Consider the following 125,821-nt stretch of genomic DNA (forward strand, 5'->3'; position numbering starts at 1 on the left):
TTCTCCTAATCTTATCAAGAGGTTTCACAAATCCACCCCCTCTATTTAACTAATTAAAACATGCCAGTTCAAAATGGGCTTTAAGCCCAATAAGTCTATGTGCTCAAATTGCTTCCAAACTGCTGCCAAATGGGGCTTCTTTGTATGGCATGGGACCCAAGTATTGATCTATACATCAACCACATGGGTTCGGCCCAGCCTTTGTTACAAGGCCTGGCCGAATGCACTGTTGTGGACAGTGCACCCCCTAAAACCCATCACATGGGCTTCTGTTGGGTCCAACACTTACATTAAGTGGTCCCTGGGCCAAGCCACCTTATAAAAACCCAGGGACTGTGGGCAGATGTAAGATTAGCCCATCAGGTATACCCTCAGTGGCCTTACACTTAACATCTCAGCCCATAATGATCAAACACTGCCCGACAAGAGAGGACCTCTCCCTCGGCTGCAAGGAACAATGTTGCACTCTCTGCTTATGTGGATCTCGGGAATTAAAACCTTTTGCAAACATTTTAGAAACTGATATATATATATATATACTTTTATATCTCATATAAAATATATTTTGCAAAACAAATCTCAACGATTGAAATCGGTTACCGGTAGTCTTGGTTTCCATAAAAGAGAGTGCATCTCCGATCATTACCTTTGTCCAACAAAGGGGCTGATCCTGTCACTATGATCACCCACTCAGATGAATTCTCAGACTGTCCCAAGATACCCAGGTTTTGACCCCCGCTAAGGATCTCACTAATTGGCATATCAAAGACAGCCCAATCCGACACCTAGTGCAGTATCATAATCGAGTCTAGGGGTCAGGTGTAACTTTCAGTTTTGCCCATCAATCTCCAAGGTCCAGGGCAATATTGGAAATCTGGTCCGGTTCAAAGATTTAATTGATCATATACTGCATGTGCCTTAGGTCTCACCCTGGCAGCTGAGACAGGCTACCCCAACCGACTTGGTGGCACATCAGTGTTAGCCTTATCAGGATAGGTCTCCCCAGATCGACCCACCAGCTGTGAACATTCTAAACTAACACGAGTCTTATTAAGTGTCCAGTTTAAGGGAATAACACAGAAACAAACCACAAGAACATGAATCAAATATGCACTTTAGTCATTTACAATAAATGTCAAAAGTATATCATTCTGATTGAAGCTAAAGGCATACAAAGACTGTCTAACAAATCACTATTTGAATGGATGGAATCGAACTCGAATTTAGAGATGCTTCCATCCAGCCACTATTTGAATGAATGGAGTTGAATGAACCTCTTTGGATTCGGTGGGTTCTATTTTTAACAAAGAGGTAATTTTGTCCTAAAAAATCTTTGTTTCCTCTTGCTCACTCAATTTACTATTATTTTTAAAACATAACCGAATTTGTCAATTGATCAAACTTGATTTTTTTTTTTTTTTTGCAAAAAGTCCATGTTTCAATTGTTCCCCAGGTGCTTCAACTATAATAATACCATGTTTTAGCAACATATTTATTTCATCGCATAGACCATTTTTTATTTACATGATGTCCGCGATTAAGGGTGCAATTTTTCTGGGTTGGGCTTGGACCTGAAGCCCGAACCTGAAACAGTATAAACTATTCTGGCCAATCCGACTTGCACCCCTACCCGCGATGCTAGGTGAATGACTCCTTTGATTTCCTTCTGCTACGATTTATTAGAAATTCGACTACTCCTACTTACCCCCATCGTTAACAGCCACTTGACAAGTTAATTTAGTTGGGAGTGGGGATGTGAGGAATAAATGACAGTCGATAACTTCACCAACAATTTGCGAGACAAACAAAAAGAAAATTAAAAACTAAAAAAATATAAAACCAAAAAAAGAAGATGAGAAAACACAATCACCACATTGAAAAAGGAAAAATATGCAGATCAAAAGTGAAAAAAACACCATTACAACATATATGGTCCTTGTACATAGGGGTGTCAATGGATCGGTTTGGGGTTGAACTCCGTCCAAATCAAAATCTATTTAGACGGATCAATAAGGCATATTGACTTTAGATGGATTGGATGGACCAATATGATATATTGGATTGGACCTGGTCTGTCTATAATAAATTTATATTGGATTGAGCCAATATTTAGTCCATTGATAGAAGATAAGAACATGGGTGTCAAAGGACCAGGTTTGAGTTGAAACCAATCTAAATTAACATAAATTTGAACAGATTAAACAGTCTTTGAACCGATCCAAGATGATCCAAAATATTCATTGGACTGGATTGGACCAGGTCCATTTGTAATGGACTCACATTAGACTGGACCGGATTGGACCAAATCTAGTCCAATTGACACCCCTAATTGTACATAGGTCGTTGCTAGTAGAGAAGATCAATGCTATATGACTGTTATAGCGGTTGAGGGGAGGTGTGAGCATAGTGGTTTTTACCTTGAGAGAGAGGAGGAGAGTTTACATTGATCTTATCCGCCATGGTAACTTTCCATTAAGACTTGGTGCAAACGTCGACTTGAATGTAGTATTGCTCTCTTTTAGGATGTATAAGAACATCGCAAACAAATACAAGCAAAGCCGGATCGCATGCGAGTTTACACCGGTCCAGTGTTTACAATAGAAACAAACGCTTCTAGTGATCCAATGTCCATCCAATTGAGGCTAGTGTCGTGGTGTCTGAATTAGGAAAAATATTTTATAATTTATTTATAATTAGTTTTGTATTATATATTTAAGTACTTTATAATATGTGTGTTTGTGTAGAGTGGATTTGCAATTAAATATAGGGAAAATTCCATTTTAATATTCTGAACTTTGGGAGTAATGTTAAATTAGTACCTAAACTTTCAAACATGTCACTGCAATACCTAAACTTTCAAAAAGTGTCAAGTTGGTCCCTACCGTTAACTGACCATCAATTATTTGTTGAAAATATCTAAACTATCCTTCATAAGAAGACACTATTCATTATCTTCTACCTTGAGACTGAACTAGTTGAGGTGTTTGAGATTTTAGACTAATGAAGTCGTTGTCTTCTATCTTTAGATTTAAAACACATTATTGTCTACTTATTTCTTTGCTTTCCGTTATTGTTTCCCTCTATCATATTTCATGTTTAATTTTTTCTCTTCTTTTTTGAAGATAATCGGTTCAGTCTCAAGGTAGAAGATAATGAATAATGTCTTCTTTTATAAGATAGTTTTGACATTTTCAACAAATAATTAACAATTGGTTAATGACAAGGATCAACTTAACACTTTTTGAAAGTCTAAATATTATACTGATACATTTGAAAATTGGAGTACTAATTTGACACTACCCAAAAATCAGGATAATAAAGTAGAATTTTTTCTTAAATATATATTGAATGAAGAGAAGAGGTTGTATTTTTATCATGAGGGTAGTTATGATTTATGCATGTTTGAGTCTACATATTTTGATGCATGCTTGAGATCTAACTTTTGATTCACGGACGACTTATGCATGGTTAACCTAATGTAAGGTATCTTCAACCGGATCCAATCAGGTGAAAAAAAAATGGGATCCATAACCAACCCGGATGTAGAACCCGAAAAACTATCCGGGTTATCTTGTCATAATGATTTCTGAAACCAGGATTCGGTCAGCCTTCCGGTTCATCAGTTTGACTGTTACAGTTAACACGGTTTGAAAGCATTGATTCTAACTACTTTTTGAGTGTACTTGTCGTGGCTCCAAGATCAATGCTTTCGTATTCCAGTACCAGGAAATCTCCAAGGGATGACCCATTTCCAGTGGTGGGAGCCACTTGAGTGTGCATCTGTTACATCGTATCCAATGGCCATTTCGTTCTTGTGGTCCCACTAAAGATCCTCATTTGCCCCAATTCCCAAACGACAAAAAGAACTGATTCTAAGATTCTAATCAAACGGTTTTTCCAATCGCGTATACACAAGCCATTGGGCATGAAGGCTGAATAGCATTTTAACGTGGTGACTGTTTTACCCCTGGAGATTTTATTTATAACTTTCTATCCGTTAAACGACAAACTTAAGTAATTCAGTTCAGCGGTTTATCCAGTTCAGCAGTTCTCAAAACGGTCTCTGGTGACTGTTTTACCCCTGGATATTTTATTTATAACTTTCTATCCGTTAAATGACAAACTTAAGTAATTCAGTTCAGCGGTTTATCCAGTTCAGCAGTTATCAAAACGGTCGCTAAAACAGCTCAGATCTCTACGAAAGGACCATCAGCTTTTAAGCAAATTATTATAAATTAAAAATTTGACTATCAATAATTATTATTTTATTAATTTGTTATTATTTTTCCTTCTTCTTCCACGTAACACTGATCTTTCCGACTGAGACAATTCTACTGATGCCTCTATGTGAACTCTCCTTCAATCCTCAAAAGCTTACTCTTCTTTCATTCGCTATCTTTGTTTTCTTTAAAATTTCGGAGCTTTTTCGAGCGGATATTCTAAAAAGCTCCATAAATCTCTGTTACGTCTGAAAACAGCTTAGCTCCATCTTGAAACCCTAGAAATCTCTTGCTTTTCTTCAACTCTCCCGTTACATTTTTTCCTTTGACAGAAACCCTAGAGGTATTTCGGATTTCTGTTTCTTGTTTCTCGGTTAAGCTTTGAAGACAGATTGTCGTATGGGGTCTTTAATGAGCTTTTGTTGCTGCAGTGCTTCAGATCTGACGGAGCTACTGCTGTCTCAACCAACTGAGCCATCAATGTGGCTTCCTCTATTGGCCTTTTTGACTTGAAACTACTCCGCTTCTCCTCTTTCTGTCTCTCCAGCTTTACCGCTTCTCTTTGGTCCACTTTCGTCCTTTGAACGCCGTTTTTTCTCTTTCTTTCTTTTCTTCTCTTTTTTCTCTCTCTCTTTTTTTTTTTTTTGCCAAGGTGGTATCCTGGTAGTGGAGGTGGAGGAAGAACTAGAATTTCGGCCTTTCTACTTTCCATTCTGGATTTCTGTATTTGCTTGAGAAAAGTTGTTTGAAGTTTTAAATATCAAGAAAGAGGTAGGGGGGCTTGAATTCGTACAAATGCAGGCGCTTGGGAGCCCTACCAGTGCCTGTACGGACACTAGTTGTGGTGCTTTACTTAGAGAACTTCAGGTCTTTACTCCTCTGCGTGCTTTATTTTTTCCCTCAATGATATCTTCTCTTATTTGGTACTATTTGTTTTTTCATTGTCCAGCATCGGTCTCAAATTTCTTATTTCGAGCTCTAAATTCTGTAGATATCTTATTAACTTCGTTTTTACATCCCGTGATGAGTTTTTCAGGGGGAAAAGTAAGGCTAGGCTACACTTCTCTATTCTCCTGTAAGTTTTTTATTGGAAAAAAAGGTGTGCAGTGGAAATAGGTGCGATGTTTTGTCGAGAAATTCTTAAGAAACGAGCAGAAAATGAAAAATAAAAATAAAAGTCAAGATTACAGTTTGGGATTGTTTCCATTTTTTCATTTTTCTGTTATTTTTCCTTTGTCCGGGGAAGAACTTGGAGACTTAGAGGGTGATCTTTTACATACAAGATAAATGGTTTTTTTTTTTTAATTTAATTTTTGGGTCAATTCTCATTTCCTCATTTAGTGGTTTTCTTCACAAGTTCTCGTATCAGAACTCAAGTAGCTCTCTCTCTCTCTCTCTCTCTGTTCAAATGTTCTAATGATAGTTTGGTCAACTTGTCTGAGAGCAGCACGTGTGGGATGAAATTGGTGAGAGCGAAGCGGATAAGGACCGAATGCTGTTGGAACTTGAGAGGGAATGCTTACAGGTATACCGGAGGAAGGTTCACGAGGCAAGTAATAACAAGGCCCGCCTCCATCAGTCTGTTGCGGCAAAGGAGGCTGAACTCGCTACGCTCATGGCTGCTCTTGGGGAGCTTAATCTTCGTTCTCAGGTACAGTTCATTTTTTTTTCAGGAATTACAGCTGTATCTTTCTATGGTTTTTCCTCCCTTTTCAGCGTGGCAAATTCATGCAATAGTTTATGTTGTGTTTTGTTTCAGTGCTCTCTCTCTCTCTCTCTCTCTCAGTTTTGTTTGTTTGCCATCAAATTGCTTTTTCCATAATTACTAATTATCATCTGGAACTGCCATGTCATCTGAATTTGCAAGTTCTCTCTGGTTTAGAAAAGATACAACCTTCTACTTACCATTCAGCTTATTTGTTCTAGGTGTTTTTCAATCCCAACTTCCCAAGTCTGATAGTTAAGGACGTCTGCAGGAAGTATGATCAATGAACCAATCCTCCTTGAGTAGGATGCTGAAATTTGCAGTTTCACTGCCACAAAGCATAATATTTGAAGATTAAAGTTAATAAATGACATGTTGGGTTCCTAGAAAAGCAAATTGTGTAGTTGAGACCCAAAAGAATATATCTCAATTGAGCACTGTCAGTACTGGAGATGTAGTAGGAACATTTGCAGTGGATGTCATGAACATATGATCTCAAAACTGATAAAGTTGTAGAATCATGGCAAGGATTCATGGAAAAGATGGAGGTGGATGTCGATGTATTTACACTTAATAAGATGTTGGGTTTACTTTATTGAGTGATTCAATAGCTGTCTTTCAGAAAATGGTGACATCTTACATTGTAAAGTTGGTAATTTAAGGATCACTTAGCATATGCATGATAACAAAAGTTGATTGTCAAAGAAACACACTGTTGATGAAATGATGAGCTAGCAGTGTACTAGAAGTAAGATACTGAAGAGACGGTGCTTCATTCTAATGGAAAATTTCTCTATGCATACATCAAATTCTTAGTAGTGGAAGTGCTAAATTTCTTGGAAGTTGGAACACTATGTTTGTGCCATCCTGCTTTTTGCACACTGGAGCATTCTCATAAGTAATGAAAGGATATTCTTGATGCTGTTCTTGGACTGTTATAACTGAACTTCTGGAAGTAAGGAAAGTCATACCTGCATCTATTCTTATCATCAAAACCTCGTTTTTTTATTCATCCTGAAGGGTTATCACTATTAAATGATGTGCATACAAGCGTCCTCTATTCATACTTGCACTAGAACTGGTAACGTTCTTGAGAAACTCTTAAACTTCTGCTACTTGCTGCAGATGCACATTGGTTCAATGAGAGAAAAGTAAGGGGGGGGGGGACTAATAGATAACTGTGGGGGGCTTGTGTTACTTCACTGCCTCACCATAACCATGAAGTTGTCATTGTAGAAGAGGAAAAAAACCAATAACTTATAACCTATTGACTCAATGACTTTGAAACATTATACCAACCTTATTAACGACAGAGAGTGAGGGGGGAGCTTCGTGCACTGGGATGCCCTTTTAGAGAAGGGAGGGGGGAGTCTATCATGGATCTTGCCAAAGGTGATTGGTAAGGAAACTAGAATAATAAAAGTATCAACCTATGGTCTAGCTGAAACTCCCTGAAGGACTAAGGCTATCATGGAGCTTGTCAATGGAAACTGGTTACTGGTAAGGAAATTTGACGAGCAAAGGTATCATTGTTAGGAAAACTTCTTCAGAGGTTAGGCTTGAAGGTAGCACGCTTGTCAGGGCTATTTGTGGAAGTTGATCCAGATGCTGAAGATGTCAGAAGTTGGGTGGTGGTGGAGTGGGAACCTTGATGAACACCTTCTTGTAAAAGGATTAATTGCATGTTTGCTTCTCTTTGTGTTTAACAGTAAGGAGGCAGAGGAAATCTTGGAGCTTGAGGAAAGTAAGTCCAGAGCACTGAAAGTGTGTTGAGTGGTGGTGCCTATAAGCATGAGCTGTATGGAAGCATTGCGGAATAACTGAATAAGAATGATTTGGGTCTTGTAATTGGCATTACCATTATGCGTTTGGTGTGTGCAGAATTTTTAAAGCTAAGTGGGAATCAACTAGGTAGGTTCCTGAAGATTGACAATAGAAATAGAAAATGGGAGATATTTTTGAGATAAGATATTTTATTGGGCAAGGGTCTTTTTTTTTTCTTTTTTGAGGGAGAGGTAATGTATTAGAAAAGGCAAAAACAAAACATACAAGGCCTTGCTCAAAAAGAACTTGAAACAGGGGAAAAAACTGAGAAGCTGATTACACTGCAGATCTAGATACAAAAAGATTCATAGAATAAAAAAAATAGTTGAAAGGTGTATCCTTTAGCTGTCTGTGAATTGCAGTCCATAAGTAGATTCTGCCCCATAAGCCTTTTAATACTGTATTTTCAAAAACAAAACATACAAGGCCTTGCTCAAAAAGAACTTGAAACAGGGGAAAAAACTGAGAAGCTGATTACACTGCAGATCTAGATACAAAAAGATTCATAGAATAAAAAAAATAGTTGAAAGGTGTCTCCTTTAGCTGTCTGTGAATTGCAGTCCATAAGTAGATTCTGCCCCATAAGCCTTTTAATACTGTATTTTCAAAAACTCTCCTATTTCTCTCCACCCATAGAGACCAAATCAGTGCTGCTGGAACTTATCAAAAAACAAAAAACTGCTTCCGGAAATACTTCCTACAAGACTTTCCCTCTCTTGGACAGACCCTTTAGCTGCCAGCACCACAAAAGAGATTTCAGGTCTTTTGGGAAACAGAAGTTAGCATCAAACAGCCCCAAAGCTTTCCCCTAGGCCATTCTTGTAGTTTTGCAGTGGATGAATAAATGTCATGCATCTTCTGAAGCTGTCCCACACAAGCTACATCTGCTTGGCTTCACCACCATTCCCCTTTTTGCAAGCAAATCTTCTGTCAGGCTTTTTCCAAATTCCAAGAGTAGCTGTCCATAACAGGAAGGCTACTTTAAGAGGCACAACAGATACTCAAACTCTATGCTCTGGGAAACTCTCTTCACCCTCACTGCTTAGGCTTTTAGTTAACAGAGAAAACCCCTGAGCGTTCTCCCAACCAAATTCTTCTATCTAGCCTAGAGAAGTCTGGTCTGACGGGGACTAAGAGCTTGCACCAGTTCCATCCATTGAGCTATTTCCCAGTCATTCAGGTTTCTGCTGAAAGTGGGACACCAATCACCCGTGGACCTGTCATGAGAGTAAACCTCTGTCACCAAGCAATCTTTATTTTGAGCTAGCTCAAACAGAGCTGGAAATCTCTTGTTCAAAGGATGCTCACCACATCACCAATCCCTCCAGAAATTCACCTTTGAGCTGTTGCCTATTTCAAACCTGATTCCCTTTTTAAAAATTGGAGCTGATTTCTGAATCCCTTTCCACACAGAGCACCCATCAGAGATATTGGATTTACCTGGATTCCGGTTGAAGTTGGTAGAACCATACTTAGCCAAAATAACTCTTCTCCACAAACTGTTTGTTTGCTCATTCCACCTCCAGAACCACTTGTTAGGATCTTGTTTGCAATGGAACTTCAATTTGCCTAGAGACTATGAGAGTTACAATTTAAGTTTAGTAGTGGATGGGAGGATTAGACTTACAACTAGGCCATTTAGAAGGAAGGGGGAGAGGGAGGTTGAAAGGTAGACAAAGACAATCCCAATTCCCATGTGGTTCTTTTCCACCCATCGAGCATGGGAAGGGTCTTTAGTCTATTCCCAAATTTCCATATAAGCAGACTAGGCCCATTCCATATAATTTGTTCCATCAAGTTCGACTGTAGTAACCTGAGCAGTGAACACTAGGATTCTTTCTCATTCCTCTCAGAGCCCTTCTTGTCTTTTCACCTGATTTATAACCACTTGCAGCAACTTCCGTCATCTCTCCAATAGGTAATGATCACATCATAATCATCATTATCTAAGCCTTGTTCCAACCATATGAGGACAGCTACATTAATCCTGTTTCACCATTCTATTCTGTTCAGTGACATATTAATAGATAACAAATAAGAAGTTCTCAGGGATATATTGATCTAAAGAAATCACCCTAAAGTTGTTCCTAGTGAAGTAACCAGCCAGAGAACAAGAGAAGAGATATCTGATAATTGATCTCTCTAGAAGGAACAGAACTAATTCCAGAGGCAGCAGGCACTAATTCTAGGTAAAACAAACCTAGAGAATGCAGATTGCACAAAGAACATTCACCTAAAAGTGATGCAACAAATTTCACCCAATTTTGGGAGGAGAAACTTGAGAAAACTAGGTTGATCACACCAGACACTCGAGAATCTGACCCAACTGCATCAACCCACATTTTTATGATAAAATGCCTAGAAAAAGCCAAGCACCAATCTCAAAGAAATTATATTTGGATCACAAGCAAGAAATATCCTCTCATTTCTTTCTGTTTTTTCTTGATTTTGGGCAGTTCTCCAAGATAACTCCTTGGTCAGCAGCAAGTAATCCAAAATCTCCAAAAAGCAGGCCAAACAACTCTTATAATAGACCAGCACTTTCACTCTTCCATTCAGTCAACTGGTCTTTGAACTGCATGGAAATCACCAATGGAGGTTGTGCTTGCTTTGATACCAACTTGGATTACAGAAACAGAAAATAATGCAATACTTAACAAAGAAAAGAAGAGAAAGAATGGAGAAGCAAAAATTCTTGCTGTTGCCCCTCTCTCGTATATTTATAATATAAAACTAGAAGTTCAGGACTGTTATCAGTCTTGAACCCTAATGAATCTCAGGATCGAAGATAAGAAGAAAGAAAGAGGAGAGAAGAGAAAGAGGGAGGAGAAGCAGTAGAACACAAGGGTTGAAAGGAGGAGCAGAAGCTTTCGCCACTTTAATTAATATTTATAGGTTATGCTCATTACATGGAAAGGACAGATCTGCCCTTAGTCTTTACATAACAAATAGAGTAAAACAAAGACTGAAATAAATAACAACTGAAACAACTAAATGACCAATAGCTAACCCTAGGCAGACTAGAACATCTTCTACCCTACGAACACAGTGGGACCGTAGCTGTGGGGCCCACATCAGTGTTATCTACACTCCCCCTCAAGTTGGGAATAAATGTTTATCATTCCCAACTTGGATAGATCTGCCTCTAGCTTCTTCCGTGATACAGCTTTAGTGAGGATATCTGCCAGTTGCATATTGGAGGTGATGTATGGGAGACATACTTCTTGTGATGAGACCCTCTCTCGTACAAAGTGTCGATCAACTTCAATATGTTTAGTCCTGTCATGCTGCACTGGGTTGTGTGCTATATTAATAGCCGCTTGATTATCACAATATAACATCAGGGGCTCCTCATACTCAACACCCAACTCCTCAAGTAGTGATCTCAGCCAAAGAATTTCAGCCACTCCATTAGCCATTGACCTGTACTCAGCTTCAGCACTGGATCGAGAGACAACACTTTGTTTCTTACTCCGCCAAGAAACCAGGTTACCTCCCACAAGAGCACAATATCCAGAGGTAAACCTTCTGTCATCAACACTCCCAGCCCAATCGGCATCCGTATAGACTTCCACCTTCATGTGGTCATTGTTCTTGAACAGTATACCTCTACCCGGGCATCTCTTCAAGTATGCTAGTATTCTTTCTACTGCTAGAAGGTGCGTGGTTCTAGGAGAATGCATGTACTGACTGATAACACTAATGACATAACTGATGTCTGGTCGGGTAAGGCATAGATATAGGAGCTTTCCCACTAACTGCTGGAACATAACTCCCCACTCTCTGCATTAATCCTGTGGTTCTGTTCAATGGGTGTATCTGCAGGTTTGACACCTAGCTTTCCAGTTCCAGCCAAGAGATCTAACACATATTTCCTCTAAGTGACAAAGATCCCCTGCTTAGATCTAGCAACCTCAACACCCAAAAAATACCGTAGTGTACCCAGATCTTTCACCTCAAACTCTTGATGAAGGAGCTGTTTAAGGGACTCAATCTCATGGTAGTCGTTTCCTGTGACCACAATATCATCAACATAAACTACAAGTAGTGTCAGTGACGACTCCACCCTCTTGACGAACAGTGTATGATCTGACTGGGCCTGTACATAACCGAACTTCCCAAGGGGTAGTCTGAATCTGTCGAACCAAGCTCTAGGTGACTGTTTCAAACCATACAATGCCTTATTGAGCCTTCTTACCTGCCTCTGTATCATAGAATCCAGGAGGCAACTGCATGTAGACCTCTTCCTGCAAGTTCCCATTCAGGAAAGCATTCTTAACATCCATTTGGTACAAAGGCCAAGTGTAGCTTGCTGCAAGAGATAATAGAACCCGAATGGTGGTCATTTTGGCTACCGGGGCAAATGTCTCCAAGTAATCTATACCATAAGTTTGAGTGAACCCCTTTGCAACTAGCCGAGCTTTGTACCTCTCAGTGGAACCATCCGCATTATGCTTCACAGTAAATACCCACCTGCATCCAACTGGTTTCTTTCCTTTGGGCAAGTCAACTAGCTCCCAGGTATTGTTTTTCAACAGGGCATCCATTTCAACTTGCATTGCACCTCTCCACTCCGGGACTGATAGGGCTTCTTGCACTGTTCTCGGAATAGGGACATCAGCAACAGAGGTGAGATAGGACTTGTAGGAGGGAGATAGGCGATCATAGGACAAAAACTGGGAGATGCAGTGGGCTGTAGATGTGGTGCAATGCCGTTTTCCTTTACGAAGGGCAATGGGGAGGTTAAGGTCATCTGCAGAGGGTGAGGTAGCAACAATGGAAGGAGTCTCTGTGGGCCCTGGGACTGTAATATTTGGACTTGGAGTCACAGAAGAGATTGTAGCTGGCTGGGACTGCTGATGACCAGGATCAATCTGCCTGCATCGCCTGTGATAGACTCTCAACTCCCGATCCCTTTAACCACCCTCGCTACTACAGCCCTCATCATCAACTGGAATAGGTAAAGGAACAGCCCCAAAGGTATTAACCCTGTCCTCACTGCACTCCTCCTCCCCCTGAAGAAAAAGACGCAAATCTCCACGCTCACTACTCTCCCCCTGATGAGAGACCCGAGAATAGTAGGGTGTCTCCTCAAAGAAAGTGACATCCATGGATACAAACTTCTTCCCTAAGACAGGATCATAACAACAATAACCCTTTTGAGTTTGTGCATAACCAAGAAAGATGCATTTGGAGGCCTTGGGTTGAAACTTGGAGTGATTGGGACCAAGAAGCTGAACAAAACAAGTACAACCAAATGTCTTGAGGGGAATAGTGAACAACTCCTCATTGGGGTATAGAGGAAATATGTGCCTATTCTTCCTCTCTGCAACCTCCAAGATGTGCCTATTCTTCCTCTTTGCAACCCCATGATTAAGGAGGTACGATGCCAATGGCTTAGCAAAGTATTCCTTTGCATTATCAGATCTAAGCACTTTTATCCTGGCATCAAATTCTGTTAGGATCATTTGGTGAAAGTTTTGGGTCAGGACAGGCACCTCATCTCGTGATCGCATAAGATAAACCCATGAAAAACGGGTGTGGTCATCAACAAATAGCAAAAAATACCTATACCCCCCATGGAAGGAATGTGATATGGCCCCCAAACATCAGTATGCACAATATCAAAAGAACTATTACTCATTTTATTACTCAATGAATAAGAGTTTCTACAATGTTTAGCCAACTCAAAACTTTCACACTTCAACTGAGATGACTCAACAGACTCAAACAAAGTAGGAAACAGACTCTTCAAGGACCGAAAAGATAAATGACCCAATCGGTTATGCAACAACATAACCGGACTCACAACTTGAGAAACAAGTAACTTCTTATCCACTGACTCTTCCCGACGAGAACTCTCCCCGAGCAGATAGATCCCATTCGTCTCACAGCCAGTCCCAATCACCTTCTTCGTCTCCATGTCCTGAAAAACACATCGGTCAGGAAAGAAAGTTACTGAGCAGTTCAAATGTTTGGTAATGCTACTGACGGAAAGGAGGTTAGTATCCAATTTAGGAACATGCAAGACAGAGGACAAGGATATAGTATCTGACAGTTTGATGTCACCCTTGCCAGAAATAGGGACAAGAGAGCCATCAGCTATAGATACTTTATCCCTACCAGAAGATAAGTGATAAGTAGTAAACAAAGAGGGCAAGCTGGTCATATGGTCAGATGCACCTGAATCTATTACCCAAAAGAAGACTGAAGCACAGTTTGAAGAGCAATCTGATATGCTGAAGCCAATTTGAGGTTTTAATCAGTCCTAAGAGCTGTACGGATAAGGTTTGTATTAGGGTTAATATGAAACCCTAAAACTGATCAATGTTGAGGAGAATTCTAGGGTATGCCGTAGGAATAAGATCACAAGTTTTGACCTAATACTAGGGTTTGCCGTAGGGATAAGACAAAACCCTAGAGAAACCCTAGAGAATAGAGAGAGAAAACCCTAGAGTAGTTCGGCCACCCTTACTGGATAGGTCCAACCTATCTTTTCTGATGTTACTTCTCTCAGAAAGTAAAAACTTACAGTAGAATGCAGTTCGCTGCCTACCAAGGTTACCCGAACCCTAGCCTTCTCTGATTCTTTCTGATCACCAACTTGCTACAACTGTGACACTTCTTCAAATAGCTGCTAATCCTCTGGAGATCTCCAAGAACCAGTCAACGAACTCTGCTTTCTCAGCTTCCAGCCTTAGATGGTTCTCATGTGGTCGGCTGGAATAGACTCACATGAGAGAACTTAGCTCTGATACCAACTAGAAGTTAAGGACTGTTATCAGTCTTGAACCCTAATGAATCTCAGGATCGAAGATAAGAAGAAAGAAAGAGGAGAGAAGAGAAAGAGGGAGGAGAAGCAGTAGAACACAAGGGTTGAAAGGAGGAGCAGAAGCTTAATGTTCTGCCGCCGCCACTTTAATTAATATTTATAGGTTATGCTCATTACATGGAAAGGACAGATCTGCCCTTAGTCTTTACATAACAAATAGAGTAAAACAAAGACTGAAATAAATAACAACTGAAACAACTAAATGACCAATAGCTAACCCTAGGCAGACTAGAACATCTTCTACCCTACGAACACAGTGGGACCGTAGCTGTGGGGCCCACATCAGTTTTCTCTACAATAAAAAGATGTACAATGCCAAAAATACCCCTGGTTGACCCAATTATATGAAAGCAATTTAGGAGCAATAAAAGAAGCAAAGACAGCAACTAACTATCAATGAATAAACTAAAACCATAATTCTAAGCTAGCATCTCAACAAAAATAATTTTGTTTTGACATGGTTGACTTGTCAGCTGACTAATTGATACTTTGGTAACACTGAAAATTACCATTAAAGTCCAAAATTGAAGTGTGCCTGCTGAATATCCCCACATCTTTGGGACTTGCCTAGTCTGCCACCTCATAGCTAATATCAGATTCTGGCACATCTACCTTTCCAATGTAAAATATGGTTTAGCTGATAATTCTTTTGTCCTATTGTTATAACAGCTGTTTTTTTCTCTTTTCTTTTAATTATTACTTGGGAAACCTTTCTTTATTGTCATTTTAACAGATAAAGTATTGTTTTTATTGTATTACATCTTAACAGAACATCCAGATCATTCACTATTTACTAGATGGAATTAAACTCTAAAGGCGCAAACTGCAAAATGCTTTAGTAGGCCATTCAATATGTGATATCATTAATTACATATCCTTCTGTCAGTTAATTAATTTGTAAAAGTTGCAGGTACTGACTGACAAAAGGTCAGCATCTTTGAAAGAGCAACTTGCATCAGTCGTACCACTGGTAGAAGATCTTAGAATGAAGAAAGAAGAACGCATAAAGCAAATTGCAGATGTAAAAGCACAGATTGAGAAGATTAGGGGCGAGGTTTCAGGATACACTCACCTCAATGGTGTTGTTACTGATTCCTTAAATACCGAAGAACAAGACTTGTCACAAAGAAAGCTTACTGAATATCAAACACATCTTCACAGCCTGCAAAAAGAAAAGGTAAGCATGTCTTGAATTATCATAGTTATGCTTCTGATAACCGTAACTTTCCTGTAGGATAGCTAGAATAGGAACAGTAATAAGATGCATAAAGATGAAAAATTTGCACATAAATTTAGTTTATAACGTACATTCTAACCTTCTTTTAATCAGCAATGGATTGAAATGGTTATGCCTACCTCATAGCAGACTAGAATAAGAGGCTCCCCTACTCCTTTCCTTGCAAGACCATTAGCTTGGGAGCTTTCTAATCTTGGGATCCACATGAATGAGCTATTCAATAAGGATGCAAGGACCATTTCTTCTCTAATAAAAAATATAGAATAACATGTATTTTAAACTATTTTTTACCAGCAACGGATCGAAAGGAATTCATTGAAGTGAAATAAAAGTTGGATTACACCCTAACCCAAAACAGTGGTAATTCTGACCTTACTAAGAGCAGTACAATAGTTATTCTCTACTATAAGCTTCCCAAAAGGGATAAACCTCCCTACTCCTTCCCCTGAAAGAGCATTAGCTTGAGAGTTTGCTGATCTTGTGACTCATATGAATGAATTATTCAATGAGGATTATTGATAAAAAAAAAAAAATTATTCAATGAGGATGCAAGGGTCATGCTTCTCTAGTCAATTGTTATCCAAGGCCTGTTTTTGTAGAGAGCATGCATCTTATGAGAACTAGATATTCTCCTTTTAACAATCACTTTCTGAAGGCCCAAAATGATTAATATTAATGTGTATTTTATGATCAATAGGCATTTATCATGATGTGATGAATCCCTGTTTTAAATTAGTGGGAGAGGGATAATCCGAAGTATCATTATTATTATTTTTTTATAATTTCAAAGTATCATTATTTTGTTAGACTAGAGGTTTACATTATATGATTAAAGACAAGCTTGAATCACAAGCAGCTCAAGAACTTTTAACAATGGAATGCAATTAGATTACCCCCAAAAAGGACTAAGGGGCAGGCCCAGAAGAAGTGCTGTAATTAGTCTGAGAATAGTTGTCAAGGTACCAAGGTGAAGCTAGGCAACCAGAGAGTGCATAGATGCCTAGGCAGGCACCTAGGCTATAGGTTTTGAAAATAAATGGTCCCTAAATCCCAGGTTAATTTCCTATTTTGCTGGCAATCATATACACTGGCAATATCCTGCTACTTGTCAAAAAATAGTCATATACACTATCAATTAGCAAGAATTTCTTATCAAAATATAGAAAACTGTCATATTCATGAGAAGACGTCCATTTAAATTCATTAATTTCATAACAACTCAGCCCTGGCTGTTTAGCACCAAATTATAAACAAATAGGAAGAGAACCAAATTCAGCCATGTTTTAGTACCCCCCTCTCCCAGCAAAAAAAACAAACAAAAAGAACCCCTGTTTTAGTGCTAAAAAAGTAAACAGAAAAGAAAGTATTTTACTGCTAAAACAATAAACAGAAGAAAGAGCAGAGTCTCTGTTTTAGCTAAAAGATAAACAAAAAAAGAAATGCCAAAGCAGCAACTGAGCAAATTGCTCAGCAGTTGCAGCAATAACAGAAAAGAAACCTGTGTGTGCATGTTGAGAAACTTGGTTGTGTAACTTATATTTTAAGCCACTAAATAAACAAACATTTTGAGCTATTCAGTTATTAACTTAGTATTGTAACTTAAGAAGAAACTTACTTGTGTAGCCCAGCCTATTCTAGTCACATAGACACCTGCCTTGTTGCTTAAAAAGTTGAGTGAGCACTTTTTACGGAATCTTCCAGGCAGTGGAGTGAGAAAACTGTCTAAAACTGCCTAGTTGCCTAGCTATCCACCTAGGTGTTCCCTGGGCAACTATGAATCTGACAAATGAGATCATTTACCATTCTGTATGATGCCAAATTTCAAACATGAAGAATACCTGTTCTTAGTCTAAATTTTCCAATCAAAAAGTTTGTTTGTCTCAAGTTTGTGTGGCTACTTGCAGTCTGACCGCCTTCATAAAGTTCTGGAATATGTAAATGAGGTGCATTCTTTATGTGGTGTCCTTGGAATGGATTTTGGGATGACAGTGAGTGAAGTGCATCCAAGCTTGCATGATACAGGTCATGAGCAATCCACAAACATCAGCAACAGTACGTTGGAAGGTCTGGAGAAGGCCATACTAAAGTTAAAAGCAGAAAGAAAATCTCGTTTTCAAAAGGTATTACAAATTTTTAATAGTTATGCATCTTTTTGCTTTGGGCTATGTAAACAAACCTATGTTTCGAATGTAGTTGAAAGATATAGTGGCATCACTGTTCGAGCTATGGAATTTGATGGACTCACCTCAAGAAGAGAGGAATCTGTTTAGAAGAGTTACTTCTGTCTTTCAAACACCAGAACTGGAAACTACCAAATCGAGTGTACTCTCACTAGAGATTATTGAGCAGGTTTGACTGTTCAAACACCATATTTTTCTGTTAAATATTTAAAAAGATGTATCTCAAGTTTTCCTTTTTTTTTCCGCTTTCAGGCAGCATCAGAGGTTGAGAGACTGACCAAGCTAAAAGCCAGCAGAATGAAAGAACTAGTCATGAAAAAGAGGTCAGAGTTGGAAGAAATTTGTAGAAAAGCACATATTGAGCCTGACATGAGCACTGCAGCAGAAAAGGCGAATGCATTGATAGACTCTGGTATAATCTCCATCTATCTTGCTGCACGGTAAATCTAATTATCAAGGTACTTGTCTGAATGATACTCTTGTTCAGGTTTGGTAGATCCTTCTGAACTTCTGGCCAACATTGAAGTTCAGATAACTAAGATGAAGGATGAGGCTGTTAGGCGAAAAGAAATTATGGATAGAATAGACAGATGGCTAGCTGCCTGTGAAGAGGAAAATTGGCTTGAAGATTACAACCAAGTAAGCTGGTGATTCAGTTATAGTAATATTCTGTTATAGTGCGTAAGAATGCAACATGGAATTCATACCAGAATCTATAGTGGTTAATCTTTTTTATTTTCAGTGTTATGGCCTTTGCAAGCCAGATTCTGGTCATAAAATAGCACATCATATAAAATAAATCACACCTGCTATTTACAAATTAAGGGTTCTGTCTTAATTATCCCTTATAGAGCCCTGCTTTAAAGTGATTTTGGTGGATTTCAGGATGAGAACCGTTATAGTGCTGGAAGAGGAGTCCACTTAAACCTGAAACGTGCAGAGAAAGCTAGAGTGACTGTTACCAAGATTCCATCAATGATTGAAAATTTGATAAATAAAATACTGGCATGGGAAGATGAAAGAAAAATGCTGTTTCTTTATGATGGGGTGAGTGTGGTTCATTCACAGTTTGGATACATACCATTCACACCATTGTGAAATAAGCTTGCTCATTTTTAACAATTTGCAGGTTCGGTTAATCCAAATATTGGAGGACTACAAACTAACCAGGCAACAGAAAGAGGAAGAGAAGAGGCGATACCGGGTAAAACATGATTACAAATTGGGACATTTCCAGATTGTTTTATTTGTAAACAGTAAAATAATCATTCCACCATATCATTTGGCAGGATCAGAAGAAGTTTCAAGATCTTCTTCTTACGGAGAAGGAAGCAATGTATGGCTCCAAACCAAGCCCGAAAAGAAGTAACGGCTTTAAGAAACCAAATGGATATCGTGCAAATGGAAATGGATCAATGACTCCTACACCTCAGCGGCTTTCAGTTGGGAGTGCAACGCCTGAGTTACTCACACCCAAGTCCTACTCAGGGCGTCAAAATGGATATTTCAAAGAAACGAGAAGACTGTCAACTGCACCACTAAACTTTGTTGCCATATCTAAAGAAACAATGTCGTATGCATCGGGTTATGGTTCTGAATTGGGATCTCCTCGTTCTCATTGTTAAAACCTTAAGCCTAGATTGGCAAGGTATCCTTTATATGGTGATCTTCCACCGTGCATGTTCTTGCTTTGAGTACTGTCTAGTAAATATGGTGTGAATTTACATGATTGTAGTGTTTACAACTTTAATGCTATGGATAAAGTATTAATCTCTGTTCCCTTGTTCCTGCAGGACACTGGATTAAAGAAGTGGATACCTTGTGGGTAAAAAGAAATGTTCAGTTGTCAGATATGCCACGCTGCCTAGTTGACATCAAAGAACCCGCCTGGGCGTTGTGAACTGTGACGAATAGCAGGTGTCATATGGCATTAAACACAATAACTTGTAGTTAAGAATTACTAGTCTTTCCGTTTAAAATAGGCATAGCACTGATCTTGTATCTTGTGGTTTTCATTTGTGTTTTACCTTCCACATGTGTATGTATTAGCCTATTGAAGTAGACATTTGTAATACCACCTCCCACAGGACGTGTACTGATTGGAATTTTTTGTATTATATGAACACAGTTTTTGGCTCTCAACTCAATTATTACGACCACCTGTTTATGCCATCCCCGTGCACAGCGGTTCAGAAGTTGCAGGAACTTGTTATATGCGAGGTTCAAAAATTTGTATCATATCAGGGCCTTCTCGATATGCCCCTACAGGGGGTGTTTCGGGTCAGCGAGTGGTTCGGGGGGTAGACCAGCCCCCCTGAATCAGTTTCGAAGAAAAAAAAAACAAAACCAATACAGGCTGATAAGCCAGTAGGGCATATCACCCTGTATTGATATTTTGAACCTTGGTTATATGCAAGTCGTTGGGGGTAAAACTACTTGTTAGCCCCACAAAGAACTAGTGATCCTGTTATCATTCTTTATTCGCCATCGATATTAACTGAGACATTACCTCTATGGGTGGAAGCATGCTTACAGGTATCTTCATTCCAAACTTGATGAGTGTAATGTGGAATAAGCGTCTTCAACCAGAGCCCCATGAAAGGTGAAGCACGTAGTTTGCCATCAAGGTCTCTGTGGGAAGAGTGAGTTTATTATAATTTCATATTCTTTTTTGTTTACCGATGGAATGATGGTTTCTATCTTGCAGTTGTTTCTTTGGTGACCGCTGAGCGTTTCATTGCTTTTATAACGGTTTGGATATTCATAGGTAGATTAATGCTGCATAAGGATCAAATGTTGGCTGAAAATGCTCTTCTTCCTTTAGAGTTGCAGAGTAGTCCAAGTAGAAAGATGCGCCACTTAAGATTTATAGGAATATTAGAATATAACAGCAGTAGCTACTCAATATTCAAAATACACAGCAGAGAAATGGACAGCTTTTATATATATATATTCCTATCCATGGTCCTTGAAGCTTGAAGAGGGTAACCTGTTTGCCAGATGCCACCAAGCATCGGTGGCTGCTCATGAAGCTCGAAAATAAGAGATGGAAATCGAAGATTGTCTTCTAGATCGAAGATTGTTTCTTGAGCATCATACTCCTTCGAAAACATGGTTCAAAGTATTGTATATTGCATGATTCAAAGGGGCAATACTGATTGATTAATTTGATTTTTTCTTTTTTTTTTTTTCTAAGTTTCAAGAATTGAGCCAGGACATTTCTGGGAAGAGTATGCACCTTCAAAGGTGGCCAGATGTGCTATTGGTGGGTTCAAAATCTGATACCTCTTTCTGAACAAATTGGACCGCCATGAAGAGAACAAGACTTGAAGATCAGGAGGGGGCCGAGGGGGCTGCCCACACCGTGCTTAACAGCTTCCAGAAATGAACCCAGTTCTTATGTGATAATTTATAGTGGGGCAGAAGGTGATGTAACTCTTTCCTCGCCCCAGACACATAGGAAGGCGTTAATGATGACCATTCCTTCGGCTCTCAGATTATCAATTGTTTAAATTCTTCTTTGATGGCCGTTCACAGGAAAAAAACGAACACATTAGATGGGAACTTGAGATTCCAAATCCAATTTCATACAATCATCTCTATTTGAAGCAGAGAGGATCTGGAAAAGAGATTTATCTGGGAAAATGCCTGAATGGTCACCTATCCAGTATCCACCATATCCAATCCTCCTCCTGAGAAAGGGGACTTACAGTGGACTGATCCAGCGCCCCCAACAAAACAATCAAAATTTCCACGTCCCAAACATTCACATTTCCTAAAATCTACAATACGATTACCGACTGAAGTTCACTTTGACCTCTTTTTTTGCCATTAAATTCAGTCTCCTAGCCTCTATGGTATAGAAATTAAACCATGCTTTACTTAGGCTGTGTTTGGCTTGCGAAATTAATTTTGATGGTTTTTATAATCAAATGAATAATTCTGATAAATTTTGTGATTCTAAGAGTCATTTTCAAGTTTGGATTCACGAAAGTCATTTGAATTAACCTTTTTCTTTCTTGGACTCAAAACTGGTTCTAAAAATTGATTCTTTGAGCTAGAAAATTTGGTTTCAAAAAAGAATCACTTTTCACTCGAAACTCATTCTTCAAATAATGATCTTCGGGACAGAATTTTAAACAAGCATAGTCTTAGTTGTCATAATTGCATGGATTTTATTAATTGCTCTATTCTAGGAGAATAGAGCAGATGTTGTCACTGACATTTGATACATTTACATTCAGATAGCTGCACTCACATGCTTCAAAAACCAAGGTTCAGCTTCAATAAATTTGGTTTGAGCCTTCCAGGTAACATAATACTGACCAGTTCCAACCAGCAGACTTGCTCTGGATGGAAAAGATCAAATAACTCTCATTTCTACCAGTCTGCTTTCAAAATTTTCTATTTTAACATACATGAAAACCGCACACAAGGTGCAGGTATGTAGTCAGTTACAAATTAAACTCTTGTATTCCAGAAGTATTAGCTTTTTCAACTGTAAAATAGAAAGACACTATCACTCCACCTTCATGGTAAACCATGAACCTTTTGGGTTGTAAACACTACATATTACTGCTCTAAGTGGAATTCCATCCTTTCAAAGCATAGGATATAAAAGATTATGCATTCATATGGTTTGCATTCTCTATCTGTTTCTTCTATTTTAGTTACCGCATACAAATCAATTCACTAAAACAATAATTAAACATCCATATCTCCATTCAACAATAACACCTATTTCCTCAGTAAATAACTGCAGTATTAGGTCTGCTTTCTCATCACAAAATCCACCAACATCACTCACCCCAAGTGTTGCATGGATTCTCCTAAATGGATGACAGACACGGACAGGCATTGTACGTCCATTGTCCAACACTTCCTGGATTCTTGAGGATACTTCCATATAAATTCCTTATCTTTTAGCTTTTTCTTCTCCGTTTTTCTTTCATTTTCATATAACATGTTACTTAGTAACAAAAACAGCACTTTAGCTCTCTTTTCTGCAGGTATTTAATGTTAGGATTCAAAAAATATGAACTATTTTAATAGTATATACTTTTCAATTGACATGTCTGCTAGTTCATGTTTTCTCATCTTGCCAACCCAAACTCTTGGACTCTCCCATGTCCATGTTCATGGAAAGCTGCCTCTAACCTAATATGAACAATGTCATACAAACCCCTCAATCCCCTATCCAAACCAATGCTAAATAATTTCTGTTCCCTTATAAATAGAAGCCTCCATTCCTGTTACATCGACTACACAGATATTAGATCACTATTTTCACACATTATGCATATTGTTCAAATGGTTAATTGGAGTTGTGAAAGGCTCCGGGTTGTCCACAATCAATGGCTCCCAATTCTCTCTGCATACTGCACAGCTTTATACTCTTGTAATTTTCTTTCGCTTATCAAATGCTCCGAGTACAACGTAAATTAAAGAGCAAACAGTCTAAAACACAATTTAAGAAAGAAAGAAAGATTTCTCTATTCATTCACAACAAAACATAGAACAAATTGGGGGCTCAACTAATGGGCATTTGACACTAAAAGCGAGCAAAGAACATTGATGGGTCACAAATTCACAGTACCTTTCTCTTTCTGATCTCATAATACAAAACCCTTCAAATAATCAGGGTCCCGCTTCGCCCGCTCCTGAAACTTCTTGAACCATCGATCTAATATGTCCATTGGAACGACCAGGCGGCTTCCATCAACACCGCAGAAGGACTGCATAAAGTTAAAAAGATTCTCACCAACCTTGAGCGCCAAGTGCTCGACCCGCTTCTGAGCGGTGACATCAAGAGAAGGGAGAGACGCCAAGTCCTCGACGGAGACACCAATCTTGGCGGAGAGAGGGGCGGAATCCGGAGAGGTGAGCTGCAACTGGCCACCGGGCTCTGGCCAGGGAAGCGAGAGAACGGCGGAGGGACGGGAAACGGAGACGGCACCGCAGAAGAGGAAAGGAGAGCCGGGTGACTGGATATAGACGGCTAGGGCTTTGTCGGGAGGGAGAGTGAAGCCGTTGAGTAGGAAGATACACATATCGCGAATCTGATCGTACGCCTCCCCTGCGCTTGATAGAAGAAGACGGAGGGTTAATATAATGGAGGAGGAGGCTAAGATAAGGCGGGGGATGGGGTGAGAGGAAGTGTGCTTACCGACGAAGGTATTCATGTCGAGGACCCAATGAGTAGTGTCGATTTGGGTGAAGGTGGAGATGTCCATCGGAAAGCTCCGGTTCGGAAACAACACACCGAACATCGTTTGAGAGAGAGAGAGAGAGAGAGAGAGAGACGGTGACTCTGTCTGAGAGCGAGAGAGTGTATCAGCGCGTCTGAGATGGCTTGTAGACTTGACACCTGAGAGTGGTTTAATGAAAGTTATTTCTTGCTTTTTTATATTTAATTAATTAAAAACTAGCAGAAAGGGAGCACGGGCAAATGGGAAAACAAGGAAATAATTTTGAACAATTATTTATTGAATAATTGGGAGATTAAAAATGAAGGAAAAGGTTAATATAATTTTCAATTAAAAATCTAACTTCAGAAATTTACACTATTTCTGTGCTACTTCATTCTTTGGGATAAATAGCTCAATTTAATCATACTTGTTAAAGAATGGATACAGAGAGAGCCCTTTACAGTTTAAAATTCCAATAAAGTTGGAGATTACTCAATAATAAGACCATGTGCAAACAAGTTTTTACAATTAAAAAAAAAACTAAAAGCATAGATGGTTATTAATTATCGGCCAATTCAGGATGACAAAACTTGTTTATCTAATATAGTTTTAGGGTTTAACTCTGTGATACTTTTGGCAACATCAATTGGATACAATTTTTATGGAAAATGGAGAAGTGAGAACTGTGAGCCTTGATCACTTGATCATTACTTTTACGCTAAAATTAAATTGATCGACCAAAATAGAGTACGAACAATTATTTCAAGCAAAAAGAATCTCACGTATATCTCTGTAGTCTTTGTTCTTCTATAGTGTGTTCTTTTCTGGTTTTCAAATGTTAGGGTTTTTGCTCTTTATAGTTCTTTTCGTGTTATTTAAGGTTTCACTTCTAGAAATCCTCTTTTACCATATTCGGTTTGTGAAGCAATGGCGAATTCATTTCAGTACTTGATGCAATACAATCTTGCTGCTCCTATTTAAAGATGACTTAGCTTCCAGTAGATGATGGAGTTGGTTAATCTGCACAAAGAGAATCAGAGAACCCGGGGGTGCTTACCCGCTGAGATCGCTCCAATGTTTAAGTTAGTAATTTCCGAGCTGATGGTAGTTTAGAAAGCAAGAGAGCTAGTGAGTAGAGATTACGCGCACATTTGCCCCCGAAGAGTTGGGGTCTTTATATATTGGAGTCCTTGCGGGTTTTTCGGAGTGGTTCCGGGATTCTTGCCTTGATGAGGCCCGTATCCGTATTACCAAGAGATAACGCTGCTAGCCGATAAGGCTTATCGCTTCCTCTTGATTCGGACGGGGGAGATAAGGTTGGAAATTATGAGGCATGATCCCGTAAAGCGTGGAATCTGGTGGCAAGATCTTCGGGGTTATCATGCAGAGGTCAGTCAATATCACCCGAACTAGTGCCCCTTGGATCTGACCCGGTACGAATGCTGAAGGGCCTTGTAACCGGGGTGATCTTGATGCAATTGTGTTCCGAAGTGAACTTGTCCCGAGGTGGACTTGCCCCGAGGTGGTTCGGTTGTAGACTGGATATGTCGGAATGAGTTGTCATCCTGTCAGTTAGGTCGTGTCCACGTGCCCCTTTATTACTAGGTCGGGCCAAATCACCCTACATTAATTGCCCCCCACTCCTTGGGCCAGGGGTTCTAACCTGTTGTGGGGAGTTCATGATGAGTCAAGTGGATTTAGTCCGAGGACTGGGCAGCTAGTTAGATGAATCACGGGTCAGACTTGTTCAGCCACCGGCTCAACCAAGAAAACCCAGGTCACGTCTAGTAAACTCCGCGGACGTCAAAAAACGTGGTAAGCCGATTTCACCCTCGGGGGTTGCACAGTCGGTTTTCCTAGGAGTCGTTGGATTGCTTCAATCTCGACCGTTAGTTATCAGACATAGCGGCTATAAATAGGGGGTCCGCGACTCGTTTTTCTCACCACGAATTCTGCGATTGAGCTCTCCCGAGGTCGCGTTTGAGTCTGCCAGCTCGGTCTTCTTTCTGCTTTCCACTTCGTTCTTTCCTTTCGGTGAGTCCCCATTCCTTAGCTTTTTCTTGCTTTCCGATTATGTCAAGTTCTAGCATAGATAGGCTTGTAGATAGTGTTAGTGAGGTGGATGGCGTTGTTGTTCTTGCCGGGGAAGTCAGCCCACGGCAGGGTGCCTCCCCTCTCTGGTCTTTAGAGGGAACCTCTAACCCCGAAGTTGAGCCATCTCGGCTCGGGGAGATCGAAGCTCTAGAAGAGGGTCCATCCTCCAGGTCGGGGGCCCCAACTTCTTCCCGAGGTCGGGATCCTGATGACTTCGGGCCTTCCAAACTGTCTTCAGACATACTGTTGTACTTAGTGTCCCATTGTCGTCTCCCTGATAGCTTAGTCTTCAGCATACCCTTAGGTTAGTACCCTTGGGCTCATGATCACAATGAGCTCGCCATTTTTGAGGAGCAGCTCGCGGTAGGGCTGCGCTTCCCACTCCACCCTTTCCTAATAGAAGTAGTTAAGTTTTACAACATCACCATTGACCAACTTCATCTGAACTCTATTTGGAATATCGTTGGCACTATTTCTTTGTTCCACTCCTATAGCCGACCCCTAACCTTGGACGTCTTCAGCTCGATCTGTGCGATCAAGCGAAACTCGGCCTGTCTGCACGGGGACATCAGACAAAGCTACTACATCTCTCCTAGGCCCAGATTCAAAATCTTGCATGGCTGCCCGAACAAGGTTCTGGCCTGGAAAAGGCGATACTTCATCGCTCGTAACTTGGAAGGGTGGTCTTTCCCAACCCATTGGAGGGTGGCTACTTAGGACCCTGGGGTGAGCTTGGACAGAGAGACCAGGGCAGTGATCAATTCGTGGAGGGACCTCGGGCTTGAGATGAAAAACTTCTTGGTCGAGGACGCGCTGGTGCGAGCTAGTTTGAGCCCTCCTAGTAGGTTTCCTTTCGAATATTTGCTTAAAATACCCTTTAAGTTTTTTGACTAACTGTCTGTTTTTTGACTAACTGTTTGTTTTTTGTAGTTACAATGCCAGAGGTCGATGCGGAGAGCCTCCTGATGAGCTCCTGGAGGGGGACAAAGCGGAAGGCCGCGAAGAGACTTCGCCGAGAAGTCGGACCTTCAACGTCTAGAGCAACCGAGGCCCTGGCCGTGGAGCCCCCCAGGGAGGAGGGCCGACCTGTGGACCCCGAAGTGGTCGCAGAGGAGGGTCGCGAGGAGGAAGCTCATCCTCAGGAACCAAAGGACGTATCAGCTTCAGAGGGGCCCATTGCCAAGCCAGAGAGCACCCATGTGAACGAGAAAGAGAGCATCTTGGACCACATAACCGTGGTGCGTAAGAGCAAGGATGATATCTTTTCGTGCGAGGTCGCGCAATGGGCTGATATGTCTCTGGCCCGGCTCTTGGGAATGGCTTCCGACCACTGCATGGTGGTAAGTGTTCTGCCTTCAGTTCCCCCCCCCTCTCTCTCTCTCTCTCTCTCTCTCTCTCTTTTTACTTACCTCGATTTTCTTTTGATAGGTCAATTCTGCTATTCACGCATTGGCTTGCCAGTCCACGATTCGCTCATCGGAAGCTCGAGACAGCAAGGCAGAGGTATGGTAGCTCCATCGCGAGCCGGACCTAGCTCGGGGTGAGGTACTTCAGGCTAAAAAGGGATTCAAATGCCAAAAGCAACTGATTTTGGATCAGGAGGGGCAGATCTCCTCGTTGACCGAGGAGAATGCTAAGCACAAGGAGCTGATTTCAGCGATGACTGAGGAGAACGCAAAGCAAAAGGAGCTGATCGCAACAATGACCGAGGAGAAGGCACAACTTCAACGAGAAGTCAAAAATCTTGAAGCAATGGTCCAAGAGCGTACTCAGATCTTCGAGACCGCCATCAAGGAGGTGCGGTCAGAAGAGAGGAGCCAAGCCGTTGAACGCTTCAAGGAGTCCTCGGAGTTCCACGCTCTCCAGGTCGAATACGACTCAAGCTCCTACTACTCCGGGTTCAAGCTGTGCAGGTATCTGGTCCGGCAGAAGTTCCCCGATCTCGACCTCGGTGCCATCGCGATGTCGGGCTTAGCTCTTGGAGTGGCCAGGGCAGCGAACGAGGAGCCCGACTCGTCAGAGGAGGAGAGCGATGACGAGGTCGAAGTAGTGGACCCCTCGGATGTGGCTGGCAGTCCTCCCGCCTGAGAGTTTTTTCTTCTTTCCTCTTCCTTTTTGAATCATGGATGTACACCTCGAAGCCACTAAGCTCGGGTCACAATGAGACCTTTGTACTTAAAATCTTTTCATCGATTAAATAAAAACTTTTTTACTAATCCTTGTGTAAAAATATTCTAAGTGTGAGTGACTCCTGATCTAGGCAACGAATGTATAGGTTACCCGAATTGTCGAGCTATTGAGCTGGACAATAAGTAAGGATAACCAAAAATAAAATTTTTCTAAGTGGAGATTACCTCGAATTGTCTGCCCGGACTACTAGTAGGAGCAACTTCACGTAATGTACACCGAGGTGGGCGGCATTACAGGGTATATACCCGTCCTATCTGCCCACGGGCTATTCATTTAGATGTTGGTTGTCCCTAACGGGCCCAACCTATTGTTATATGCCGAAGTGGGCTAGACATCATAGGAAATATACTCGAGCTGTCTATGCCTTAGGCATTTGAGGTACTATGGGATAGACATCGATAAGCCCATAGTACATTGGGGAGCTCGTCTACCCATAGTCCTTTAGCTCGGGCTAAGCATGCTTTCAGTCCATGGAGGATGGCCTTGTTCGTGACTTCTGCTTGACCATTTGCCTGGGGGTGTGCCACTGAGGTGAAATTCTGCTATATCCCCATCTGGCTACACCAGTTCTGAAACTTGATGTCCTTGAATTGTTTGCCGTTGTTAGAGATAAGCACTCAAGGTAGTCCAAAGTGGCACACTATGCTCCTCCAAAAGAAGTTTTGCACGCTTCATGCTGTGATCGTCGCAAGAGGTTCGACCTCCACCCACTTTGTGAAGTAGTCCACTGCTTCCACTAAGAATCTCCTCTGTCCTGTCGCTGGCGGGAATGATCCAAGGATGTCGATTCTCCACTGTGGGAAGGGTCATGGGCTAGTGAGATAGTTCAGGTCAGCAGTAGGCTGTTGGTGGACATTGGCATGCCTTTGACACTTGTCGCATCTTTTGATGAGCTCAAGCACGTCTGCCTTCATTGCTGGCCAGTAGTAACCCTGTCGTAGCGCTTTCTGGGTGAGAGCCCTGCCCCTCAAGTGTCTGCCACACAGACCTTCATGAGTGTCGCGGAGAATAAGCTCGACTTCTGAGAGTCGCAAGCAGCGCAAGTAGGGGAGCTTGTATGATCTTCGGTACAACCGTCTGTCTATTATGACATACTTGGTTGCCTGTCGCTCTACCCTTCTAGTTGTGCTACGATCTACAGGGAGGGTCCCGTGAAGTAGGTAGCTCGCGAGTGGATCGATCCAACTTGGCTCTGCTTATACAATAGGAACGATCTCTTCTGCACCCCCCCCCCCCGAGAATGCTAGGCTGAGGCAGATTCTCTATGTACACGGTCCTCATGGTGTTGTCGCTTGTGCTGGCTAACTGGGACAAGGCATCGGCCTCAGTATTCTCGGACCTCGGGATCTGCCTGATGAAGTAAGACTGGAAATCGTGTAGAGCTTCTCTAACCTTGGCTAAGTAGGCGACTATAATTAGCTCGCGAGCTTCATATTCACCGGTGACCTGGTTGACCACGAGCTGGGAGTCACTACAGATAACGATGTGCTTGGCTCTTACGTCATTCTCTAAAGCAAGCTCGGCTATCAATGCTTCGTACTCTGCTTCATTATTGGACGCGATGAACTTGAACCGAAGTGCATACTCAAGCTTCATTCCACTTGGCCTGTACAGAATGATACCAGCTCCGCTACCTTGCTGATTTGACGAGTCGTCTACATTGGAGGATCTAGGGCTCCTCATCCCAAGTTGGCGTTGCTCTGACCGGGAGAGGTGCCGCACTGGTTGAAGCTTCGCCTCTGTGCTCGGGCTCAATCGATTCAGGGACTGTAGTGCTGAAGGTACATTCCGTGACAAAGTCGGCTAAGGCTTGGGCCTTGATAGTTGTTCGAGGCTCGTATTGGATGTCGTATTCGGTGAGTTCAATGGCCCACTTTGTCAATCTACCGGAGACATCGGGCTTGAGCAAGACTTGCCTCAGAGGTCTGTTGGTGAGGACGATGACGGTATGGGCTTGGAAGTACGGTTGAAGCTTCCGAGCTGCGGTGACTAGCGTGTACGCCAGCTTTTCGATCTCTGGATACCTTGTTTCTGCTTCCTGTAAAACTTTACTAACATAGTAGATGGGTCGTTGAACCCGATCTACTTCTTTTATCAGTACCGAGCTGACTATCTCGTCACTCGCGGAGAGGTACAACTTCAAAATATCTCCCTCCTCGAGTCGGGTCAGAACTGGGATACTGGTTAGGTACTTTTTGAGTTCGTCGAAAGTGAGATGGCACTCTTCGGTTCATTCGAAGTCCTTGCTCTTTTTAATTGCCTTGAAGAAAAACAGGCAATGGTCTACCAATTTAGACATGAAGCGGCTCAGAGCGGCTATACGATCGTTCAACCTCTGAACCTCCTTCAAATTACGGGGCGGTCTCATATCTAGGATGACCTCGATTTTGTCAGGATTGGCTTTGATGCCACATCGGTTAACGATGTAACCCAGGACTTTACCCAAGGTGACACCGAAGACACATTTATTAGGGTTTAACTTCATGTTGTATTTGCACAACATTTCAAAAACACAATGTAATTAAATCATTTGAAAACTGAGTTTTGATGACCATGTCGTCTACATAGCATTCTACTTTTTTGCCGATCAGCGACTCAAAGAGTCGGTTTATAAGTCTTTGGAATGTTGCCCCGGTGTTTTTCAATCCAAATGGCATAACCTTGTAACAGTACAGGCCTAATTCAGTTATGAAGGCCATTTTTTCTTCATCGGCAAGGTCCATATTGATCTGGTTGTAGCCCAAGTATGCATCCAGAAAACTCAACAACTCGTGCCCTGAGGTTGCGTCCACCAGACGGTCGATCTTGGGAAGTGGGAACCAGTCCTTCGGCCAAGCTCGATTCAGGTCAGTATAGTCGATGCACATGTGCCATTTACCATTGGCCTTTTTTACCAGAACAGGGTTAGCCACCCAGCTCGGGTAATGGACCTCCCTGATGAAATCGGTTGCGGGAAGCTTCCCGACTTCCTCGGCGACTGCTCTCCAGCGCTCTAGGGCTAGGTTGCGTTTCTTCCGTCTAACGGGCCTAACTACATGATCAATGTTCAACTTGTGAGTTATTATTTTAGCATCTATGCCGGGCATCTCTGCCGCGGACCATGCAAACACATTTAAATTTTCAAGTAAGAAACTTACAAGTTGAGAACATAGAGGCTCCTCAATTGATGCACTAATTTGGAGAGTCCTGGCTGGATCTTCTGTCGAAACGGGTATAGGGACCATCTCTTCTATTGGTGAAGCTCGCTCCTCAGTGTACTCCGTAGGTCGCTTGAGCTCGAGCTCATTTTCTACCTTGGCTTTCCCTTTGAGGGCGGCGACATAGCATTTACAAGACTCGAGCTGGTCGCCTCGCGCTACCCCTACTCCGAAGTCCATAGGGAACTTCATGGCCAAATAATAGGTGGACACCACTGTGCAAAGAGCGTGGGTGTTAGACCGTCCTATAATGGCATTGTACGAGGAGGGAGTCGCGACCACTAGAAAAATGTGGTCGAACCTCGCAATGATATGCTACGTACCAACCTCTGCAAGTACTGAAATTCGCCCTAGGGGCCTGACTTCCTCTCCGTTGAAGCCTACTAGAGGAGTGTTCATGGGTTTGATGTCGCTTTCTTGGAGTTGCAATTTGTCGAACGCGTCCTTGAACAGTATGTCTGTCGAGCTGCCTGAATCGACCAGGATGCGCTTCACTTCGAAGTCATTGATTCTCATTTTTATGACAAGCGTGTCATCATGGGGGTACTGGATCCCACGCGCGTCATCTTCAGTGAAGAATAGGGGCTCTTCTAACCTTGGCCGCTTCGGGGGGTTCTGCTCTTCTCTTTCTAACTCAAGAGCCGATGTCTTTGCCGCGACTGATGTGCAGCCCACGCCAATTGACCCGTCGGTGATCATGTGAATTATCCCTCGAACCGGTCTTTCTTCGGGCAGCTGTCTCTGTGGCTACTCGCTCTGCATGTTGCTGGTCTCGGGAGCATCTCTCCTGTTATGGACGCACCACCCGGCAGCGCGCAGCATGCACAACAGGCCGCACAACAGCAGGCACCGCCCGACAGCACGCACCGCTCGACAGCGTGCAGCACGCACCACACGGCAGCAACACTAGACAACAACAAGCACCGCACGGTAGCAGCACGCACCTCACGGCAGTAGCACTGCGAGATGTGCACATCACCCAGCAGCAGCAGTAGGACGGGGCCCACATGACAGCTCATTAGGGTGAGTCCACACTTATCTTACCACATCAGCTTTGCTCACCAACTCGCCGCCAGCTTCACCATTCCTTATCCCTTATCCCTTATCCTTATCTTATCTTATCTTATCTTAAGTAAGATTTACCTTTAGGAGTAGGTAATTAGGAGTTTGAGTTTAAGTTGGATTACCCTAGCCTAGCCGAATCCAAGAAGGAACCTCTTTTGTAATCTCCTATTTAAGGAGCTATGAGTTGAAATAAAGGCATTCAGTTTTCTAGTCAAGAAAAGAGTGAGGATAGTTCGGGTGGTCTCTTGAACAAATCATCCATTCGGAGAGTTTGGGTGGTCTCTTGGACAAATCACCCATTTGTTTTTCCACAATAGGGTCTACACGCAAGGGAAGGCGCAAGGGAAAGCAGGGCTTTCTCTCCATGGATCGACCCGTGACGAGATCCTACACGTGGGCCCATAACATCTCCCTTGCTCCCCCTTCCGATCTGTTTGACTTTTATTTTCTTTTAATACAAATTTTTTTAGGTATCCGCGACGGATGAGTTCTTCGATCTCATCGCAGAGGTTTTTATAGTTCTTGGTGTTATGACCGTGGTCTCTGTGAAAATGATAGTATACATTTCTATTTCTAGTATTCGGATCCCCTCTCATTCGAGGTGGCCACTTCACATAGGAGGCGTCCTTGATCGCCATAAGAATTTCTCCTCGCTTCACATTCAAGGGCGTGTAGTTCGTCCTTTCAACTAGGGGAGTTCGGAAATGCTGATCCGATTTACTCCCTCCTCTAGCTTATTCATCATTCTTCCGTTTATTATCCCCGTTGGTTGAGGTTTCACCTTCTCTTTTTCTTTTTTCCGGTGGATTCTCGCTTTTTTGGTTCATCTCTTCTTCTGTTCCAATGAACTGGTCAACGAGCTTGAGAAACTCTGTGACATCTTTAGGCTTGTTGGCAACCATGTGCCACTTGAACTCTTTGTGGGTGATGCCTCTTTTTGCAGCTGTGAGTCTCACGGCGGGATCTAGGTCGGGGATCTGCAAGCATGCATCGTTGAAACACTTGATATAGCTCCAGATTGATTCTCCCTCCCTCTGGACTATGTTGAGGAGGCTTTCCTGGGACCTCAGGCACCTCTTGCTAGTGATGAAGTGCGAGGTGAAGATCTGTACGAACTGCGCCCATCTTTTAATTGTCCTGGGTGCGAGGTTTTTGTACCATGTGCGAGCTACTCCCTTAAAGGTTCTGGAGATGGCAACGCACATGCAGGGTTCATCAGCCCCAGTTAGGTGCATCTATGATTGGAAAGAATCCACATGGTCATTTGGGTCAAATGACCCGTCGTACTTGTCCAGGGGAGGTACCTTGAAGCCTTTGGGCATCGGGATGGTCGAACTCGGGGGATAAAGGAGATGGCACGGAGAGGAGTGGAGTGATCTTCACGATTCCCGAGCTCGCCTCTTCTTTGCCTTTAGGCTGTTCAAGCTGACTTTGAACTGTAGCTCGGCGAGCCTTATGACGCCGCTTCTACTGCTTCTTTACTGGCTCCGCATTAGTGCTGCTAGCTTCTGTGTTGTTAGGCACTGTTCTGGCAGGGAGCTGCTCGGACTGCTGGTGGCGACTGCTGTGGACTGAGGGGCCTTGTCTAGAGTCCGCGGCCAGAATCCCGAACTGGTTTTCTACAAGCGAAACTTCAAACTGTGAAGGCCGAGGTGAAGCGGCTTTGGTGGGCTGAGTGTCTCTCGACCTATTCACTTGCTGCGTGGCGGGAGGAATGACTTGTCTCTCCCTCTTTCTACGGGACGAGACCTGACTCCCAAGAGGGTTCTAGATCTGGGAGGTCTCCCCCTGGCGAGGAGGGTGTTCTTTTTGGCAGTGAGGCTTGACTTGTTGTGTCGCCGGATGCCGAGGTGGAACCGGCTGTTGATTCTGTGGCAGTGGAGGGAACTGCTGCTGGTATTCTTGTTGGTAAAAGTGATGAAGGACCTGCTACTAGTACATATGAAACGGTTGGACCTATTGCCTTTGGGCTTGCATAGCTCGCATGCAGAGTACCAGGTCGTCAAGTTGATTTTGTCTGACTTCCGGGGGAATGACAAAAGGTTCAACAAAGGTTGCACCCATTGTAAAAGGGAGTGGGGCATTCACTGGTGCAATGACTTGAGGCACGTTCAGTGTCGGAATCCCATCTGCAGAGAGAGGCATAGTGAATTGTCCAATGCACACAGTTGGGACCTGGAGTTGCCTCCTGGAGACGTTCAAGTCAGTGTTGTGTCCGGCGTTATTGGAAGATGCCATGGAAGCTGAATCTGGAATGCTTGGTGAAAAAAGGCTTTTTGAAGCGTTCCCACAGACGACGCCAAATGATGTGACACAATTTGGTTGCTCTTAGCTGGAGATGACTTGGCTTCTAGTAGACGACGGAGTTGGCTAATCTGCACAGAGAGAATCAGAGAACCCGGGGGTGCTTATTCGGCGAGGTCGCTCTGATGCTTAAGTCAGTAATTTGCAAGTTGATGGTAGTTTAGAAAGCAAGAGAGCTAGTGAGTAGAGATTACACGTACCTTTGCCCCCGAAGGGTTGGGGTCTTTATATATTGGAGTGCTCACGGGTTTTTCGGAGTGGTTCCGGGATTCTTGCTGTGATGAGGCCCGTATCTGTATTAGCAGGAGATAACGTTGCTAGCCGATAACGCTTATCGCTTCCGCCTGATTTGGATGGGGGAGATAAGGCTGGCAATTACGAGGCATGATCCCGTAAAGCGTGGAATATGGTGGCGAGATCTTCGGGGTTATCATGCAGAGGTCGGTCAATATCACCCGAGCTAGTGCCCCTTGGATCCGACCTCGTACGAATGCCAAAGTTCCTTATAACCGGGGTGATCTTGATGCAATCGTGTTCCAAAGTGAACTTGTCCCGAGGTGGACTTACCTCGAGGTGGTTCGATCATCTGAACTCGATACATTGTAGACTGAATATGTTAGAATGAACTATCATCCTATCGGTTAGATCGTATACACATGTCCCTCTATTACCAGGTCGGGCCAAGTCACCCTACATCAATAATCGTCGGCCAAAAACAATTTCCATATGACGATCTCGGGTGCTCCCTCGTTTATGGATCTTGTTCTAGAGTTGGTTGGCTCGTCCTTATCTCTTTTTCGTCTTCAATTTTATAATCATCATCATTGCAGCTTTGTCGAACTTCCAACAAAAGCTATCGAACAAGAGTCGAAGCGAAGAAAATAAAATGGAAGAGACCGAAGGCGAAATTGGGGCTCACGTCTCTGTGTTTGTTAGACGTAGCGCCGAGTAGGGGCTTGCAGGGGAAGAAGGAAGGGACCAGTACGTTTTTGGAAAACCGGTAACCAAAACCATTTGTTTAACTGGTTGATTAATTCGGTTAACCGTCCATTTGGTTCATCGGTTTGTCAATTTTTAATTTTATAATATATTATAAAAATATATAAAATTATAAATTATAAATATATATAAAATATTATATTTTAATTAATAGATAACATATGATATATTATAAATATATATAGGGAAATTTTTTAAAACTCATCCTGAGTTTTCAGCACTTCTCTTAAACTCAATCACAATTTTTCAAAATGTCTAAAAGTCACTATGTCACTAATTTGACGTTAAACAAATTAACGGGTGTTAAAATATTACCATTTTAACATTCATAGAAAAATATAAAATATATACATATATTTTAATAATTAGACATGAAAACAGGAAACTATAGAAATTGTAGAAAAAACACTAAAAATTATAAAAAAACACAAAAATTACAAATAAATAACAAAAAATACAGGAAAATTATAGATTGTAGAAAATTGAAAAATATAAAATGTAAAAAAGAAATTATAAAAAGCATTGAAAATTATAACAAAACACTAAAAATGCAAAAAAAAAATCAAAAATTGAAAAATACCCTTTTCCTCTAGCTCACCGTCTAAGGGTAATTTGATCATGAAAAATGTTATTTATACTGATGTGGGCACCTCTGTTAAAAAGCATTACAATCGATATCTGTCAGAAGATAGATCTCCGGTGCTGAATCTTCATCCGCAATGCTCAAATCCGTATTGAATGAAATATTGAATGAATTCCCCTTCTCTTCTCTTCCCTCTTTCCTTCTAATCCAATCCACTCAAAATCTAAAACCCTAACTATACAAACCGATAAAAAGAAAATCACAAAAAAAAAAAAAACTGGACCAAGTTGGGTGAACCAAATTAAACCAATGTAAACCCATCTTGCAAAACAAAACTGGACCAAGGTAGCCCACAACCGCTCTGAATGACCCGACTCATCAATTATTGGGTCCCAGTATTGAAGCATGTGTCAGATATTAAACGACTTTTCATCAATTGATAGGCCACTCTAAGCTATAATAAGACCTCTTTCTTTTTGGGTAAGAAAGGCACAATAAGACTTTTGTCCACAATAGTCCTACGTTCCCTGGAACATTGAAATAGTAAGATCATGTTTACATGGCCTAAACCCATCTGATAACTATAGCCTCAAGTGTATTTGGTAGGGGAGAAAACCAAACTAAAGCTGTCAGCCAATGCTTCTCAATATTCTGGGTCAATCCGATAGACCCGAACTAATCCAAACCTATATATTATAGGGCTAGATTAACATTTGTACTCGGAGCTATAGGTCAAGAGGGGTTCGGTTGTATTGGATTGGATTGGGCGCAATCCATGTTTGCACCATCTAAGGCATCAACCCAAACCCAACTCAACTCAAGTTTAGGTTAAACCCGAGAGACCACTGTTAAGGGATTTTTCGGAGGAGTTTACTGTTCATCTTCTTCTCCATCCGAAGGTGAACCAGCGGCGGCCGTTTTAGTTTCTCTCACCGGTAATCTCTCTTCTCCCATTATTTTTATCTTCTTCCCTCCCTCTTTACTTTCGCTTCTTTTTTTTCCTCCTCCATCGAGACTCAGTGGCATTTCTCCACTGTTAATCGTCCCTATCAGCGAGAATAGATAAGTTGCAGCGGCGCAACTTCCCTTCCATTCCCCACTCGATTCGCAGAAACCCAACCTCTTCTGGTCCCATTTACTTCCCTTAGGCCGTTTTAGTTTCTCTCACCGGTAATCTCTCTTCTCCCATTCTTTCTATCATCTTCCCTCCCTCTTTACTTTCGCTTCTTTTTTTTCCTCCTCCATCGAGACTCAGTGGCATTTCTCCACTGTTCATCGTCCCTATCAGCGAGAATAGATAAGTTGCAGCGGCACAACTTCCCTTCCATTCCCCACTCGATTCGCAGAAACCCTACCTCTTCTGGTCCCATTTACTTCCCTTATTATTATTTTTTTCTCGCCCTAGTACCATTCCTCTGCCGTCCTAATCATCAGTAGAACTCCTACAACCTGTGGGGTCTATTGTTCGAACTGGGAAAATTCTCACCATTCGAATGCTAACAATTCAAGATCGAAGCGGATTAAACCCCCCCTGCAGCATTGTTTCTCAGGCTGAAATCTCGATTCAGCATTGTGTGATTCCAGGCTGACATTCGAACAACAGTAGACCTCAGGCCAAAATACGACCCAGTGTTGAGGCATAGAGTAGAGCACGCATCTTCAATCTCTTGCCTTCGAATTCGAATAAGAGTAAAGCAGAATGAACAGCGAGTTTGGTTCGAAGTAAAGCAGAACCGTTGACGACAGGCAGTCGTTACTCGAGTCATCGTTGTCGTCTGAAGACACTAGTCTGCGACCCTAGCAGATCTGAAGCTTCTCCAGTAGACTCTTCTCTCTGATTCGCTAGGCGGCGTTGGTGGCGTACGTAGCGATCGGCGCTAGAGGCAGGTATGATGTCGGGGGGCGTTGGTGGAGAAAGAAGACCATTCCGAGTGGAGGAGGAGAGTACACGTGTCGAGCACAGAATCCTCAAAATTGCAAACATGTCAAGCATAGGAGGGTGACCATACACCTTCCTATATAAATAGATGTGGAGAGGGAAAGATAAGTCTAGTAATGTCTGGGGATTTCTGGATTTTGTTGGTCTCGTCTGAAACACTGAATCATCTAGGCTCAACAGAAAATATTTAGTGGGGGGTCTGACAGTAGCTTGGGGAGGGGGAGGTATCAAAGTAAGTTGTTTTTCAGTGGTTATCTGATAGATATGAAGGTCAGGTCAGTGTTGGGTAGGTTGACACGTCGAGGACCCCCTTCCGTATAAAATCAATTTCGACGGATTGGATGGACCAACAAGATACATTGGATTAGATAAATTTAATCTAAAATATTTATTAGACCTGATTTGTCCATAATAAATTTATATTGGATTGGGTTGGATTAAGCTAATATCCGGTCCATTGGTATAAGATAAGAATATATTTGTCGATGAACCGAGTTTGGGTTGAAACCAATTTAAATCAAAATAAATTTGAAAATATTGAATGGTCCAAACATTGAATTGGACCAGTCTAGATTGGTCTAAAACATTCATTAGATTGGATTGAGCCTGGTCCATTTATAATAGACTCACATTGAAATGGATTGGATTGGACAAAATCCAGTTCAATTGACACCCCTACTCGCGGAGGTGCACTCATACTTGGGTATATGGAATAGAATGCAGGAGTGGGTTGGGTGTCGATGGATCTGTTTTGGGTTGGATCCGTTTAAATCAAAATCAATTTAGACGAATTGAATGAACGGATAAGATATATTGAATCGGATTAATTCAGACTTTATGGTCCAAAGTAGTTATTGGATTGTATTGGATCTAGTCCATCCTTAATAGATTTATATTGGATGGGATCTGTTCCATTAAAAATGCAGCTATTAATGGAAGTTTGGATTGGAATCAATCTAAATTACAATCAATTTGAACAAATTGGGTCCAGACATCAAATTAGATTGGTCCAAAATGGTCTAAAATATTCATTAAACTGGATTGAGCCTGATCCATTTGTAATGAATTCATATTGGATTTGACCAAATCCTAACACCCCTAAGTGTGGGAGGATATCCAGACTATCCATTCTCATGTTCCGGGTCTTATTTTTTGGCTTAAAAGACCATTACGGATCCTTGATTTGATTGCTGGATATTTGAATGAGAAAATGTTTTGACACGAGAAGAGAGGGATACCATGCGCTCTCAACATAGCATGAATCAAATTGCCCATTTGGTTGATGATTGCAAGTTTGCAACTTATTAGGTATTGGAGGTCATAGTCACTCTTTCAAGTGATAGGAATTAGGGGTGTCAACTTTTCAACCCAACCCACCCATTAATTAATTTACAGGTTGGGTTGTATTAATTTAATCCTGGGTCATTAGTGGCACTTTATATATTTTTTACCTTTTTTTTCAAAAATTGGTTTTAGGGTAGGATTTTCTATATATTTTTTATTAAAAATTAGCGTTCTTGAAAAATAGCTATTGTTAATTTAATATGAATAAATATTTTTAATAAATTTAGTTTTATTAATAATTTATAGTAATTTTAATAATTGTTATTATTTTTAAATGAAATTTTGATTAACTTTAAATAAATAAAAATAATTACAAAAACTAACATTTTTATTAATTTCACTAATAATTAACAATTATATAAGAATGACAACGGGTGGATTTAGGGCAGGGCACCGGCATCCCTGTCCCTGCCCCATCATCAAGACACTCTACCCCATTCCTGCTCCCCAATGTCAAGTAGGTTCAAGGCAAGCCAATCACTCCTCAATGTCGGGCGAGTTCAGGGGCAAGGGACCCCACTCCTCATCAAGGATGGGGAATCCTCGAATTTCCCCACCCTGTCCCTAGTATTGGGCAAGTTCAACTAGAGGTGCAAATCAGGTCATGTTGGGTCGAGCCTTGGGCCAGGCCAGGCCGCAAACCAAGCCAAGCTATGAGAGGTCCATTTAAAAAAAATGAAAAAGATGTTTAAATTTTTAATTCATATGATTTTTTATGTATACAATTAGACCTATTCATGGGTCAGGTAGCCCGATGGCCTGACTTGGCCTAACCCACTATTTTTCAGGCTTGGACAAAATTTTAGGTTCGTGGGCTCAAGCTTGAGCTTTCTCAAATAAGCCCAACTAGATACTATTACATATATAAAAAGGTACTTATGTTATATATATATATATGCTTCTTAAATTATTAATAAATATCAATTTACTATTAGGAAATATAAATTAGTTTATTAATTTATTAAATTATTACTAAATTAATATAATATTAGTTTATAAAAGTATACTGAAAATAAAACATTTTGTGTACAGATCGGGCATTGGGCTCAGGCTCGGGCTCGAGTTTCGGGCTTTATATAAGGGCTGGGCTTGGGCTCAAGATCTAGGGTCGATGGTCAAGCTGGGTTCGGGCTCGGGCTTGCACATTTTCTGTTGATAAAGAGGCTCGTGTTAATTATAAAACTATGATTTTTTACAAATTAAATTTTCTACTTAATTCTAATCTAATATAAAAATATATAACATTTCTATATATTAATATAAAATGTGTTATTTAAATTATATATAATAATATTTACCATATATGCATATAACTTCCAAGTTGAGCTTATTAGGGGTTGTTTAGCTTGGGCCATTTCCGCTAAAGCTATCACTGGACTCCAAAAGTTTGATACCCAATTAAACTTTGTATCTAGTTATCCCTAATAATGTGTGGGCATGGTGCATATCTCAGCTAGACCTAATTCAAAAGAAAATATTTGCTTGAGCTTGCAAATTTATAGACCTAATCGGGTTAGTTGTTAAAATTTGTTACTTTTTATTATTAATTATTGAAATATTGTTAGCTATTAAAATTTTGTTATTATTAAATTACTGTGTCTATTTAAAATATAGTAATTTATGGAAATTATCATATTTTCAGAAATATTGCTAATTTCTTGGCTAAAACTTATTAAATGTAATTTCTACTATTTATAGCTTAAATTATAATTATTGCTAATTACAGTTTAAAAATAATTGTTGTTAATTATATTACCATTAATAATGAAAATACATTATTTTTTAATTATTATTCAGTATTTTTGTAATAAAGTACAATTAATTTATTTTTTAATTATTTTTAGTATTTTAATTAAGTTTTAGGTTTTTAAGAATTTTTGGATTTTTAATTAATTTTTGGTGTCTTTTTATTATTATTCAGTATTTTTTTGCATATGGGTATTTTTCAAAAATTTCTTCTATTTTCATAATTTATTTTTGCATATTAGTCACTACAAAATTAATTTGCATTTGCTTTCAGTAAAAATAATTAAATAACTAAATAAATACCATAGTTATTAAAATACAACTAATTTTCATTATTTTTCAATAATTTTTGGCTTGGGTATTTTTTAATAATTTTTGTTATTTTTTAATAGTAAAATACTATTAATTGTATTTTAGTATTTTAATTATTTTAAGTATATATCCTTATTAATATAAATTGTTTATTTTCAATATTTTTAATTATTCTTAGTATTTTAATTATGTTTAGGTTTTTCAGAATTTTTCCGATTTTTAATTAATTGTTGGTAATTTAAAACAATCAATTAATATTTTTTATTAGCGTTTATTAAGGTCTCAACTCATAAGTTATCTAATAATATTATTATAACTATCAATTAATATTTTTATATTTAAATATCTTATTTTTATTAGCATTTATTATGTTGGATTTTTAAGTGGAATTGAAACAAATTTTTAATATTTACTAAGTTTCGTTAATATTTATTTTTAGTGAAATTTTAGTGGATTTTTAAATTAATAATTTTTTGATTGTTTAAGCACAACCTATTTATATTATTTGATTTATATCATGGTTTTCAAAATCGGACCAAACCGAAATAATCAGGAACCAGTCAAATGATCAGTTCCATTTTACCCCAGAACCATTATTTCACCAAAAAACGTTGATTTGGTCAGCAAACCGCTGACCTTGGCAGTCAAACCGTTTGAACCATCCAATGATCTTGATCGTTTTTTATTTTTTTGTCAGAATGGGCCATCCATTCAGTTTGAATGATCGGACCATTCAACCCAGGAACCAGACCTCTAACCGGTTCGTTGTCTAGTTCGGCTTTAAAAACCTTGATTTATACTATTATTACTATTCTCTCTCTCTCTCTCTCTCTCTCTCTCTCTTTCTCTCTCTCTCTCTCTCTCTTTTAAATGTAATAATAACATGCATTAAAATAGGAGGCTTAGAAAACTCAAAGGTCTCTCTCTAATAGTGTATAGCTTTATTAATTTATATTATTGTTTTGTATTTTTAAAACAAAAGAAATTAAGAAAAAATACAAAAAATGGAGAAAATAGATAAATAGCTTCTCTCAAAGGAGAGGCATGCTCACATGGACAAACCTATATATATATATAATTTTAATTATTAATTAATGAAAATTATTAATAATTTTTAATAATAATTTTAATTTTAGTTTTATTTTATATTAACTTTATTTTGGAATAATAATAAATTCACATTTTATTATTTTCTATTAAATACTAATTTTGTTTAATAAATTCCATTGAACTTTATTTAATAATATATTAATAAATTTGTTTTATTAATAAAAATATTTTTGTTAAATAAATTGCATTGATTCTAATGGAAATTAATTTTATATGTAATAATGAATTTTAAAACCACAAATTTTTTATCTAAGAACCTTAAAATTTTGTTTAATTGACTCAAACATGGAGCATGGATTTGAAAAACGGTTTAGATCGAATTACGGACCGGTCTATCCAATAGAAAGTTATCAACCCATTTACATGGATTGACAACGGATGAACAACACATGTTTACTTTGTCGTCCTTACCCGAATGTATAAACGGTCTATTCGCGCAATCAATTACTTCCAATTGCCCAAGCCCAATTAATCGGAAAATGGCCAGTGGCCATTCTGAACGAAATCTAGTTGTTCCAGTCATTGGTTGGCTTGTAAAGGACCGAAGAAAATTGAGAAGTGAGAAAAGGGACGTTAAAAAGGAAAGTAGAAACTCCTACTTTGTCTAAGCAAAAATCCTAACAGTAACAGGTGGATATCTAGAAACTTATCTCTATGGTTCTAGTGGAACTACGAACACCGACAACAATCTATTCATCTCCAATTGGGTAGGCAGTAGGCTATCCTCAAGTCCTCATTACATTTGCAGGGAAATTTTCATCTTCGTCTCTCCAACTCAGGTAAGTCGTTGTGGGGGTCTATTTATCTTCCCATGCCTTGGCTGTTCTGTCGATAGTTGTTCTGGTATCATTGCCAGGTGACCAAAGACAAAGCTCCCGATCCTCTTAAAGGCCTTGACGGTGTTGTGCTTCTAAAATCTACAATTGCAGCAGATATATACTGTATGTTACATTCAACTTCCACTTAGAAAAATAGAGAATAAAGATTTGAACTACTACTAACTAAAGAAAAGAGATAATGCATAGCACAAAACTAGGTCTGGCTGCAACTGAAGAGACTTCGTTTCTCAAACAAAAGCAATGAACTGTTCATATGAAGAATGCAATGCATAAAATAGAGGTAAAAAAATAAAACTGTTCACCTAAAAATGATATTAGAAGAAATAGACGGAACTGTTTGAGATGGTTTCTCAAACATTAAAATAAAATGATATTTCGCGGATAGGTAGAGGGAGAATGGGGCGGAGCCCTGTTTTGCCATCTAAAATGTGATTTTCGAACAGAGAGTTTACCTAAAACGAAGGTTTGTGTTATGGTACATGAACTGAGTTGTTACTACCACTTGAATAACCTGTTCATGTAAAACATTAAAAGATCTTCGTCATTCAAGGATAGGTTGAAAGGGACAATGGGGCGGAGCCCCTGTTTTGGTATGCAAAAGAAAGACTTCAAACCTGAACGCAGTCTTTGTGTATGTTTCTTGTACCTCCATATCCAAGATGTGTAATTCCTCATATACATAACAGAGGAAAGGTTTTATACCTTACCTGTCTTGAAGAATGACTGGAGCTTTGATAGTGAAATCAAAGCTTTGAGCTAGAGCCTCTATCTTGGAGAATGGCTAACAAAACCTAATCTATTTGCAAAACCCAAATGAAATCGGGAAATCTAAATAAAAAAAAAAAATCAAAATAAAGAATTGAAATTGGAAGAAGATCGGCACGTCCAAACGTCCGGCATTCCAACTTGTTAAACGAATTAATAAGGGGGGCAGAAGACGTCTTGGAAGTTCAAATGTCTCTCGCCTTTCGTTGGGTTTAATCACAATTACTTGGAATAAAAAAAAATGAAAATTCAAAAAAATCAGAAAATTAGGAAGGGGGCTTCCTGTGCAAGTGCAAGGAGAGCTATGTTACATGGCAGGAATAGTTTTAATATATATATATATATATATATATATATATATATATATATATAGATTTTGGAAATCAAAAGATATGATACAATACACCGGATATGGGACGTATCATATCAAAATTTTGATCCTCGCCAGCCTGGCCTCCCTTTTCTGCACCAGCACGAAGTCACTTGCCTCCTGGGTCCCCCAAACTTTTTGTTGAAACCAACCATTTATATGGTTAGTAATAAGTGGAGGTAGAGTAAAAAACCTAGCAAAGTGGGTCTTTGCCTCCAAAACTTGAACTGAGATATTAAGGATCATTCTCTAGTATTCCTCTAAGTCTCAAAATTAAAAATTTTGTTTATTGTTTCTTTAACATATCTGCAATAGATTCAAACCTTTCTGATGGTGCATGATCTGGTGCTCCCTATTGGAGAACAGTTTGAACGTTGGGTTGATGAGGTCGGTTAGCTGAGTTACAAGAAGGCAGTAGTCAAAATACCTGGGGTGGGCATTCTGATGCTTAAGTTAGTGAAGAGTTCTGAGAGAACTAGAAAACAAGAGAACTATGAGAGCTGATCGTGTATACCTCCTCTATCGCCTTTATATAGGCACAAGTTATCGTGAGTTTCATGTAGCGCATCCAAGATCTCCGGGAGGACATGGCTTATCGGCCCACCTCGCTCGGAGGTGGTTTCACGCTCAGACGGTTTTTCGCATAAAGTGATAGAGCTTATCTAGTTGCCTTCGAAGCGGGTGGCGGGAGCCAGCTCCATCAGTGAGGCAACATGACACCAAAGGGTTCGGAGACAATAGGTCACACATAATGGAGGCCAGTCACCATGCCACACAGGTCGCCAACTAGGCTTTAGTTAGGTTAGTGGGACTTCAGCAAGAGGTCGCCCCTCATGCCAAGGTCTCTGGCTTGGTCCTGAGATGGCTGACTTGATCCTATCGAGGTGCCTACATGCCAGCCTTGCCAAGGTCTCTGGCTTGGTAGAGGCAAAGTCGTTGCCTACGTGGCACCAAAGTGTTATGCAACGATTCGGGAATGCCATGTGGTGTGATATCACTAGAGGGCCAAGTCACCCCTCATCACTTCCTGTCCCACTTTTTTCTCAAAACCATACCTCATCTGCTTCCTATTTCATTTTCTTGTTTAACTTGGCTCCCCCAAAAGAAAATACTTGGCTTTGGTAAAGAAAAACCTTTGTCTCTACAATATTAGTTGTTGTTATTAGACTCTTCACTCTTATTGTACTGCAAAGGGTATCACACTTCACCCAAAGGCCTCTCCAAGATGCCCAAGCTCTGATTTGATTAGAGTAGATCTTGAGAAATTCTATTCAATCATTGCGGGGAAAGAGTTGGAGAAATGGAGACGGAAAATTAGGGCTTGGGACCTAGCACCACTTGCAAATTCGAGTGGTGGTATCAGTTTTAAAATCAATTGTTTTTTGCAACTTGATCTCTTTTTCGTATTTTATCTTCTTCTTGATTTTTTCAAAGGGCCATGTTTGTCTTGAACTTCTATATTTTAATTCGATATTTCGATTGAAATATATACTTTTATTTTTCTATAATTTTTATTATTTTTTGCAATTTCTGTTATTTTCCTATAATTTCTGTTATGTTTTATAATTTTGCCTTTTCTTTGTTTTTTGCAAGTTTTTTTGTAACTTATGTTATTTTCTTCATGTTTTGTGTTTTTATTAATTTTTGTTATATTATTATGCAATTTGTATTACTTCTCTTCAATTCTTTGATTTTTAAATGTTTTAATTCTACACTTTCTTTGTTTTTAATTGTTTTGCAATATGTTTTTTGTCTTTTTGTAAATTCTATTTTTTTCTTCATTTTTGTATTTTCTATAATTTATGTTATTTTTTATAATTTTTATATTTTCTGTAATTTCTGTTTATTTTTCTTTGCATTTTTATGCATTTATATAATTTTTGTATATATTCGTGCAACTCATGTGCATCTCATTTAATGAATTTTGGTAAATTACAAAGACCCCTCACACGATAGGTTAGCATTCCATTAGTTAATCTTGGAAAAGATTCTCATTTATTTTGTTTTTTAAATCCCAAAACTGCCCTTTTACCATTTCTCGAACAATTTTATCCTTTCACTTACACATTAAAATATTGATTCTCATATGACATAGGAAATGTGTACATGGGTTCTTCTTGATGATGACTTTCTAGACTCTAATCGTGATGTAAAATATGCAAAAGAATTTTTTTTGGTATCATCATGTATCTGGCAACAACATACTAGAGAGCTCTTCACTGGTGAGATAGTGACAACTCACGGTGAAGATCAATGAAGACTTCTTGTCACTAATCCCATACAGAGGGTTTGGGTTGAATCCAACCCATCTAATTTGGTCATGTTTGATAAGCCTTTTCATGCAATGTTTTGGGCTTTTGGTAAGCTTAGAAGACAAAATAGATAGAACCACCAGCCAAACAGTCTTTATCTTTTGACAATCTGTGTCCCTGAAAGATCTTTCTAAAAAAACCTTGTAAAATTACAATGATGGATAACAACATAAGAGAGAGTGGAATTGCTGAACAGGAAACTCAATCAGCTGCAATCTTTAGAGCCTTACTCCGTAAATTTATTAGAAGAAAATAAGGTGGAAATAGAGTTGAACAAGGAGATGGAGAGGGGGGAGTGGACTAATGCATACTCAACCTTTGACATTGTTCGGTGGTTTAGTGATGTTTCTTAAATAAAGCACTGAATTCTTTGGGGCTGAAAAGAAATCCCTGAATGGATACGTTGAGCAGCATCTCCTGCCTGCCCCGCTCTGTATAACGGACTACATAATCAATCACAATTTAAAACTGAACATGCCTGTGTAAAATGGGCTGCAAAACTAATCACACAGCAGGGTTGACCTTGAAGAATTGGTCACTTAGGATCACTAAGTAGAGGTGTAAATCGGGCCAGGCCATGGAACTAGCTTGGCATGGCATGGTACGATGGCACGTAGGCTGTGTCAGGCACGACACGATAATCCATGTCATGTTGGGCTTGGGGTTTGAAGTCCATGGACCAGCAAGGCCCAGTTCGCGGCATGGTCTGTCACAGGCTGGCATAGCACGGCCCGCCCGAGAACTAGCCATTGGGGAACCCCCCAATGGCTAGTTTCAGCTTTTAAGGAGGTTTTTTTTTTACAGAAATACCCCCAATAGCTATAAACAACTATATAGGTGTTATTTATGTATTTTGATCATGGGGGGAGAAAAAATGGCACAAATGCCCTCCAATAGCTATGTAACAGTTAGTTTATGGGGGCATTTTGGGTAAAGTGATAAATAACCTGGAAGAGAAAAAGAGTTGTTTGCCAAAAATATAGGAAAGACTTTAGCATTGTAGTAAGGGTGTTACTGGCCATTTAAGCAAACATTTGCTCACCCATGAGAAAGAAGAAGAAGGAGGGAGAGAAACAACACAAACACAAATTGGGAGGGGGGTTTGGTACATTTAAATATTCTTAAAAAAAAATGAAGCAAGAATTAGCAAAATACATTGTACATGCTGAACAACCATTTTTGTTAGCTGAAGATACTAAACTTGAAAAATGGTTACCTAATTCTGTAAATCCATAATATAAAAAAACTTTCTAGGAATACTATTAGATCAGATGCTTTAAATTTTTTTTATTCATATAAACAAAATTTAATTTATATGTTATCAAATCTTAATTCTAAAGTTGCAATTATTTTTTATGTTTGGACTTCTAAGTTTAACATAAGTTATATTTGTGTTATCAGTCATTTTATTAATGAAAATTGGATTTTAAATAAAAGAATTTTAAGTTTTATTAGGCTTGAATGGCCACATACTGGCCCAGCTATTGTTGCAAGCATTTTAAATACTTTACATGCTTATGGAATTGAGAATAAATTATTTTCTATTAGTTTTGATAATGCTAGCAATAATGATTTAGCAATAAATATTTTAAAATATCAGTTAAAACCATGTTTAAATGGTAAATTATTTCATATCAGACGTGCATGTCACATCTTAAATTTATGTATTCACGATGCTTTAAATATTATTTCTACCAACGTTTTAAAAAATGACATAGAAATGGAACCGTTCTAGCCACTGGTTTTTGGGAAGATGGTTTGACTATCTGGTTCGAACGGACGACCCGTTCTGACAAACAAATTAAAAAATAAAAAATGTTCAAAAATCATTGAATGGGTCAATGGGTTGACGGTTCGACTGCCCGTGTCAATGGGTTGTTGACTTTTTCAACGATTTTTTGCCAAAGGCTAGGTTTGGGGTAAAATGGAACCGGTTGCCTGGACAGTTCCTAGGCCGAACGGTCCGACCGTCTGGGTCAATGGTGGTTGGAAAACCTTAATTTCTACTCATATATATATATATATATATATATATATATATATTCAAAGTTCTAGAGCAAGAAAACAAGAATTTAAATATTTATGTCAAAATTATGGTTTAAAATATAAACATTTTATATTAGTTGTTAAACATATATGGAATTCTACCTATGCTATGTTAGAAAGTTGTATTTTTCATAAATAAATTCTTACTGATTTTTATAATGCAAAAATGTCTAATGATATTATATTTCAGGAATACTAGGAAATGGCAATTTGTATAAGAGATTTTTTAAAACATTTTTATGATGCAACTAATGAATTATAGGGTATTTATTATCCAACTAGTTGTAATTTACCTTATCAATAAATGGTGATTAGTGATTGTTTTGCAAAATATAGAAATAGTCGACAATTTATAAGTATTGTTGAAATAATGGAAAATAAATTTAAAAAAATATTGGGAGAACATTTCTCCTCTTCATTGCTTAGCTACAATATTAGATCCTAGGATTAGGAAAAATGATTTAGATATTTTACTTGAAATATGTTGTGAAAATATGAATATTGAAATTGAAAATAAAAAGAAGAAATTAATTGTGTATTATTTGAAATGTACATTTTATATAAAATTGAAGTAATAGGAAATAATTCTACAAGTTGTACAGATGCATCTTCTACTTCTTAACTTGAGCCCAATAGTAGAAGAGAATTTTTTTTTTATTTAATAAGTAAAAGGTCGAAATATGCTACCTCAACAACAAGTTCATTTGTTGAGCTTAATTTTTATTTGTAGGCAAATTTTTCTACTTTAGGTGAGAGAACAAATAATTTTGATATTTTCGCCTGGTGGAGTGAACATTCAAAAAATTATCTAATTCTCGCTGCCATGGCACGTGATCTACTAACCCCTCCGGTGTCTATAGTTCCATCGGAGTCTTATTTTAGTGTAGGTACTAAGGTGTTGAACAACAAGAGAAGCTATATGAATGATGAAAGTATAGAGATGTGCATCTGCTTTAAATATTGGTTGGGTGTTAAAGATAGATTACAAGACAAAGGAAGGCAATGACACTACATCCGATATTAAGGAGGGCGGCACGGCCCAACACGACCCGTTTTACACCTCTATCACCAAGAGGGAGTGATATTCAGTGATAATAAAATGAGCAATTGAACCGGAAGAGGATAAGAATTGAGCCCGTGCTATCAGCTACCATCAACTTTAGAAGAGATTTGTTTGGGTGATGTTTGGCATCAATGTTGTTTTATGAGAAAATGGCACAACGTAAGTGCCACATCAAAGAAAGCGGTGCTTCAAGCAATGCCCTCTTGTTTGGTATTGTTTTTCTAGAAAAAACATTAGTCCATACCACGCCTTGAAATTTGAGAAAGTGTGGTCTGGAGCAATCCCATTTTCATTGTTTTCTGAGAAAATGGTGCAATGTTGCCAGTGATGCAATGATGTGGAATCAATATGGCATCATCTTGGATGTTGGATAATGATGGAGCGCAATCCAGTCGGTCCTAGCTGTCAACGGTCTTGCCTTTGACTGGAGCAAAAGGTGCCTGAAACGGGGAAGAAAGCGAGTAGTCTCCAGGGAGGAACCCGGTGAGAGTGCTCTAAAGTTCAAGTTAGTATCTTCTCAAAGGCAAGATAAAAAACTAGATGGCGCAAAGTTATCACACATACCTCCTTCTTGGGGGGAAGAGAGCCTTTTATAACCACTTCGCGCACTCACTCCCAAGCTCCTGTCAGGTCAGGTATCATTACCTCTGCACTTCTGCCAGTTCGGGTGTCATCACGTCTACTGGGGCAGGCAACCACCACTGCTCTCTTTGTCGAAGCCGTCTTTGTGACTGGAAGTGGTGGTGGCACATGGCCGTTGAAGTGCGATTGTCAAGCATCATATCCTAAGTCAGTCAGGTGCGCCGCCTCAGGATACGAACTCCTTTGGTGTCAGGTGCAGTTGTTTAGTTTGGCGGCCTGGAGACGAAGTGTTGGAGTGGTGTGCGAGGTGAAGTCTTGAGTTAGGATAGAGGTGTGGCCCAAACTGCCCTGGGGTGGGCCAGTTCGGGTTGTTGCCCTTTGCGCTCCTCGTAAGGCTCGGGGTCAAAGGGAGAGTTCGGGCTCCTTTTGGGGAGCTTGGACCGCTGGTTCATCCTCTCGAAGCTCGTGCCTTGAGCGTACTGCCGTGTCGAGTTGTTGCATTTGCCACGTGTTGGTTGGTCAAGAGGTCGGGCCAAATCTTCCTTCATCAATTGCCCCCACTCCTAGCCCTAAGTGGCTTGCCCTGGCGCGGGGAGTTCGCAAGGTGGCGGGTGGATTTGACCCATACTTCGAACCGGTTGATTGATAGCGCGAAGTGTGTATTCGTCAGGAGATTTTCGGGCTTCTCGAGTGCCAAAAAGTCAGGAAATGCGCCAATCCGTCTTTAAATGCTGGGAGATGTGACAGCGCGCGTTATATCAAAATTAAAAAAATGCGTCGCAGGGAGACGTGACAACGGGCATTATTTCAAATTTGAAAAATGCGTTGCTGCCGCCTTTATTGTGGGGAGATGTTTGCCAGGGCTGCTTCAGTTTCAAAAGACGTGCGGCCAGTCATGTCTCGGTCTTAGGAGGCGTGCGGTCAGCTTGATTGTGGGCTGTTGGATTTGCCTCAATCAGAACCGTCGGTTTTCAGTCACTGTGGGTATAAATAGTGGGGGACCCCCAGTCGCTTTTCATTGCCATTCTCTTGCGTTTGCTTCTTGAGCTCGCGTCTAAGTTTTTAGCTCGCGTCAACCTTCCGTAATCCATTTGCTTTTTCTGGGTGAGTCAGTACTTTTTCCTAGTATTCTTTTCCTCCCGATGTCTAGCTCGGACAGCTTAGACAGTTCTTTGAGGGGGTCAGATGCAGGTTCTACGAATCGAGTTGCATCCCCCGACAACCTTAGTTTACCCGAGGTAGAGCTCGAGGAGATGCTCGAGGAAGAGTTCGAACTCATAGGCCGAGTCGCCTCGGGTAGTTTGGCGCCCTCCTCCCGTCGAGGTCGGACATTAGACAAGTTTGGGCCCTCAACCATGACGCTTGAGGGGCTTTACTCCCTTATCACCCAGTTCAACCGGCCTAGGGAGTACACTTACTTTATACTCTCGAGCGACTTCGCTTGGGAACACGGTCCTGACGAGATCGTGATATTCCGGGAGTAGCTTGTCGCTGGGTTGCGCCTACCTTTCCACCCCCTCATCGTCAAGGTTATGAACCACTTCGGCGTTACCGTCGGCCAGCTCCACCCGAATTCTATCTGTAATTTGGTTGGGACTATCTCCATCTTTTGCGAACAAATTTTGCCTTTACACCTGGAGATCTTTTCTTCCATTCTAATGCTTAAGAAGCAAGCAGGTCCCCTTCCCAGGCATTGGCGGGTGTACTACATGTCCCCTCGCCCGGGTTTCAAGCTTTTAAACGATCTTTCCAACAAGGTCCCGTCGTGGAAACGGGACTATTTCAGGGTGCAAAGTGCAATGGGGTGGCCGTTCCAAACCGGGTGGGGGATTGCTGCCCCTGATGCCGGTGTTACGCTAGATAGGGAGACGGTGAAGGGCCTTCGGGAATGGGCCCGGCTTGGGCTAAAATGCCACAATTATCTGACGGAGGCCAAGCTCATCCAGGCCGGCCTGAGTTCAGGTAGGTTCCTTGCTCAGAGGCTTGCCTTTTGTTTTGCTTTCCGTTCTTTCGTTTTCCTGATATCGAGCTCTTTTTGCAGGTGTGATGGATGCAGAAAAGACTCGCGGTGAGAACCTGTTTCATGCCATGAAGAGGAGGAAGTGAGTTGCCAAACTTACTCTTGCCGAACTGCCCCAAGATGTGGAGCCTGAGGTACCGGGCTACTCGCCAGTGGATCCGCCCAGGGAGCCCGAGATGGCCCCTCCAGTACAAGAAGCGGTAAGGCCCCTTACGCCGAGGCTGCTTATACGTGGGCTCCTCCTTACACTGAGACTGCTTATACACGAGCTGGGCCTTCAGGCTCAGGAGGCCAAGGCGAGTTCAGGAGCGTGCTGTCGCCGAACCACACTCTTCAAAAAAGTAGGGAGGCCGTTTACCCTGAGGAAGTTGTGGCGTGGACTGAGCTTCCTTTGAACCATGTAGTCGGGCGTGTTGCCTCTTATGCCATGGTGGTAAGTCAGCGACTTCTTGTCGGGCTCCTTGTCATTACCTTTCTTGCTATTGCTCTTTGAACATTCTCGTTATTTTTCCTTTTGGTAAGTGAACTCCTCCATCCATGCCTTAGTGGCTCAAGCGGAAAGGAGCTCGAGGCGGGCACGAGCTGCCGAAGAGGCTTCCCGCGCTGCCAAAGCGGCTTCTCGCGCTACACAGGCCAGGCTGGCAAGGTCTCAGAGAGACACCGAGGCCATGGGAGTGGTGGTGAAGCACATGGCGGACCTGAGGCTGGACTTGTAGCATCAGGTCGAATACCTTCAAGAGGATATTAGAGAGAGGACAGAGATCTTTTCTCAGGGCATCGAGGATGCCAAAAAGAAGGCCGTTGAAGACTATATCACCTCACCGCGCTTTGATGACCTGATGGTGGGCTCGTACAGAAGGGGTTTTAAACTAAGCCGGTGGATGATCAGGAATACATACCCCGAGCTCGACATCAGCACCATAACTACTTCGTGCATTACTCAGGAGATGGCCAACGCAGCTGATGGTGAACCGGATTCTGAGGATGAGGCAGGACCCTCAGGTATCGTTGACGTGCCTTCCGAGGGTGAGGACTGAGATTTGTCAGACTGCTGGAATGATTTTTTTTTGGAATGTAAACAGAGTATTTTGTAATGAAATGTTCTTTTGATTAAGTTGTTGTCACCCTCTTTTTTCCGAACTGACTATATGCCTCTGATGATGAGATGCCGAGGTCCTATCAGCTTGGTGTTAGCATTTTGCTTTTGCGTGCCCATGCCGAAGGGGTGACTAAGTCTTATGGTGCCAAGGTCCTTGTTAGCTCATCATTCTAACCCTCAGGCTCTGCTAGCGACTCCTAGTCCACTTTGCTTGGTAATTTATAGGTAGCATCGTCTTAAGTTAACAATGTTCCATGCTCAGGGTACTTGTTTGCCCTCTAATGTTTCGAGCTCGTATGCTCCCCCGAGCGCTCTCTTTACTCGGTAGGGCCCTTCCCAATTCGGTCCAAGTTTGCCCACGCCGGGCTCAAGTGCCATGATCTTACAGAGAACTAGGTTATTGATGCGAAAGTTCCGCTTTTTTACTCTAGCATTGTAGTACCGAGCTACTCTTTGCTGGTAAGCTGTGGTCTGGATGTACGCGAAGTCTCTTACCTCATCCAGTGGGTCGAGGTTGGTACGTAGCTTGTCTCCGTTTGTCTGATCGTCATATGCTTCTAGTCGCAGTGTAGGTACTTCGATCTCCGCCCGGATTACTGCTTCAGTGCCATAGGTGAGGTTAAAGGGGATCTCTCCCGTGGCGGTTTTTTCCGTAGTTTGGTGAGCCCATAGAACACTTGGTAGCTCATCCGCCCACAACCCTTTAGCTTGGTCTAGTCGTGCTTTCAGTCCGCGGAGGATAGCTCTGTTCATCACTTCTATTTGACCATTTGCCTATGGATGCGCGACTGATGTGAAGTTTTGTCGAATCCCCATATCTTTGCACCACTCCTAAAACTTGATGTCCTCGAACTGCTTGCCATTGTCGGAGATCAGTACCCGAGGTAACCTGAAGCGACATACTATGTTCTTCCAAAAGAGGTTCTGTACATTTCGAGTTGTGACTGTTGCGAGAGGTTCAACTTTCACCTACTTTGTGAAGTAATCTACCGCCACCACTAGGAACTTCCTTCCACCCGTTGCTGACGGGAATGGCCCTAGGAGGTCGATGCCCCATTGCACAAAGGGCCATGGACTAGTGAGATACTTGAGGTTGGCATGCTTCTGACACTTGTCGCATTTTCTGACTAGCTCGATGGCCTCTACCTTCATCGTTGGCTAGTAGTACCCTTGTCGAAGTGCCTTTTGGGCGAGGGCCCTGTCCCCCAAGTGTCCGCCGCACAGACCTTCATGAGTGTTGCGGAGTACAAGCTCGGCTTCGGCAATTGCAAGCAATGTAGGTAGGGGAGCGTGTAGGATCATCGGTATAGTCGTTCATCTATTATGACATATTTGGTTGCCTGGCGCTGCACCCTTCTGACTGCATTGCGATCCGCAGGGAGGGTCCCATCTAGCAAGAAGCTCGCAAGTGGGTCGATCCAGCTCGGCTCTGCTTTAAGGACAGGAGCGACCTCCTCTGCCCCACCGAGAATGCTAGGCCGAGGTAAGTCCTCTATGTACACGGTTCTCATGGCATTGTGACTGATGCTGGCTAACCGGGATAGAGCGTCGGCCTCAATGTTCTCTGACCTCGGGATTTGCTTGATGAAGTGTGATTGGAAGTTGAGTAGAGCCTCCTTTACCTTTGCCAAGTAGGCGATCATAGTTAGCTCACGTGCTTTGTGTTTCGCTCGTACCTAGTTGACCACAAGCTGGGAATAGCTGCAGATAACTATGTGTTTCGCTCTTACCTTCTACGCTAGGGCCAGCCCGGCTATCAATGCCTCATACTCTGCCTCGTTGTTGGATGTCGCGAACATAAAGCGTAGCGCACCCGGGCTACGCAGGACTATTCCAGCCCCACTGCCCTATTGGTTTGAGGAGCCATCTACGTGAAGGATCTAGGGCTCTTCATCCCAGTTCGCGTTTGGCCTAACTAGGAGAGATGCCACCCTGGCTGCTACCTCACGGGGTTCGAACTCTATTGGCCTGGGAGCTCCGGGCTCACCTGAACTGGGGATCTCGGGCTCAATCGGCCTAGGGACTTCAAGGCTGAACATGCACTCGGCGATAAAATCTGCTAAGGCTTGAGCCTTAATAGCAGTTTATGGCTTATACTGGAGGTCGTACTCGCTGAGCTTGATGGCCCACTTCGTCAGCCGACCAGAAACCTTGGGCTTGAGTAAGACTTGCCTCAAAGGTTTGTCAGTCAAGACGATGACAGTGTGAGCCTGGAAATATGGACGGAGTTTCCGAGCTGCAATTATCAATGCGTATGCTAGCTTTTCTATTTGCGGGTATCTCGTCTTTGCTCCCTGCAGAATTTTACTAACACAATAGATGGGTCATTGGACCCGATTTACTTCTTTTATTAGTACTGAACTGACCACCTCATCGCTTTCCGAGAGGTACAGTTCTAAGACCTCACCCTCCTTGGGCCTGGTTAAGACCGGCACACTAGCGAGGTAGTTCTTTAGCTCGTCGAACGCGAGCTAACAGTCTCGGGTCCATTCAAACCCTTTGCCTTTAATTGCTTTAAAGAAAGGCAGGCAGTGGTCTACCGACTTGGACATGAAGCGGCTCAAAGCGGCTATGCGGCCATTTAGCCTCTGAACCTCTTTTACTTTTTGGGGTGTTTCATATCTAGGATGGCCTTTATCTTATCCGGGTTGGCCTCAATACCGCGCCGGTTGACGATGTACCCTAGGAACTTACCCGATGTGACTCCGAAGACACACTTGTTTGGGTTTAGTTTCATGCTAAATTGACGCAGAATTTGGAAAACAGAATCTAAGTCTTGTATTAATTCATGCGAAAACTGTGTCTTGACAACCATGCCGTCTACATGACATTCAATCTTCGTGCCAATTAAGGGCTGAAACAACTTATTCACGAGTCTTTGGAAGGTCGCCCTAGCATTCTTCAGTCCGAAGGGCATAACCTTGTAGCAGTACACGCCGAACTCGGTCATGAAGGTGGTTTTTTTCTCATCAGACTGGTCCATCCTGATTTGGTTGTAGCCCGAGTAGGCGTCCAAGAAGCTTAGCAACTCATGTTCCAAGGTCGCGTCCACTAGGCGGTCAATTCTAGGGAGGGGGAAGCAATCTTTCGGTCAAGCTCGGATCAGGTCGGTGTAGTCGACGCACATGCGCCACTTGTTGTTTTCCTTTTTTATCAGCACTGGGTTGGCTACCCAACTCGGGTAATGAACTTCCCTTATGAAGTCTGCTGTGAGGAGCTTTTCGACCTCCTCGTCGACCGCCTTTCAGCGCTCTGGGGCTAAGTTGTGTTTCTTCTGTCTAATGGGTCTGACTATAGGGTCAGTATTAAGTTTGTGAGTTATAAGGTTGGGGTCAATACCAGGCAAATCGGCCACGAACCAGTTTGGTTCTTAGAGGTTCCTGGACGAAAGCACCGATTTGTAGTGTCCGAGCCGGGTCCGCAGTTGAAGTTGGGATTGCGACCATTTCTTCTATGGGCGAAGCTCGTTCTTCGCCTTGCTCCGTAGGCCGCTCTAGTTCGAGGTCGTCGGCCACCTTGGTTTTTCCCTTCAAGGCGGCAACATAGCACTTGCGGGAATCAAGTTGGTCGCCTTGTGCTACCCCCACACCGAAGTCTGTAGGAAACTTCATTGCCAAGTAGTAGGTGGAGACCATTGCCCGTAGGACATGAGTGATTGGCCGCCCTATTATGGCATTGTATGGGGAAGGGGTCGCAACCACCAGGAAATCATGGTTGAGTCTGACTGCACAGGGCCATGTGCCAACTTCCACTAGTACTGTTATTTTCCCGAGGGGCCTAACTTCCTCTCTACTGAAGCCCACCAGACGAGTGTTTGTGGGCTTCAGCTCGCTTCTCTGCAACTGAAGCTGGTTAAACGCCGACTTGAAGAGAATGTCCGCCGAGCTGCCCGAATCAACAAGCACGCGTCTGACTTCGAAGTCGCTGATTCTTAGTTTGATGACAAGCGCATCATCGTGGGGGTAGTGGACCCCTTGCGCATCGTCTTCTGTGAAGAAAATCGGTTCCTCTATCTTCGGCCTTTTCGGAGGGTTCTGTTCTTCTTAGGCAGTTTCGCGAACTAACGCCCGGGCCGCTGCCGAAGTACAACCCGCTACTACCGAACCTCCCACTATCACGTGGATGGTTCCCCGAACTGGCCTCTCTTCCGGAGGCTGTCTTTGCGACGGTTCGACCGGCCTACTACTGAACTCAGGGGCATCCTTACCGTGCTTCCCTTGCCGACTTGTCTTATTATTATTATTATTATTATTATTATTATTATTATTGTTATTATTATTATTATTATTATTGTTATTATTATTATTATTATTATTATTATTATTATTATTATTATTATTATTATTATTATTATTATGTTGTTGTTGTTGTTGTTGTTGTTGTTGTTGTTGTTGTTGTTGTTGTTGTTGTACAAATTTTCTCAAGTACCCGCGACAGATGAGTCCCTCTATCTCGTCCCGGAGATTATTACAATGTTCGGTACTATGACTGTGATCTCTATGGAAACTGTAATACAAGTTTTTGTTCATCTCGTTGGGGTTCCCTTTTAGGTGAGGTGGCCATTTTATGTACGGGGCGTCTTTGATCGTCATCAAGATCTCAGCCCGCTTCACGTTTAAGGGTGTGTAGTCCGTCTGAGCTACTAAGGGAGCTCGAAACGGCTGGCTTGGCTTCGTCTCCCGAGATAGATCTTTCCTCCTCCTGTCATCTGGGTTGGAGGGCTCGCCTTCCCTCTTCCTTTTCTCGATCCCGCTTTCGGTCCTTTGGTCGATCTCTTCCTCTGTTCTCATGAATTTATCTGCGAGCTTGAGGAATTCAGCTACAGTCGCAGGCTGGCTAACTACCATGTGCCGCTTGAACTCTTTGTGTGTCACTCATTTCTTGGCTGCCACAAGCTGCACCGCAGGGTCCAATCACGGTATCTGCAAGCACGCATCATTGAACTGCTTGATGTAGCCCAGGATGGACTCTCCTTTTCTCTGGACTACTATGAAGATGTTCTCCTCGGTTTTGAGGCACCGCTTGCTAGTAACGAAGTGCGCGGTGAAGACCTGCACAAACTGGGTCTAGCTTCTTATTGACCCGGGGGCCAGGTTCCTATACTAGGTGCGGGCCACCCCCCTGAAGGTGGTTGTGAAGGCCACGCACATGCATGATTCACTGGCCCTTGCTAGGTGCATTTGGGACTAGAAGGCATCGACGTGGTCGTCGGGGTCGAAGGACCCATCATACTTGTCTAAAGGGGGGAGTTTGAAATCTCTGGGCATGGGGACTGCAAGGAGTTCTAATGAGAGGGGGGAAGGGACTGAGAGAATAGGGGCAGCTTTTACCTTGTCCGAGCTTGTCTCTTCTTTACCTCGGAGTTTGGGCAGAACGCAGGTGGTAGTTCGGCGACTTCACCGACGTCTTCATTGCTGAGTGGGCCTGGTACTAGCGTTGCTGGCCTCGGTGTTGCTGAGCTCGATGGGCTCGGACTGTTGGTAGTCCGCCGCTAGGACACTGAATCGGTTCTCTGTGGGCGAGAGCTCAGACTTGGAGTGCCGAGGTGCTGACTTGGCGGGCAAGGTTCCCGACCCGTCGGTGAGCTGCGAGGCGGGGGTGATTTTTCTTTCCCTCTGGCCCGGGGATGAGGCCTGGCTCTTGAAGGGGTTCTGAAGTTGGGAGGCTTCTCCTCGGTGAAGGTGCCCGCCTTGAGGGGAGGGCTTAACCGGCTTTGGAGTAGGGTGCCGAGGTGGAAGTTGTGGTTGGTTCAGAGGCAGTTAGGGGAACTGCTGTTGATAGTGATACTGAGAGATGTGGTGCAGTACTTGGTGCTACTGGAGCTGATGTTGCTGGAACTGCTGCATTTGGGCTTGCATTGCCCACATGCACTGCATCAAGTCATCAAACTGGTTTTGGCTAGTCGCTAGGGGGACAACAGTTGGTTCGGTAAAGGTTGTCTCGACAGGGAGAGGAAGGGGGACGTTCATGGCGGGAAGATTCACGGGCGCCACTGTTCGTGGTGCATTCAGGCTGGGGATCCCATCCATTGGAAGGGGGATGGTGAACTGTCCAATGCACACCACGGGGACTTGAAGTTGTTCCCCGGTGGCGTTCATCTCCATGCTACGTCCGGCATTGCTGGAAGAAGCCATGGGTGTTGGGGTTTCTTGGAAAAAAAGGGGGTTATGAGAGTTTTAGAGGGAGGCTTTTAGAAGCGTTTCCCACAGACGGCGCCAATTGATGGAGCGCAATCCAGTCGGTCCTAGCTGTCAACGATCTTGCCTCTGACTAGAGCAAAAGGTGCTTGAAACGGGGAAGAACACGAGTAATCTCCGGGGAGGAACCCGATGAGAGTGCTCCGAAGCTCAAGTTAGTATCTTCTCAAAGGCAAGATAAAAAACCAGATGGCGCAAAGATATCACACATACCTCCTTCTTGGGGGGAAGAGAGCCTTTTATAACCACTTCACGCACTCACTCCCAAGCTTCGGAGCCATCTCTGTGACTGGAGGTGGCGGTGGCAGGTGGCCGTTGAAGTGCGGTTGTCAAGCGTCAGATCCTAAGTCAGTCAGGTGCACCGCCTCAGGATACAGACTCCTTTGGTGTCAGGTACGGTTGTTCAGTTCGGCGGCCTGGAGACGAAGTGCTGGAGTGGTGTGCGAGGTGAAGTCTTGAGTTCGGATAGAGGTGTGGCCCGAACTGCCCTGGGGTGGGCCAATTCGGGTTGTTGCTCTTTGCGCTCCTCGTAAGGCTCGGGGTCAAAGAGGGAGTTCGGACTCCTTTGGGGGAGCTCGGATTGCTGGTTCCTCCTCTCGAATCTCGCGCCTTGAGCGTACTGCCATGCCGAGCTGTTGCTTCTGCCACGTGTTGGATGGTCAAGAGGTCGGGCCAAATCTTCCTTCATCAGATAATATAGATCAATGTTGAAAATGTTGCTACCAGCAGTGGTACCAAACAAAACCAATGTTGTTTTTTAGAAAACGCATATGTGGTAGCACCAGTTCCAAACAAAAAATAAACACTTACAACTCCACATCCTCAAAAAATAGTGCGGTGTTCCCAACACCGATGCCAATCACCTACTAGAGTGTTGTTAACTTGTTGTGCTATGCCCAAGAAAGAATTACACCCTCTATAGGGGGAGATATAGGCATAAGGTTACATGCCAAAAGAAAAGGATAAATTGTTAAAACCTCCCCTGAAGTTTCTAGTTGTCAAAGAAACCTCCCCTAAACTTTGGTAATTGTAATCACTTTCCCTGAATTTTCTCACATAGTTGCATGTAGATCCCCTTTGTTAGAATCTTTCTAAAAAGAGGTATGAAAATGTTCAAAACACCCATGTGGTTGGTTACTCTTGACCAAAATGTTTATTTTCCAAATTTTCTCATATGAATCCCTAATCCAAACCCTTCTAATCTCTTTTCTGAAATTGATTTATTTTTCAAATTTGCCTTTCACATCAATCATAAGGCAAAGTTGTTTATAAAGTTACAACTTTAATATAACAAATATATATAATATTAAGATTTGTCCAAAAAAATTTCTTCAATTTTTTATTTTTTTATTTTTATCTATTTAATGTTTTAATATATAAATATGGCATGGGTTGATGTATTTGACCAAAATAGTTGAATTGCTTGCCTAGCACTTGAAAAATCGATTTCTTATTTAGAGATGGTTTTAAAAATATAGATTTTTATATTATTAAAATTATTGTTTATGGATATAATTATCGATATTTAATGACAACAAACAAAGATACCTTAAATATAGGATAATACAGGATTAAGTGAGAGAGAATGGGAAAGTTATATTCTAAGTTACAATTTCTGTGATGAAGGACCAAATTCAAAAAGGATATTTTAATCAAGAGAAAAAAAAAATGTCCATAAGACATTGGGAGTTATTTCCACTTTTTTTATGATAGTAGGGATTTATTTGAGTTTTCCTAGTGTGATCATGTTTATCCTAACTTTTCTAACATATCCATGTAACATATTCCAACATGCCATTTAGAGTTGAGTATTGTAAAACTGTACATCCATGCATTAAGGTCGGACGGCATTGTACACTCAATGTGCTGCAGTTTTCCATACTTTCTACCGGCACGGGTGCACCATCGTCACAGTTAGCCAACCGGTAAACATACATATTTGTACAAAAAGACTTGAAAGCGTATTTTGAATTGCCACACAGCCCAATGTTTTAAAAACTGATCAGAAGGCTGTCCTGTTTTTCCCTCAGTCACAGGTGAATAGTTTGATTGTCTAGGTCAAAAACAGGTTAACCCATAGATTGCCAAAAATTACCCAAAATAAAAAATGAGATTAACTCAATCTCACTGTCCAGCGTGAAATTATGACATCCATAAGTTTTCTTGTAAAGTTGCAATTTGTAACCCATAACCCGCTGATTGGGTCAAAAGTCAAAGGTTCAATCGCCTGGGTCAGGAGGTTGCTGATTAAATCAACGGTTTTTCAATAATTTTCAGCCTTTGATTAACCTAGATTAGAACAAGTTGCCTTCTTAAGTTCTTCTAAGCGATGTGGTTGGGTTGGGCCTAGAGAATGTGCTGAGCAGCGCAGTTTACTTGACATTTGTTGTTCATGTCAGCATCTCTCCTTTGAGATAAATTATTTATCTATCTTTTAAATTTTTTGTATTTTTTCCCTTTTCTTTTGTTTTAAAAATACAAAAAAAAAATAATTATTGTTTATCTTGATTAGATTAATAAAACTACACACTATTAGAGAGAGGCATTTAGATTTTTTGATGGCTTCTTAATTTAATGCATGCTATTATTGCATTTAAAAAAGACATTTAAGAGAGAGAGAGAGAGTAGTGATAAACTAATAATAATTACTGTATTTTAAAATTTATAGTATTAATAATAAATACAATATTTTTAACAATTAATAGTATTTTTATTAATTAACAGTATTAACCTTATTTATTAAAAATAATGTATTTACTAATTAACAGTATTTTTCAATAATTATCAGTATTTATTCAAAAATAGTATTAAATAAAGTATTTATTGATTAATATAATGTAAGTTTTAATTTATTAAAAAAACAGTATTAACAATTACAGTATTTATTAATTAATAGTAATTAAATAATTAGAGCATTTTATTAATTAACAGTATTAACTGTATTTAATTAATACAATATTTTTAATAATTACAGTATTATTAATTAAATAAAAATATTGATTAAAATACTGCATTTATTAATTAACAGTATTTTTAATTAATATAGTACTTTTAATAATTACAACATTTTTAATAATTACAATATTTTAATTAATTAACATTATTTGTTAAAAATTATGTATTTTTTATTAACAGTAATCTTAATAATTACAGTATTAATAATTAACCATATTTTACAGTATTTCCAATAATTACAGTATTTATTAATTGACACTGTTTACTAAAATACTATATTTATTACAAAAATATTAATATTTTTATTAAGTAATTAATTAACAGTTTTTTGAATTGTTAATTAATGTAAGTTATAATTTAAATTGTATTTTAAATATTATTTAAATTATACTTGAAACTGTAAGTAATATAATTAAATTTTAAACTACAATTAAAAGTAATTATATTTAAATATAATTTAAGCTATAAATAGCAGAAATTTACATTTAATGAACATAAATTAGACAAAAAATAACCAAAAATGGATTAATATGATTTCTAGTAAATTTGATAAATTAACAAAAATTAAAAAAATATAACCATTAAAATTAATTTTTGAAAATATGTACTAATTATCAATAATCTTCAAGAAATAAATGTAATTAGTTCATAATGTATTTAAAACACATTTGTTTTTTTGTATAAATTATAAATTATATAATTTAACATTATAATCCTTGCCTGTGATATTAGTTCATATTGTTACAATGGAAACTAGAAAAAAATGTGATTACTATTATGTATTTTAATTATTACACTTTCACTCAACAAAGCCCGTGCATCGCACGGTTCCCCGTTAGTAAATCATTAAATCTGCGTACATAGTAAAAAGTGACAAATAATGGTTATTGTGCCCAAACAAGTTTTATGCAAGATTATTACCAAATCCAAGGCTGAAAAAAGTCAAAAGCTAAAATCAGTATTTAAATTTCAGAGAAACAAGTACATGGGATTAATGCCCAGCATTTCCATGCATTGATTATCAAAGCCACTAAGAACTGCATGTCCCAGAAAATTTTATCCCTGAATGCTGTTTGAGATGATTGGATAATAATGCTTTGCTTATCATGGAAATATGCATCATACAAATACATAAGAGGAAATAAGCTTTGTCTTCAACTCTCTCTCTTTAGAAACCCTCTGCAAGTGCAAAAACTCGACCAGCCAAAGGTGCACGCAGTGAAGAAACAGCTGACTGAATTTCCTAATAGATTGTAACCATGAAAGACCACAATTATGATAAGAGTATAGATTATAAGGGCCATTTACAGGGACATGAGACTAATACCACCTTTAGACCAAAAACTAGACAGTCCCACTGTCTAATTGATCTGGAATGTTTTATCAGGAAAACACCTCTTGGATGTGGCACAAGCCCAAGGCCAACTTGAGGATTTTATCCTTCCATTTTACAGATAAAATTTGTAGTTTGAATATCTGAATGTAATCAACTAATATCAAAAAGGAGAAAAAAGGAGATGATCAGAGCTCAAGGTTACATTAGGATTTGGTATATACCACATTCAAGGGGCTTTCGCCCTGTCTTAAGAAATGAATATGTGGGATAAATGGCCAGAGAGGTAGGGTCCATGATGAATAAAGAAACAAATTTAGCAATCTAATAGAAACTTACATCTGCTTGGTAACGAGCTGAGAAGTGGATTAGAAGAATAGCTCGGTTCTCAAACTTATCTGCATAGCTAACTATCTGCAAATTAAACAGAACACGTTAAAAGTCCAAGATGCAGATTGCCCTACTCCATCTAAGATGCAAAATACAAAAGGGTTCTGTTATCTGGTTCGGAGAATTAACCTCAGACAAATGAGTGTGACCATAATCTCTTGCATTATCTACTGTCATTGAATTGTCTACAAAGGTACTCTGCATGAGAAGGAAAACTGTTTTCAGCATATGATCTTGTCATTTATAGTGCTCTCTATGTATATAATCTTCAGGTTTATAGTCACCATGGGACTAGGATGTAATTTTTGATAGTAAGGGTGGACCTGCATTGCATTCAATAACCCCTCATTGTTATTCACAATATAATACGATTACATTAACAATCCATTATTGTTTAGCTTGCATCACAGTTTTATGGATGGCTTGGGTTGAGCTTTTGCGAAAATTCAAATTGGCCTTGCCCAAAGCCTGATTGCCCAAGCCTGAAGCAGTGTCAAATGTTCATGGTCCGAGCCTGAAGCCCAGCCCATGAACAGGTCTACATGACAGTATGATTTCTTCTGGGTGTTATCTTTTCATTTTAAATTTCTGCATCCTAACACCAACTGATGGCCTGATGAGTGGGTTATTTGGTATGGTCACTGGCTTGTTCCAGCATAGACTTAGGATTGAACACTGCTGCCACCAGGGTTTTGGGGTGGGGTGGGGTGGGAGGTAGCTTTGGGTGGTGGCAATAAATATTAGCTGTACATGGAAAGAGACAAAATGTACACCATCTCTGATGTGGACGCCCGCAGCAGCAGCAGTAATTTAGTGTTCTCAGCAGCAGCAATTTAGTGTTCTCATCCTATCTTATCTATTCAGTATTCTTGTCTTATCTGCTTTCAGTAGTAGGGATTAGTAAGAGTCTTATCTATTCAGTGTTCTTATCTTATCGGTTCAGTAGTATGGATTAGTAGGGAGTCTTATCTTATCTTATCAGTTCAGTAGGATAGATTAAAGGAGTCTTATCTTATCTAATCTTATCAGTTCAGTAGGATAGATTAGTAGGGAGTCTTCCTAATTAGCAAAGAGTCTTCCTAAAAGTAGGATTCTTATCTCTTGTAATCTCCTATTTAAGAAGCTGAGAATATTGAATAAGATCATCGAAAATTTCAGTCAAGAAAGAGAGCAGAGGAAAGTTTGGTGATCTCTTGAACAAATCACCATTAAGGCGCCAAGATAGGTTCTTCAAGAAAAGAGAGGAACAAGGGAAAACAGGAGGTTTTCCCCGTGGACTGACCCGTGACGAGATCCTATTCCATGCGCCCATAACATTTGCTATCAGAGCAAGGCGTCATGGGTGACCTTGAGCAATTGACGTCTAGGGTTCATGATCTGGAGCACAAACTCGTGGAAAACAGCAAGGGGATGCGCAAGATCAAGGACGACGTTCGAGAATTAAGGTGCCTGATGGAGTTGTACTTTTCCAGCAAGGAAAGAAACCCAGAAGGGGCTGCAACCACAACCGGCCGCCGGCCAGACATGGCAAAATCGTCCAGCGAACAGCAGGTCATTGCCCTAGCGCAGGTTAGCAACACCCAGAATGTTCCGATTAAGCAAGAATCCGGTGTCGTCGAGGATTCCATCAACGAGAGTTCAAAGAAGAATAAGAGCAACTACTCCAAGGTCGTCATCACTGGTGAAGGAGCTTGTATGCCTCATGTTGCGGCTGCAAATGTTGCAAAAGAGTGTTTGTTAGCTGCAGTCAGATCAAATCCTAGGGCTGCACATATCTGGGTGAATCTTGCTAATGCATACTATTTGGTTGGTGATCATAGAAGTGCTGGAAAGTGTCTGGAGAAGGCAGCAAAGCTGGAGCCTAATTGCATGTCAACTCGATGTGCTGTTGCGCTTCATCGTATCAAGGATGCAGAAAGGTCTCAAGATCCCACTAAACAACTTTCATGGGCTGCGAATGAAATGGCTTCAATACTCGAAGAAGGGGACTCTACAACAATTGAGCTTCAGATAGCATGAACAGGACTTGCCATGGTTCACAAGGCTCAGCATGAAATTGCAGCAACGTTTGAAACTGGACATAATGATTTGACGGAAGTGGAAGAGCAAGCTCTGTACACACTAAAACGGGCAATAGAAAAGGATCCAGATGATGCAGTTCAGTGGCAGTTGCCTGCGGCAAAGAATGCAGCTACGCATGGTCAAATCTTGGTATCTCACTGCAGCTGTCTGAGGATGAACCCTCTTCATTGGAACCCGATCCAGGATGAAATTGCAGCAACGTTTGAAACTGGACATAATGATTTGACGGAAGTGGAAGAGCAAGCTCTGTACACACTAAAACAGGCAATAGAAGAGGATCCAGATGATGCAGTTCAGTGGCAGTTGCCTGCGGCAAAGAATGCAGCTACGCATGGTCAAATCTTGGTATCTCACTGCATCTGTCTGAGGATGAACCCTCTTCATTGGAACCCGATCTAGGAGGGAAAAATCATTCCACCTATCAGGGATTCCTTTGACTATGTTTCAAGACACCCATCCTGAATTCGAGCTTGAGGACAAGCTCGTAGTCCAGGAGGGGAGTAATGATGCGGACGCCGGCAGCAGTAGCAGTAATTTAGTGTTCTCAGCAGCAGCAATTTAGTGTTCTCATCCTATTTTATCTATTCAGTATTCTTGCCTTATCTGCTTTCAGTAGTAAGGATTAGTAAGAGTCTTATATATTCAGTGTTCTTATCTTATCAGTTCAGTAGTATGGATTAGTAGGGAGTCTTATCTTATCTTATCAGTTCAGTAGGATAGATTAGTAGGGAGTCTTCCTAATTAGCAAGGAGTCCTCCTAAAAGTATGACTCATATCTCTTGTAATCTCCTATTTAAGGAGCTGAGAATATTGAATAAGATCATCAATAATTTCAGTCAAGAAAGAAAGCAGAGGAGAGTTTGGTGATCTCTTGAACAAATCACCATTAAGGCACCAAGATAGGTTCCTCAAGAAAAGGGAGGAACAAGGGAAAACAGGAGGTTTTCCCCGTGGACCGACCCGTGACGAGATCCTATTCCGTGGGCCCATAACAATCTCTTATTCTAAAACAAAAACATCATAAAAAACAATCCCCTCCCAATAGGAACAGAGACGATTAAATTACAGATGCTGCATCTCTTTATAGCATTTAGCCCACCCCATTATGTTCAGTTCTCATTTACCAAGAATTGTCTCCATTGGATGCTCAATGTTTTCGAAGGCCCTGCTGTTATGTTCCTTAAACATGGACCGGCAAATAGCAAGGGCACAAGCTTCCAAAGCATACAGCCTCTCTTACTGTAACCTGGAGCTGGCCAGGATGAAATCAAACTCTGTAACTCAAAATCACCAAAGGAACAGATGCTCTGTGATTCATTGCCACTGCCACAAAAGGCCACAAATGGTATCCACAGTCATGCCTCTGCTGCTAGATGAGCTTCAGTAGGTGTTATGCCCTAGATACCAGTCCATAAGAAGAAAGTCACCTACATGGGGACTTTCAGATTCCAGATCCACTTCCAGAGGACAAGAGCAACCTCGAAATTAATTAAAGAATTATAGCAGGATTTCACAGAGAAGATGCCTCACTTTTTCCACTTTCCACCACCATTCACCCATAACCGATGCCTTGAGGAGAATTCTAGACACCTCCAGCAAGAGAGAAATTTTTAGCTTCCCAGTCTTGAATATTCCTTTGTAACCTTGGGAGTTGGGACCCAAACAGGAGAATCACCTAGGATCTCATAAGAATCATGGAAAGCAACTTCTTTGTTGAAAGCAATGTTGAATGGGTCCAGAAGAAAGGATCTTTTATGTTGGATTGAAGTCTTTGTATGTATGAGTATTCGGCTGATAAGAGTTCTTATTAGCCTATACTTAAGTTTAAGTTGTCCTGTACTGGGCCTTTGTTAATGGGCCTAATCCTGTTTAATGTTTTAAGTTGTCTGGGTGTCCCATCACTAATCAGGGGCATTCTAGTAACTTCCTGTATCATTGTACTACATCATAATATAAATAATAGTATTGTCGACTGAACAGTGCAGTTCGACATTCCAGCATCTCTTCTTCTTCTTCTCTTTTCTGCTACTTCGGCTACAGTAATTTAGCTTTCATTTTAGAGGATATTCAATAAGAAGAAATATTGGAGAACTAATAAAAAAAAAGAAATATTGGAGAGCATCAAAGTTAAAGTTGCACAATGGGTGAAGACACTATAGGTATTCCATTCTTTTTCAGTAAATGATTGGGCAAGTGGCAAATTCTTCCACAGTAAAAAAAAAAAGGGTGGTGACGGAGTGGAAACCTCCTGCCAATAATAAGATAAAGCTGAACTTTGATGGGAACTCTTTGGGCAATCTAGGCATGGCAAGTATTGGAGGAGCAAGGTTTTAAAAACTGACCAGAAATGGAACCGTTCTAGCTACCGGTTTCCTGATCAGCAGTTCGACCGTCCAGGTCAAACGGTTCGGACGGTTTGCTATCAGGGCAAATATTTTATGAGTTATGAGATTTGAGAAAGGAGAGAAAGTGATGTTGTCGGCTGAGAAAGAAAAAAAGAAAGAAATGAGAGGAAAAAAGAAAAGAAGAGAAAGGAAAGGAAGGAGGGAAGGAGGGAAGAAGAAGGAAGAGGAGGGAGGTTTGACGCTCACCGGCAACGATAATGGCAACGGCTACGGCGGCAACAGACTCTGAGTTCTCAGATCTGAGATCTTTCTTCTTCTTCTTCTTCTTCTTCTTCTTCTTCTTCAGATCTGAAACACAAATTCTCTCCTGCAACTTTATACTGTGAACCTCTGTCCGGATCAAACGAGTCGACGGTTCAACCATCCAGGTCAGCGGTTTTTTGACAAAGTTAATGGTTTTTGACCCATGAACGGGTTAGGGGTGAAACGGAACCGGTTGCTTGGACAGTTTCCGGGCCAAACGGTCCGACCATCCGGGTCAACGACGGTTCAAAAACATTGTGGAGGAGTATAGGCAAGGTGGTAGCATTGTATTCAGGCCTAGTGGGACATGGGGACTCACTGAAAGCTGAGCTTCTGGCACTATTACAAGAGGTGTGATTAGCTAAGCAAATGGAGCTGCAACAGGTGGAATTTGAAGGGGATTCAAAACTAGTCATTTCTTGGATGCCTCCGCGTTTTAAAACATTGCTACCAAATTCCAATAACAGAAGAGAAGAAGATTAGTAAGTCATGTGTGGCTTTCTCCACTTGCATTACACAACTGCGTGGAGATAAGCACCAGCATGTCTTTTATTCTAAAGAGTTTCACAAGTGTTAATTTTCTAGTGTTTTCTCCTTCGCTCCTTGCATTGAGTTGGGTGTCTCCTAATTTTGTAATAGAATCATTGCAAAGCTGTTGGAAGCCTAGGTAAGGAAGGAATGCCTAAAGATATAGACCTGCAGCAGTTCTTTGGACTATTTAGATAGAACGGAACTCCAGAACTTTTGAGGAGAAATGTTCTCAAGAGACTGCAAGTTGATAAAATGCTTATAATGTTCCCTATCAGAAGCACATGTATCAGAAAAGTGTTTCCTACTAGAAGCCATTCTCAGCACATTTGTACTTGAGCTGATTGATTGATCTTAAATTTGTTTTTGTGGAAGAGCCCCTTGTTATAAGGTGCACAGTAACTGTATAGCTTAGGGGTTTTCAAATTTGATCCCCCTTTTTTTAATGAATATATTCCTCATGAATTGAAAGAAAGGGTAACAAATGGCAAGGTAGCAAGAGTAAGAGATCAATAGAATACAAAATTGACAAAGAACAGGAGAATGACATGATAACCTCCATTACAAGAATCTTTGATCTCAAAACATCAATGTTGCTTGGGTCGATTATGAAGTCTGACATAGTGTCCCCTGTAAAGGCAATTTCAGGTGAAGTCACCGTGTATGTGATCTGCCAATATGTAGATGAAACCCATTAAAAACCAAGGGCCCAAAACAACATCAAAATAAAAACAAAAGTTGCAAAATAAATCACAAATAAAATTAGTGAATTGTATTCTAAAATATAAAATATGTCAGTGTAATGTGTTTTGTGTAAATTCAAGTGCCAAGACAGACCTCCACACCTGATAACTTCAAATTTTTTATCTCATTTCCAGAAAGGCCAATATACTCCTCCTTAAGTTTCTGTTTTACAGAGTAAATTATATAACCCTGCCATAAATTGAGGGAGATGTGTTACTACATAAGGTATAAAGAAAGGCATAATTTTACTTATAACCAGATAAAATGAGGAATCAGAGCATACAATTTCTTTTTGTTTTTTCTACAAAGAAAAATCATTTTATTAATATAACCCGAAGTTAAATAGTCTACAAGGCTGAGAGCATAGCCATGCTACCCCTCCTTAAAAATTACAATTTTACTTATTTTCCCAAAACATATGATTTCTATGCATCCCTTATTTAGCTAAACTATCATTCCAACTGGATAAGGCATGGATAATGATCACGATGATAATCATTCCAACTGTTATCCGATCTTGTAACCCATTAAATTTTCGCCTGCAATTTCTTGTCAGCCACCTTATTTTCTTCCGCTCATTTCCAAACTTCTAAAGAGCCTTGTCATCATTCTTCAACCAGCTAATTATTACCTTAGCATCCTCTTCCATACCAAGTTTCTCGATGTTCAATTCACTATCTCATTTCCAAACTTCCTTCATCCCTTTTAACTCCTTCCACCCCTGAGGGTCCTGGATTCCCCAAGCTACTACCAACAAAGTTCAGCTTCAAAAAACCATTCTCTAGGGGTTCCCAGACTCTCATAGCCTTTGCCTTTTTGTTGAAGAAGCAGCCACCTCCCCCCACTTTCTTACAATACCATCAATTGAGAAAGGATTAGAAGTCTCCAAAGTGGATAAGAAGGTCATCTAATGGGTTAGCTGATACCTTAGCAAAACAAGGGACTGTTCGGGAGAATATGTTCTGGGCAGTGCTGTAATCACAAAATGTATTTGTGGTCAACACCCTCTACTAAGGGTTGACAGTTGTACTTTGAAATTCTTTATTTAATGAAGTTACTGTTTCCAATAAAAAAAAAAATCTCCAAAGGTTTTATCAAAGCACTGCTCCAATCTTTATACATTCAATTATAGCCTCTATGGTTCTTTTTTTTTTTCTTTGTAGATTCCTGCATCCTTTCTTCCCAAACTGACTATAATATAGCAGCCCTTGTACACCTCCACATTGATCTTCCCCTTTTTTCTGCTTTGCCCCAATAAATCCATAGAGAACAAGTCTATTATACAAGCTAGGGTAACCCACCTGCAACCAAAAATCAGAGCATACAATTATAACCAGTATTACCTGACTTGGGATGGCATGATATGTCTTGAATGCCTTTACTTTAAGGTCCTTTCTTAATTGAAACTCTTCCCCTGCACAATAAAATTAGAAAAACTTCATATGTGAATGTAGGGAGGCAAACAAATAAAATGACAAATATAAATTAACCAAAGGAAGGGACCTTACCAACATTCAAGCTAATTAGATTGTGCTTTAGTTCTGATTGGTCCATTGCCCTGTGCACCTCGAATAGCCTTTCTACATTTTCTTTTATTGCTGTAGGCACAATAATTGTTGGGGGCCTCATCTTGTACAAGCCTCGTGTGGCAACATACATGGGCAAGCCTCCCTGACATTTACACACAAAAAATGATGATGATATTCTACCCAATTAACTTATCACTGTCACCTATGTGAATCCTCATTTTGCTGATAAATAATGCTGCAACAGGGAGCATCTGATTTCGCCTATCATTATGAGAAAGTAGAAAAAAAAAGGGAACTAAAACAGCTTTCTATAAAAAATGAAATGAAAGAAAACATTACATGGGTAGAGAAGTACCCTGACCTGAAGAAGATGAAGCAACCAATCCTTGGCAAGGGAATTCACCAATATGGGAATTACAAGATGTTCATTTGGGATGTCACAGCCCAAAAGACCCAGACGACATGGTAGAGATCCCAAAGTTTGTTTTCAATCTCCATTATATAAAAAACTAGCCCTGGTATTCCTGGAACCCTTAAATAACAAAATGATGGTAAGGTTTCTGGTTGCCAATACACAAAACTGCCAAACTTCAGCTTCACAGCAACCATGGTGATGGTTCTGCATCAATTGCCAATCAACAAATCTTCACACTCCTATTGATTAAGGTATGAATAAGAAGTCTTACAAGTAAAAGTTTTGTTAGGATATTGATCTTAGAATCTAGTTTCTTGGAGTTCCACTTTTGGTAATCACAAAAACATTTAAAACAGTATATTAATTGCACCAATTGTTCTTTTCTAAGAGGTATTTCCACTTTGCAACTCATTCACACAAAGTTATGAATAGTCCAACTAGAGTGAGGGATGTTCTGTATTAAGGTTTGGGAATGCTAGGGTAAATAGGTAATTTGCACCTTTTGTTATATTATAAGGTTTATGTACAGCCATTACTGCCATAGATCCTATCCCAACTCCTCGGAAAGGATTATGTACTCTTTTAAATAAACATGCTTTGACCTTGTTACTAATTAAAAATACTCCCGGATCTCATAGAATAAACTGAGCTCACCAATTGAGGTTCACAACATGATAAATGGAATCCTACTAAAGAAGAAAATGGAGTTGATTTGAATAGATTTCTGGGATTTTTTTGATCATTTTTTTAATTCATATATTTACTGGAAATTCCAGAATCATTAATACTTTATTAAAATTCTAATTTCTAAATAAGCTTTTTCTAACTGCATAAGAGAGTAGTGTACTTACCAATCAACGGGAAAGACAGACAGACAGACAGACAGAGATGTACTGTTTACTGTACAGCAGATTGTTTCTTAATCATTGGTTTTTTCCCAAAAACTGTCACTAGTTGTAGATAAAGAAAACAAGTTATATTCTGACACTTAAAGTGGAAGGATAACCATATAATAACAATAATATTGCTGATACAATAGCACTGGAAATGGCTAAAAACATTCACCCATTCTGTGACTTATAAATTCAAATTTACTATAGCTCAAACAAACTCTTAGAAAAAATAACAAAGATATACAAACTATTAGACTTTTTGGAATTTTATTTTGACTTAGACATTGTGTTTTAAAATTTAACTATAGTGCAAGAAGTTTAAGAAAACATATAGAGCTATGAAGAAAAAACATACAAAGATATAAGCAATTAGATAGATACAACATTTCTGAGAAAAAGGTAGTTAATATTTTAATTCTGTGCAGTAAGGTCTCCCTTTAAAGGGGGGGAAAAAAAACAAAACCATCTCCAGTTAGGGTTTGTCTGAAATCTTAATTTCAGTAACCAATCCATTGAGAACTACAAGAGATAAGGAGAAAAGGGAAAGGAAGCTGGAAAAGGGAAAAGAAATATAAGATAGGTGGTCTAAAAGAGTTTATCTTGTACTTACGTCACAAAGCCTGAATTTGATTGTTTTTATTTATAAAGTTTGAATAGTGAAAATGTATCTGAGATTCAACCTTGGAATTGCTAGTATTGACTTCTAGAAAAAAAAATAATAAGAGAAATAAAAGAGAAACATGGAGTGTTTGATGATAAGTTATGACATTGTTGATACAATTAACCAAACCGAAGTGAATGAGAAAAAATGCAGATCAAGTAGATTGATGGACAAAATAAAGATTTGCAAAGAGAATTTATATGATAGCTGTCATGCATTGCCTTCTAATCAAAAACTTACTAACATCATGTCTACAATTGAGTCAACAATTTCAACTTTGTCCAGCCAAATGAAAACAAACCACCAAAGTACTCACAATGTGATCCATGTGACCATGGGAGATGAAAAGGAATTCCTGAGAAATGGCTCGTTGAGGGCATCTCCCAATGTCAAAGGCAATCTTCAATGTGGGGAATATTACGCATGTCTCTTGTCCTCCGATAGACAGACCCTCTACAGGGTACCCTTCTATCATGATGCCTTTTTTCTTTTTTGATTGTGCAGTGGTTTCAGGATTTTCTCCTAAGCCATTCCCTCTTCTCCCCTTCGTATCCATCAGCTATCTCTGGATATGGTTTTGAATTTTTAATTACCAAGGCCTGCCAATGAAGTAGAAATCAGTTGCTACATCCTGGAATTCCGTGGGATAAAAATACAGAGCAGGGTTTCATGAGTACACAGTATTACAATTCACAGACATATGACTGACACACAATTAGACATCGTTGAAAATAAAAAAGTAAATTACTGGAACCTACCCTGTACTTTGGTGGGTGTGGCATTTAGCCCCCTGTACATTGTCAGACTCAGACCGGATACAATGGTTGAACCAGTGGCTCAGTGACCCAATTCCTTATCTGTATCCTGGTTAACCTACAGTTGTCCCAGTCAGAAGGAACTAACCACCCTGTTAACTGGTAAAATCGTGATGAGCTTCCAGTGTTCTATCCAGTCCAAGTATAACAGCAATGCTTTATAGTTTCTTATACAACAAATTACCCTTTCCATCACCATGGTATTTACCCATGTTTGTGAGACATTTCTAAAATCCTACAATGCCTTTCTCTTGCTTTAAAAGATAGTTTTGTTATTTTCCCATTTAATATCACCACAAAAGATATTTTTTTATCATGATCTTTCAACCAAAGATCTAAACAACTGAACTCATGTCACAAGATCAGTCAACTAATATTGAAAACCCAATTGATGTGCAATGTTTTCAAGTAATCTAGGCCATGGATGGAACACAAAACTCCTATTTGTTCAAGTTGGTTTATTATTGGAAACAGGTTTGTGTTAGGCTACACTTACAAAATCTCTTTTATATGGGAATAAAATATTTGACAGTTATTTAGTATTTTTAATGAAAAGCTAAAGCAGAAGTATATAACAACAACAACAATAATAGGAAGCAATTTTATATAATCATGACCCAGGTTACATGAAAAAAATTGCACCTCAATTGGATTTCTAATATTAGTTGGCTGATCTTGAGAGCTGAGACATGAGTTCAATTGTCTAGATTTCTGGTTAAAAGATCATGATAAAAAATAATATGTTTTTTTGGTAATAGTAAATGGGGAAACAACAAAAATATCTTGCAAAAGAATTATAGGATTTTAGAAATGTCTCACAAACATGGGTAAATACCATGATGACGGAAAGCATCATTTGTCATATACAAAGCTATGAAGCAATGTTGTCAGACTCAGAATACATATAAAACTGGAATGCTTATCACAATTTTACCGGTTAACTGGGCAGTTAGTTCATTCTGATTGTGAAAACTATCAATTAACCAGGACCACAACTGGGTCACCAGGTGACAGGTTCAACCATCAGGTCCTGTCTGAGTCTGACAAAGTATTTGAAATAAAGAAGAAAAAGTGGTTGGTTTCTGGTAATATGGGGAAAGTAGAACTGATCATCTACTTTTAAGCCTCTCTTTTTCAATGATTTTCCAGGTTTGACTTTCAACCATTTTCTGTACTAACTGGAACATCATTATTTCTTTTCATCTCTGTCATGTGAATGGCTGTATATGTTGTATCAGTGTTTCATAAAGCTTATGAGGCTTACAACTTGAGGCCCTCTAGGAAAGGCACAAGGCATAGTTGTCAAGGTGCCAACACGAAGCTAAGCAATGAGTTTCGATTAAAAAATATTCTAGATCCTATGTTAACCCCTTAGTTTTTACATAGCATAATGGGCATTTATATTGAAAAAAGAAAAGCAATTATCTTTCCAAGTAACAAGAAATTTCATGCCAAAACATAGAAAAGTCTCATATATTTAAGAGAATGGGCGTTTTAAATCTATTGATATCAAAATCCCGGACAGAGCATTGTAATGAAATAAAAATTTAATAGAGCACAGAGAAATCGCAGACCAAAAACAGTTATCAAATCAACCAATTAAACAAAAAAAAATCACTGATCTAAATATGAAACTCATGGAAAATTCGGATTTTTGAAGTGGAGATGACGAACCAGATCGGATAACACATTGTTATACTCTTATGTTTCTATCTCAATGGCTCAAGCTTCGCTCCATATGGCGATTTTCAGCTCAATAGCGCCTTCTTACTGGAAAAACTAGAAATAAAAAAGAAATTGTTATGAAGGTTATACCAAAAAATCAATGCAAAAGAAAAGAGTGAAAGGGAAGGAGCCGCTGTTTCCTTGGCAGGATACAAGGTCCGCGGGACTGCTTCAGAGAGAGAGTGTGTCTATGTTCTCGGCGGCTAGAGAGAATTTGAGCGGAGAACAGGGAGGCATAGAAAAGGTTAGGGCAGCGTTCCTACCTACCATAAGCCGCTAGAAAGAGTGTAAGGGGAGCCACTGTTCTCGATGGCGTAGCCGCAGAGAAGGAGTGAATGTGGGGACATAGCCATTGTTTTCAATAAGAGAAGGAACCCTTGTCTGTGCCTCAGAAAAGAAGGGGAAGAAGGAGGCGAGCGCCTATTAAGAGGGGCTAGAGCCCTTGTCTCAGTTGTCAGTTGTGTGTGCCTTTAGAGAAGAAGGAGAATAGGCAAAGCTCCTGTTTTGTCCAAGAAGAAGAAGAAAACAAGCAAGAAAAAAATAATAATATCATACCTACGTGACTGTAACTTTTCAGTCCTCTTATTGATCGATTATCTATCTCGGCTCAAAACTTCGAGCAGTCGGCACTCGGCAGCAATGGCTTCTTGTGTTCTATCATAAGACGATGGGTAAAACATAAAAACTTCCCCTGAATTTTCTGACAATCATATAAATCTCTCCTGTCTTTTGATTTTAATAGAAACCTCCCCTATAGTTTTCAAAAAACATACAATTTCCTCCCTTCCCTTATCTTTCATTCTTTCCAAGCTGAAAAGACTGATGTTATGCATTTTTTATTTTAATTAAAGAAAAGCCTCAATAAAGTGAAAATAAACTGGATGGTTGGAAAGGAAAAACCTTGTCCCTACGGGAAGAATAACTTTGCAAAATAATAAACGTTTTGTTCTCACAAAATGGGAAAATTTTTGTTTGGATAAAAGAAGGGAGAGGTCTGGGCCTAAGAAGAATGGGCCAGGTAAAACAGGCAAATCTAATGAAGCTAGGCTGGAAAATTATAACAAAACACAATAACCTATGGATCCAAGTTATTAAAAGATTTTTTTTTATAATAAAACTAATAATTGCTCAGCCAACAAAAAGAGTGGATACGAAAAGGTTTGATGTGGAGGATTGGGGATGGAGAAAGGTGCAAATTCTGGTTGGATAATTGGGTCCATCTCAAACCAACACATGGATTGTCCAAGGGCCCCCTTGGCACGTACGACTTGGCATCTTCCAGTTTTCCATTGCTTTGGGCTTAGGCCTTTGGACCTCGTTCATTGGAAAATTTGACAATAGCCCAACCCAAATCCGCCCAAATTGCACTCCCTAATTATTGGCGTTTTTTTGTTTTTAATTTATCAAGACAAGAATCCATCAGTGCCTCTTTTCGTTACACAGTACACACCCATAAATTGCAACAGAGTCGCACAGACAGTTTTTGGGCTGGGCTGGGCTGGGCTGGGCTGGGCTGGGCACTTGCAGTTCACTTATTCACGCGCATGGTAGTAAAACTAAATTAATATATAATTATTAATTTAACCATTCTCATTCTCATGATAAAGTGACATTCCTAAAAGTTCTCTCAACAGCATAAGCTGTAAGCTGTTGGCCCCAACAACACAATGTTGAATGTACAAGACAAGCCATTTGGAATCAACCCATTCTCCTTAAATTCTCTTTTTATGTTTTACACTTTTCGTAACTTAAAAGTCAAATCGATTATAATTCGTAGCATATATATCTATTATTTGCTCCATGAATTCATCTTTAAAATAAAATACCAAATGTAAATTATGATTATATGATGCATTATTAACTTAATTAGTTCTTCCATTCATGAAGTAATGAAGGAAAGGTCTTACTTTTTGCCACGTGGGTTCTTTCTAATTCCTAGCCATGCACAAGGAGTCCAAGGCATGTATATCAACAGAAGATACGGAATTACATTCAAACATACACTGCAAACAACTAATTATAATGACTTGTTGTTGATGACCGTGGAATTCATGCTCTTGCTCTTGTTTGTTGCTGCTGCATCCCCTGGCTTGGTTTTATATAGGCAACGGCTGCACCATTCAACAAGCTCTGGGCACATGAACTGGAACAGTGGCAACACCCTGTACCAAGATGGCTCCACAATGTATCTCTCTCCTCTGCAAACTCCCTTCACAATGGCTCTTGCGCACTCCTCTGTACTCTCAACCGGGAACTTTCCACTCATCATCTGTCCAATGCTCCAGTCACCATATTTAATTAATTAATTCCATTGATTTTCACTAAACAGTGCGTCAGTACCCATGTATTAAAACGCAAGCGTATAACACATTCACATTATTGCCAGCAGTCTCAGGCCGGACCAGATGTTCAGACCATCGATCAGAACCGGCCCAGGCCAACTGGCAACTAACTAAAATGATTCTTGGGTTGTCTGCTTTTTAGAAATATATAATACTAATTATGTGGCCACATGTAAGAGGTCACTGAAAGTGAAAGGAGAGAGGAAATGAAATAATGTGATTGGATTAAATTTTGTAATTAATATTTTGTAAATTACATTGGATTAAATTACTTCACATTATTTCGCGTGTGATTAAATTATGTCCAAGACTCATTCTTTATCAGGTTTGGACATAATTTTAAGCCCGTAGGCTTGGACATTGGCTCTAAGCATCTGAGCTGCCTATTTTTTGGGTTGGGCTAAGCTTTTTCAAATAAGTTCAACCCAATAATATTACAAATAATAAAAATATATATTAATAATATATAATATTAATTTATTAAATCGCATGGTGGATAAGACTTTTAATGTCCAAATTAGGCTTTGGGCTTGGGCTCGAACTTCAAGGGCTTTATATAAAGGTTAGGCTGGGCTTAGGTTCAGGTTTAGATATTTTCTATTAATAAAGAGGCAAAGCTTGACCTGAATATGCCCCAGCCCAACCCATGAATAGGTCTAGCCACAAATCGAATAATTTACAAAATATTGATTACAAGGGAGCAGCCTACTGTATGTGCTATACAACATGGCTAGTGGTTCATGAAGTAATCTTGTGATTCTTCTAGTAGTAAAATTAATTTATTCAATAACATGATCAAGCATAATACATAGCTTTTTAGGAAAATTTATGGTTTGTCCCACATCATAAATTTTTATTAATGTTCTTGTTTTATTTATCAAAAACCCTTGCCCATCATGATACAATACACTCCCCTTCAATTTTAATAGAGTCCCCATGTTATCACTATTTCCAACTATAGAATCAATAAAACTCTTAGGTGGCGTTTAATTGCACTTTTCAAATGTCTGAATCTGAAAATGTTGCTTTTCAAACATCTTCTTTGTTTGGTATGATCTCTTATTACAGGATTTCAGATCTTAATTTCTAAGAGGTGGAGAGACTGCTTAATGCACTCAAATCTAATTCAGAGGTGCATAAAAGGCATAAATGCCCTCAAAGAAATTTTAACATTACATGTTTTTTTGTCCTTCATGTAAATCAAATCGAACTATCCCTACAACCTAATGAAGCTCCACCGCGACCACCATCGCTGCACTCTCTCTCTCTCCCTTCCTCCCTCCCTCCCCTGTCTTCCCACCACCGCCATCGCTACTACAGCGGTGGTTCGGTGAATAATAATAATATTTTTATTTTAATTATTAATTATAAATTTTTATTAATTATTTTAATATTTTTATTAAACATTAATTATTTTTTATTAAATTTACTTGTGTTATTTATTAATTATTAGTTATTTTTATTAACTAGTACTTTTTAATTATTTTTTTAATTTTTATTTGTGTAAATTATTAATTTGTAACTATTAATTATTTTAATATTCTTATAGTCATTAATTATTTTTTTAATTTTAATCATTTCATTTATTAATTAATAATTAATAATTTTTTTATTTGTATTTTTTCAATATTATTTTGAGGTTGAAATTTATTTTTTATAAGATAGTGCAAATTGAACTCAACATTTTCAAATAATATGTTCTAGGAGTAAAATAGTAAAATCAGCAAATTGAAGATGGTAAAGGGTTGATCCAACACAAACAAACTCATGGATTCAGATCCTCTAAAAAGTAGAAAAGCAACTATGCCTCTTTTCAGATTTCAAACACTTTTAATATCTTTTTAACTTTTAAGATCTAAATTTTTAGATTTATCAAACGCCACCTTAATTTCTATTAAAGTTTACGTACTTTTGTTGAATATGTATAATTGTATACATACAAAAAAAAACAATTAATGAAGGGCAAATTAAACCCACCATCAACCAAAAGGGATATAGGTTTAATTACCGGTTAACCTCAGTTTTTTTGGTTCAACTATGCTATAACCAGTGTTTTCAATCTGCTATTAACCTGGCCAGTTGAACCATTTGAATCATCACCCGGTTAGGATTCCGGGTCCAATTCAGTCAAAATTCATTAGGTGGTCAAAAACCATTGACCCAGTCAAGAACTGTCCAACCCATCCGGTTCAAACATTGACCCATTCAACCCGGACGGTCAAACTGGTGACTTGCGACCCGGAGGCAAAACGGTTCGACCTCCGGATCGGTTTTTAAACCATTGGCTATAATTAAGTTAATTGAAATATATAATAAGAAATGCGAAAAGAAAACCTATTAACCAACTGGGTTTGCCCAATGTCAACAACTTACAACAATATTATTCGAGGTAGTTTATTTTTGGGGAACCAAAGAAGTTCTATTCCAAATGGCTACTGTTGAACCGGTCAAGACTCAAGAGGAAATGGGGAAGCTCCCTAATTCACTTCCCACTCCCCCTTGACCCGATTAATTAGGAAAACGTTCTTTCAACCAATAACTCATGGCCATCATTCTGCTAGCAGCAGGATCTTACCTTACTCATTTCTGGATCTATCACCACTTCACCTTCCTTGGATAAGTGTTTTCCCTGAGTGATTTCTGATTTGATAAACCCAGGTGCTACAATAGTTATCTTGACATTCTCATCTTGTGGCAATTCAACTCTAAGCGTTTCAAAGAAGTTTATCAGAGCAGCTTTACTTGCCTGAAAATTAACCACCATAAAAATGTTTGACTTTTGGTTAGAAAATAGGTTGACTGAGTTATCATAGGAAAACAAAAAGTATAGAAGAAATAAATCATGGTTCCATTAATTGCTCAGAGATGCCTTACACCATACAAGATCGACAAGGGAGAGACCAACCACCCTTTAATTGAAGCATTCACTATGATGTTGCCCTTGCTCCTTTGGAGGTGAGGAAGTGCAAAGTGAGTGGCGTAAATTGATCCCCAAAAGTTGATGTCCTAATACAATTAATAATAATCAAACGATAAGACGCATGCAGCTTCTACTGTGAATTAATGAAATTGAACTAATTATATATAAAGACTTATTCTTGTGATCATTACCATCACAGGCCTCAACTTCTCAACATCGGTTGTGTCTTCAACGGGGCAATAGAGAACAACACCGGCATTACACACCAGATGATCCACTGCAAAATCAAAACTAGACCCATTAATTAAGCGTTAGAGCAGCTGCGCCATGCCTGCCTTGGACAGTGGACTGTATGTAAATTGCAGAAGCTGGCTTATTCTTAAATTAAAGCTTTATCAGCTTACGTCGACCATAGTGTTTCACTGTTTCTTGGACAAATCGGTTGCATTCGGCAGCCTTGGATACATCTGCAGGAGCAATCACAACATCAGTGGCGCCGAGCTGACGAGCCCTCTCGCCAATTTCTCTGAGTTTGGTCTCTCTTCTTGCAACAAGGACTAAGGAAGCTCTTCTTTTGGCATACTCGTAAGCAAGGTACTACAAAATCAGACAGATCACAAAGATCAAACACCTGCATACAACCTAATAATCAGAATAATAAGTTTGAGAAAGAACCCATCCGGCCGAGCCCCTAATTAGCAACAGAAATTTTCATGAACCTCTCCAATTCCTGATGATGCGCCGGTGATGAGCACGACTTTTCCGGTCAAGTTCTCGCTTATAAAGATGGACTGTATTATACAACGGACAAGCCTGAAGATCAACAGGAGAGGTATACTGACGCAGAGAATGATTAGAGAGATAGGAGGAAGCACCAAGTTCAGCAACTGATGGATCAGATCCATGACTTGAACCCACAATAGTAACAAATTAATGGAAGGTTTATTATATTATGTTTTCCGAAATTTTAAATCCCTGCAGCAACTTCTGCGTTCAGCTTCAATGCAAAAGCGATTGGAAAACAATAAAAGAATGAACAACAAACAAAGAGAAGCAAAAATGAATCTGATGGACAGTGGAGGAGAAATCCATTCTCTATAACCAGAAAGACAACTTACCTTTATAGAAGAAGGCTGACATTGAAGGGATACGTCAGACGTGGGAGGTGGAGAAAAGGTGAGCATTGATGATTTTCTGAAGAAAGTGAAAGTGAGAGAGATAGCTGAGACGGTGAGACCATGCTCACCATTTAATGTAGAAGAATGAATAGAGAGGACCCAACCTACCAAAACCCCATAAGCATTGTCAGCATCATTGATGGTGTATGCATGCGAGATGTGTAGACTGAGGATCTCCAGCCATGAATGAAACTATTGTCAAGAAAATGGAAAACTATTAAAATTTGTCATCACTTCCCATCCTAATTCAAGGCTACGTACGCGTACAGTTAGTTTCAGAGAAGTATTAAAGAACTTTAATATACTTCTCTCCCAACTTTCTGTTTATCTCTTATTTTCTGTCATGAAAGCAATTTTCTTATTTTTTTTATTTGCTTCAATCCCATTCCCGTCACCTTAACCGCCCCCGGTTTCATATATGGAAGCAAATTTACTCCCTGCTGTTACTTGACGGGGTACATTTTTTGGTTGTCACTTGGAAGTCCACCGTTGATACGCGCCACCCATTTGAACTCGTGAAAAAAACAAGCCGATTCTTTATTTAACCAAGGTTCTCCTTGTTGCGTACATTAGTGGGTTTCTCTGACGTGCATCTCTGTGTTAATCTCCATTTTCACCCAAATGTAGAGTTTTATAAAAGGTCGTTTACTTTGACACGAGAAACTATGGGCTGTGCCGTGCTGGCCCGCGGGCCGTCACGGGCCGTGCTGCCCTCGGCGGTGAAAATTTTGGGGGTCGACCCCGCACTGTACACGGCCATGGTCAGGTCGGACTGTGTATTGGGCCAAAGTTATTTATTCAAAAAAAGTTGACAAAAAACTTAAAATTTTATTTTTTATATGAATTTGTATATAAAATTATTTATAAATGTAATAATTAAATAAATTAGTATAACAAAATTAAAAAAATATTTATTTTATCAATATATTATATACTATATATTATTATATAATTATAATTTATATAATATTATATAAATATATAAAAATAATATATATGGGTCGTGTTGGACCAAGTCGTGCCGGCCTAGGGACCTAAAACCCTAGGCCCAACACGGCTTGCATGGTCGTGCTGGGCCTGGCACGGCCCGCTCGGTCGTGCCATGTCGTGCCATGTCGGCCCGTGGACCTAAAACCCTAGGCCCAACACAGCTCGCATGGTCGTGTCAGGCCTGGCACGGCCCGCAAATCGTGCCAAGCCGCAAGTAGCATGGCTCGGTTTACACCTCTATGCATGCATTGTTGTCCGATATATGAATGCCTATGAATTTGTAATAATCTTTTTAAGAGCTGCAATGAAATTGGTGAGATTTTTTGGGTTTTAAATATGAATGTAAAGAATGTTGTGGATAGGAGTGAGCATTCCGTTTATTTGGTTAAAAACCGAATTGAATAAATCAAAATTTTAAAAATCGAACAAGTTTATAAAATATAAAACTAAATTGAAACTAATTTACTAAAAAAGTGATAATTCGCCATTTTATTATATAATATGTATTAGTGCAATATTAATGAAAATTGGTCTTAACCCAAAACAGAACCAAATTAACTTAATTTTACATTTAGGCCCCGTTCACTTTTCAATAATTTATTTACCTGGGTAAGTGTTTCCTAGAAAAGATTTATCCAGGTAATTGCATTTACTCGTGTTCTTTTATTTCCCATGTAAATAAGACAATGACCATTTTAGCCATAAAAATTCATTATTAAAAGGGGCATTTTTGTCCCATTCAAGTATTGGCAACTTTTCCACCATGTGGGAAAGTTATTTACCCACCTAGGAGATGGGTATCACTTATTGGGTAAGTGATACCTAGGAAAATAAATTTTTCCTTGTCCCCACATAAATCTGAAAAAAGAACATGGGTTTTTTGGTCAATGGGAATCAACTTTCCCCCCTCTCAAAATCCAAAAAAAGAATGCCCCCTCAGTCTTTAGAACCCGAAAGAAATCACTAACTCCAATATTACAATACTAATGAAATTATGAAATCTAAATGCTGAGTTCTAAAAATGATAATTGACCATTTTAACCCTTGATATGTGAAAATTTGTTTAACTATTTAACAAACTAACTGAAAATATTTAATATTAAACAAATTAAGTCAATATAAAATATTTAATAAATAATGAAATTAATAAAAATTATAAATTATTGAATATTTTTAATGAATTGAGCATTTGATAATTAATTAATAATTATCAATTAATTAAACTAATATTAAATAATTTTATTTTAATAAGTACATTACTGGTAATTACTAATTAATTAAGCATTTAACAATTAATTTTTTTTAATAACTTAATAAAATAATCACATAATAAGTCATTAATTATTTGGATTGATCGTTACAGTTTGTGAGAAATATGTATTGCCACTTATTATATGAGCGTTATTTTAACTAGAAAAATGCATGTATGGAAAACATCAGTTTTGATGTTTTAGGTCAAAATAACAATTTATCAATTCAAAATATTTTAAGTAGAAAAAAAAACTTTTTGCAAATTTGTACTTGATCAACTCAAAACATTTAAAGTAGAAAAACTTTTTCACAATAGAAAAACTATTTCATAAATTTGTATTAATGATCAAATCAAAATATTTGTAAAATGTCAAGTAGAAAATAAAAAAAAAAACTCACAAATTTGTATTATTCAACCCAAAACACAACAGCAACAAAATGCCAAATGTACCAAACACCTCCTTAGTAAATTAGTTGCAAATTATGGGGTTTTAATAACATGCAAACAAGAAGATAATAAATACGTGAAACTATAGGGGTGTCTATCTAAATGACCATTTTTATTAAACTGAAAAATTGTCGACCCTAACGATTAAACCAGTAAACTACTCAAACTGTTTCATGGGTTATAGTTCAAATAAATTACATAAATATTAAATATTAAAATTATTATTAATTAGATATGACAATTCAACGAGTAAGGGTGAAGTTGGGAAATTCTACCAATGAAGTTGTTACCTTCAAGCTGACATGCGAGATTAGCCAATGATTCAGCTACCTTATTGCCTTCCCAGAGGTCTGAACATAATTATTAGCAAAGTTCATAATATGGACACGTATCGACCTGTATTGGCCGATACGTATCGTTCCGGCATCCTATCGATATGCCCTTACAGTGGGTGTATCGGTGGTCTAACCGATTTAGGGTGTGGCGAAGACCTAAATTGGCTCTCTTGAACCAATTGGCAAAAATAAAAAATAAAAAAAACTACCAAAATGAGTATCGATTTGTCCGATACACTGGATTATTAGTCAATTCCATTATTTGAGCCTTCAAAAATAAAATTCCACAATTTGAGTCTTCCATTAACAAATAGCCTAGGGGACTTTACAAGAACCTTGTAGAATCATAAGAAGGATCTAAGGTCCCGTTTGGTTCGGAGGAATAGGGGTTTGGAATTAGAATCGGAATGGGTTATTCTGATTCCAACTGATTGATTGGGTGGAATCTGAATCTCATTCCCATTTCTGCTGGAATGGCATTCCCCCATTTGAGGGAATGGCCATTCCTATTCTTGTATGAATCAAACAAACTATGGGAATAGATCATTCCACTTCCGATTCTAGAAGATTTCGATTCTGATTCTAATTCTGATTCCAATTGCAAACCAAACACACCCTAAGAATTAATCAATGAAAAGATTGACTCTTGTGATACTACCGAAGGACCTTGCAAGAGGGACACCATCCAGCCCCCCACCCCCCCCACCACCACCACACACACACACCAAAAGAAAAATGAAAATCTTCTATCTTAGTTACACCATTGCCACCACTAATGTAAAAACTACATTGGCTTTCTATATTACACCCAAGGTTTAAAAGGCTAAAGGTGAAGGCGAGGCATAAGTTTCAAAGTATAAATATAATTTTTAATTTTTATGTATATAAATACAATGTAATTTATTTAATTTTGTAGTGAAGTTACATACTTTCTTTTCATTACACATATGTTCTTTTTAATATGAGTCTTATGTTGTTCAAAATTTTATTTTATGTTATTTCTTTGTTTCTTTGCAATATCTTATGCATTAAAGGTACATATTTTATAAAAAAAATTATATTCATATTCAATTTTTATCTTAAAATTAAGGGAAAACTCCCAATAGGTATCCTATACTTTAGGCCGAGTGTCAATTTAGTACCCGAACTTTCATTTTCGACAATCTAGTACCTACCGTTAATGGATCATTAGTTATGTATATCACGTGACCTCATGTGCGATTTAAGACTTTTGAAAATGCCAAAATTACCCATAAAAATAAAACACTGTTCATCATCTTCTTTCTCAAGAAAATGAAATAGAACCCAAACCAAGCTCTTCAATTACACCATTCTTCGAGACATGAAGGATATGCCCGTCCTTACAGGGAAGCAGTGTCGAGATCATTTCGTTCTTGAAGACTTGGGTGAATTTGCATATGGCTTAGTGAGGTTTCATGGATCAGGTTCCATCTCATACCAAACCACGCTAGCGATAGTGTTAGTGGAGGACTGTGTTTTTCTTACGATAGCTGCATTTGGTTTGCACACAAGGCTTGCGCAACCCATTTTCATTATGCCTCTAACTAGGTCGTATACTTTGCCTAGTAGGGCTGCAAGTAGGGCCGGGTTAGGTTGGGTTAAGGCCAACCCTAACCCAACCCTATGTTCTAAACCCCCAACCCTAACCCGACCTTCAACCTGACCTACTCAACCCTAACCCTAACCCTAACTAATTCCATTAACCCTAACCCAACCCGACCTAATCCAATGTCAACTTCAGGTTGGGTTGGGCTCGAGTTAGGCCCAACCCGACCTTCCCATCCCTTAAAATCTAGTAAAAAAATAAGTATTTATTTATCATGAGTTATGACCTATGATAGAAATTTTCTCAAAAATATAAATTCATGAAATCAATAATAATGAAACATAAAATTATGGAAATAAAATCACTAATAACAATTCATAGATCAAGCAAATAACTTGAATCTATTTGATATGTCACACATAAAAATTACAAGACAAAAGGAAAAGACAAGTAGTCAAATACCTGTGAATAACTTAAAGAAATGCATGATAGTATGTAAGGGGGGCTATACAACTATCATGCATCTAAACAAATCCGTGTGTGTATATATATATATGACACAATAGAGTTGTAGACTAGTAGACTAGTAGCCTAGTATTATAGGGAGTCGGGTTTCCTGAGGGGTCAACCCTAACCCAATCCGAACTAGGGTCGAGTTCAAGAATTTTAACCCTAATTTTCAATTTATATATTTAGACCTGTTTTTTTTTCATGTGTTTAATAATGATCTTGTCATCTTTTAAGAATATATAGCATTGATGATGACAATTGACAGACAATACTCTATCACTCTATGTATTGAACAGGGCTGTGATGCATCTCTTCTTTTGGATGACAATTCCACTACTGGCTTCCAAGGGGAGAAGACCGATGTTCCCAACAACAACTCCGTGAGAGGATTTGAAGTGATCGACGCCATTAAAACTAAACTGGAAACTAGTGAGTGCCCTGGAGTTGTTTATTGTGCAGACATTCTAGCAGTAGCTGCTAGCTACGTCGTCGTTGCTGTAACTGATATAACCGTTTTTGGTCATGTACCAATTTTTTTCGGGATGTATCAATTTTTTGCTAAGTAGTTCGTCATTTGACTTGTTCCCAGGTGGCCTGTGACTCAGAGGATGATGGAGCTCCCTGGTGGCGAACTGTCTGGTGGTGAGCTACTTTGTGGTAGATGAGTTCCCAGGTGGTGAGCTACCTTGATGAGTTGCTGGGTGTGTTGCCTTGGTGGCGAGCCTCCTAGTGTAGTGCAACCTAACTGCCCTCTGCATGAGATGATCTGCTCCTCTTTATAGACGGCGGGAGCCGAGAAACCTGCGAGAACTGAATCAGAGGACCCGGGGGTGTTTACCCGGCGAGGCCACTCCAATGGCTAAGTTAGCACTCTGATAGTAGAGAGCTTGAAGATGATATTAGAGAAATGAGAGAGCTAGAGAGCAGGGGTTACCTCCATTTTTCATCCCCTTCCCCTCTGGGGGGTCGGAGCTCTTATATAGCGGTGTCCTGACAGATCTAGCGTAACTGCCTCTGATTCTCTACCGCAATCGTTACTTGCCAGGGGCTGAGCTCGTGGGCGCAGGTAACCGTTACAAAGTACAGCCCTACCAGACAAGGGACACCTCTCAAAGCTGTCAGGCACGATGCCTCCTGGCGAGAGACGTGGGCGTAGGTCTCCAGATCTGGCAGGTACGATTGTCATGTAGGAAATCTTCCAGAGATACGTCAAGCTGCTCTGCAACTAGCTACCTTGCACCAAGCTACTTTTCACCGAGTTGCCGGTAATGTGCCGAGGTGCTTCTATCCGAGGTAGGTCTTCATGGCCTAATAGGAAGCGAGTTGTTCGTAAGATGCCAGGCTGCCTATGGCGAGTTACCTGTAAGTGGCTAGCTGCCTGTGGCAAGCTGCCTATGCCGAGCTACCTGTAAGTGGCGAGCTGCCTATAGGTGGCGAGCTGCCTGTAGGTGATGAGTTGCATGTGGCGAGCTCGAACTGTCTAGTTGTCAAAAGGTTGCACTTAGTTGGCATGAAGTGCCAGGTGTCATAATTTCACTGGAGGGCCAAATCCACCTTCATCATTTGCCCCCCACTCCCGAGCTGAGAGTAACTTGGCAAAGGGAGTAGGTTTCTCCTTTTGGCTCGTAAATCAACGAGCTAGTAAGTGCTGACCCAATTTCTTAGACTCTGGGAGTTGCTTGTAAGTGGCAAGCTGCCTATAAGGTGAGGAGGTCTTCGCCAGTTCAGTACTGTAGCCCTTAGGCTCTAGGGGCAATTTATAGTCCACTTTTGCTGATTTTGCCCATGCCGAAGAAGTGACTAGGTCTTAAATAGTAATGTGGCCTGTAGGTTTTGGGAGCGACTTGTAGTCCACTCTTCTTGACTTTGCCCATGCCAAAGAGGCGATTGGGTCTTAAGTAATTGTGTTACTCATGCCATAGAGGTGACTGGGTTTTTCATAAGTAATGTTGCCCATGCCATAGAGGTGACTAGGTCTTTCAGCAGTAATGTGGCCCGTAGGTTGGGAGCGACTCGTAGTCCACTCTTCTTGACTTTGTCCATGTCGAAGAGGGACTGGGAATTATGTGGTGCTGAGGTCTCTGCCTGTGAGGTGTCAAGCTGCATGTGAGGTGATGAGCTGACCAGGTGCCGAGCTACTTGTGAGGTGCTAAGTTGACCAGGTGTCGAGCTACCTGTGAGGTGTCGGGCTTACCAGGTGGGTGCCTTAAAGCTATGGTTGCGCTACGTCAGCCTCGTAATACCGGTCACCCACTCCTACAAGAAGCTACTAGGAGCTCAACCTTCAGGGGTAGCACTACTAACTTTAGGTCACCAGTTCACGCGGGAGCCTTGGAAGGCTCGACCAGCAAGGGCGCCCATGTATTCTGTTGGCCACCAACTCCTGCGGAAGCCGCAAAGAGCTCATCTTTGTAGAGGGGGCCTCACGAAGAGGACTGACGAGGTTTTATATGAATTGAAAGTAAAGTTGGTAGAGCTGCTTAATCTGTTAGCTACCTGCATAGTCTTTAAGTTCATAAAAAATAGAAACTATAAAGCGAGAGCTTCGGCTTCTAAAAAATGAGGACTTAGCTTTCTAGGAGAAGAGGACTTAGCTTCTTGTAGGATGAGAACTTAGCTTTTTGTAGCGTAATACCACAGACGACACCAATTGATGTAACCATTTCTAGTCATGTACCATTTTTTTCGTGATGTATCAATTTTTGGCTAAGTACTTCGTCATTTGACCTTCTCCCAGGTGGCCTGTGACTCAGAGGATGATGGAGCTCCCTGGTGGTGAGCTACTTGGTGACAAGCTTCCTGGTGGTGAGTTCCCTAGTGGTGAGCTACCTTGATGAGTTGCTGGGTGCGCTGCCTTGGTGGCGAGCCTCCTAATGTAGTGCAACCGGACTGTCCTCTGCATGAGATGATCAGCTCCTCTTTGTAGACGGCGGAAGCCGAGGAACCTGCGAGAACTAAATCAGAGGACCCGGGGGTGTTTACCCAGTGAGGTCACTCCGATGGCTAAGTTACCACTCTAATAGTAGAGAGCTTGAAGAAGATATTAGAGAAATGAGAGAGTTAGAGAGTAGGGGTTACCTCCATTTTTCATCCCCTTTCCCCTCTAGGGGGTCGAAGCTTTTATATAGCGATTTCCTAACAGATCTGGCGTAATCGCCTTTGATTCTCTGCCGCAATCATTACTTGCCAGGGTTGAGCTGGTGGGCACAGGTAACCATTACAAAGTACGGCCCTGCCAGACAAGGGACACCTCTCAGGGCTGGCAGGCATGATGCCACCTGGCGAGAGACGTGGGCGTAGGTCTCTAGATCTGGCAGGTACGGTTGTCGGGTAGGAAATCTTCTTGCGATATGCCGAGCTGCTCTAGAACGAGCTACCTTGCACTGAGCTACTTTTCTCCAAGCTGTCGGTAATGTGCCGAGGTGCTTCTACCCGAGGCAGGTCTTTATGGCCTAATAGGAGGCGAGTTGTTCGTAAGATGCCAGGCGACCTGTGGCGAGCTTCCTGTAAATGGCCAGCTGCCTATGCCGAGCTGCCTGTAAGTAGTGAGTTGCCTGTAAGTGGCGAGCTACTTGTGGCGAGCTCAAACTGTTTAGTTGTCAAGAGGTTGCACTTATTTGACATGAGGTACCAGGTGTCATAATTTCACTGGCGCCCTCATCATTTAAGAATATATAGCATTGATGATGACAATTGACAAACAATACTCTATCACTCTATGTATTGAAAAGGGCTGTGATGCATCTCTTCTTTTGGATGGCAATTCCACTACTGGCTTCCAAGGGGAGAAGACCGATGTTCCCAACAACAACTCCGTGAGAGGATTTGAAGTGATCGACGCCATTAAAACTAAACTGGAAACTACTGAGTGCCCTGGAGTTGTTTCTTGTGCAGACATTCTAGCAGTAGCTGCTAGCGACGCCGTCGTTGCTGTAAGCAAAAGCTGCAATTAAAGCTTCATTTCACCATAGAAATTCTTCGAATATCTTTTAATTTGTAGCAATATTTGGCGGTTTTCTTTAGTATAGATTCTGACAATTTGTTTTCTTTGTAATATAATTATCCCAGTTGGGTGGCACTTCATGGACAGTGCAGTTAGGGAGAAGAGATTCAACAACTGCAAATTTTGCTCTGGCTGACAATGGTGGCCTCCCGTTTTTTAGACTCGGATCTCAGTACCCTCATAAAAAACTTTACAGACAAGGGGTTTACTGAAACTGAGTTCGTTGCTCCACATCAGGTAGCTAGAGCTCCAAAACCAGAATTAATGGCGTTGTTTCTAACTACATGTTTGATGATCTGCTTAACTGTTGTCTTCTTTTCGTTTTTGTAGGAGCTCATTCAGTTGGTCTGGCCAAGTGCTCCACCTTAAGAAGTCGTATCGACAACGACGCCAATATAAACTCCACATTTAATGGATTCCTAAAATCCACCTGTGATAAGGAAGGTGCTGACTTCTCCCACAATCTTGACAACACAACTGATACAACGTTCGATAATGCTTATTTCACCAACTTGTTGAACACCAAGGGTCTGCTGCACTCAGACCAAGAGCTCTTCGGTGGTGGCTCCACTGACGCTGAAGTTAGAGCTTACAGCACCAACTCTGCAGCTTTCTTTTCCGATTTTGGGAACGCCATGATCAAGATGGGGAGCTCCATCTTGATGTATTGACTAGAAGTCTAGAACTGTTCACCATCTCCTCATCGTCTTCAGGAATACCCCCAGCGTCGAATTCGCCCCCGAGTTCCGGAACAAGTACGTGCCTGTCAATCTCCACCTCAGTTCTTCTCCAGTGCTCCCTCCCCTGGTTGTCCTTCACCAACAGACTGCAAAATCTTGGTGTTGTATCATGATGGAGCTCTTGACTTGTTCTTTCAAGTAGTTAACATCGATGGGGTTCTTTAAGCCCAGTGCGCAGTTGATCACCTGATTCATTTCTGGGCACAGGAAAAACCGCCAAGCTTTGCTTTCACTTATAGCCGGCCGTCGATTTTGATATCGTTGCGTACGTTGATTGCTCATTTTCAAAGCACCAAGTTTTGAGATTCATTTGATAAAGAAAATTAGATGAAACTTAAGAGACGTTTGTTTCTTTTCCCACGAGTTAAATGTTGCATTTTAAAGTTCGGGTGCTAGATGCATCAAGTTTTGAGATTCATTTGATAAAGTTAAATGTTGCATTTAACGACCGCAAAGTTACTTGCATTTTAAAGTTCAGATACTAAATTGATATTAGGCTACAGGGAATTTTTCCTAAAATTAATCATATATTTTATAGTTACAATTTACTTAAAATAAAATTATCCATTTATTTAATTTGCATATTTCATAATTTATAATGCTTTTCATATGAGGCTTACGCCTCACCAATTTGAGGTGCAAGGCGCAGGTTATAAGTCTCAGTAGCCTCTTAGCAAAGGGGCAAGGCACCTGTTTTGGCGCCGTCTGGCCTTGAGGTGTGCACCTCAATGCTTCGTCTAAGTGTCTTTTAAAACTTATCCCAACCTCTAAGTTGTGAGTTCAGATCTGTGCCTTATAAGGGAAAACCCACAACGTCCCACAGCACATCTCCACCATCAATGATGTCATCATCAAAAGATGTTCCCAATACATGGCAGGAATGTTCTGATGGATGTTGTGGGACGCAGATGTGAACTCTCAAGTTGTAGATATGGAGTGCTTTATTATTCATATCTAGACCTAGACTAACTAAAGTGCACCAAAGGTAGCCCTTGGAGCTATTTCATGATCTTTTGTATAGTTTGTTTAGAGCAAAAATACGAACTTAGCTTCCATTTTTCTACAGTTGCTCAGCACCTCCTCTACTAAGATAAATATTACACTAAAGAGATAAAGAATCTCCTTATCTTAAACCCTGAGATGATTTGAAAATGCCAGAAATAACCCCATTTCATATAATTAAAAACTAGCAGTTTGTCACCATTTTACTCACCATATCAATTCAATAAACATTTGAAAAACCAAATTTGCATAAAACTTTTTTAGTGAATTAGCATTTTACATTCAGTCAACTTAAGGATCATATTTCCCGCTCTCACATTCTTATTTAATTATTTAGATCAAGAACTAACCCCAATACTATAGAGATATTATTCATAATGCTTGAAAGGTCCCTTGTTCTAGGGAGATCAGCTTAGGTAAAATTAATGAAACTCTAACAATATGGATATTTTAGGTATCAAGGTGATCACGGAAGTAGTGATACTAATGGGAAGGCTACGTCTTACAAGCACTATTGCTTATTGACAAGTTCCTTCTTGTGCTTTTCGGATTAATTCCTACCAATTTTTCGTTTTGAACTTTTGAATGGTTTTAGAAATAAAACCAGGAGACAGTTGCATGGCTATAACCAATTTCCAAATAGGTCGATGCCGGAGCAGTGGTCCAGTGAGAAAATCTTCCATCACCCAATAGAGCCATAGGCAAGACAATAGCTACGTAGAGGGACCATGGCGGTTAAGACCGTATGGAGATCAGAAGTGCTTCATCATCCATTTTTTACTCATACCAAAAGTTTGATCTCTCCTTAATGTATACATTATTGATCACCATTCCGCTTGTTCTGTTCCATGTACTTTGCACGGGTTGAAGAGCAAGGTGCCAAATGGGAATGGGTTACCCCTGTTGTGTAAGTCAGGATGGTCACTCGGTACCCCTCCAAATAGAAAGCGTGGGATTAAACTTGTAGAACCTAAGAATGGCAACAGGTTGGGTTTGGGGTGGGGATCATATTCCCCATCCCCAACCCTGACTCTGAAATTAACCCCCACCCCTATCCCCAATTCCTGTCGGGGATAAAATTTGTCCTCTATCCCCGATCACCAAAGGGGATGGGTTTCCCACAGGGACCCGAATCCCCAAAATTTTTTAGATAACTGTATTTTTTTTTGAAAAGAAATATTTAAGATAAATAAAAAAATTAAATTATAAATAATGTCTTAAATATGTTTTGATATATATATATAATATAATATAAAGGGTAATAATATAATATTATACATTAAATATAAATAACATATATATAATTGGGGCGGGGACCTCAATCCCCATCCCCATCCCCATCCCCGCCCCGCCAAAATCGGGTCGAGGAAGTTGGGTCCCCATCGAAGATGGGGAAAATTGCCATCCCTACTTTCTGTGATATGGTTAGGGAGTCTCACGTGCACCCTACTCTGCCTGACCCCATTTCCCCTATAATGTGTAGTGTGTAATATCCAAAAAAATAAAGAAAGAGAAAATACCAGTCATTGGCGATTCCTCTTTAGTGATTACCCTGATCTTTCTATGGCAAACGATCATGGTCTCCCCTCAGCCCAAGGATAGCATGTAAATTGTTTCATGTTCCTCCCTATCAAACAACTATCAAGAAAGTTCATATTCCATCCTCCACTGGAATTCGATATATCCGTTACTCTTAGCTTTGGATATTGCATTCTACAGTTATCGTTTCCTTGTTGTATCCCATTTGAGAGTGAAGGAACTCCTGGATCTTCATCAAATACATGAACATTCCATCAGTCTTTGATTTTTTCAGGAAAAAAAAATCACTTCTTAATTTCTCTAGTTTTTCAGCATTTGCCTCTACCATATTGATTGCATGGTATTCTGTGGTTATTGAATGCATAGGGGCATCAACTGGTTGGGTCTAGGCCAAGTCTGCATAAGCCACATGGGCCCTATTGTATACAGTTAAGAGTTGATTAGGTCCAAAAGCATACACCCTTTCCCTGTTCTCACCATTACCACATTGGCTCTCTTCTGACTTCAATGTATAATCCAGAGTTTGTAGTTAGTATGTGGCTTTTTATGTGACTAATAAACTGAAGTTCCGTTCGAATAAGCCTCAAGGTTTGTGCTTTCAAAGCCCAAAAACAAAACGCCCCATTTTCAGGCTTTCTGCTTTAAGGATCAAAAGTATCTTGACTTATGGATTATTGTGTTTTTGAAAGTACAAGTGTTACCAAATTGGGACCCAATTTGGATGGACCTGGTTCTTAATCAGGTACGTATAGGATGGATCCAATTGTTGAATGGATCCAACATCTTGGATAGAGACCCTATGGTGGTGGACAGGTAAGTGGAAATGTTCAAAACTGGGATTATGGGGCTGGTTTAATGGTAGAATGGATGTTAAGAGTCTGGTCAAGAAAATGACTGCAATTTGAACTGTTCAATCTGACTTGATCAAGGGGTGGGCCATAAAGCTGTGCAAAGGGAAGGTGTAGCAATAACAAAACAAATATTATGTTATGAAAATGCGCAATAACACTATAATGAATTGAACACAATGGTGTTTGTGCAGAACCTAAAGAATACAACTAGTAAAATAGCAAAAGCAGAAGAAAGAAGGGGATGATAATAGACATAATAGATGATCTAAGAAGAATAGACAACAAATTGGAGAAAGGATATATCCAAGAAATGATTCCATGTAGACTTCATTCAACTATCCATATAATTTATACCTCTAAATGGGCCATAGTTTTAGTTTAATATAAGAATTCAGCCAGCAAGAGGCCATTGCTTGGTGTAAATTGTAATGATAAAATATCAGGCTGACAATGGATGTGTAATAAGAATGTCAAAGGTTAATTCTGTATCAAGTCTACCCCTCCGAAAACCCCAGATACTTGGGCTATATATTAATAGACTTTTTATAAGAATTCTACCAGCACTTGAAAGCTCCTCAATTTTTCCTTTAGGCTGTTGTTTGGTTTCAAGGAAAAGGTATAGGTTTCCCTACTTGAAACCAAACACAGCCTTAAAGTTATCCTAAATATTCTGTAAAAGGGAGTTTTGAGAAAATAATTTTACTTAGAACATGTAGCTGCAAAATTAAGACAGCATTAATCTCCAACTGTACTCAACTCAAGACCTGTTAAAATTAAGAGTTTTTAAAACTACCAACACTATCCAAGCTTCTTAAAAGACTTTAGCAAAGGTAACAGGGAATATTGAGAGGATACATCTCGACTCATTTTAAAGGTATTAACTTATTAACTTATTAAACTTATACAATGATTTCTGATAACAAAAAAAGATAGGAAAAGTATTATTATTTGAAACAATGGCGAGGTTTGTACTGTAAATACTTGTATTCTTTTGACAAGTACCTAACATTTATATTAATAAAAAAGCAAAATACTCTACAAATATAGTGTATTAGGGCTCTCTAAAAATACTTCTCAAGTTCTTTCTTTACAATATCGATGGCATCATTGGGTAAATTCAATTCAACTTCCCAGAGGTTCAGATAACTTTAGTCTATGACTCCAGCCTAGACTCTAGTACCTATTGCTTCTTGTTGAATGATCCAAAGGCAGTCCCTCTGTAGGCTGTAGCAACCAAACATGGTAAAAGACAAAAGATGGGACCCATCCAGGAGAATTATCTTAGCTGAAACATATTAGCCTAATAGATTCATCCAAAAATAAGATAAAATAAAATAAAACAGTCTAATGACCATTTTTCTGAGCAGCTTGCAATATTTTTCCTGGTGAGCATTGTAAGAAGGGATTTGATTAAAGGGATCCAACATGGACATGACCAGTATCACTGGCATTAGTGTCCTGATCAACCAAAAGAATGTGATATAAAAGATCAACCTCGCTGAACATAAAACATTCTACACGAGTACCCAAGAAGTTTCACTGATAAACTGCCAATACAAAGAAAAAACCAAAAAAAAAAAAAAAAAAAAGAAAGATGAAGATATTTTAATGATGCAGATTGTGCTTTGAAAAGATGCAGAGCATTGGATTAGGGGTGATGATCATAGGCCCTTTGATAAGGGGCATAGCCTAGGCCTAGCCCTACATGTGCCAGCGCTTCGCTGGGCTTCCAGGCCCACAACTTTCAATATATTGTATATATAACATTCTATATCATAAAATAATACCTATATATACTCTATAATATAATATAAAACACACACACACACACATATAATATACACATATATTGCAGGCTGGCTGGATTACTCCTACATGGACTCACAAGAGCTGAGGAATGAATATTGACTGTCCAATAAGTTATCACACCATAGAAATGAACATCTGTTTTTGGTAATACATTTAATCTAAGATAATGTAGACAGTGACTCTAGCACAGTTACATGATTCTATACAGAACACTAGTCGTTATAATCTAATAGATACTTCCACTCCTTACTAGAATTCTAAAATTTATGAATTGGGATGCTCTATCCATTAAGTTCAAGATAGCTTACTAATCTATGGTTAAATCCTTGTCATTCAATAATGGCAGTAATGTCTTGACAAGAGTCAAACTCATTGCATTGTTCAAGTGCTTGGTGGAAGCTGGCCATATTATGAGGTGACTGAGGTGAAAGAAGGCCTCCCCCAAACAAGGGTGGAACTGCATGGTCAAGAGTAAGAGTGTGATGCCTCTTACGTACTGCTCGAGCAGGAGGCTCTGTGGGTACCACTATAATCCCTTCTTCATTCACCATTGAAGATAGTTCGACCCTCTTCCGCAAGCTTTCAGAAAAACGCTCCTCCCGCATTCCTCCATCCTTTTCCATACATCATTTAAAAATCTTTGTCAGAAGAAATGATTGGCTATTCCACTAATTAACAAGCTTTACCTCAAATTCTTGGGACCCACTAAAAAAATTCAATAGTTTGCATGTAACATTTATAGTTCCTAATAATATAATTCTTAAAAATAGTTATGGAAAATTTACAATCAGTCATTGTTTTTCTTTTTGGGGATGGAGGAGGTGGTAACTAAGAAAAATTGATCAAGCAGGTGACCAACTAGAGATGACTAGCAATATGTGATTTCTAGTGGAAAAGAAGACACTTCATGCCACAGTTTTTTTTTTTCTGTATATTTAACAGAAATGTTATACCCGTGTCATAATGGTATTGCAAGAATCCAAAATTCAAATAAGTAGCTAGGTATCTTTCTATGTTATTATCAATACAATACATGCTTTATGTTACACAAATTGTTATATAGAAAACCATGTCAACGCAAATGCCATGTTGCAATGAGAAAAAGTAGTTGCTACTTGGTCAGGAGTAAAAAGATTTTTTCTGATGAATATCAGGGGTATAAAAATTGACTCTGGATCTTTGGCACCAAATTCAAGTCTTGTTAATTGAAAGTCATCAAGTCAAACATTTGTGCTTTATTAGATTTGTGGAATCATTTTCCATTGGTAACCTGAGTTGTATGTTTATCTGGTGGAAGTTATTTAGGGTCTCTCCAGCAAAAGATCCTATGGTCAAATAAATGTTACCACTCATACCTTGTGCTAGATAGTGGTGCAACTTGGGTCAGGTTAGGTTGAGAAATTTTCAAATTTTTTATGGGTCAAGCCCAGCCACAAGTATGATGTAGTTGAAATTCTTTAAATCAGGTAACCTGACTTACACTGCTAGTGGTGGATTATGAAATTCGTTAATGGAAAAGTTAAGGATCACCTATCATGCTCATTAAAGAAGATATAGAGAAGATATCTCCAAGGTTGAACTTCAGAATCCTCTGAAAGAGACACCCCTTCTTATCAGAAGAAAACTCATCATTTGGCTCTTATCAATTTTGTAATGAGGATGATTATCATGGGATTGAAACCTTTTACTAGATGTATGGTCCATGGTCCAAAAGATGGATCCATAGCAGGTGAATGGTTTGATGGGACTAATAAGACAGAAGCCACACACACAGAGGAGAGAGAGAGAGAGAGAGAGAGAGAGAGAGAGAGAGTGGGGCATCGGGTCAACACATTAGTAATGCAGTAACTTTTGATGTGGTTGTTCCTGGCCTCACATGACTAATGGAAATCACTTCAATGCAAAAAACATTGCACCATTAGTTCATTACTTCTGAGCACCACAGAACTTGTTCTATCCTCTAACAAGGAAAGGATGGTACTCGAGCAGAGCTAGTATTCAGCTGAAGCCTGAATTTCTACTGAGATTATACTTGGCTATCCTTCCTATTATTAATATTCTCTGCAAGCATCTATCACAAATGTCATGGCACTAATCTCATTGTAAACACAGTGTGGAAAACCACACTGACTTACTTTCCAGTGCCCATGTTCCTTTGCATTTCTGGCTTGGAAGCAAAAGCACACAAGCAAGCTCAAAAGCAGAAGAATGGACAGGTTTCATAACAACCACCACTAACAGACAATAAGACAGAGAGCAATAAAAGCCATAGAACCCTGGTTGATTTTTATTAGAATTATGGGATATCTGGGATTGAACTATTTTCAATCAGATATCCAGAACCCCAGAGGACATCATTCAATGCAGCAACCACAGATGTTACTTGTGCATAGATCAGCTGATCAGCATCAAACATGTAGATGGGCCTTGCCACCCACTAATTTTGTCAAAATTAACAGTCCTGCCTCATTGATGTCAAAGTATGTAAAAGTGGCATTAAACTTGTTGTCAGAATGGCTACTGGCTTTCTGATGCAGCACAAGGATCCATATTCACAACAGCGTTCCTGGAGTATAGCTATAGAGCTCTTCAGCCAGATTGCCAGAGAGCTAAGGCTTGCCACAGTTATTTTAGAACCCAATGGAAGAAGTTATGGAGGTGATCCATGTGCCAGGGTACTATGGGAATGCAGAATTAGTAGCAAATCCTCTGATCTACTGCACTGCTTAAGAGACACCCTATGGGTTGTTTATGTTTTTATGCTCTTAGGGATCGACACTGTTTTGCATGGTAAGGACCCTTTGCAGAGCTCATACCATGGTAGCTTCCCCATGTGTCCCTGACATCTAAGGGGACATTTCTTTGCCTGCTCATAAGAAGGCCTTTTGCCTCCATAGTTTTCTCTTTCCAGGCATTTATTATTTCCCTATATGCGCACTTCTTTTAATTCCAATTTTAGAAGGAAAAACAATCACAGTGTATCTCTATCCTTCATAGTCATTGCTTAATGTAAGTGGGAGTGGGGAGATGAACACAGCTGGAATAGTCGTGGCATTTCAAGAACCAATATTAGAACCTTTAGCATATCAAATAATAACCATGCCGATAGATCACAATCCCAAGATTACAGGAACGAAGAGATAATTAACTAGCATGAAACACGAGATGCCAACAAGTAGTTGAAAATCCAACCAAAAGTGTGAATTTAGAAAAAATAAACAGGATATGCACTTAAATTCCAGAAAAAAGTTGCTAAAAATCAAAAAAGGAGTTCGCATCATGTCTAAGAGTTTAATGTTCAGCTTTCTCTTCTTTCATGTCCCCTACCTCTAGTTCCAACAGATTGACAGACAGGCAGAATAAAAGTTATGGAGCAACTCCCATACTTCCAAGACAGGATTGTAGAAACAACAGACAAAACAGGAACTGCTTTAATTATAGTAATAATAATATTCATGAATGCAAAGTAAATATAGAAGAACAAGTATAAATTAGAGTAGTTTCAGACAAGACCCCAGAACAGATAAAAAGAAACCAAAAAATGAGCACTGGAAGCCCTTTAATAAACATAGAACATGATATCAGAAAAACCAACAAAGAGACAAGGCAAGGATTTCTTACATTTAGAACTGAAGAACCCGAAATCGGGCACTTCACGGGTCTGTCTTCATCAGACGGCTCGATGGGGTGGTCTATTGGCTTGAACTCGGCAGGGTGGTCTATTGGCTTGAACTCAACAGGGTGATATTCTGTAGGCCTGAACTCAACAGGGTGGTATTCTATAGGCTTGAACTCAACAGGATGGCATTCTGTTGGCTTGAATTCGAGGGGGTATTCCATTGGCTTGAACTCGAATTCGACCTCCATTTCCTGACCTCTCGTACTGACACCACCGTTGCGGCCCTTCTCTCCAATTTCCTCTCTCAATGGAACTTGGGTTTCTTTTTCGTCCTGAAATAAAATCACAATAAAACCAACAAACAGAAGAAACCTGGGAATTAAATCCAAGAAAACCCACAAAAATCTAAACACCCAGAAATGTTAAGATTGAAAACAAAAATAAGAAAAGGAAGGTAGGCCTTACAAATGCATCTCCACATGAAAAACCCATTGGGGAACAGGCATTAGTTCACCCCAGAAACACAACCACCATCAAGAACTCGAGGGGGGGGGGGGAGAGAGAGAGAGAGAGAGAGTAAAACAGAAAAGAAAAGGACAGAGTAAGAGCACATGAAAAGAAGTAGTAGCACTGGTACAAGCCACCAGAGGGGAGAGAGAAACACACACAGACAGCGGTGGTTCTGGTGCTGTGGGATCGGCTATACATGGAAAACGAGAAAAGATTCCCACCATTTTTAACCTTTACCTCTCTCTGCATCTCTGCCTTTTCTCTTTCTTGCTTTAAGCACAGTATTGGTTTCCTTGAAAAACAACAGAAAATGAGACTTTTTCGCTTTTCATGTAATGTATTCAGACATTTCTGAGAGGGAGAGAGCAGAAGCAAGAATAGGCTAACCACACCTTCCGCCCTTCCCCGCCCTTCCCGCCCTTACTAGCCGTTGTTGTTCCATTTTTTCAATGTGAAGTTTATGGCGTACACTCCTCCTCCTTATGACGCACGATACGTACGCCTGTCCTTTCTCTTTTCTTGGCCATATCTTCTGTCCTTTGCTACAATCCGTAGATGGGTCTTAGTCCCTAGCTTACAACGTGGCAATGTAGATAGATTTGGGGCCCACACAGCAATTGAGATTACGGGTCACGATACAGGCTCAAGTAGATCTGATCCTGATTTTGGGTCCACACAGGATCAGAATCATCAGATCATCAAGATCTTTGTCGTCGTTAATCACTTAATCCTTTGGCGGGACCGGGACCCATTCGGTGCTCGGATCTCGTGCTCTCAAGCTCCAACCATTTGCTAGTTCGTGGGCCCCATAACCCATCATAGTGGGCAATCAATTTAAAACAAGTCATACGGACGCGTGAGCCCCACTTATGGAGCTGACGTGGTGTGTTGTGATTGGCTCATTATTATAGACGTCTAGACGATTAGAACTCGGTCTGAACCGGAAGAACCGAGCATTGCCAGATTTGCTCCGCAAAGAAGTATCTTGGTGGGGACGTGGGGTCTAAAAGAAAATCTTGTTAAAGAAAAAGGTGAAAAAGGAAAAGAAAAAGGGAGAAATCCTAGTGGCTACTGGCTAGTGAGATGATATTACCTTTTCTTTATTATATTTAATTATTTATTTTTCTCCAATGTCTGAACCGTGATTACCTTGATGCTATATTTGTGAAGTTTGTCCGGGTCGGTTTCAAAAGAAACCAGCCTGGTCCGTTTACCAGTCAGTGATGGACTGATGGTAATTGATGAAGGAAGATTTGGTCTGACCTCTTTATTATGAGACACGTGGTAGAAATGACAGCTCGGCAAAAGGGGTCAAGCCTAGGCGGGAACAAGGGGACACACTTCGCCGAACTAACCCACCTTGCAACAGCTCGGGATAGACTTCGCCGAACTGACCACCTTGTAACAGCTCGGGGTAGACTTCGCCGAATTGCCGCCTTGTAACAGCTCGGGATAGACTTCGCCGAACTGACCACCTTGTAACAGCTCGGGGTAGACTTCGCCGAATTGCCGCCTTGTAACAGCTTGGGATACATTTCGCCGAACTGACCCACTTTGTAACAGTTGGGGGTAGACTTCGCCGAACTGCCACCTTGTAACAGCTCGGGACACACTTCGCCGAATTGACCCACCTTGTTACAGTTCGGGATACCTCCGAGCTCAAGACCGCCTCGCTCAGCACTTCGCATCATCTTCTAGGCACCAAAGCCAAACAAGTCGTACCATGCTTGACACCAGGGAAGTCCGTGCCCGAGGGCGCCACGCCTGACTGACTTGGGATCTGACGTTTTGGCAGCAGCACTCTAAACGGCCACCTGCCACCGCCACTGACGCCGCCATCTCCAGTTAGACGGTTAGGCAGTGACGGTTCTGTCTCAGCAGAAGGGACGATGGCCGAGTTGACAAGCGCAAGGGTAATCATACCCGATCTGACAAGGGCCTCGGGACGAGTATGTGAAGTGACTATAAGAGCCCCCTGCCCCCCGACAACGGAGGTATGCAAACTTTGCGCTATCTGGTATTACCTTGCTTTTGAAAGATTCTAACTTGAGCTTCGGAGCCTCTACACCGGGTTCCCCCCGGAGCTTTCCCATCTCTCCCGTTTCAGGATCCCTACTACCCCGTTCGAAAGCAAGGCAGCGGACAGCTAAGACCATCCGGATCGCGCTCCATCAATTGGCGTCGTCTGTGGGAAAACGCTTCAAAAAGCCTCCCTCCAAACTTCGATACCCCCTTTCTTCTTCAAAAATCCCAACACTCATGGCCTCCTCCAGCAACACCGGACGCGGCACGGAGACAAACGCCACCGGGGAGCAACTTTAGGTCCCCGTAGTGTGCGTTGGACAGTTCACCATCCCCCTTTCGGCGGATGGGATCCCCATCCTGAACACGCCACAAGCAGTGGCACCCGTAAACCCTCCTACCACAAACGTCCCCTTTCCTCTCCCCATTGAGACAACTTTCATTGAACCAACTGCCATCCCCCTGGCAGCTAGCCAAGACCGGTTGGAGGACCTGATGCAGTGCATGTGAGCAATGCAAGCCCAAATGCAACAGTTCCAGCAACACCAGCTTCACCAGCACCAAGTGCTGCACAACATCTCACAGTATCACTACCAACAGCAATTCCCCCAACTGCCACTGAACCAACCACTACTTCCAACTCGCCACCCCGCTCCGAGGCCGGTCAAGGCCTCCCCGCAGGATGGGCGCCCCCGCTAGGCGAAGGCCTCCCGGCCCCAAAACCACCCCAACAGCCAGGCCTCGTCCCTAGGCCGAAGAGAGAGAAATGTCATCCCCGCCTCGCAACCCGTGGGTGGGTCGGGAACCTCGCCCGCGAGGTCGGTACCCCGACGCTCCAAGCCCGAGCTCCCGCTCACCGAAAATCGATTCAGCGCCCTGGCGGCGAACTACCAGCACTCCGGGCCCATTGAGCTCGGTAACACGGAGGCCAGCAGCGCCAGCACAAGGCCCGCTCAACGGCGAAGGCGCCGGCGAAGTCGCTAGACCGCCACCCGCGCCTTGTCGGAACTCAGAGGCAAAGCCACGAGCTCGGACGAGGTAGGGGCTACCCCGGCTCTCTCCGTTCCTTCCCCCTCGCATCGGAACTCCTGGCAGTCCCCTTACCCAGAGACTTCAAACTCCCACCTCTGGACAAGTACGACGGGTCCTTCGACCCCAACGACCACGTTGACGCCTTTCAGTCGCAAATGCACATCGCCAGGGCTAGTGAATCGTGCATGTGCGTGGCCTTTACGACCACCCTTAGGGGGGTAGCCCGCACTTGGTACAGGAACCTGGCCCCCGGGTCGATAAAGTGCTGGGCCCAGTTCGTGCAAGTCTTCACCACACACTTCGTCACCAGCCGACGGTGCCGCAGAACAGAGGAAAGCATCTTCGGAGTGGTCCAAAGAGAAGGAGAGTCTATTCGGGGCTACATCAAGCGGTTCAACGAGGCATGCTTGCAAATACCACGGTTGGACCCCGCAGTGCAGCTCGCGGCGGCCAAAAGAGGGGTGACGCACAAAGAGTTCAAATGGCACATGGTGGCCAACCAGCCCGCGGCCGTGGTCGAATTCCTCAAACTCGCGGATAAGTTCATGAGGACTAAGGAAGAGATCAACCAACGAACCGAAGGCGGGAACAAGAAAAGAAAGAGAGAAGGCGAGCTCTCCAACCCGGTGAGTAGAAAAAACCCGACCCGGGAGCCAAAGCTGAACCAGTCCTTTCGGGCCCCCTTAGCAGTTCGGACGTACTACACGCCGTTGAACACGAGGCGGACAGAGATCTTAATGACGATCATAGCACCGAACAGTGTAATAACCTCCGGGATGAGATAGAGGGACTCATCCGTCGCGGATACTTGAGAAATTTTGTACAGCACAACAATAACAATAAAGCATGTCGGCAAGGGGAGCAAGAAAAGGATGCACCCAAGTCTAGCAACAGACCTGCCGAACCGTTGCAGAAGCAGCGTCCGGAAGAGAGGCCAGTTTGGGGAACCATCCATGTAATAGTGGGAGGATCCGTAGTAGCGGGGTGTACCTCGGTAGTAGCCCGGACTTCAGTTCGCGAAGTGGCTCTCGAAGAAAGGAACCCCCGAAAGAGGCCAAAGACCGAAGAGCCAATCGTTTTCACGGAGGACGACGCGCGAGGAGTCCACTATCCCATGATGATGCGCTTGTCATTAAGCTAAGGATCAGCGATTTCAAGGTCAGGCGCGTACTCGTAGATTCGGGCAGCTCAGCGGACATCCTCTTCAAATCGGCATTTGACCAGTTGCAGTTATAGAGGAGCGAGTTGAATCCCGCGAACACTCCCCTGGTAGGTTTCAGCGGAGAGGAAGTTAGGCCCCTCGGGAAAATAACTGTCCCTGTGGAAGTCGGCACATGGCCTTGTGCGGTCAGACTCAACCATGATTTCCTGGTAGTCGCGACCCCCTCCCCATACAATGCCATAATAGAGCGGCGGTCTCCACCTACTATTTGGCCATGAAGTTCCCTACGGACTTCGGTATAGGGGTAGCGCGGGGCGACCAGCTCAAGTCCCGCAAGTGCTACGTTGCCGCCCTAAAGGGAAAAACCAAGGCAGCCGACGACCTCGAGCTGGAGTGGCCGGCAGAGCAAGGTGAGGAGCGAGCTTTGCCCACGGAGGAAACAGTCGCAATCCAGACTTCAGCTACGGACCCAGCTTGCACACTAAGCATCGGAGCTTCCATCGAAGATCCCCTACGAACCGAACTGGTAAGTTTTTTACTCCAAAATTTAGATATTTTTGCCTGGTCCGCGGCCGACATGCCCGGCATTAGCCCCGGACTGATAACTCACAAACTTAATACTGACCCTGTAGTCAGACCCGTTAGACAGAAGAAACGCAACTTAGCCCCAGAACGCTGGAGAGCGGTCGACGAGGAGGTTGAAAAGCTCCTCGCAACAAACTTCATAAGGGAAGTCCACTACCCGAGCTGGGTGGCCAACCCGGTGTTGGTAAAAAAGGCAAGCGGCAAGTGGCGCATGTGCGTCGACTATACCGACCTGAACCGAGCTTGCCCGAAAGATTGCTTCCCCCTCCCCAGAATTGGCCATCTAGTGGACGCGACCTCGGGAAATGAGTTGCTAAGCTTCCTGGACGCCTACTCGGGCTACAACCAAGTTAGGATGGACCCATCCGATGAGGAAAAAACCAGCTTCATTACCGAGTTCGGCCTGTATTGCTACAAAGTCATGCCCTTCGGACTAAAAAACGCCGGGGCAACTTTCCAAAGACTTGTAAATAAGCTATTTCGGCCCCTGATTGGTACGAAGATAGAATGCTATGTAGACGACATGGTCGTTAAAACTCAGTTTTCACAAGAGTTAATACAAGACTTAGATTCTGTTTTCCAAATTCTGCGTCAGTTTAGTATGAAGTTGAATCCCAACAAGTGTGTTTTCGGCGTCACCTCGGGCAAGTTCCTAGGCTACATTGTCAATCGGCGCGGTATTGAGGCCAACCCGGACAAAGTAAAAGCCATTCTAGATATGAAACCACCTCGGAAAGTAAAAGAGGTTCAGAGGTTGAACGGCCGCATAGCCGCTCTAAGCCGCTTCTTGTCCAAGTCAGTAGACCGCTGCCTACCCTTCTTCAAGGCAGTCAAAGGCAAATGGTTCGAATGGACCCAGGACTGCCAGTTCGCGTTCGACGAACTAAAAGGTTACCTTGCTAGTGTGCCAACCTTAGCCCGACCCAAGGTGGGTGAAGTCTTACAACTGTACCTCTCGGCCAGCGACGAGGCGGTCAGTTCGGTACTAATAAAGGAAACAGACCGGGTCCAACGACCCATATATTATGTTAGTAAAATTTTGCAAGGAGCAGAGGCAAGGTACCCGGAGATAGAAAAACTAGCATACGCCCTAGTAATAGCAGCTCGGAAACTCCGCCCGTACTTCCAGGCTCATACAGTCATCGTCCTAACTAACAAACCTCTCAGACAAGTTTTACTCAAACCCGAAGTCTCCGGTCGACTGACGAAATGGGCCATCGAACTCAGCGAGTACGATCTCCAGTACAAACCGAGAACCGCTATCAAGGCCCAAGCTTTGGCAGATTTTATTGCCGAGTGCACTTTCAGCCACGAAGCCCCATAGGTCGAGCCCGAGGTCCCCATTTGTGGCGAACCCGGAGCTCCTGAGCCCATAGAGTTCGAACCCCGTGAAGTAGTATCCAGTGTGGCTTCTCTCCTGATCAGGCGAAGAGCGAATTAGGATGAGGAGCCCTGGATCCTTCACGTGGATGGTTCCTCGAACCGGCAGGGCAGCGGAGCTGGAATAGTCTTGTGCGGCCCGAGCGGCACAAAAGTAGAGTACGCGCTACGCTTTGAGTTTGCGGCATCCAACAACGAGGCAGAATACGAAGCGCTAATCGCCGGGCTGGACCTAGCGTGAAAGGTTAAGGCAAAACACTTGGTCATCTACAGCGATTCTCAGCTCGTGGTAAACCAAGTTACCGGTGAATACAAAGCACGCGATCTCTCCATGATCGCATATTTGGCCAAAGTAAAAGAAGCCCTGCTTAACTTCCGGTCACACATCATCAGGCAAATCCCGAGGTCCGAAAACACTGAGGCCGACGCCCTGTCCCGGTTAGCCAGCACGAGTCACAACAATATGAGAACTGTGTACATAGAGGACTTACCTCGGCCTAGTATTCTCGGGGGGACAGAGGAGGTCGCTCGCATCTTAGAAGCAGAGCCGAGCTGGATCGATCCACTCGCGAGCTTCCTGATAGACGGAACCCTCCCTATAGAACGCAATGCCGCCAAAAGGGTGCAGTGCCAGGCGGCCAAATATGTCATAATAGACGAACGGTTATACCGGCGGTCGTACACGCTCCCCTATTTGCGGTGCCTGCGACCTACCGAAGCCGAGTTTGTACTCCGCGAAACTCATGAAGGCATGTGCGGCGGACACTTGGGGGGCAGAGCACTCGCCCAAAAGGCACTTCGACAAGGATACTACTGGCCAACGATGAAGGCAGAAGCTGTCGAGCTCGTCAGAAAATGCGACAAGTGTCAAAAGCACGCTAACATCCACCATCAACCTGCCTCCAACCTCAAATACCTCGCCAGCCCGTGGCCCTTTGCACAATGGGGCATCGACCTCCTTGGGCCATTCTCACCAGCAACAGGCGGAAGAAAATTCTTAGTTGTTGCGGTGGATTATTTTACGAAGTGGATAGAAGCCGAACCTCTGGCAACTGTTACGACCCGAAACATACAGAACTTCTTTTGGAAGAACATAGTATGTCGGTTCGGATTACCTCGGGTTCTAATTTCTGACAACGGCAAACAGTTCGAGGATATCAAGTTCCAAGAGTGGTGCCAGGACATGAGGATTCGGCAAAATTTCATGTCAGTCGTGCACCCACAGGCAAACGGTCAGACGGAGGTAATGAACAGAGCCATCCTGCGCGGACTGAAAGTACGTCTGGATTGAGCTAAGGGATTGTGGGCCGAAGAGCTACCAAGTGTCTTATGCGCTCACCGAACGACCGAAAAAGCAGCCACGGGAGAAAGCCCCTTCAACCTCACCTACGGCACTGAAGCGGTGATCCCGACGGAAATCGAAAAACCAACGTTGCGATTAGAAACATACGACGATCGGACGAACGGAGACGAGTTACGCACCAACCTCGACCTATTGGACGAGGTAAGGGACCTCGCGCACATCCGAACAACGGCATACCAGTAGCAGGTAGCTCGCTACTACAATAGCAGAGTAAAGCGATGAAGCTTCCGAGTCGGCGACCTGGTCCTCCGGAAGATTATGGTGCCCGAACCCGGTGTCGGAAAGCTTGGACCTAATTGGGAAGGGCCCTATAAAGTAAAAACAGCACTCGGGGGCGCATACGAACTCGAAACCTTGGAAGGAAAACGAGTACCCCGAACGTGGAACATCGTGAACTTGAGGCGATACTACCTATAAACCACCTAGCGAAGTGGACGAAATCAGGCCATGTGCCACAAGGCAAGCCAAGAGGAATTTCAGCACATTATCAGCTCGGCAAAAATCAGTTCGCGGCATAAAAGGCCACGCAAATTTAAAAACCCGGCAAAGAAACAGCTCGGGGAAAATGAGCAAGGGGAAAGACTCCATTGCAAGAAATAGTACACTGGCAAAAAAAAAATTTACATGCTCGAAGCCACTTCTTCACCATTGGAAGGCGCTTCAACAACACCCGAAGGTCCTGCCTCTCCTTCAGAGTTCGGCTCGCCATCGGCAGCATTAGCCATCTCCTGAGTTATGCGCGAAGTGGTTATGGCACTTACATCGAGGTCGGGGTATGTATTCCGGATCATCCACCGGCTCAACTTGAACCCCCTCCTGTAAGAGTCCACCATCAGATCGTCAAAACGCGGGGAGGCAATGTAGTCTTCAACTGCCTTCTTTTTGGCGTCTTCAATGCCTTGGGAAAAATCTGTGTTCTCTCCCTAATGTCCTCCTGAAGATACTCAACTTGATGCTGCAAATCCAACTTCAAGTCCGCCATGTGCTTGACAACTACCCCCATGGTCTCGGCGTCATGCTGAGACCTCGCCTGTCTGGCCATCGCGACGCGAGCAGCCTTTTCAGCAGCGTAAGCATCCGCCTCAGCAGCCCGGGTATTTGCCTCTGCAGCACGGAAGGCTTCTTCAGCAGCATGAGCAGCAACCTCAGCAGCTCACGCCTGTCGCGAGCTCCTCTCCACTTGGGCCGCCAAGGCATGAATCGAAGAATTCACCTACTAAAAGAAACAAGTAAGCAAAAAGACAACAGAAGCAACGGAATTAAAAAAGACAGAATCTCACTTACCACCATGGCATGTGTTACGGCGCGGCAAGTGACCTGATTCAAGGGAAGATCGGTCCATGCCGCGACCTCCTCGGGGAAAGTAGCGTCCCTACTCTTTTGAAGAGCGTAGTTCGGCATCAACACGCTCCTAAACTCCCCTTGAGCTCCCGAGCCTGAGGGCCTAGCCCACGTATGAGCAGACCCGGAGTGAGGAGCACTTGAGTACGCAGGAGCGCCCGTATGGGTGGTTTCAGCGAAAGGCGCCCCGGCAGTCTCGTGCACCGGTGGAGTCACTTCGGGCTCCCTGGGCAGATCCTCTGTCGTATGGTCTGGGGCTTGGGGCTCCTCATCCAGGGGCAGCTCGTTACGAGTTCGCTTGGCGACCCGCTTCCTCTTCATACCTTGGAACAAACGCCTGCCGCGAGTTCTCTCCGCATCCATCACACCTGCAGAAACGAGTTCGACATCAGAAAAAATGAAGGAACAGAGCAAGCAAGAAACCGCATAGCCAGAAACCTACCCGAACTCAGGTCGGCTGCAAAAAGCTTAGCCTCCGTTAAGTAGTGGTGGCACTTTAAGCCTTGCCGTGCCCACTGTCGGAGACCCTTCACCGTCTCTTTATCAAGAGTTAGCCTCCGTTAATACGCCCGTCTCCCCCCAGGAAGAGGACCCGCCTGTCTCTTGAGCATCAAGATAGAGGAGAATATCTCTAAGTCCAAGGGGAAGTTCTGCTCGCAAAAAAGGGATATCGTCCCCACCAGGTTCCGAATAGAGTTCGGATGAAGCTGGCCAATGGTGACACCGAAGTGGTTTATGACTTCGACGAGAAGGGGATGGAAAGGAAGTCGCAACCCTGCAGCGAGCTGCTCTCGAAAAATCACGATTTCGTCGAGACCGTGTTCCCAAGGAAAGCTACCCGAAGGAATGAAATATGTGTACCCCCCAGGAAGATTGTAGGACAGAAGTATGGATTGAAGCCCCTCAGGCGTCATGGTCGAAGGACCAAACCTGTCTTGCATCCGATCTCGGCGGGAGGTAGACGCCAAACTGCCTGAAGCAACTCGGCCCACTAGTTCATAGTCTTCAAGCTTCACCTCAGGATCACTGAGGCAGTCTGGGGACACGGCTCGGTTGGTGGAACCTACGTCGGCCCTACTCAAAGAATCGTCTGAGCTATCAAAGCTAGACATTGGGGAAAAGATAGATTCAAGAGTACTCACCGGAAAGTTTGAAGAACAAGCTAAAGAACCGTGAAGACTGTATAACCAGCCTTGACGCGAGCTGGAAGAGACTCAGACGTGAGTTGGAAGGTTGGACACGAACTCGATAGACAACCGCAGAAGTGACAAACCAACCGGGGTCCCCCACTATTTATAGCTACAGTAACCAAGAATCGACCGTGCATACTGAAGACGATCCGACGGCCCACGTTCTTACCAACCGTGCAACCCTTAAAGTCGAGACGTGATTGGCGCACGTCTTTCCGAAAAAAAGCGAAACGTCAGCACGTCTTTTTGAAACCGACGTCGCTTCGACACGCGTCTTTTCGAATCTGACGCGCCGCACGTCTCCCTGACAGTCGACGGCGTACGTATAGCAGTGGCATGCCTTTTTGAAATGACCCGCTGTCACGTCCCAGCAGTGCGAGTTGGTTTGAAATTTAAAACGCATGGTCACAACCACCAGCGTTCTTGAGTAAGGCACGTTTCCACCTTCTCGAAAACCGAAAAAACCCTAGCAAAAGCGTCTCATATAGTGAAGGTTTGAAGGACGGGACAAATCTACAACCACCTCGTGAAAACTCCCCGCACCATGGCAAGGCCCTCGGCGCAAGGAGTGGGGGGCAATTGATGAAGGAAGATTTGGTCCGACCTCTTTATTATGAGACACGTGGCCGAAACGACAGCTCGACAAAAGGGGTCAAGCCTAGGCGGGAACAAGGGGACACACTTCACCGAACTAACCCACCTTGTAACAGCTCGGGATAGACTTCGCCGAACTGACCACCTTGTAACAGCTCGGGGTAGACCGCCGAATTGCCGCCTTGTAACAGCTCGGGATAGACTTCGCCGAACTGACCACCTTGTAACAGCTCGGGGTAGACTTCGCCGAATTGCCGCCTTGTAACAGCTCGGGATACATTTCGCCGAACTGACCCACCTTGTAACAGCTCGGGACACACTTCGCCGAACTGACCCACCTTGTTACAGTTCGGGATACCTTCGAGCTCAAGACCGCCTCGCTCAGCACTTCGCATCATCTTCTAGGCACCAAAGCCAAACAAGTCGTACCATGCCTGACACCAGGGAAGTCCGTGCCCGAGGGCGCCACGCCTGACTGACTTGGGATCTGACGTTTTGGCAGCAGCACTCTAAACGGCCACCTGCCACCGCCACTGACGCCGCCATCTCCAGTTAGACGGTTAGGCAGTGACGGTTAGGCAATGACGGTTCTGTCTCAGCAGGAGGGACGACGGCCGAGTTGACAAGCGCAAGGGTAATCATACCCGATCTGACAAGGGCCTCGGGACGAGTACGCGAAGTGACTATAAGAGCCCCCTGCCCCCTGACAACGGAGGTATGCAAACTTTGCGCTATCTGGTTTTACCTTGCTTTTGAAAGATTCTAACTTGAGCTTCGGAGCCTCTACACCGGGTTCCCCTCGGAGTTTTCCCATCTCTCCCGTTTCAGGATCCCTGCTACCCCGTTCGAAAGCAAGGCAGCGGACAGCTAAGACCAGCCGGATCACACTCCATCAGTAATATTCCAAACAAAAAACATGGAGACTATGTTTGTTCGCAATACAAATCGATCTGAACCAGATACAAATTTTATATTTTGGTTTTGTTTGCAATAATGTGATTTGTACTCTTATCTTGCACAAAATTTTTCTGTATTTTTTATATTTTGTTATTTTTATTTTTTTCATATGTTGTTCTTTTTCCTATATTTTTCTGTGTATTTTTTGTATTTTATTTAAATTTTCATGGTAATTTTTTATTATATATAGGTATTTTTTTTGTTTATTTATTTATTTATGATGTCACGGGTCGAATCGCTTGACCCAGACGGTTGAACTGACAAACTGGAAAATGGTGCCATGGCCGATTCGGTCACCGGTTTGGTTTTAAAAACCATGCCAAAAGAACATAACCGGTTGGTTGGATTCTTCAACCTATAGTAAGAATCATCAAACAATTGGTTCAACAATCAGACCGGTCTGAGTCTGACAACACTAGGAATTAGAATTCAAGTGAATGTGTTTGATGAGCTAGATAAATGGGAACCGGGGTTATAGACCCGACCGGTCGAAATGTCAGGTGGAGAATTCCAATTCAAAGAGTCATAAAAGTGTATCTTTTCTTTTGGACCAGCCACATGCATGACAACTATAATTTTTGACTTGTTGCCTTCATTATTACTGAAACTCTCTCTCTCTCTCTCTCATACACATGCATCTAAAGTATGTTTATGAAGTATTATAACTTACCTGCAATGCAACAAAAGCTGCTCTCCGCGACAGCATCTTTTACCCAGACCAAACTCCCTTTATCAGTTCGGCATTGCATTTTCACATTAAATTAAACCATGTTAAAAATGGCAGAAAATATAATCTTTTAGTTTTTGTTTTTCTTAATCTTTATAGTTATAGAAAATATCACCTGTTTGATAAATTAATATTCTTATGTTCCCACTGGTTTCGTCTGAACAAGCTCCATTTCATCTTGTTGTTTAATCCGGTTTCAGAGCGCAAGAATTTTATATTTGTACTTTGAAAATGAAATTGCAGCCAAAAAAGGAAACAAAACAAAATAACCTGCTAATCTGACCTGGTTCTGTACAACTGTACAAGGAACATACCACTGCAGGCAGGCATGGAATAAGGATAATGAGAAGATGAGGCAGAGGATTTGTCGAGAGAGAGAGAGAGAGAATTTGTCTACGTTGTGAGTTTCTGAGGGTACTGGGACCAATATAATTGGAATTTTTCAAGTGAATTCACAAGATCAAGTTTATGATGATCAGAACCAACTGGGTTAAAAACAACATATATTTATATTTATATGAAATTAGCATAAAGTTGGTTTGAGTATCACATTTTCAATGAAAGGCGTAGGTTGAAGGCTTTTTAATCCACTAAAGTTGCTACAATTAATCATTTAACCCAAGATATAGAGCAAGTCTATGATCAATCCCCATTAACCCTTGATCGATACACCTAAATATTCTACGTATAACTCTTTTGGTTATTCATCTTCCTCTACCATTTACTCACTGTAATATTTTTCTTCAGTTTTTAATCTCGGTTCTAATTAATTAAATCATGTTCCATTACTTCGTAATCCATCTTTAGTCTTCCTGTTCCTAATAAAATCAACCTTTTTCGGGGTTGATATGAGAACAAATTAAAGGAGGTCTTAGATCTGACTGATAAGATCATAAGAGTGGGGAATAGTAGATCTAATTAACTAACAAGATCTGAAAAAAATAAAATAAAAGATTTGAACCAGGAGGCCTGAAAAGATATGCCATTTATAAGATTTTATTCAATTTTCTAAAATTTCTGATTTAAGAGGATGATTCAAAACCTTGGATAGATTTGAGTATAATAGAAAAACTGATATAAAGAAACCAAACTTTTTGAGAAATTTAACGAGATTATTATAACAAGATTGGATGATAAGCTATAAGGCAAATTAATAAATTAAATGAACCCACAAGCGAAAAAAAAAAATTATGGTTTTATGACTTTCATGGCCTTTATCTTTTGTTACTTGAAGTAATATATTGTGAATAGGATTGACTAAAGATGTCAAATGGTTGATGAAGATGCCATATGTCAAGATACTAAGAATCTTCTGAGATGATGGTGATGCTCTAATTAATTAAGTGTTCCATCAGTTCTGTGTGGAACTGGAATCCACGCGGTCACAGCGTTGCCAAGTGACTAGTCACCTAAATTTTACACAAAAAACAATGAAAAAAAAAGGGAAGATGGGTTAAGGATGATTCTAAAATACATTTAATTTTTACATAAGAAGAGATATTTTTTGCACAAAATCATCTAAAATGATTTCAAAACTAGACCAAGTAAGAATTGCAGTACGATCGATGCGGAATAGGTTAGTTACTGCATCTGCTTGGAATCGAAATTCTGACCTTTGTTAATTCTTGGTTTTTATTTTATTGAAAATATCAAAATTTTTAAAAAATAGGACAAGTTTCCTAACTACATTATTTAAACTATTTCTTAGATTTTCTCTCTACTTTTGGATGCCATGGGCAAATTAAGAACTAATTTGTTTTCAAACCATCTGCTTTTTGTTTGGTTTTTGAAACTTACAAACAGGACAAACAATTCACATTGCAAAACACCCCATTATGTTTGTATACCAATATTGTTTTTGTTTTAGAAACCACCATTTTGATGGTTTTAAAAACATTCATAATTTTTAAAACAAAACCAATTTCTTCTCAAAACAAAAAGCACAGTTAACAACACATTTCGTGTTCTAGCTTATGTGGTTAAAAAATAAATAAACAAAGACATGCATGTTGTAGAACAAAAATCTTTCCATGAATTCAGGGTGGGGAGGTATATACTCAATGACTTCTTTTGAAACCAAAACTACCTTACCATATGAAAGATTCTTGAATAATCTTCAATGTGGCAAAAGAGTTTGGAGGTCAAAATGAGTCCAATTCATCTTCTAGTCCTAGGTTCATGCAAAGATTTTGGCTTTGTAGAGCTACTCAATGACGAATACGACTATTATTAAAGTAGAAACTACTACATTGCCAAAATCTGTGTATTGTGTGAAGTCGGTTTCAAAAGCTATCTATATATATATAGCAAGACAGTCCACATCACCTTGCTTCTCCTTGCTCCATTACTTCAATCCTGCATTCTCTTTGACTCTCTCTACTCTCCCCTTCCCACCACTCCGAATTTGCCATCTCAACACCCTCTCTCTTCATTCATCTCCCTTCCCATAGGGTTCTCTCTCCCCCCACAACTCACATCTCTCACTTCCTATAACAACCTAGCTTCTCTCCTTAATTAGCTCAATATATGTTTTATCCAAGATTCAAAGTATCATTACGTATCGGCCGAGATGTATCGTTCCAAGACCCTTCCGATACGCCCCTACAGTGGGTGTATCGAGGGTCTGATCGGTTCAAGGGATGGAGGGGTCCTAGACTGGCTCCCCTGAACCAATTTTGAAAAAAAAAAATTAAAAAAACAAGTATCAAAACACGTGATACGCCCCTACCAGCGTATCGTGTGTATCAATATTTTGAACCTTGGTTTTATCCTCTCCTTTACTTCTATCTCTATTTCACCTATAGTGTCTCCACTTTCCCATAAAAAAAAATAGGGTCATAATTTATTAAGATTTGGCTTTCCAAATCAAACAATATTTATATCTATAGACGTCATTTCAAGCAAATTAAAGAAAGGGGAATAAGGGGAATTTGATGTTTCCAATATATCCATGAGATCTTCCATTATTGTTAAATAATCCATTAGTTATGAAAATTATTAAAAATTTATGCAAAATATTCTACCAAAAATTATGAAATAATTATTTCAGAAATAATCCATTATTTAAAAAATATTAAATAATTTACCAAAAATTCATAAACAATCCATTATTTAATAATTTAGGGAAACTCTTTAACTAATAATCCATAATTATTTTTTAAATAAGTAATTAAAAATTAAGAAATTAATCTATAAAAAATATTCTCCAAAACTATTTAAATAATAATCCATTATTATTATTCAAATAAACCATTATTAAAAATTAGAAAAATTAAATTAGGAAATTAATTTATCAAAAATTGTTTCATAATTATTAAATAATTTAGGAAAATTATTAAGCCTATCCACACCAATCTAGACCACTTGGATGACTTTGATAATACCTGGTTTTACATTATTAACAACAAATGGTTTACTTTTAATTAAAAATAATGTAATTTTCCATAATTACATTAATTTACTATAGTTACATTTACTTTGATTAATAGTAAATAATTTATTGTTATTATAAATAATTAATTTAGTATATATTACTACTAACCAATAGCAATTTCAATAATTTTTTGGAAATTATCATAAAATATTGTAATTTATTGTTGTTTAATGTACTGTTAGTTAATTAGTTATAGAAAATTATTAGAATTCTAGGGATGGTATTTTCCTTGTAAAATTGGTCAATTTTTCTCAAATCTTAAACAGGGGTGGGGTAAAGATGGGGTGGGGGCAAGGAAAACATTTTTTTTCCAAAATTAGGGATGGGGTTTACATATAATTCCCCAAACCCGATGGTAAATTAGTAAAATATCTATAGATTTAAAATTGATTTTTAAAATATCTCTAAGTTTTCTTCATATTCTTATAAACATATGATCCCATAAATTTGTTTCTAAAATACCCCCAAATTGTCATAATCCAATTTCAAAAATACCCCCAAATTCCCATATCTTATTTCTAAAATATCCATAAATTAGATATTTTTTTAGGTGGTTGCCTCAAGATTGGGAAATTTTGGGGATTCCCCATCCATGACAAGGAATGGGTGCATTGCCCTAAACCTGCCCCGCCACTGGGGTCGGGGCAGGGATGGAGTAGAATGTCTTGACCTATAGGTGAGGGACAAGGAGGGATGCCCATCCTGTGCCTACTAGTATGACAATATATCGCTGCATTTCGATCGATATGTACTCGTGTTCAAGATCACTGTTAATCTAATGAAATACAAAAGATTAATTTAGGACAAGTAGCTATATTCAATGGTTAATACCCTTCCTAGAGATGCCCTAGTTCAAAGCTTTAAACCTAAAACAATTTCTACTATGTGTATTGCCCCTTTGAATCATAAATCGTGCAATACACAAAAATTATGTATTGTGCATATCAATACTTTGAACCTTGGCTAAAAGACCTTACCACTTACCCTAGATAAGCTTTACATAATGTTCAAATTTTAAATTAAAAATTAAAACAAAGAGAATTATTATTAATTGAATAAAACTCTAATCTAAGGTGAGATAATACATTGCCGGCCACTAAGGTAAGTACTATATAATGTTGATACTTTCCTTGGCTTCAACCATGCACCATGCATTTATTTTATGGGTAATAGATAGGAAACAAAAGGGCCTCCAAGTGGGGGCTATAGCCCTCTCCCAAGTCCACTAGTTAAATGTACATAGAGTTATCTATACTATATATAAAAGTGGGAATGTAGTGTGAAACTTTTTTGGACTAAAATTACCCTCTATTTCTTTGTTTGAGAAAGAGTATAAAAGTCATTTACTATAATTTTAATGGCTATTATAATGGCCATATTTGTGTATTTAATCCATCTCTAATTGTAAGGGTTGAAAATGTAACTTCAAGTATTACTTTCCACCTTATTTAATCCCCTCTCATTAAGTCTTATACATGAAGGTATTAATTCCCATTTTCTCTTATTAAATCCTATATATAAGTTATTTTTCACCAATAAATGGTACTAGTTAAATCTATGTCAGTACTTCTAATAATATAAACTCATATAATTTAAAATTGGTTAAAAACAAAAAAAAAAAATCTCTATCCAAGTGATGGATAAGCAATTCAGCCATTTGAGTCAAATTGATAAACATATGAAGTCATAGCTAGGTAATAAAATTTTCAAAATAAAAATAAATATAGAAAATTACAAAAATGTAGAAAAAATAGATTTTATGATACTTTTATTAATAAAATAAAAAAAATAACAGTAATAAAAATAATTAATTTTATTGGTAATGAAAATGAAATACATACTTTAGAACTGACCAAAAATGAACTTATTTTATTATTTGGCAAAGATCAATAGTTCAACTTTTGGGTCAAATGTATTAACATTTAATGTCATAAATAAATAATAAAATTTAATAAAATACAAAAATTAAAAAAAAAACATAAATTTTGCAAAAAAAATCAAGGCACATGTATAATATTAATTAATTATCATATTAAATAAAAAGTAAGCTTGATATATCGGAATTATTTTTACACAGAAATATAAAAAAAATATAGAAAAAAATGAACACATCTATAATTCTATATTTACACTACTATTAAAAATATAAATAAGATTGTGGAACTTTCTTTTGATTAAAATCAATGTGTTAAAAACTGACCCAAAAATGGAACCGCTTTGGCTTCTAGTTTTCGAGTCAACGGTTTAACCATCTTTACAACACCGCTTGTCCTTGTCCTCTTCTTACATCTCTCTAAATCTCTCTCAAATCCCAAATCATTTGATTCACTGGTGTATCTCAAATTTTAATATAAGATCGGTGTTTGATCTCTCATCTATTGCATCAATTTTTCATTTTCTTCCTTTGAATTGCAGTTTTTTGTTGTTACAATTTAAAGAATCACATAAATGAGAAAACTCAAAATCAAAATAGAATAACTAAAAGCCCTAACTAATTTTGGTCATTGGCAATAATGAACAAGATTTAAGATATGAAAGTTTTTTTTATCATTTTTTCTAATTCCTATTTTTAAAATAAATAAAAAATTGGAATTAGTTTGAAAGCATCCCAAGAACTGTTAATCGGATAAAACATTTTATCGGTTAAACTGTCTGGATCAGCAATTCTCTAACATTTTTTTTTTTTTTTTTTTTTTTTTTTTTTTTTTTTGTAAAATAGCGGTTCAGGGCCAAAATTGAAGTGATGACCTAACCAATTCCTGGGCCAAAACGGTTTGATTGTCCAATCTGGTCCGATTTTTAAAACATTGACTAAAATACTCATTTTCGAATTTAGTATCTATGTAATTAAGGTTTAAATTGTAAGTTAAACTACTACTTTTCACCTCATTCAATTCCCTCTATTTAAATTTTACATTTTTCTGATAAATGGACAAAAGAAAAAAAAAGTTTTATATCTATATAAAAGTTTCGATGTAGAGTGGAAGTTTTTTTGGAATAAGGTTACCCTTTATTTCTTTATTTTATAAAGGGTATGGAAATTACTTTGTTACAACTTTAATGCCAATTTTTGATGTACTAAAGTGTCCATAGTTGTCTATTTATTATATATCTATTTGCAATGATTAAAAATGTAACTTCAATTATTGCTTTTCACCTTATTTAATCCCCTTTCATTAAGTCCTATACTTAAAGGTATTAATCCCATTTTCTCTTATTAAATCCTATATTTAAGTTATTTTTTACCAATAAATGATACTAATTAAATCTATGTCAATATTTTTAATAATATAAATCTAAATATTTTACAACTAGCTAAAAACTATGAAGTCATAGTTAGTTAATAAATTTTTTAAAATAGAAATAAATATAAAAAACTACAAAAATATAGAAAAAATAGACATGTTTAAGATACTTTTATTAGTCAAATTAAAAAAATAAGTGTAATAAAAAGAATTATTTTTATTGATAATGAAAATGAAATACATACTTTATAATTGACCAAAAATGAAATTATTTAACTATTTGGCAAAGATCAATAGTTCAACTTTTAGGTCAAATGTATTAACATTTAATGTCATAAATAAATATTAAAAATGAATAAAATACAAAAATACAAAAATGAAAAAAAACATAAATGTTGCAAAAAAATTAAGGTACATGTATAATATTAATTAAGTATCATATTAAACAAAATGTAAGTGTGGCATATTGAAATTATTTTTACACAGAAATAATAAAAAAAATATAGAAAAATTTGATCACATCTATAATTCTATATTTACACTACTATTAAAAATATAAATAAGATTGTGAAACTTTCTTTTGACTAAAGTACTCATTTTTGAATTTATTCTCTATTTAATTGTGAGGTTTAAATTGTAAATTGAACTACTACTTTTTCACCTCATTCAATTCTCTCTATTTAAATCTTACATTTTTTTGATAAATGAACAAAAAAACCCAAAAATAAAATATTATAAAAAGAAAATATCTAAATAGAGATACTTGAAAATTGAAACTCGATTTGATTACCACATATTTAGATGAGGTGTTTATGTAATCAGATTTGGATTTTGCAACACATCCGATTAATATTAAAAAATAAAAAACATATAAAAACAAAAAATAAAAATACATATTTATAATTTTTTTTGATACATTATTAATTTCGTTATCATCATCTAAAATTACCACGTGCAAAATATATACACACTTACTAGTAATTCCAAAAAGAGCTAGAGAAATCTAAGTTATCTAACTTTCAAATTACACCTAATTTTTCCTTCCCCCCCCTCTCTCTCTTAATTTGTTTTCCATTACCCCACTTTTAGGGTTATAATCGGGTTCACTACAGATATTAGTTTTGGGTTCACTGCAGATTGATTGTACTATTTATTGCCTTCACTCTAATTATCATTCTCATTAGAATTTAATATTTTTAATTAAAAAAAAAACATGATTGATTGTACTATTTATTGCCTTCACTATAATTATCATTCTCATTAGAATTTCAACAAAAAACTATTTGCACGGCATACAAATGAAACCTCCATTCCTACCCCAATTCTGGCTTGAAGTTGAAGGTCTATTTCTAGGATTAGGATGCATGTCTATATAGTGAATTATAGATTTGCAATAAATTGCATAGAACTATTATTTGTGAGTCGTACAAATAATTCTTTGTTGAGATCTTCATAGGAATAATTATAGCGAAGACAATAAGTAGAGCCATCATCAATTGTGTATCTCTTTTGGTTAATGCAAGAAGATTAAGGGCCCACACAAAAGGGGGAGGGTGGTCCCCACAAATGTGATGTGATAATCTAACTAAGGTTTCATGGTACGTAATAATAATCCGAAGAAAACTAACCTGGATGCCCTAAATGAGCTAAGTAATATCCAATTATTTTCTCTCAAAATGTTGTGTGGTTGTATTTGTATTGGGTCTCCATTGCTAGTTTTCTGCCATTCTTGGTCTATTTCTTTGCACTGCTTTGTAGGCAGTCATGAAATGGACCTACCTGGCAGTCTACATTCAAATTTTATTTCAATACCCCTTTTCTTTTTGTTAAAGCGTATTTCATGAATGCGTTTCCAGCCCTTTCTGCTACATGGGCTGGGCCCAAATTCTTGTTTTCGATATAAATGATTTTATTGGTACATGCGTTTCCAATCCTTATCTATTGTTATCTCTTGCAGTCTTGCTGTACTAGCAACTTCTTTGTTGGTAACCTATTGGTGTCATACAATCAATGTTCAAAATATTGATACACTGCAATACTCTAGGAGGAATGTCTCGTTTCTCGATATTTTGAATCTTGTGTTTTTTATTTTTTTATTTTTATAATTCATAAAGTAATTATTTTTATGTTTAATTATTAAAAAGGGTTTCTTACGAATGCTTTACAATAGGCATATAAGTAAGTAAAATATATTTTTTGGTCCATTTGGTAAACAAAATATATGATACCTTTTTAAACCTTGCATATTGATTTTTTTTGGGAGAATGACGGTTCAGCCCAGGGTCAGAATTTTTAGGCTCAAAATACAGTTGGGGTCGGTGCCAGCTCAAAATTGATGCCAATTCACAAGGGGGCATTAATGTATAAAATCAGAAATCTGCATCTGTTTGTACTTCTCTGATTTTTTCCCTTAATCTCATCCTCTAATTGCTCCTCGTTTATGCAGTCATAAACCGACTTTACAGTAAATTATCAATTCAGGTTAATTTCTCATATCAGCTTTAATTTGTCCTCCCTTGCATGGTTGCATCTTATATTATTTGAATTCTTATATCTCTTCAATGATGTTTGTCGGTACCATTTGTTGAATTTTATCTACCTTCCATTTCTTTCACAAGTTATAAAGATCCTCCACTACTTTCTATCATCATTCAAGCCTTATCCCAAATATATGGGGTTAGCCACATTAATCCTATTTCGAATAAGATCCTCCACTTGGTGTTCACATTTTGATTTATCCCATCTTTTTCAGGTAGTCTCTCTTTTATTATGGTGTTATATATTTGCTCATATGTCCATCCAAATTTTATTTATTTTTTTCCATCACAAATTAACCCTCCTCGTTATGCCTTGCAATGATGCAAACCATATTCCACTTAACTAGGCTAAGGGTTTTCTTTCTTGCTTTTCACTCCATAGAAAATCCCCTTTAACCTCTATCTTTTCTTTTTTCATTTTTTAATACCTCTATCCAAATGGAATGAAAAAACAGGATTCATGTAGCTGACCCCATATGGTTGGGACAAGGGTTAGATGATGATGATCAAACCATGCCATGGTAGATTGAGTTAAGGTCAACCCTAAATGTCCAATTTGATATTTATCATATAGGCATTTTTCTATTTGAAATAATATTTATATATATTGTAATTAGACCTGTTCATGTTCATGGGTAGGCTCGAACTTGGCTTTTGCCAAAAGTTGAAGGCCTGGCCCGAAGCCCCGGCCTGTAAACAGGTCTAGTGACAAAACATTTTTCTCATAAACATAATACCACTGTACCAAATAGCCCCTAAATTTGTGAGAATGGCATGCAGAGCTTTATATCGTGTGCTACTAATCAATAACCAGTGAATACATTAGTGTACTTCTGGTGTATATAAAACATTGGTGTATTTCCTGCACAACGATGGGAGCCATAGATCCGAGTGTTCTATGTACTCCGTTTCCATCCTCCGAGTGTATTTTTTCGATGTTGTTGCTATTCTCCCTGGGAGATAGGAGTTCATAAAAACTTGGGCCTTGTTTGATTTGCAGGAATAGGAATTGGAATGGGCTATTCCGATTTTAATTATTTAGTTGGGTGGAATCGAAATCTCATTTCATTTTTGTTGGAATGGCCATTCCCTCTGTTATTTTTTTGGGAATGAAATCTCATTCCTGCTGACTCCAATTTCTATTATTACTCTGTCTGAACTAAACAGATTATAGGAATAGACTATTCCAATTCCAGTCCAGTTCCTATTCTGCCTACAAACCAAACGGACCCTTACATCATCATCAACTATTAATAGGTATTAAGAGAATACTTTCTAGAATTCTGCGATGCCTTCTTGGTGGATTCCTGGAACACACAATTGCTGACTTCCCATCAATCTTTATTTGAACCAATCCTGCTTGTGACCGTAGAGAATTCAATTCAAATGTTAGGTACCTTAGCATTTCATGGACCCCAAATGCCATGGGGGAAGTAGATAGATGAGCAAGTGGCAAGCACTTCACAGAGAAGACCCCAAAAGCCAAAACTGAGTGTGACACTTTGATCCACAGAGTCTCCACTCTCCACCTAATTTTCCTCCGAATTGCATGTTTCCTT

At 40.2% G+C, this 125,821-nt stretch overlaps 5 protein-coding genes and 1 pseudogene across 21 annotated transcripts; 2 read left to right on the forward strand and 4 right to left on the reverse strand.

Annotated features, from left to right (window-relative positions):
• The first annotated feature begins 4,255 nt into the window (after positions 1-4,255).
• LOC148864027 (65-kDa microtubule-associated protein 6-like) lies at positions 4,256-20,170 on the forward strand. Of its 5 annotated transcripts, XR_016110009.1 has the most exons (13): positions 4,292-4,563; positions 4,652-5,087; positions 5,668-5,871; positions 15,492-15,758; positions 17,723-17,938; positions 18,012-18,167; positions 18,251-18,410; positions 18,486-18,637; positions 18,884-19,045; positions 19,128-19,202; positions 19,288-19,646; positions 19,792-19,915; positions 20,127-20,170. XR_016110009.1 is itself a non-coding variant. In XM_088978559.1 (12 exons), exons 2-11 carry the CDS (start codon positions 5,016-5,018, stop codon positions 19,621-19,623), a joined length of 1,800 nt encoding a protein of 599 aa, XP_088834685.1. In that variant the 5' UTR covers positions 4,292-4,563; positions 4,652-5,015; the 3' UTR covers positions 19,624-19,646; positions 19,792-20,140. The 5 variants fall into 5 exon arrangements, 3 of the variants coding, with proteins under 3 accessions (XP_088834684.1, XP_088834685.1, XP_088834686.1); XR_016110008.1 differs by having other exon boundaries at positions 4,256-5,087; XM_088978559.1 differs by having other exon boundaries at positions 19,792-20,140.
• A 3,215-nt stretch (positions 20,171-23,385) lies between these two features.
• LOC148864028 (hikeshi-like protein) lies at positions 23,386-24,383 on the reverse strand. Its single transcript, XM_088974177.1, has 2 exons — positions 24,165-24,383; positions 23,386-24,074 (listed from the first exon to the last, which is right to left on the reverse strand). The coding sequence occupies exons 1-2, from the start codon at positions 24,265-24,267 to the stop codon at positions 23,611-23,613; spliced, it is 567 nt and encodes a 188-aa protein (XP_088830303.1). The 5' UTR covers positions 24,268-24,383; the 3' UTR covers positions 23,386-23,610.
• Positions 24,384-64,250: 39,867 nt separating this feature from the next.
• On the reverse strand, positions 64,251-77,772 carry TRZ1 (tRNAse Z1). Of its 12 annotated transcripts, none has more exons than XM_088980787.1 (10): positions 77,636-77,772; positions 77,030-77,134; positions 74,857-75,139; positions 72,551-72,713; positions 72,386-72,456; positions 71,136-71,231; positions 70,855-70,968; positions 65,170-65,238; positions 64,990-65,064; positions 64,251-64,560 (listed from the first exon to the last, which is right to left on the reverse strand). In XM_088980787.1, exons 3-10 carry the CDS (start codon positions 75,094-75,096, stop codon positions 64,486-64,488), a joined length of 903 nt encoding a protein of 300 aa, XP_088836913.1. In that variant the 5' UTR covers positions 75,097-75,139; positions 77,030-77,134; positions 77,636-77,772; the 3' UTR covers positions 64,251-64,485. The 12 variants fall into 12 exon arrangements, with proteins under 12 accessions (XP_088836913.1, XP_088836918.1, XP_088836914.1 ...); XM_088980792.1 differs by having other exon boundaries at positions 70,864-70,968; positions 77,636-77,769; XM_088980788.1 differs by having other exon boundaries at positions 77,030-77,125; positions 77,636-77,760.
• A 1,134-nt stretch (positions 77,773-78,906) lies between these two features.
• Positions 78,907-83,567, reverse strand: LOC148864030 (11-beta-hydroxysteroid dehydrogenase A-like). Of its 2 annotated transcripts, XM_088975204.1 has the most exons (7): positions 83,461-83,567; positions 83,062-83,317; positions 82,747-82,939; positions 82,534-82,619; positions 82,297-82,428; positions 81,998-82,168; positions 78,907-79,349 (listed from the first exon to the last, which is right to left on the reverse strand). In XM_088975204.1, the coding sequence occupies exons 2-7, from the start codon at positions 83,245-83,247 to the stop codon at positions 79,098-79,100; spliced, it is 1,020 nt and encodes a 339-aa protein (XP_088831330.1). In that variant the 5' UTR covers positions 83,248-83,317; positions 83,461-83,567; the 3' UTR covers positions 78,907-79,097. The 2 variants fall into 2 exon arrangements, with proteins under 2 accessions (XP_088831330.1, XP_088831329.1); XM_088975203.1 differs by lacking the exon at positions 83,461-83,567 and having other exon boundaries at positions 83,062-83,453.
• A 4,319-nt stretch (positions 83,568-87,886) lies between these two features.
• On the forward strand, positions 87,887-93,384 carry LOC148864031 (cationic peroxidase 1-like; annotated as a pseudogene).
• Positions 93,385-98,647: 5,263 nt separating this feature from the next.
• On the reverse strand, positions 98,648-103,145 carry LOC148864032 (uncharacterized). Its single transcript, XM_088979780.1, has 3 exons — positions 102,650-103,145; positions 102,187-102,516; positions 98,648-99,179 (listed from the first exon to the last, which is right to left on the reverse strand). Exons 1-3 carry the CDS (start codon positions 102,674-102,676, stop codon positions 98,895-98,897), a joined length of 642 nt encoding a protein of 213 aa, XP_088835906.1. The 5' UTR covers positions 102,677-103,145; the 3' UTR covers positions 98,648-98,894.
• Between the last annotated feature and the right edge of the window lie 22,676 nt (positions 103,146-125,821).

This window comes from Nelumbo lutea, chromosome 3 (genome assembly GCF_056320005.1).
Source record: "Nelumbo lutea isolate HS-2025 chromosome 3, American lotus-T2T, whole genome shotgun sequence".
Lineage (NCBI taxonomy): Eukaryota > Viridiplantae > Streptophyta > Magnoliopsida > Proteales > Nelumbonaceae > Nelumbo > Nelumbo lutea.

Excerpts from the sequence above, each read along its gene's own strand:
- LOC148864027 (XM_088978558.1), top strand. The coding sequence starts at position 5,016 with ATGCAGGCGCTTGGGAGCCCTACCAGTGCCTGTACGGACACTAGTTGT. Across the intron at positions 5,088-5,667 it reads CTTTACTTAGAGAACTTCAG|CACGTGTGGGATGAAATTGG; the intron begins GTCTTTACTCCT and ends GTCTGAGAGCAG. Across the intron at positions 5,872-15,491 it reads AGCTTAATCTTCGTTCTCAG|GTACTGACTGACAAAAGGTC; the intron begins GTACAGTTCATT and ends TAAAAGTTGCAG.
- LOC148864028 (XM_088974177.1), bottom strand. The coding sequence starts at position 24,267 with ATGTTCGGTGTGTTGTTTCCGAACCGGAGCTTTCCGATGGACATCTCC. Across the intron at positions 24,075-24,164 it reads CGACATGAATACCTTCGTCG|GGGAGGCGTACGATCAGATT; the intron begins GTAAGCACACTT and ends TATCAAGCGCAG.
- TRZ1 (XM_088980787.1), bottom strand. The coding sequence starts at position 75,096 with ATGGATACGAAGGGGAGAAGAGGGAATGGCTTAGGAGAAAATCCTGAA. Across the intron at positions 70,969-71,135 it reads TGAAGTTATCAGGTGTGGAG|ATCACATACACGGTGACTTC; the intron begins GTCTGTCTTGGC and ends ACATATTGGCAG. Across the intron at positions 65,239-70,854 it reads CAAAGATTCTTGTAATGGAG|AGTACCTTTGTAGACAATTC; the intron begins GTTATCATGTCA and ends CTTCTCATGCAG.
- LOC148864030 (XM_088975204.1), bottom strand. The coding sequence starts at position 83,247 with ATGGATCTGATCCATCAGTTGCTGAACTTGGTGCTTCCTCCTATCTCT. Across the intron at positions 82,940-83,061 it reads CATCATCAGGAATTGGAGAG|TACCTTGCTTACGAGTATGC; the intron begins GTTCATGAAAAT and ends CTGATTTTGTAG. Across the intron at positions 79,350-81,997 it reads TAGATCCAGAAATGAGTAAG|ATGATGAGTGGAAAGTTCCC; the intron begins GTAAGATCCTGC and ends AGCATTGGACAG.
- LOC148864032 (XM_088979780.1), bottom strand. The coding sequence starts at position 102,676 with ATGGGTTTTTCATGTGGAGATGCATTT. Across the intron at positions 102,517-102,649 it reads TTTCATGTGGAGATGCATTT|GACGAAAAAGAAACCCAAGT; the intron begins GTAAGGCCTACC and ends ATTTTATTTCAG. Across the intron at positions 99,180-102,186 it reads CGGGTTCTTCAGTTCTAAAT|GATGGAGGAATGCGGGAGGA; the intron begins GTAAGAAATCCT and ends TGTATGGAAAAG.